This window comes from Pezoporus flaviventris, unplaced genomic scaffold (assembly GCF_033815535.1).
Source record: "Pezoporus flaviventris isolate CSIRO_AGI_PZ_B2104156 unplaced genomic scaffold, CSIRO_AGI_Pfla_v1 ptg000007l, whole genome shotgun sequence".
Lineage (NCBI taxonomy): Eukaryota > Metazoa > Chordata > Aves > Psittaciformes > Psittacidae > Pezoporus > Pezoporus flaviventris.
This window is the reverse complement of record NW_026892555.1, coordinates 46,322,920-46,467,098: the sequence shown is the minus strand read 5'-3', so window position 1 is coordinate 46,467,098 and position 144,179 is coordinate 46,322,920. Positions and strand designations below refer to the sequence as shown.

Here is a 144,179-nt window from a genome sequence, read left to right as displayed (position 1 = left end):
ACACACCCCGCAGCTTTGTTCGAGGTTTAATGAGGAAGGGAGCGGGGAACTGTGAGACACTGCTGGATGATTCCTTAAAGCCATTGCACTCTCTTGGACACTTTGACACAAGTAGCTTAAGGCTACTGTTTGCATCAAGTTGTTCTAAGCCCACTCTCTTGTAGGCACCTGTGTCCTGCCATGTGAGTGCACTGGGCTCAGCAAAATGCTGTCAGCTGTTCTCCAGGTTCATCTCTGCTCTGTTCATTGCTTTCCTCTTCGTTTGTAATCTCTGGGGTGAAGAAGGAAAGACTAAAGCAAAAGAGGATGTCCTGAAGGGGCAGACAGTCCAAGCGATTGGACTTGGCAAAATGGGCTTGCTTGCAGCGACTTCTCAAATGAGGGCTGCTGGGTTTCTGAGGCCAAGTGCTGCACATGCTTCCCTCTGCATGTAGTGCACACGATGTCTACAAATACTCTGACAGCTGCATCCAGTCATTGTTATCCAAGGTCTCATGACTGGAGCCTGCAGTTGTGGAGATAACTACAGTCTGTAATGAAGGCTTTACTCCTTTGATGGGTACAAAACTGAGTACCAAGGCTGAAGAATGTAGCATGCCAGACCCCTCTGTTTTGCATCTTTCAGGACTGAGGTCATTGCCACATGTCAGAGGCTTGTCCCATCCTCATCTGGCAGAAAGGCTGCCTGTATGCAGACCACAATGCTAGCATTACACTTAGTGCAGGCCTTTCATAAGATAGATGACCACCTCTGTTGGCTTTGTAACACTGAAGGAATAAGGAAGAAACACTGTCTTTTCCTTCTGAATACATCAGTCCTTGTTCCTACCAGCTTTTCTTACCTTTTCTGCTATAGGCAAGAGCTGGTCACTTGTTGCCTGCTCTCTGTGGCTGTTCTGGCTTGTCAGCTGCTAACCTTGCTACCCAGTCTCTCCTCAGGATCCCTTGCTTTGCAGATCCCAAGTTGTCTGCAGGCAGCCTGGCAGCCTGCTTTTGAAAGGGTTTTTGCTGGGAAGGTTGGAGTTCAGAGGATCTCCATTCTGGACTTGAAAGGCTATTGTGGGGTGGAAGGAGGTGGTGGTGCAGGTCAGCTCACATCAGCACTGAGGCTGCTCCTTTCTGTGCAGGGAGCAAGTCCTCGCAGGAAGCTTGTGTTTCATGCTGGCCAAGACTTCTACCATTAAGTACTACTTCAGTTGAGCTTTCTATGATGTCCTTGCAGCTGTAGGTGCTTCCACCTTCCAAGAGATGCTTCCCTGGCAGAGCCATCGAAGAAAATTCCTGCTGGAGACCCCATCAGAGCCTGTCATCATTCTCTTCCCCAACCCAATCTCACAGTCCTCCATCTCTTCCAGTGTATAGAGCTATCTTGTGTGTTTCAGGAGGACCTTGAGTGGTATCTAGACCTGACCTGAGGACCCAGGGGGTGACCAGTATGTGTTTTTCCAGAGCTCTGCCCATCAGTACTGTCACTGCCTCCCCTGGGGCTGTGCCATGGTGGGAGGGAGCAAAGGTGGGGGTCTTATGCATGGGTATTGCTGCGGCAGAAAAGTCACCATCATGGGAGCAGCTTGGCACACACGCTCCCACTCCGCAGGCTGTACTTGGACAGCTTCAGTTAGCAGTGAGCAGTTAGTCTCTTTACCAGATCACAGGGAATGTCATTTTTAAATCTGTTTGGAATGAATTATTATCTGACAGATCATCTGTATCTGTTTTTGACAGCTAATTCACAATTACATGTAGTTCCCCAAGCTTCTTGAGATATTTGCACTTCCACTTTGAAGTGTTTAGCGTGACGGGGTTTATTATTTACAGTTATTTGAAGGTGTTTCTTATTTTTGTCCTGAGAAGCTGGAAAGGAGGAGGAGAAGTATTTTTTTTTCCAAGGAATTATGTATGAATATACATGTACCGTGTGTGTCTAAGGATGGCTGAATAACTTCTAAAAAGAAACACCCTACTTCTTGTAAAGACTGAGTTACAGCAGCTCTCAGGTGTGAAACTGCAGCAACGTGGAGAGAGGGAGGAAGGGGACAAATTCTTGGTTTGGTTGCCAGTTTTAGTATGTTAAAATCCTTTGATACCTTTGTGCAAAATTGGGCAGAGAATAAAGAGTCTCTTGAAGAGCTGATCAGCAGGGCTTCTCAAGGAGGGAGGGTAGGGAAAGGAAAAGGCACTCGGAGGATCGAAGACAGAGCTCGCTCCTCTCTCCAGGAGCTTTGGTGATACCTTTATGTATGTTCTGGCAGAGGCTTTTGTTTACAGAAATGACAGAAAAGGGCCTATCTGTAAAAAAGAAGTTCCATCAAAGTAGTTGGGTATTTGAATGCAGGCTGTGTATTTAATGATTTACTAAGGAAGAAATCCTTAAATCATTGCTTCTTGTTCAACACAATCTTCATTCTTGTCTTAATGTCTGTTACAATTTAGAGAAGCACTCGGTAATTATCTGTCTTTGAAGTAGTGGCAAGAAGGGCGATGGCCGGCTGCAGACCAGTCACAGAGCTGAATGCAGGACTGGGGAGCATATGCTGTTCACAGGAGCCTGTGGCCTGACTGATACTGAAAGAAGAGGTTAGAATGAGTGGAAGATCATAGAATCATACAGTCATAGAATAGTTTGGGTTGAAAGGGACCTTCAAAGGTCACATAGTCCAACCCCCCTGCAGTGAGCAGGGGCATCTTCAACTAGATCAGGCTTCCCAGAACCACATCCACCCTGGTCTTGAATGTAGATGTATAGGTACAGTAGATCATAAAATTATAGAATAGTTAGGGTTGGAAAGGACCTTAAGATCATCAAGTTCCAACCCCCTTGCCATGGACAGGGACACCTCACACTAAATCATGTCAGCCAAGGCTCTGTCCAACCTGGCCTTGAACACTGCCAGGGATGGAGCATTCACCATTCCAGTGCCTCACCACCCTCACAGTAAAGAACTTCCTCCTTATATCCAATCTAAACTTCACCTGTTTAAATTTTAACCCGTTACCCCTTGTCCTATCGCTACAGTCCCTAATGAAGAGTCCCTCCCCAGCATCCTTATAGGCCCCCTACCAGAAGGCTGCTATGAGATCTCCTCCAGGCTGAACAGCCCCAACTTCCTCAGCCTATCTTCATACAGGAGGTGCTCCAGTGCCCTGATCATCCTCGTGGCATCCTCTGGACTTGTTCCAACAGTTCCATGTCCTTTTTATGTTGAGGACACCAGAACTGCACACAATACTCCAGGTGAGGTCTCGCAAGAGCAGAGTAGAGGGGCAGGGTCACCTCCTTTGACCTGCTGGTCATGCTCCTTTTGATGCAGCCCAGGATACGGTTGGCTTTCTGGGCTGCAAGCACACACTGCAGCTCATGTTCATTTTCTCATCAACCAACACCCCCAAGTCCTTCTCCTCAGGGCTGCTCTGAATCTCTTCTCTGCCCAACCTGCAGCTGTGCCTGGGATTGCTCTGACCCAGGTGTAGGACCTTGCACTTATCATGGTTAAACTTCATGAGGTTGGCATCAGCCCACCTCAGAAGTGTGTCAAGGTCCCTCTGGATGGCATTCCTTCCCTCCAGGGTATCAACCAAACCACACAGCTTGGTGTCAGCATCTCAGAGCTGAAGCAGTTTTGCCTCTCCCGATGCGAATAAACCATGGATGGAGGCTTACAGCCCATGTCAGCATCTGCCTTGCGTCAAGCTGACATGGTAATTAGGGTTGTGCTACCTCTTGTCAAGGCCAGGGCTGTAATTTTCTGTACCCTGCCTTTCACCAGCCAATTCATTAGCCCTTTGCAGCACAGCTGGCAGCAGTACGAACTGAAACAGGCCTCATTTCACACAGCTCTCAGTCTTTGCTTCTAATTTGAAAGCTTTAGCCTTCCTTATTACAGGGGAAAAAATTGAAAGTGACCCAAACTTCAGTTACAGAGGGCAAATATTAAAAGTGAGGCTGGTTTTGCCTTTGAAATTCCCTCTGCTTAGAGACTGCTGGCGAGTGATGCCCCAGAGCTGGGGAGGATAGCTCCAGAAACAGATCCATCCCCTCGAGTGTGCAATCAGCCCTTCACAGCAGTCTGCTGGGGATGCTGAAACAGAAATCAGTGTTTCGAGCTTTTTTTTTCCCATGCTGTAGAGAAGCTGTGGGAAGGTTCTGCCTATGTCCTTACACAAAACCAGGATATCCAGTAATTAGTGAGAGATACCCCCGGGGCAAGCTCAAATTTTGCAACACTTCCCAAGGCAGAGAAAATGCCCTGGGCTGGGGCAGTCTTGGGAAGAGGGTGAGTCAGGAGGCTTGCTTTTGATTTCTTTCCTCCTTTTTTTTTCTTTATAATCTTGATCAAAATGTAAGAAAACTTTGCAGAGACCCAACTCTTTCAGACCTCCCTATACCTGGATGAGGCTCCTGCACCTCCTGAGGTGGATGGCTGCCTTTTCAGGCTCTTTCTCCTCAAGAGACTAAACGTTTTGCAGTCCTGGGCGGCATTCTGAGGATGGGTGGGAAAGGGGAAGCTGGGCTGACCCCGGGGCAGTATCCCTCAAGGGAGATAGACGGGGAGCATCCCTCAAGGGAGACAGCAGCAGAGCGCTGCTTCTTGGGGTGGTCTTTTCCTCCAGAAGCACAGGTTTCTACTCGAGAAGGGATTTTGAGCCCCGTGTGGCTGCCACCTGCCCTGGGAGGCGCTATGGTACATGGAGGTGGAGGCAGCGCAGGGGACATGGGGACAACGAGCGGGAGGAGCTGGCGGCGACTCTCCCTTGTCTCCTGCATGGGGTCCCGGTCCCGGGAAGGGCGGTGGGGCTGCGCTGGCGGAGGCGCCCTTGAGAAAGCCTCCTGCTTGGCGGAGGGCCCGGAGGAGCCAGCACCGCCCCGGGCCGCCGGCATGCCCGGCCCGGCCCAGCCTGCCAGCGAGCTGCTGCGGGACTGCCCTGCCCCTCGGCTGCGCCGGCATGGGGACGGTGGCTCCCGGCCGGGGGATGAGCCCTGGATGGGGCTGGCCCTGCTGATCCGCCCGGGTGCTCCTTCGTGATCTGTCACAGCGCCCAGTGCTCAGGCACACCCCGCACTGAGGAGGTCTCCTTGGCAAGACAGTCTTTATCACGGACAGCAAACCCAAATGGAAGGGGCTCGAGCTCCTGACATGAGGATGCTGCACAAATGCTCCCCAGCTCTTTGAGTGACAATCCCCAGATGCCTCTGGCTGAGATGCAGGGTGGCCCCACTCATCTTTTCCACTCTTATCTGTCATTCCATCCACCTGCTTTCTGTGGTATTGGATCTCTTTCCCACCTCCCCTTCCCTCCTCCCCCCCATCCGTCTTAGTTTTGCATTTTCATAGAACCATAGAATGGTTTGTGTTGGAAGGGACCTTAAAGATCATCCAGTTCCAACCCCCTGCCATGGGCTGGGACACTTTCCACTAGACGAAGTTGCTCCAAGCCCCATCCAGTCTGGCCTTGAACACTGCCAGGGATGGGGCAGCCACAGCTTCTCTGGGCACCCTGTGCCAGCACCTCAGCACCCTCACAGGGAAATATTTCTTCCTAATACATAATGTAAACATCCCCTCTTTCAGTTTAAAGCCATTCCCCCTTGTCCTGTCACTACCTGCCCTTGCAAAAAAACCCTCTCCAGATTTTTTGCAGGCCCCCTTTAGGTACTGGAAAGCTGGTGTATTTTGCCCCCATACTCATGCACTTTGTAACACTGCTTGTCTTCCCTTTCTGGTCTCCCTATCCACTCTCCTTTCTCAGTGTTTTAAGACGTGGAATGACTTGTAAACACAGAGCAAACCATCTGCTTTGTCCAGGCACCCTCCAGCCTGTCTTTACCTTCTCTGCTCAGGTAAAACCAAAGTCAGTTCTCATGTCCAAGAACTCTCCAGACCAGGTGCTCCTTCCTTTGCGTTTCACAGCTTGTTGGACCCTTCTCCACCCCCCAAAAAATCTTGCCTTCCTCATCAGCTTCCATGGCTCCCCTGGTTCTTATCCCCATCCCTCAAATAACCTGCTGCACTTGGATGATTACCATCCCTTCCCAGGCTCGCTGCTTTGATTGCCTTCCATAGGCGACACCTCCTGCACAAACAGCTCCTCAGCTGCCACTTGTCTGGGCTAATGGTTCACAAATCTTGATCACAAACCTGTTGTCCCCTACATATGCAGAAACTGTGATCACCTGGACATCCTCTGGGCATGCTGAGACAGATAAATTCAATGGGGCAAAAATAAGACTCAGCTATTTTCTCTTCCTATGATCTTTGTTAATGACTAGGTGATGTTGCTCCTGTTATATTTGCCCTCTCCAGAGCTTCCAAATCTGGGACATGATTTCTGGAGGGCCTTGAGGAGTGCTGGCTGCAAAGGTCTTTGCTATCATCTCTGTCTTCCCAAGGTGTCAGAGATGCAGGTTCCCTTTTCCCCATGGGAGGACAGCTGGGGTGGAGCAGTTTTCCTTTCCCAGACCCCTGTGTATGCCCACTACAGTAAGGAGGCAGCTTTTGATTGTCTCCTTCAAGCTGGGCTTTGCTACGATGCCAGTTAAAACTTGCTGTTGTCAGGGTTCTGCAGCATCACAGCGAAAGCTGCTGGAAGGAAGCACTTGCTTCTCAACAGCTAAAGCCCTGCATTGGGAATTTCCCTCCATCTAGTTTTGGTAGTTCCCCTTCTCAATGTGCCACCCTCTGGGGATCTCTTTGGCATGTCACTTGAGGCAGTGGAGCTAAGGGCAGCAGGGGCTATTTATACCTCCCTGACATTTACCACAACAAAGCCCTTTGCTGAAATTAGCTGCTAGCCCCAAACCCACCAACAAAGTTACACTCATAGCACCTCTCCATGGATGCTGCTGCCCCACTCGGGGTTGGCACCCCACAACCCTTCTCCCTCACAGTGGGTCTCCTTTTTGCTTGCTGACTGCTGCTTTCTCTTCAAACGGGCAGGAATCCCTCACAGGGAATGGAAAACAGTCTCCACTCCCATGGGTGTGGGGTTTTGCCTTCCATCGTGCCAGCAGCAGGCTGTCTATGGGAATACAAATGGTGCTCAGCACAAGCTTTGGATAATTAATACTGTTTCTTTGAGCTAAGGTAGCATTTATGCCCTGATTGATATCTATGGTGATAAAAATACAGTCCCTGCCATGACTGGATGAAAAAAAAACATTTGACAGGGAAGAAAAAAGGGGGGGGTTTGCTACTTGACTGAATAGAGGTCCAAAACTCCCACACTTACTCTCCGGAAACAAAACCATCCTTTTCTTGTGACCCCAGGAAAGGCCCTTAGATGCTCTCCTAGGGGCTTACGTGCCTGCATGCATCCCAGACCTCCCTCCCCAGAGCAGCGGACGGGGCAGGAGCTCAGCTTCCCCACAGAAACACATGGGGACAGACAGGTCATGTCCACCACGATGGTCCAGGGTTTGCCACCACCAGCATGGCTGCAGTGGGGGACAGCATTTTCCTGCTGCTCCTTGGGGAAAAGAACCCTTGCCCAGTCTATCCCTCCCTAAGGCAAAGCAGGAGCAGGGAGGAGTAGCTCCAGTTCGCTGTGGTTATTTTAGACTATGAAGTTGGGGGGATTTTTTTGTTGTTGCTGTTTAGTGAGCAGCTCATTGTGAATTTAATAGATAAGTTTTGCTATCGGTAACAACTCCCCTAGCCCCCGAGCAGTTTATTTCATGTATACAGGAGTGAAAAAAGGGAAAAGTACGAACACCTCTGGGGAAAATAAGGGGTTGGGAAATGGCTGTAAGTGCAAGCACAGGATTGCCAAACCCACACGTTCAAAAAGCATGAATCAGATCTCCAGGAATCACAAGACTGGTGGTCTGAATTTCAAATATGAAATCTGGGCAGTTTCTGAAGGGTATTTCCCTTATGTTTTCAGTGCTCTAGGGGAATCTGCACACTCTCCGTTGGGGAGAGAATGCTCTGATGGACTGGAGTTGAGGCTTACACATGCTTATGGGAGCCCAGCCTCCCTATGCTGGAGCCTGAGACAGTCATCCCACTCTCCCAAACCCCTAAGCTTGTATCACTGCAGTACTCACCCCCCACTGTGCTCCCTCACATCCCTGCTGAGCTGCCTGGAGGGGTGGTAGAGCCCCAGTGCCCACCTTGACACAGTAGGGAAAACCAGCCACTTGCACTTATCGAGTTGCATGGGTAGGTGGTGAGGAAGTGACATCTCTGTTTTGTACCGTAGACCTCAGTAAGAGAGAGCCACTGCTTTGAATAGTTCAAAGATGTACTTAGTTTGGGCCTTAAACCAAAGCAGCACTGCCCAAGGTAGGGAGAGCTGCCCATGGTAACCATTTTGGAGGGACATGAGTTGCTTTCCACACTGCACAAGAGCTCACTGTAAGACAGAGTTGAAGATATTTCATCTGGGGGGTACAAATTAATGCCTCTTCCTCCAAAGTCACCGCAAAGCCCCAAAACGTGAGAAGGAGAGTGCTAGACTAGGTTGCCCAATTTGCTGGCCCCTGAGCCTCTAGGCAGCGAGCAGCCATCACCTACGCCTCCAAATAGGGATGTGCTGGCAGGAGAGGGAAGCTGCCTCTGTCTCCTGCCTCACTTGAGGGCCTCTAGATCTATAGCTGATCTAAACTGCTGTTGCCCAACTCAGCCTTGCAGAGTCAGCTCTGCTGCAAGTCCTTTCTTGCCTATTCCTCTGGAGTCCCTCAGCCACTGCCAGTGCTGTGATGTTGGTCCTTGCGAACCCTTCAGTTGTGCTACAGCTGCACACATCAGAGGAGCAGCAGGGTGACCTCTGTGGGTGAGGACTCACATGGATGAGTGCCTGCACAGCACCATGAGATGGTCTTCCCAAGCCCACACATGTTAGCATTGCCTCCCTGCACTGGACCAACATCTCTTCTGCTTCAGCAGAAGCCACTCTCATCCTTGTGTGTTGCTCCCTTGCTGCTTCTACACCCCAGCTCACAGTGACAGGAACATACCAACCAGGACTCCTTGGTGTGAAGCGTGGGGAAATCCCAGGTTGCATGGCTCTTCCCAAGCTCCTGTCAGGTAGGCAAATTACCTGTCGCAGGGAGAGGATTCAGGAGGTAGAGGGAATTACATGCAAATGGGAAGAGCAACCAAAGAGCTCTGGTTCTCCCAGACCTGCTGAGGCTGAAGTCTGCAGTTGGCAGTGCACCTGCCTCGGTGAAGGGTGGAGCTGCAGCCGGGCAATGGGTAAAACCTCACAGCCTTTCAAGTTGAGCATTGTATTTAGCTCCAAAACACTTGTACCACCTACCCATGGCAGAGGAATGCAGGTGACTTCCAACCCAGTAGGCAGGGAAACCACTCATGTCTAACTGGGGCAGCAGCTCTTGCAATGGTAGCTTATGAGAGGGAACTGGTTGGCTTCCAGCTCAGGAGTGACTCACAGCCAGTTTATGGTTACCTGTGAGCCATCATGACTGGCTCCAGGCTCCCCGGGGCCTGGTGCAGCAACGTCTGCTTCCTGAGTTCAGTGAAAGGGAAAAGCTGCCTCGCTCCTTATTGATGAGCATGGATTAATCCACTCTTGCCCTAGGTTGGAGGTCACATCAATAGGACCAAGCTCTCCCTTCTGCTGCATAACAACCAAGTGTTTTGTAGTACCCTGGCCTTAAGGACCAGACATATATTAGCCTGACCCGAAAGAAAAGCAACTGTGTCAAAGATGAGGTGAGAATAACGCATGCACACACAGCCAGGGGCAGTGGCACTTTGCAAATGTGCCTGCCTGCCTCATCAGATGCCCTTTGTCTGCTACATGGTCTCATTTGCCAGTATAAATACACACTTGCTAGTGGGAGACGAGCACGGTGTGTGTAGGGCAGGAGAAGATGTAAGAGCAAAATGAGCCCAGCACATGTGGAGGGCACCATCAGAGCCAAGGAGGACAGATGCAGCCATACCCCCAACATAGCTCTTGCTTTGGTTCCTCTTCCAGTCTCTCTTCAACCATAACCACCTGAGGAGGGAGAGAAGACCATCATTCTTCTCAATTCTCCCTGGGGTCACATATGGTACATCAGCCTACACTGTTGACTGGAGCAAGGTGATGAAACCTTTGCTAGCTCCCAGGCTGACTCTGCGCTGTAAAGGAAAGAAGGAAAAGAGGGGGAAAGTTAGCTCTCTTCATTCAATCCACAGCTGGCCCTCGCAGACTTCTCTTGCTTGCAGCACCAGAGCAGCCCATGTGGGCCATGCTTCCTAGGAGATCTGCCAACACATGGGCCTCCTGACCTCTCACAGTGTTCGCTCCAGGGATAGAGGATGTGGAGCCATCTCTGGCTGTGATCTGCGGCACCACAGCTATGCCTCCAACTGAATGCTGCTCTAGGTCAACACAGTGAGCACCCTTCGGATCTATATGGGATTCTCACTCTGCCTCAGGACACAGTGCAGGGTGCAAGACAGCCTCCCAAGCCTCTTTTCACGTCGCAGGGCTGGTGAGGGAATCCTACTTGCTCATTTTCCTGACATGACTTTCCATGTCCAGATGCTACCTGCACCCAGGCTGGAGAGACGTTCCCCGCAGACCCCTGGCACACTTCTCCCAACTTCCTCTCCCTTGGGAATCCCACACAGGGGTTATTTTGGGACTCAGAACATCAGTCCGTGAGTGGCAAGTGAGTGGCTTTATTCATTCCAATTTCCCCATCAAGTTTTTCAATGAGCAGACTCTGGAAGAACTCTTATGAAGGTCTTATGACCTGTCTGATTTAAACTATATGTGCCATCAGTCTTCTGAACTCTCCTTCTCCCTTGAAGGGGAGGGAAGTTGTAGCTGTCCTGGCAGTGTTCAAGGCCAGGTTGGATGGGCCTTGGAGCAACCTGGTCTAGTGGAAGGTGTCCCTGCCTGTGGCAGGGGGTTGGAACTGGATGAGCTTAAGTTCCCTTCCGACCCAAACTGTTCTATGATTTCCCACCCTTTGCTGTGGACTTTCACTGCTCGCAAGGGTGCTTTGGTCAGAGCAAGATGGCCTCAGAGGAGATGGTTCTGTTCTTCTGAATACCGCTGACTCTTAGAAAGACTGGATTTGCTGCTCAGTCTTTGCCCTTGGAGCAGCAGCCCTTACCCAGCTAAATTCAGCTGGGGGAATTCCACCTGTAAGACGTGCAAGTAAGGGCAAAGACATCCTCTGCCTTGTCCCTGTCAAGTTTCTGCTCCCCAAGGCCTTGCTTTCTCTGTTGGCAGTTCCTGCATGCAGCAGCAAGTCTGCTCCCCATGTGTTTTGCAAAGCCGAGATGCCCACACATTTTTTCCATTGTGAACCTGGCTACATCCCTGCCAGCTCATGCAACCAGCTATTGTTAAGTAATTGTTTGAGTCATCCACTGAGCCCACGCCCAGGCAGGCTTTTCAGATGTAACACATGGGAGATTCACTACTGTTGGCGTGGCTTTGGGGTACTCTGCTTCCTGCCTCCCCCCAGCGTGGTGACAGCAAGGGAGACACCAGATGGGCTAAATGTGGCCGTTTGCGTGACCACCCCCGGGTTCCCAGCTCCCAGCCACCAGTAACAGAAACTTGATGTGCCACAGAAGGAGCCACCAGCTTGCCCCATGCTGGAACTTGTGTTTGCCTTGTGATGCTGCTGGAGATCAGAGGTCTCCTTTTCTTTCCCTATCCCTGTTGTCATTAGCTCATAATGCAGAACAAATATCAGAGCTCCTTTCCCCACCTGTGATGATGCCTGCTTCTGATCCCTACTTGAGGTGTGGGATATACAGTTCAATTTAACCCTGGCACGTTTGCTACTCCCCAACTCCAGCAATTAGAGGATTTGAGAAGTGCATTGTGGGGCCCTGATTTTTCATATGGTCATTCTGGCTGACACCACCCTTTTTACCGCCTTTTTACGTACGCAGCCAAACTGCTCGGCACAACCCAACCAAAAAAGGCCCAGCAAAAAAAAAAAACAGACCAAAACCCAAAACGCATTACTGAAGTTTATAAGGCTAATACTTTATAGGGCTAGTATGCACAGGCCTGGGGCCTTCAAGATAATATAATCTAATACTCGGAGATCCCCTGATGAAAGGCACTATATATGCAAAGTGCTTTATAAACATTAATTAGTTAATGTTGAAAATTTTGCCCAGGGCAAAAGCAAAAAAAAGGAAAAAACCCTACCAAAAAATCCCCCTTCCCTCCCTCCCTCCCTCTAGTCCCTAACTATACAGAGTTAATGATCCTGTGTGCGCAAACTTAGAGCACATTTTAATTTCTGTTTACTTCTGGGGAGATGGAAGCACTGGAAGTACTTTCATATACATTACATTTCTTCAAGCATTGGTAACATGGCTGTTTCTCCTATCGTGTGATTTAATCTTCATGAATGAGGACACCACAACATTTACGGTATAGCCTTCACCACAGTATTTGCAGTCTAACTGCCCAAGCATTACTAGTGCATCCCTTCATACTCTATAATCACCAACCAACCAACCCATGTGTAAAGGCCTTTGTGATGGTGGCTTTCATTCCAGCTCACCTTTCCAAACCTTGGGCAATCTCAAGCACAGGGAATCTGTTTTCAGTCCCATCACCACATCATATGCCACCACATAATGTATGCACAGAGCAATGGATAAAGTAATAGACTTGTTAGTTATCACAAAGGGAGGGAAACTGGGCAGTCTGAAGGATAAAGTAGACCTTGCTTTTGTAGATGCTTGCATGCAGGATGAGGTTATGTTCCAAAACAGTTTGTGTAAAAGACAACAAGTTGTGCATTCAATGGTATTTCCAACAAGAAGTGTATTTCATCACTCCTTTGTCATCCTTGCTGGGAAAGCATTCAGTTTCCAGGTAACACTACTTCCAGGGGCTGCTTTCCTCTGAACCCCATATCCGCTCTGGTCTGCTGGATGCTGTGCAGACCCCCTGGCAGATTTAGCACAGCCCACTTCCCACCACAGTCCTTCCTGCTCCTTTTAGAAGGAGCTGCGCTCACTTCTGTCTTTGCAAAGCTTAAGGGCCCTTGTGGGCAGCACTCTTCCAAAAAACCCTCTGCATCCTCAACAAGGCTCTTTCAGACTTTACTCAGTCCAAGCAAGTGCTCACCATGCATGCTTCTAACATGCCAAAAAACACCACCCCATCTTGTCTGACTCTGAATTCTCCATACCATGTCCATCAGCAGAAGACTAGCAGGTCCCTTTCCTGCAGCCAGAATGGATGACTACCTCCCACCCCTCTCCTCTCAGCTGCAAAATCTGCACGTGCTAAAGCATCATCCTCAGCTTAGCATGCCTCTAATGGGTCTTTGAATGCAAACCCCACTTGCTGCCAATGCATTGAGTTTTGCTCCTGTGCTCCTACAACGTCAAAACTCCACCACGAGGCTCTCACTCATGGAGACACCTCTTGCCTGGCCAGACTCCTCTAGCATGGGTGTCCCCATGGCCTCTCAGCACCACTGGAGAGCAGTTGCAAGGCAGGTGCATGACCCAAGAACTCATCTTGGGTTATGAAGTGAAGGGGTGAAGAGGTGAGTTACTGAGCTTTAACGATTGTTGGATGATTGTTTAACTATTGAGCTCCAAGGAGCTCAGCCTTAATGACAGCCCCCCTTAGTATTAATGACAGCTATTGATGAGGTCTTTGGAGAATCAAAGGCTTCAAAGCTTTGTTCTGGCCTGGTCCAGTCATGGTTCATCTGAACATCCAACTAGGGAGAGCCATCTCATGGGAGTTCTGCCTGTACGAGAATGCAGGGTCAAGCTAGCGGAGAGCAATCATTTTCACATGTATCTAATACAGAAGTACCTGACTGAATTAAGCTATACTTTCATCTTGTGCTGTTGAGGATGTTTAATTTTAATCTTGTGTCAATGGGAAGAAAAAAATGGTATGAAGTTCTAATAAATAAATCATGCTACCGAGTGCTCAGATCAGCACATCCTTGCTAGAAGCAGTACAGAAAAAGCCGCCTTCCAGCACTGCAGACTGCTTTAAGACATACTTTCATAGAGATGTTATTGCAAGCCAGTGATACAACAGTGCTGTTGTGTTGACTTCAAATGTTGCCATTCTGAGGGTGTGCAGGAAGAAAAATGTGAAATATTTAGTAGGTTTCAATGATCAACTTGAGAACTCCTGAAGAACTCTGGTTTTCTGAAACCACTGCACATCTGCTCTCAGACAGCCTGGCTGCTTTCAGGTGCATCACGCTGGGCACCTGCCAAGGCAGCTGCTGAAATCTCAAGTCTGCTTGGAAAATCTAGATGGGAGATCGTGATGGAGGAAACTGTCTACAGTGCTACTGCTGAAGTTACTGATTTTTACCTCCTCTGTTTTTAAATTACTTTGCGGTGTTATTTGCTCTCAAGGAGACAACTGGAAATTTAAAACACGAGAAGATGCCCTTTGTAGTGCAACAGGCGAAAGACTTGATTTTCCTAGGATTTCCTGAGTGCTCAGACCCTGGTTAGGCTCCCACGATAGCAGCTCGCACAGGGAACTGTTGCGTCTCAGTCAGATGCTACCAATTTCACCAAAGCCATCAGTCTGTGCCGCAGCAGAGTATTTGCAATATGTATTAGGACAAAAGCTGTTTACCACCCACTGATGAGCTTTTATGTGTAAAACGTCCCTTTCACTCTGTGCCGAAGCAGACACTTGCTTTGATAGTTATATGAAAAAACCCTTCACTTTGCTTCAGGATATTTATAACCAAAACATGCAGAATTATTGCAACATAAAGTCTGCTTCACTGAGTCTTGCTGATATAAAAAGGGAAAAAAAAACCCGGAAAGGAAAAAAAAGAAAGTTAATATAATAAAGGAAAAAAAGACAGATGAATACACAGAACACAGTTCAGGTATACAACACTATATTGCCCTAGCAATGCCACCGGTTCAATTTGAATCCTAAGGAAAAAGTTAATGTTATTGAAGCACTGCAAATTAACAGCACCCCTGGCCTTGTTCATCACCCCTCCACGACAGCCGGCACATCAAACACCTTCGCTGCTCTGCACAGAGACAGAGCGGAGGAAAAGTGGTATGAAAGTAAAATGGTTTCTCATCCTCTGCCCTGCCAAAGGCAAATGCCAGCTCTCACTGTTGTAAACTGTAAGGCAAGGCAATTTACAGTGTTATGGAAAGAAAACGAATACCACACTAGCAGGCAGGCAGGCAGGCAGAATGAGACAGAGATATTTTTAATTGATGCTAGACGAACATAAATAGATGAAGCTGGCATTAAGCAGCACAGACCTTTTTCTCTCTCTGCCAGGTACCCATTTACCCGGGCTCATAACCAAAGGCCAACATGACATCAGAAGCCCTATGGTGTTTTGCCTTTGGGCAACAGCCGGTAAAACTGGTTTCATCTGGCAGATGAGCGTGTGAGCTGAGGTAATTGGTGTGTTCTTTTCTGCCTCAGATTCCTTATCTCATCCTGAATATTCCCATAACCTCCCATTTTCCAGCCCTTTTGTTTCTCAACAAAAAGAATATTTACATTGAAATAAACAGTGGGAGCCTCTAGATCGCATCATTGCTGGGGAGACACAGGTGCAGGTAACTTCACAAATGAGCAATGCAATGACAGCTGCAGAAAAGATAAGCTGGAAATGGGGACTTTTTCTAGTGGGATGTTTCCTGCTAAACAGAAGGTGTTTGTGCAGATCCCCTTTGATAAAGGAGCCTTGCTCAAAACCAGCTGCTGCCGCTCCATTTTTCTTTCACTCCTGAGATTGGTTTGGATTGTATTTCTGTGGTGTTTTGCAATTGAAGAATAAAAAACATCTGAATGTAATGGTAGCTTAATGTGGATGTCTTTCCTTTTACACGCCAAGGCTAGAAACAACCAGGGCTGCCTATTTCCAGGTCTGTTTTGCCAGCACAGCCAACCCGGGTTATGCATAGGCTGAGCAGGCTTCCCATGTGCATCCCTCACATCAGTCCCTGCTTTGCTGTCTGATGAGAGCAGGACAACAGAATAAATCCTTCCAGCGCATTTTCTGGCATATCACTGAGTGTACTTTACAGGGTTTTTTTGTTAGATTAGCTATGTGGATGGGTGGCTTTGCCCACCGTAGCTGTTGGTCTGGGACAGCCACAGCGTGTCTACAGGACACGCACTCTCAGAAAACTACCATAGGTCAGCACCACAGTCTGGTAACATGTGAGTGTGTAAGCTGGGTGATGGGACAGACGTTTCTGTCTTTCCTGAAACACGTGAACGTCTATGAGCTTCCCACAGAGAGAGGTTGGAAGGCAAAAAAGATTTTATCCTTCATTCCAAACGTACTAGTGATAAATATAAATGTAGCAGAAGGACTGGGCACGAGGCCTAGCAGAGGCTCACTGGAGATAAGGTCCCTGCTCTGACATGTTGGATCAAACAAGGCAGAATGCTGTCTCTGTCATCTGTAACCTAGGGAAACATGGCCGGCTTTGCAGAAACATTATTCTTTCTACTTAACTGTTCCCTTTGGAGCTGGGAGGTGCTGGGAGCAGGGAGTAACTTGAGAAATCGGGCCATAGACAAACCCAGACACTTAGTTTTAGCCTCTCACATTGGAATGTTTTGAGTGTTTTCCCCTGCTCCTATGGAAATCACTGGTGAAGCTTCCCACTGAGTGAAGCTGGATTCCAAGTCTGTAAACCCTGACATACTAAGAGGGAGAGGAAAATGCAGAGCATAACATAGAAAAGGGAGCCCTTAACCTGCCAAACAAGGCTAAAACACAAATCTAGTGGTTATGTTAAACAGTCCAAATGAAAATTATCCAAATGTAGAGGATTATAAGAGAAGAAAGAAAACAGACAACTGGAAAGAGATGATGAAAATATGGGCTAAGGGAGGAGGAAGATATAAAAGATGGGAAAATCCACTCTGGGATGAGGGAGAGAACAAAGAAGATGTGAAAGGAGGACACAAGTGGAGGAACACCGGTGTGAAACACAGGAGGTTCTGGGTATAAGGATGGACACAGGGGCTTTGGTACAGGGTCTAAGCCCCATAGATGACAGGAGAAGATTTCCCTGAGGAGTATTTACACATCCAGAGAGGATGGAAAATGTCTAAGCTCTTTATGATCTCAATAGGAAAGGACATAGGGGTAATAGGGCAGAGAAGGAGCGAGGAGGGTGTCCCCTTGTCTTGCCCACTTGTTGGACATGCCCCAAGGACCAAGCCTGGGCAGGTGCCACAGGAGCCTCAGCTTTATCCTGAGAGGTTCTAGCTCTTCCTGCAGGACCAAGGAGCACAGGGCAGGGGTGTGCAGCACAGGGAGCAGGGCAGAACCAGGTGGCTATAGTTATCTGGGAGTCAGGGGGCTTCAGAGTTTGCTGAGCTAACCCCAGAGGGCAGCTCTCCCCACAGACCCAGCCCTGTAACTGCTAGGCAGCTCAGTGACAGCACGAGATGCTCCTTGGCCACCAGGTTTTAAACTAAGTCTATGCATATGAAGCTTGGAGCAGCGTTTTGACCTCTCCTTCTGTTTCTGTCCTCTCCTCTGCACTTGGAAAGTTTTGGCCACAGTTGGCCAAGATATCAGAAGCAGACACACAAAACACACATACTTCCCTCCTGTTTCCCCCTCCCTTTGGTGAAATACTCCCCAGCATACCACTTCAGCAAGGAGACAAATGCTTCATGTTCAGAAAACACATTGTGGACTTTTAAGAACAGTGAAATGAGGCAGATGCCCATTGTGGGCAATTTAGCTTAATGCGATACAGAATTCAGCTGTTTAGTATACTCAGATGCTCCAGCAGTGAGTGTATTAAAAAACATCTCCAATAAATAATTGACGGGGGGGGGGGGGGGGGTCTTCTTTGTTTGTTTTCTTTTTCAATGAAAATGGCAAACCCAGGAATTTGCCACTGTACATTGGTTGTTTAACATGACATCTTGCTGTAGCAATAATCCATCAACATCCAGTATTACATATGGATTCGTAAAAAGGTTTACGCTTGCGTTGGTGCATTTGCTGCCTGCCAAACTGATTATATATGTTTTATGATAAATTATACATATTGAACTGAAAACCTGCTGTGTTAATTGCTCACATTTTTTATAGGGGAAAAATGTGGTCATGAAGTGATTTTTCTTTTTAAGCATATTGAGAACACGGCAGAAGAAGATGTTGTCTTCAGTTTATCAGAGCTGAAAAAGTCAATAGGTAGGTCTACAATCACTAAAACAAACAAGAAGTCAGGAAGAATGGACTTTGGGGAACATTCTCCGGTATCTTTTTGCCCCTCTTTCCTTTAGGCATCTGTGTTTAAACTTGGCGAGGTGTGGAAATAGATGCACAATTTCAGTACTATGAGTATCCCATTGAAATGAAGTCTAAAATTCTACTGCACCCACAGCTAAGGACACCCCGGAATGCTTTCCCAAGTTGAAGCCCCACAAAGGAGCTGTGAGGAGCACTGGGTCTATCTATCTTTCTACCTTTCTTGAAGCTCTGCTCTTTGTTAGCTCGTTCTTCATCAAAAAAGTCATGCAATTATGATCTGCAGCTTTGCTGTCCATAGCATTTCTATGAGTAACACTTTAAATATAGTTTATTACACCAAGCTTGGCACTGGCACCCGATGGCTTTCAATCCCCATTAGGATGGAATCCCCATCCTGTTCCTTACTGAAGAAAATGTAAAAGATCTCTCTGGATTGAAAGAAAAAAGAGAGGAGAGCATTAAACCATCAGATAACATGACAAGGGGAAGAAAGCAGAACGAAGTGATGTCTTAATTTTAAGAAGATGGAAGACAATTTTGGTGCTCCAGGAATAGACAGTGTAACGTAACAGTGACACTTGAAGGAAGAAATGCATTTGTGGTCTCTTTGGGTCGCTGCAAAGTGCAAGGAAGCATGAACGCCCTTTCCCTGCTGTTTTTTATTTTTGAAGCAACACACACAGACTATTCTCTTTCTGACACCGCTTGAAAGACTCTGGTTTTATTTATGCTCGTTTCATTTATGAGCTCCTAGCTGTTGCCTGGGAGAAGAGCTGTTCCTGCAAGTGAGTATCAACTTTATCCCAGTGCGTGGAGAAGTTCTTCCTGCACTTCCCAAAGCAAACCTTTACTCAGGGTCTGCCCTGCTCAGGTCTCTTCAAAGCACAATTAAACACCAGTGTGAAGGAATGGGCAGACACTTTTAAGAAAAGCAGTCGTGTTAGTGTAAATAATGATTGTTTCTGAAAAAAACAAACCTATATGGTTTCTATTTCTTTTGATGAACTTTCTTACAGTTCATAGCACACTTTGAGCAGGACAGAATGATGCCATGGCCAAGCAGACTTTGTAATTAATGTACAGATGGCGGTAGGAGAAAGCAATGAGAACATCATCTGTAACAAAATCTGCAGACAAAAGGATGTATCTTCATTTTTGCCCAGTATGAAGTGGCTGGCCTGATTTTTTGTTGCACTAACGGGTGTAACAGTTAAGTTTTGCTTCTTTAAAGAATGGAAGCAATCAAGATAATTTTCTCCTCCATGCATTTCAATCAGATTACTCTCTTCTCTCACTCTGGCACGCTAAGGAAAAAGTATGTGCTAATCGCTTCCTTGCATGCATGTTTTACTTGCCCTTATTGTTTATCATTACCACATTTCGCCATCGCTAACCTGAGTTAGCAAGTGTCACACAAAACATAGACCTAATACCAGAGTTGCCAGTGACCCTGAATGTTTCACCTGTGACATTGCTGTTAACCAGTTTTGATGACTTATAGCTTCATTTTCCCACATCAAGATCCTTTCTTGCTTACACAGCGTTTTTCCATCCATACACGGCTTCCACCCCTACAGAGCTGAGTTTGCACTACAAGAGCAGCAGGACCGGGACCCAGGGCACTGAGCCCTCCATCCAGCTAACTACTCAAGCATGCACTAATTGTCAGTGGGGGACACAGCTGGCCCATCCCAGTAATGCCTTGCTCACACCCCAAAGTGCTTCATCAGCACACGAGGTCCCTGGGGAGGCTGCAGCACCTTTCCATGACAGGCTTTGATGCCCTTTTCCAGCCTGCTTTCCCTGCTGTAATTGTTTTAAACAAGTCTTGCTGGTTTATTCAAGGTGCTGTGAGCGCTGGGTTTACAGTAATGCTGTTTCATGCACACTTCTGTAGCCAGCACTATCACCCCTCTGGAATTTTTTTGCATTCCTGCTGCATTGCTCTGCAAAAAGAAGAGGACCTTGATGGCACCAAGTAGGCAGGTAGGGCCATGTTTCACCCTCCCTGGCAAACCATTCACACCTGAGTCAGCCCAAACTTCTTGGAAATGACAAAGAATGCCTGAAGTTGAAAGGGACCTCTGAAGATCATCTTGTCCATGCTCCCTGCTCGAGGGGGCCTCCTTGTTCCAGTTGTCCAGGGCTGTGGCCAAATGGCTTCTGAGTATCTCCAGGAGACCTGGAAGACTTGCTTGGAGGTCCCAGGACACCTCACTGCCAGCAGCACAGCCACAATGACTTCCAGGTGGTTTTTCCTCACTGGTGTTGCTATTGCAGAGCTGGCTCATGCAGCCAGCTGTGGAGGTGACCATTACAATGGGGCCCTTGGTCACCTGTGCCAATTGGTCACCACATCTGCTGTGTGGAGCACCAGCTGAGACCAGACCCTCTGAGATTGCTGCCGCAAAAATAAAGCCAAGGCAAACACTGAGGACAAGAAAATGCCCTAATTTGTAATGGTATGCGTTGGAAGAGGTGGTTCCTCTTGTTTGCAGCTGTTATCAGGCCAATGAGAAACACAACAAAAAAAACCCAATACCCAAGGATGTGGCTAAATCTCTCAGGTTAAAAAATAGATGTATATTTTAGATGAATGCATAATGCCTAAAAGATGCTAGAAAAAGAATAACATTTATTACAAATATATGCAGAAACATATTGCTGCTCAGTTCCTCATCACAACATGGCCCCGTATAATGTCTTTCTTGGAAGAAATTAGAAAAAGACCAACAGAGAACAGGAAAGAAACATTTCCTAAACACCTTGAGAAATGCACTTTTTCCCCCTACCGAATCAAACTATATGCTGCTCCGATTGATTTATTATCTCAGTAGTGCCCTTTGGGCTTAGTGGATATATTAACATTTAGCAGGTAAAGACTTAAGAATAATTTAAAATAGAGTACAGCAATCACAGACTGATTTCTGCTGTTGTGTGGTGAAAAAGAAAGAAATGTTTGGCTAAATATAGAGACAAAGACAGTTTTGTTTAAATGTGGTGGTGAGAAGGTGGTGAGACTACATATGGCAGTGAATTCACAGCCAAGCCTGTGTACGAGCAACATGGTGCAACTGGTGTCACAGAGAAGGTCCTTCCTCTGAGCCTGACATCCATTCACTCTCCACAGAGCAACTGGAGGATTCTTCCCTTTCAGAAAGTGGCAGATCAATCAGGAATGAACTGGAATGCTTGAAACATGTTAAAACCACCAAGTTACATGCACTGTATTTGATTTTTCTTAACATTGCTCCTTTGTAGTTCCTCTCTAGCCTTCAAAGTACTCCAAGTCCTCTGCTCATGCAGTATCTGGTTTCAGGCAAACCAGCCTGAAAAACAATTTGCCTGAGCTGAGAAAATATGCTTGAAGTCTGCATTCACAGGCAGCTTCAACATCCTAAGGAAAATGCTTTGTTTTTGTAGCCTGAAAGTATGTCACAAACATGAATAGAATTATACGCTCGCTCTCCCTTGCCCTCAATCCTCTTTACCTTAGGAAAAAATTATACACTTCCAATTACAGGGCCAGTTAAAATCAATACAAAGGTGGGAGAAAACAGATCATTTTTCTTATGGAAGTAACTGTTTTCATTAATTTTTCATTAGTCCTGCTTTTGTTGTGCTATCCATCACTGAAGGAGCTGGTATGCAGTAGATTACATTTAGGTTATCTTACATGCTTCCAGGATTTAGTAGATATTGCCCGATAAAGCTGTGAGCTTTATGGCTTTAACTTACGTCTATCAATAATGCATCAGAAGAGAATTTTTCTGCAGAACGGCTGTCCCTGAGCCAAGAAACTCTCTCCTGGAATAGGTGCACTGGTTATGGTGGAGACGATAGCACAGCTTTTAAACTACTCATCTAAAGGATACAACTGTGAGAAAGAGGAGCAGATGCTTGAGGAGGAAGATAATCCATGAGGGTTTGAGTCCTCATTTCCCACTGTTGTCATTTTTATTTTGGAGTGTTTGAAGCCATGAGCCAGCTGTGCCTTGCCCCATCTCAACAAGCACACCTGAAACATGTTCCTACCATCAACCATCCTGGCATGCATCAGGGTTATGTTGTGACCACTATACGAACGAACAAAGCTCTTCCACAAATCGCACTGGTGGTTTCTGTTGTTATTCCCCTCTCCCTTCCCTGCCATAACACCTGAGTTCTGTGTTGAGGAACCAAAACATCATAAACGGAAAATTACAGTCATTAGAAGAGCTGAGCCAGAAGAAGGAGACATCAGTAGACCCTACTTCAAACATGAAAGGTGAAGGGAATTTTATTTCATTTGGTATTTTTCTCAATTGGGAAGGAATTAGGAAAAAAAAAGTTCCCAAAGGCACATCAAGCTGCATCATGTGGTGTTCCTTTGGTGCTTACTCAGACATCTTAGGGATGCCTCGTGTTCGCTTGAATAGCTTGCAACTCTCAGCTTTGAAAAACGTGTCATAGCACCTCACTGATTCCAACATCTTTCTATACTGCAAGAGGGATTGTGAAAGAGGGTGGCAGCTGAGTGTGACTCTTGAAGCATAGCTGGCCACTTGGGTGGGTAGAAATCAAACATTTTCTGCCTCCCCAGCTGCAAGATCTGCTTCTTGCTACCCTCTTCCCCTACAGGTAGAGAGGTGCTTAACTGAAGGCTTGTACAATGCTTTGAAGAGACCAAGGATGGCATTAGGGCCAAAATTATTATTCTTGAGCTGTCCAGGCACAGACCCAAGCAAAAATAAAACAAAGCTCCTGAACGGGAGAAAGCGGGGGGGGGGGGGGGGGGTCGAGGAATGCACAGCTGGTTTTGTTGTTTTCTGGTAGCAAGTATTTTTAAGGTGAGCCAACTAGAGCTCAAGTATTTACTCAGAAATGGCAGGGATTAGGGAAATCACGGCTTCAGATCTTCAGAACTACTGCCCATGCTCTGCTTGTTTTGTCTTTTGTTTTCACACTTTCTCAGAGGTTAACCAAATGAAGTATCAAACATCCACTGGTGATCCTTGCTGAGCCTTCTGCTTTGAACTGAAGCTAGAATGTGCACAGTACATGAGTTTAGGGGACTTCAGCACAAATCCATGCCCACTTGACAGGTTGCTGCTCTGCCCCTTACACAGAATCCCAAAAGCAAACAAGGCCAGACATCCTACACTACACGCGTTCCTCAGTACAATTAATAACACTGACAAGCTACATAATAGAACAGAAGCTAGAAGACCATTTTGGATTTTAGATTATATCATTTGTCAGCCCATACTCCAGAGTACAGAGACAAATCTCCCTCCCTCTATCTTTTCTCAGCAAGCCAGAGCTGTGATCCGAGGACCAGGAGATGGGTCTCACTGGGCTGGGCAAGGGCACCATCACCCCACGGTCCCTGAGGGACATAAACCCAGCCTGTCCACACTAGCGACAGCCTCTCCGGAGGGAAGAGTTCATGCACATACAGTTTCAGTGGGGCTGAATGATAAGCCTGAGCAAAGCACACTTCCTCTGACCTGATGTGGAAAATAGCTTTTTTTCACTTTTTCAGAAGCAAAATACAATAGAGACAACATACTACGGATGTCGATGCAACAATACTGACAGCCAATCACCACACCATCCCTCTTCTCATAATCCCTAAATTACACTAATCCGATCTACACTATGATCTGAATCTGTAATTCAGATCAGAACTTCAGTGTGGGGCAAGTTCACCATGAATATGGAGAGCAGAATATGGGATCTGGCCCGTAATATGTGACAGCAGTTGAAAAATAAAACACTACATTATTTTAGGGGCAAAGGACTCAACAACATACTAAACCCCAGTCAACAAATGTGAAAACAACCGAAAAGCATAAAAATCACAGATTCAAGGAAAAGTGGTGTTTTCCCCATTTGTCAGAGGACACTTCTGTTTCTAGAGCTCATCCCAGCACAAACAGAAAATGCTTCATCAGGCTGGCAACAGGGTTTCACCCCCAGCATCACCATTAGCGTCAGAGCTACCAGAGCTAGTTCATCAAATCGTAGAATAGTTTGGGCTGGAAAGGACCTTCAGAGGTCATCTAGTCCAGCCCCTCTGCAATGAACAGGGACATCTTCAACTAGATCAGTTTGCCCAGACCCACATCTAGCCTGGTTTTGAATGTCTTAAGGGCTGGTGCACTCAACACCTCTCTGAGCAGCCTGTGCCAGTGTTTCACCACCCTCATTGTAAGAATATTTTTCCTCACATCCAGCCTGAATCTCCCTCTTTCAGGTTAAAACCATTACCCCTTGTCCTATTGCAATATGTCCTGCTAAAAAGTCTCTCCCCATGTTTCTTATAGGCCCCTGTAGGGCCTGAAAATGAAAGGCTGAAACTGAAAGGCTGCAATAAGGTCTCCCCAGAGCCTTCTGTTCTCCAGGCTGAACAACCCCAACTCTCTCAGCCTTTCCTCATAGGAGAGATGCTCCAGCCCTTCTTACAAAAGGATGAACTTCTGTACTATGTGCCTGCATCTTGTATTTTTTTTAAGCAGAGCGGGGATATGATTTTAGCAGTTTCAATCTCAAACAGAGGATCCCAAATGCTAAGTCAGCTTTGGGGTCTTCAATAACCAGATCAATGAGGTAGCAGAGAAAGCCAACATAGGGACCTGATGCAACATATTGATTTTTGGTGGCAGCGATCCCTCCAGACCCTCAAGAAATAATAAACCACTCAAACTGAAGTCTGAGAAAAAGCAACTGGTCCACAGGCCCTAAGGATGTCTTGGTTTCATTTCCACTGTAAATAAACCTCAGGCAACATGAATGCTGACATACAAATACCAGTTGTCCCTAGAAATAATTCATAATATAGAACTCCGCAGTCAAGAAATGACAGATGGAAATAAATGTTTTTATTTCTCTGTAAGACTGTCCATTGGTCAGTAAATATTTTTTTCTCACCCTCAAAAAACCATACCCTTCCTCCCTGAAGTCTCCCAAAACGTGAACATTAAAGAAAAATGCACTTGACAAGTCTTTTGGGTGAAAGCAAGAACCCTGTAATTAGTACAGCAATCAATTTTTAAAGGTTGCTGCAAAAAATTATGCTCACGAACAAAATGTTTCTCTTCACATTGAAATTGGTGCCTGTTTAGCATAAAGAAAAATAATTGAATGGGTGGCTCAGCTTTCATGTTTTCAGAGGGTAGTAGGTTGTCCTCACTGGATTCTATCAGGCATCAAAAACCAGTGTTTTGACTATACCTGCTTGTGCCAGCTGCACACTGAAATATACGATCAGCTTCCTTTTAGACATGCGGCAATGAAGAGGAAAAACATTTGCCAGGCCAGACTATCTGGCCAGTAAGTACCTGGAGATAGAATAAATTAGCAGAACCTATTTGCAAGTAGCGCTTCTGTAAAGAGATAATTAACCTAGTGACTAAGTGGGACTTCACTTTCTCTGGTGCAGGGCAAACTTCAATGGGAGACTCACAGTTTAAAGGTTCATCCGAGCATGCCAGGATCCACACTTGCGCTGCGTAGCTGTTTGGTGCATTAAGGAGGCAACAGGAGAACTAAACCCTGCGGAAATTCAGCATTCACATTACCAAAATACAGGGGAAGACCCAGTTCCTCTGCCTGTGCCTCACTGTGGGAATGGGTGTTGGGTAGCATCTGCAGTCTCTGCATGTTCACAGCAGTTCTCCTGGCAGTTGCTCAGCCAAGTTGCTGAAGTACAATGCCGGCAGCTGCTGTTCCACTGCAGCTTTTCCTCGTTATTAAATACAGCACTACTGATAGCATAAATCAGAGTCATACTTTTAAATAGAAAGTTAGATCAATTCAAACTATTGTACATGTCAAAATCACTAACCTCCAGAAATGAGCTGACCATAATTTGGTCCTTCTTGGTTCCCCCATTTTCCCCCTTCCTAGATATATTGTTCATTTGCCTGTTGATCATATTTTCTAAAGGACATTTTAAAAACACATGGTTTTTAAATTTTTGCAAAAGGACTAATCTCCTTTGCTTTCTAAAAATCTACATCTAGTTTATTCTTGCATACATTTTTCATCAGCCATCACTTTGTTTATTCATGACCTCTTGCTCCATGACCACATTGTAAGTGCAGAGACATTTACATTCAGGGTCTTAAGAGTGGTTTTTGACCCATCAACAATGAATGCAGGCTCCTTGGGAGGGTGACCAGTCAATCAGGGATTTGGGAGGAGCACAAAGGTATCCTCAGGGTCACTGAGTTTGACAGGTATGTGCTGACCAAGCAAAACCACCAGCTGAGCACAACCTGCCAGCTTTGGAAGCAACAAAACGAAAAGCATTAGTGGCAAAGTTCCTCTCCCTTCACACCCAGCCTGTGCAAAGGCTGCAGGTGCTGCCAGTACTGGGGAGGCAATTTCAGATTTCATTGATGCTCATGGACAGGCAGGCTTAGGGTACCTGGTCTCTGAGCAGCAGGGAAAGGAGCTGCAGCCCCTGGCTCCAGCCTACATCAAAACATATGTCCGTACATACACATGGCAGCCGGCATGGCAAGTCTGGGTGCAAGAGCACTTTTGGGCTTGACAGTGTAAATATATCCCAGGTACACACTGGAGGCCCTGGAAAGCAGGGCTGCACCTGGAAGCACAGGGGAGGTTTCTGTAGCTAACAGTCTCTGAAGCATCACATCGCTGCGCATTGGTACCCACGTACTCTCAACCCATGGGCACTGGCACCTTTTTCTGCATAGCAAATTTCATACCATTTCCAAGGATTTGAGGAGCTGTTAAAAATCCTTATTCCCCAGGGTTTTAGTTTTCCAACTTCTATGCAAACTAACAACCAAATTGTGGGCAGTAAGAGCAAGCATTTGTTTATTTTGTAAGAGGACTCCTAGCTGCTAATTGAAAACAAACATTTTCAATGAGGCAGCTGTTTCAGTACTGTGAATAGACAGATCAACATCACATTGAAGATCTAATAACCCACTAATGAAACTTAATTTTTGGAGCCCCCTCCCTCACCCATTTCCACATTTCAGTAATTTCAAAGCCATTGCTATGTGCTGCCAGTTATTCAAGTGTGCCCTCTGACATATCTTAATAAAAAACAGAAAAATGGTACTTATTTTTTTGAGTTATCAGACTATATTAAAAACCTTGTTACATGTATTTAACGGTTTCTTTTTTTTTTTTCCTTTTCTTAAATAAATAGCAAAGTGTCACCAAAACGAACGGAATGCCAGCACCATTGCATCAGTAGAAACTTCCGTACTAGGATGAATACACAGTCATATTCTGGAATCTTGCATAAAAAGATGCTTTGGAGGAAAAGTGGTGGTTGCTGGTGCATCTTAGGTGGTGAAAGCATCAACCCATGAATAGTCCATGTAGCAGTACCGTGGCGTGGGGCCTTTGCAAAGTCTCACCATCCTGAACCAGGCAGCTGCAGTGGTGGCCTTGGTGAGATTCTGCAAGAGAATAACTCACAAGACATTGACTTACCACCTGCCATCTACAGTAATGCAGCTGAAAGTGTAATGCAAGGGGCTGACCATCTCACTCTCTAGGCAGAAGAACACTAGCTTTAAACGAGGGAAATGAACAACATCAAAATAGGCTAACACTCAGCAGGGCAAGGGCTTGAAGAGTTAAAGCTGACAACTCCTTAGTCCAGAGGGAAGGATGCAACTATTCACTGCTCCATTGATGGTTACAGAACAAGGCGTCTTATCTTGATGGGTTTCCCTGGGCTGAGCTGTTGTTATTTTTCAGTCTGATCAACAGCCTCTTTTCAAATTGGGACAAAGCTTAAAAAGAGCAGTGTTGAAGGAAGATCAGCAACACAGAATCATAGAATGGTTTGGGTTGGAAAGGACCTTAAAGATCATCTAGAACCAATCCCTCTGCCATAGGCAGCGACACCTTCCCCTAGACCAGGTTGGTTACAGCCCTGTCCAGCCTGGCCTTGAACACTGCCAGGGATGGGGAATCCACAACTTCTGTGGGCAACCTGTGCTGGTGTCTCACCACCCTCATAGTAAAGAGAAACATGCAGCACACCAGACAGATCCCACAATGCATCTACTGCCTTTAACACACTCCACCGTGCACAGGCAGCACTGCCTGTCCGCTGCCTGCCAGAGCAGCCGCCACTCCCCGCGCTGGAGCGCAGTGAGCTAAATCCCACCTCTCTGCTTCTGTTGGCTTAAACCAGACCCTCGTTATTTTAAACAGAGTTTATTGTATTTAATACATTATAAAATTTGAAAAAATTGTAGGAAAGCAGCAGATTCAAACCAGAGCATCTCTACCAAATATTAGTTATTCTGGCCCCCTTTGAAAAAAAAACACAAAAAAAAAACAAAAAGACAACAAAAAAACTCATTCAAAAGAAAAAGTTAACCTTTCACATCTGTGAGGGCAGACAAAAAGTGTGCGACTTCTGTACAAGCTACATTTAAAATTTCAGTCGACTAGCTTTCCACTGCAATGGATGGTCATCTCCTGAACACCTGCCCATCCACCTCTAAAAAAGACAGACATAAACCTCCATATGCAAATAAAGTTGAGTCAAGGTGTATACACATTAAAAAAGTGGATGGCTGGCAATGGAAAATGGGCGAAGAGTAGTCTATGCATCCCCCAGTGGTAATGGCTTGTACACCGTTAAGTGGGCCCGAGTAAGGCCTAGGACACTTAATGGCCATCACAGCACCAACCTCACCCACCACTTTTTGTTGTTGTGTTTCCTACCCTTTGACATATACATACATATATATATATGTACATACATATATATACATACATATTTTATATATATATGTGTGTGTGTGTTTTCTTTTATACCTTGAGGTTATTATTACTACTACTATTCCAAATGTTCCCATATGAATTCAGGTGTGGTCTCTATATTTGATATAAATGTGTCTTTTATTCAATTTTTGTTCCAGGACTTGTTTGGAATCCAAACTGCACATGAAACGTCCCCCTTTTTTTTTATCCTTTCTCTCTTTTTTTCTTTTTTTTTTTTTTTTCCATAAAGAAACATGTCCATTTTAGTCCAGAGGCTCTTGCTTTATTCGAATGACGGAGGGTGCACGAGATGTCCTTCTGAGTTCTCGCCTCAGTACGTATTCACTGAATTGGGAAGAGTCCACCCCACCTCCACAGGAGCCAACAATCTCAAACCCTCTTTGCTGTAACCTCTCAAGTACCTGCAAAAAAGGGAAACAAACACTGAGGTATAAGTAAACAAACAGACTATTTGCTGTGCTAGGACAATAACTACTGTTTTCAAATGGATTCAGCTAGGAAACAAAAGAGGTTACACAGATCTGCTAACTGGTTCCCTCAACTTCATTGTATTGGACTGGTTTCTGCTCACTTTGGCCACTCAGCAATAAGAAATAAAATGAAGAAAAATCTACCTTACGCTTTTACTACAGCTCAGTATTCTTCTGGCCACAGAAACATCCCTGGAAGAACGCATTCTCTGCTTCACAAAATTTACAATACCAAAGGGCAAATACAGGATTGCACAGCAGATACTGGAGGATGCTGAGCAAACACCTCAACTAAATGGTGACAATACAGATAATAATTGGTCATAATTTCAGAAAGGTTACCATAGTATTTTCTAGAGACTTAAAAACACAACCACAACTACGAAGGTTTGTGGCTACAGTTACCTGTAGTAAAACCTGGGACCTTTTAACTTTAATTACAGGACTAATAAGTTCTGCCTATTCACCTTCTTTCCTCCCTTTTCACAACCTGAGTGCTGCTTCCAGTGCGAAATACAATGGCAAAAGCAAGAAAGGGGAAAAAATAAAATACACAAGGAAAGAAGAGTGAGGCAGAGCTCTTGGGGCAGCAGGGGGATGCACCCAACACAGCTCACCCAACAGATGATGGTGCAAAGACCTCAGCTCCCAGCATCAGCTCCAGGCTGCTGAGAGCATGGTCTTCTGCCACACCACTATTGTTTTTTTTTGCATTACCCATACTCATGCTGGTCTACTGTAACTGCAGGGTGGAGGCATTCTTTCCCTTGTTTATACTCTTTGCTACTTTTATCATCACAGAATCATAGAATGGTTTGGGTTGGAAGGGACCTTTAAGATCATCTTGTTCCAACCCCCCTGCCATGGGCAGGGACACCTTCGACTAGACCAGGTTGCTCAAGGCCCTGTCCAGCCTGGGCTTGAACACTGCCAGGGATGGGGTAGCCACAGATTCTCTGGGAAACCTGTTCCAGTGCCTCACCACCCACATCTGTTGTGCTGCCTGGGCTTCCTTTGCCTCATCTTTGCCTGTCGTAAAGCTCTTCAGGGTCAGCTGGGATGGCCACCAGCCCCAAGGTGAGAGAGGCTGATGCTCCAGCACCCCACAAGACATGGGACCCTCCGTCCAGTATGACTGGACTTCACTGGGGTTGTGCTTGGAGTGGATGCCTGCAAAGTCTTTCCCAGCTATTTTACCGATTAACGAACTGGCCTGCATGTGTGCTGGGACAGCAATGGCAAGCAGAACGGCAGAAGGCTGTACAAGATTAGGGTGGGAGGAGTAGAAAGCTGTGGGTTAAAAATACTTAAAACAAGATGTGCCACATCTTTACATGTATTCCTCAGGTTGGCAAACGTATTTCCAAAATACCTGAGCACGGCTAATTATACAGCAGACAAATCTCAGAAAGGAGAGGGTGGCAAAAGGGACTCAGAAGCAACCATCAAAGCTTCTGTGCAATTTTTGTTTACCGTGATCTTTAGCTTTTAACAATTTAAGCCAAAAGCTCCCTCCTAAATGTCTCAGTGCAAGCCACTGAAAAACAGACTTCCTACCTGAACTGAATTGAGGTGACAGTATCCATTCAGTGGAAATCGGATGACGTGCGTTGAGTCGTGATTCCAGCCGGCGTTGACAGAATTACACATCACATCACCGATTTCTGGAAACACTTCTTCTATCAAGGACTTATCGCCACTCAGTGTAATCCTCTCTCCAAGATCTGGGGCAACTCGCACCACCAAGCACTCGCAAGACTTTGAGAAGCGGCCACTCTCCCTGTCCTGTTTCCACCTTTCCATCTCTCCCAGCATGGGCTGAAGCTGGAAATACTTTGCTTCTTCATATAACAAACTGTAGTCCTGAAAGACACATATGTTACTGCGCACAGTTAAGAAAGGCATCGCTAATGTACCCCCTACTGTATATGGTTATCCAGGTTAACACCACTCTGGATCTGCAACCCTTCAGACATAGTTCATAATTACTGTGCAGGAAGGTAATAATGAATAAAATAAAAAAATAAATAAAATAACAGTGCAAGGCAAAAAGTAACCATCAGCCACTTGAAGCAGACTGGGTATAGCAGCACTCATGAGGGGAGAGGGAGCCTGTGTTTGCTCAACTCCTTCTTGCTATGGAATAATCCAGGCAAAAATCCCACTTTTCCCCAGATTTTATCCCCACAGTGATGTCATAGAATAATGACATCATTGAACAGATGGAAGAGAATTCAATCAGGATTCAGAAAATTAATCAGTAGAATCCATCATGTCTTCCAGCAATACTAGCAGGCATTGTAACAGGTATAAGAATGTAAATGAGGGAGCCTGCAGTGGTTCTTTGTGTAAAATGATGCAGATATTTGCATAATGGATTGCACATATTACTGCATTTTAAAAATTAAGTATTCTTTAATACCTCCCCATTTTGCCAACAATATAGTTTACTACATTGACTCAAATGCCAGAGCAGAAAGAACACATTTCTAAGCACAGCCAGTACAGAAGTAATTTAGAAGTGATGATGTGGAATCTGTCTACTGCCATGTAAAAAACAAAAAAAAAAAAAAAACAACCAAAAACCTTCATAATAAAATTCTTGCTTTTTTAGGCTTGAAAGCATGAGCCCATTTCAAAAATATTTCTACAGAGAAAAGCAATACATGAGAATTAGGGAAGACAGAGAAACAGAATGACAACACAAGACTACTGCTAACAGTCAATATGGCCCTGAATTTGAGCTAGAAACCAAACACTTGACAAGAATGGGACACCTAAATCATGCTCAAAATACTGGGCATATTTAATGTGCAACAAAAAAGCCGCCTGATCTGTGTATTTCTAAGAAACAAGGTCTGCTGTTCATTTTAAGCACTGATTTTTTGGACACCTTAGAGCATAAGGGAAGGATACCTCTTTGAACATCATGTTGGTTGGGTGAACTTGCCAGGAGTTACATTTTTAATTTCAGTCCAGCTACAGTGTATTTTTATGTGTTTAAAAGGCTCTTTATATATTTCTTAATATTGCATGGAAGGTGGCTTTTCCTTCATTTCTGATTTCCTTCGGGACAAATGCTGAGAGCAGCACAAAGCCATGCTAAGGCTTCAAAAGGGATACGATGCTTATCAGCTAGTTCCAAACTCCCACATTACTCAGGTAACTCTACCCTTGTCACGCATGGGAGAAGTAAGCATGTGTCTGTAGCAGAGGATTCAAAGGTTTCTGCAATATGGGCCTTGAACTCAACCTCACACCTATTATGCCCAAACACTGAAAATCTGTCTCAAATACAAAGGATAAAAGACTTCACACCCGTGTGAACTGCTCTAACCCTTCCCCATCACCTCTCCTGTTCAACCTGAGTTGCTGTATTTCCTGCAGTGAACTATAGCAAGACAGCTACACTGATAAGAATTCATTAAGTAACGATAAAGATCTGTTCTGATTGCAACTGCAGTCTCCAGCGCTGACACCACATATACACCCACATACCTACAAGCGGATAAACACAGAACATCACACAAAGTCTGAAACTCTACCTCTGTAGACTAATGTCTAAAGTGGTGAACTCCACATATTTAAATTGTTATTAAAAGAAAAAAGCAGGCTCTTTAATAAAGCTTTAATAAATGTGGAACTGTTTATCCCTGACTTCTCTAAAACTCCAAAATTAAACTTGCAGTATGCGTTCAAGAGTCTGAGGGAGAAAATATTTTATGACTTAATGCTCAAATATTACCATGTGTGCAGTTTATTTTGTCAATACTGTGATTCTCTGAATTTCAGCGTGGGAGTGGAAGCTGGAGCTGCTGCAATCAGAGGGGAAGCATAAAAGTGGATGAGAGGACAAGTAATCAGCAAAGCTCATGAGCAGTCAGTTGCAGATTGTAACATCCTTTCTGTCTTCATCAGCATCCTACAATATTTAACTTCCCCAGGTCAAACATGGCAAGGTTGCTCCATTACACGAGAGCCAGGAGGGGGAAATTTACTATTGATGGCACTTTAGGACCCCCACGCTTACTTTTGCCACATACCTGAAATTAAACACCATGCCCTACAAGTTCCCCAGGTCTAGGGCTCTGTTTTGACTGCATACTAGATACTTGCCTTATCAAAGTACATGCAAAACAGCCAAGTGCTGAAATCTCACCTTGAAATCATCAGGAATGAGGAGTTTGGATGTCCTTAAAAAATTCAAGATATATCTGAACATCTGCCCATCTCTGTCGATGAAATAATGCTGCTTGAGACTGTCGAGGACAATGGGCTCTGTGCCATCGAAAAGCCGGCCGATTCTGGAGAGAAAACAAGAGGAAAGCAGCAGGGTCAGGCTAAGCCTCACTCAGCAGCCATTCAAATGGCCTGATGCTGCAAAACCCCCTTGCACCAACCGATTACTAAGAAAAGGGATGGTTTCAAAACACAATTTAAGATGCATGGTTTCTAGTGTGGCCTTAAACTTCACTATGGACTGTAGTGGTAGGACAAGGGGTAAGAGGTTCAAACTTAAAGAGGGGAAGTTTAGATTAGATATCAGGAAGAAGTTCTTTACTGTGAGGGTGGTGAGGCACTGGAATGGGTTGGTTGCCCAAAGAAGTGATAAATGCTCCATCCCTGATGGTGTTCAAGGCCAGGCTGGACAGAGCCTTGGGTGACATCATTTAGTGTGAGTGTCCCTGCCCATGGCAGGCGGATGGAGCTTGATGATCTTAAGGTCCTTTCCAACCCTAACTATTCTATGATTCTAAGTAGCACAGCTGGGGAGGTAGAGCAGAAGCAGCTGGGGCAGGAGGCTCTCTCACACTAGCCTTGCTGCCCAAATAAACGTACTGCGAGATGACACCCCTTGATGATTTTGGTACTTCTCTTCATAACCCAGATCAGCAGACCCTATTCTCCAGATGCACCAACCCCTTGATTGACTCCGTTCTTCTCTCCAGGAGACGGCATAGTGAACCTGATTCAGTTTGGAGATTGTACTTGGGAAATAGGGTGGGTTTTTGGTTGTTTCCTTGGTTTTTGTTTGGTTTTAAACCCAGTTCATTTCTTGGATGCTGTTTAGGAGGATGCCATGGAGGCCAGGCTGGACGGGGCTTTGAGCAACCTGGTCTAGTGGAAGGTGTCCCTGTCCATGGTGGGTGGGTGAAACTAGATGGTCTTCAAGGTCCCTTCCAACCCAAACCACTCTGTGATTTACTGCAACTGTCAGGCAGTCATTGTGGGAATAAGAAACTGGGGATACAAAGGTTATAACATTTCAATGCGAGGTAACTATTTCACATAATAAATAACTGTTTGTGGCAGGCATCAATTAGCACTCTAAAATAATCAGGAAAAATGCATCAGTTTCTTAGATACTGAGCACCAGAACCACCCAGCCAGAGAGTTTCTGCTTGCCAAAACTTCTTACAACATCAGCTGCTGGGTACATACATGTTTTCTGGACATGTGGCTCACAAACAAAGCTCTAGTTAGAGCATCAGGAAGGGGTGAAAACTCCTAACAAAACCCTTGCCAGAATAACATGAAGTATATGTTTCTGCACTGTGGTGTTTGCAAAACGCTCCTGAGTCACTAGTGGTTTCCTAATGAAATCAGCAGGAGTGACTGGTAAGTTTGATTTTGTGTGCCTGTTCATATGTCTGTATGTGGAATGTGGAAGTACTTTGTGATCCTTTCCAACACCAGAACTGTAAACAGAATGGTCTCAAAATAGCTGACTTGTAATACATCACACAGACACTCTACGTGAAATACCACTGACGATTTGGGGTGTGATTTTAGAGCCTTGTCACAACCTGTTACATTCTGAAGATACTGTGTTTTCATTATTCTAATGAAAAGACTCATTTGTATGTAGTTTTTGTCCCAGTATAACCAATGTGTTCTAGGAATCAGCACAGTAAAACCTCTGCACGTTATTAAACAGCATACAATAGACATCAGCATGGAGGTAGGGGACCAACAGGCATTCTTATTCCCTGATCACACTCAGTTTGTGGTGCAGGTAAAGTACAAATCTGTCTTCTCATGAAAAGGATAGAGTGAGCACAACAGTCATGGCACGCTATTTTTGTTTTGAAAGAAGTGAAGAAACAACCATTCTCTACCACCACCAGAAAAAAACAAACCACATACAACCACCAAAATCTCAGAGGTGATCAGCCTTCCTTGGCTGCACAAAGCATCCCAGGCTGAGAGACACCCCATCCATTAGCCATCAGAAAGGGATCTCCAAGGAAAGGCTCAAGAGGCAAAAAGCAGAAGTGGTTCCCAAAGAGGCAGAGATAGCAGGGCTTGCTGCTGGGTCTTGGGGCTCCAGGTGACTACATGCCGTGTTGCACCCGCAGCCATACACCCCCCTTTGAAAACAGCGCAGGCAATCCAAATGGAGTTAGGAGGGATGTCTGTGCACACAGCAGGGACCTCTAGCAGTACACCCAGTAATAAGTTGTGAACAGAATACAAGACTCATCTATTTATTTTTCCTCACCAGCTCAGAGAGATGAAGACCAAGAAAGAAATAAAACCCTATTAACCTCAGCTGACCATTTACAAGTCCGTAAGAAATACCTAAATCAATTCCATTCGCGTGAAATCTGTAACATATAAAGAATTAAACGTATTTTTGCAGACTGGTCAAGTACAAAATATTTCTTTTCCAAAGCTTCCCCTTAGAACTAGTCCAGCTTTCTTCCTCCGATTCTTGTTACTGCCTGCCCTGCTGCTCAAAATTTAAGCTGTGAAAGCCCACATAATACAGGCTCCTGTTCACTAAGTGGATGAACAACATTTAAGTCTAATATGGATGCACTCAGCATTTGGAATTAATTTTCCCCTATACTCAAGCATGTCATCTTGGAATCTATTGTGGAATTCACACACACAAAACATATATATTTGGCCAAGTCAGTCATTACTGAAATATATAATTGTAATTGGTTTCTGCAGCATTTTCCTAGTTCTAAATTACTACTATAATTACATATTTTAAACCTCTAGGCTTTTTGGTCTTCATTTTATTAATTGTTTAGGAGAAAAACAAGATAGTATCAGAGGATGGAGCCTTCTGACAAAACCATAATGCTGACGAGAGCGCACTGCCATTAAGTGTGCTACCTGGGAACTGAAAGGCTTTGGGTCAGGGCTGGAAGAGTTAACGAAGTGCTGCCTTAGTGCACTACTGCTTCGCAGCAGCAGAAAAACCCAAGGAACTGCAAAGCCCCAGTTCCCTTCCAGCTCCCCTCCCAGGATCACTTTTCAACACACAACTGCATTTTCCCATGTTAAAACAGCTTTGGAAGGGTAGACCCCCCCAGCAGAGAGACTTCTGTATGCAAAATTGAAGTCTTTTTCATTTTCAGATGGAAAAACGTAGATTCCAGCTTCCTTCACATAGCCTCCAGGGGAAGATTTGCGATAATATGGGACCCAAACCTGGTGGCATAGTCCTCCTCCTCAGCTGCATTTGCTACACTCATCAGGAGAGAAGACCGGGCTGTGCCAGGATCTGGGCGAGGACCAATGCCTTCACCCTGCAGCCTCACCCTGAGCTCTACGGTTCCTGGAAGCACAGTGGCAAGTGCTCTGCAATGCCTTGCTTGGTGATTTTTCTGTACAATATGACTTGAGCAACCATCCTCCCTGTCACCCACAGCTCCACTGTTACTCCTGCTTGTTCTCACACTCCATTATAAATGCTTAAGAGACATCAGTCCGCTGGCATGCGAAAGGACTGTTAAGTCATGTTTATTATAATTCCACATCTCAGGAAAACCGGAAAGATGTTTTTTCCCCATTTCCTTCTTCATGACATTGGCAAAAGACTGAATGGATTTCCAAACATGAAACTGCTTTGAAGGAGGCTTGCAAAATAGGCTGATAATTATATGCAGAATTAGCCAAATATCAAGGGGAAAGGATAAGAGACTGTAGTCCATTCACAAGAAAACGTACTTCTGAGATATTTAATTAAAACTATCAGGCTGGAATTTTCTGTATATCAGGAAAATTAATGTCCCATGGGTTGAAAGTGCGACCTCCAATGGGTAATAATTAATGTCTGTGGCTTTAAGTATCACATTCCCCTGTCAGAAATCAAATTCTTCAAGGGTAGAAAATCTAACCAGTGGAAAACTCTGCTTCCATCAGAGAACTTGATTTTACTGTAAGGACACAAAACAGTTACAGCCACACGCCTGGTTTTACTGGGGAGGAAACAACAGGACAGTACTTCATGGAATGAAAAGGATCCTTCTCCTCACAGACCAGCACTCCCATAGCAGCATTTCTAGAACAAAAAGCTAGCATGGGAAGATGACAGGATTCCTCAAATTCTTCAGAAACAAGTTCTGTTTGTCAAGCATAAATATATATAAAATATATTCAGTCTGCAGCAAAGCTGTATACATAGAGTAAGTGCTTATAACCTTGCTGTCTCAGTGTAGAAATATTTACATATATATTATTATACACATAAGGAAAAAGACTTCCCTTTAGTATATTCTGCCTCAGTTGAGGATTTGGGAAAGCAGCAATAATTAGGAACGAGACAGCCAATATTAATTAAACAAGTCAACTATTGCACAACTTAAAACTAAGAAATAGGACAGAGTTCTGCAGATTGTTTTAGTGCCTTTTGTGGATGGAGCTAAAATTCTTTTCTTTTGTAATCAAAGGGAATCAAGGAACATGGAAAAGATGCAAGCCTTGATGTCTGCAAGCATGCAAAATATTGCATTACTTTCAATAAACTTTCCCTGAGAAAATATAGATTCCTTACTATTGAATATAATCAGTATATTATTTCTCATATTATCATCCTCATTGGAGGACACTTTGAACTCGAACTAACCGAAAAACTTTTGCAGTATACCACTTTCACCAGCTCTAAGCTGTCAGCTTCCCCTGTTCTCTGTATCTTTTGCAGAACTACAAAAAGGGAGGAAAATTCCTGGTGTGAAGCCCTTTTAATAACCCAGCAGAAGGAACTGAGCAGCAGGAGAACCCTCAGCGATGCTCTACCACCTACAATCCCATGGTGAGGCTTGGGACTCCACCAAGGTCCGATATTCAGGCAAGGGGCAAAGTACTCATGAAAACACATCTTTCTCCCTCTAATAATGGATCGCATGGCAGAGAAGAAGCACGTTAGTTGAAAATTTACTCATCTGATTGGAGCCACTGCAGGAAAGTGAGTAAGGGTTTGGCCTTTATGGGGATAAGTGCGTGCAAGTTTTATTGTCACATCATTATATTTATGTGACTAATGGGAATGCTTATTTAACACTCTGGGGTGTGTGGAGAGTGAGCTGGAATAGGCTTTTTACTTCTTTTTTTCCTCTGCAACTTGTTAGTCCACATTGTCCTTATTAATTTCCTTTCATTTTCTTTTACTGAGTGCTCAAAGGCAATTTGCATAAAAGCCCATTATAAATTAGATCTGTTTAATGCTATGCTCATCTCATAGCTATTTAATTTTACTTCCTTGTACGTCTAAATCATATAATTTTGCACTGTCCCCTAAGAGCTAGTACATTTGAAGACGCATCCAGCTCTTCAACCAGGGAGAAATGGTATCCTACCCAAGTGGAGTTTTCTATTCTTTTTTCAGAGGACCACTTTGACAGTAACGACCTGCTCTTTTTTGAATATCTCACATCACTTGGATCTACAGTGACTGAATATGTAGCTACCTTTATAACTCTGCATAACAAAAGTAGATTCATAAACATGATCTAACAGAATACATTTGCAATTTTCAGGAACATATATTATGAAAACCACATTTTAACCAAACACCCTGTCGTAATCTCTTGCTCTCAGTGCTATTGTAATTTGTTCTTATCTCTTCTTCCTTACATTTAATTTAAGGTTTCATGTCCATGAGTCTCAGGAATTCCTTGGCACAGACAGTTCTTATATTATCAGAAGAGGCATGAATACAATGATTATAAAGTAAAGGTAACAGGGGCACAATGTATTGAAACCTAAATTCTCATTAAACCTTCTACAGAAAGGGTATTTATATAGGAGCCAAAGTGACAGAGCAAGTAGGATGCACAGGAGGAGGTATTAAAATACCGGTTCTCATGAGATTTGAAAGAAAATGTTACATTGCATTTTAAAGAACAGATAAATCCCAGATATGGAGTAGAAGGATGTCAAACCTTTGTGGAAACATTTGCTACAGATTAAAGAACTGAATCATTTACGTGGAGATTATTTCAAACATCTTAAGATAGTTATTTGAACATGGAAGCAAAAGAGAAGGTAAAGGCAGGCTCAGAGGCCTAATAAAACATTTACAAGAAATTAAGATAGACAAGAAGTGGTGAACAGTTTTTAAGGCAGAGCAAAGCATATGAAGAGCAGATGGGAAGGATCTGAAATTATGAGTGAGGTGGTATCATCAGGGAATATATCCGAGGGAAAAAAAAAAACAAAGCATGGGATTTGCTATAACCTGCCTGATCAGAGGCAGTACTAGCAGCAGAGATGAAAGCAAATCAGACATATTATAAATGAACCAACAGTCATTGGGTCTAACCCACATGGACAAACTGACACATTAACTGGAAAAGAATAAGTTGCACAACACCGTGTAGTCATGCTGCAGGAATGCTACTTATACGAGAGCAAACTACTGCTTTGTACACTGCAGATGAGCGTGGAGATGTGCAACTAAATGACAGCTGAACAAAAGAGGATATATGGGTCACAGGAAACATTGGGATGAATACAAAATATGGACAGCTAAGGCTCCAGAAGTCAGTAGCAACACCCTAATCTCTGCCTGAAAAGGAAGTCTTCCAAGAAAAATAAAACCTATTTTCTGTGCTAAACATGTGATCTAGGTATCTAGGAGATTCACACCAGAAGTAATAATTGCACTACAAAATAGAGCTAATACATGCACCTAACATACTCATTGACAGCCTTTGCAGGGTGCCCAAATGTCCAACAGAAGTAGGCTCTATCACAGCATTTTCCCAGGATGTTCCAACCCTCATCCTCAAATTCAGGACCATCATCCAACCAGACCCAAATGGCACTTGCAGAAACACTGACATTTTAGAAAAGAAAGGAATAAATACTTGGGATGGGATGTGAAGAGCTGGTGACTCATGCACAGAAAGCTACACATGTGGGCAGATGGAAACCAGCTCCCACATCGCATGACAGCAGCAACGGTGAGGCCAGAAGAACACTATCCCTGGTCAGAGAGTTTCTGTTTACCATATACCTTCTCCCTCCGCTCTAGTACACTGAAGAGATACAGACAGATAAGAGGAAGAGGCTGCAACCCAAATCTGCATCTTTTCACACAAGGCTGGGTAGGTGTTTTAAAAACAGTTTCAATACCATGGCAGCCAAACCTCCTGAACCTTTAGGTTGCGTTACAGGCTTCAGATATGGTTGAGAGGGGTCTGTCCTCTGCTCTCCATCTGCTCCCCCCAAACCACAATCCTCATGCCCACAAAATCCAACACTTTTAACAAAGTGAGGTTCCTCCATGACAGGCACTGAAGGTGCTGACACATTCCAAGACACTGCATCTATCCCCAACTTTCACAGTTTTGCTTGTCTGCAGATACCAAGCACTCCCTTAAGCCCTTTTGCTACCACACAGACCCGTCTCCAGAAAAGATGGGTTCTTGCAGTCCCAAAATAAGCTCTTCTTTCAGCCAAACCACTATCCACAGAGCAGGACCACAGCTCCTCTCCTCCTCTCAGACCCTAAGATACCTCTCTGACCATCCAGCTCTCTATTGACCCACCCCACATGCCAAATCAAGGAAACTTGGAGGAGGGGGCTGCAGATACCTGCTGCCATCCCTTTCATCACAAGTGGCATTGTTCTTCAGCCATTTGTGAGGACATCAGGCAATGAGCAGCACACAACAGCTCACCTGCATGCCCACTGCTTCATAGCCACAGCATTTTATGCTTTACAACACCATCTCTCCTTGCTCTCTTTTTTCAGGCTCACTCACACACTGGAGAGCAGACTACAAGCCTTTAAACCCCACGTCTCCTACAGTGTTTGGTGTATCTTGCAAATAAGTCCTTAAAAACTTTTTAGTTTTCCCGAGCATATCAAAACCACTTTTCCTAAAATCATTTAAACCAATGAAATGTTAAATCAATTATCCATGCAAATACTTTTTTCCATCTCTGTTTTTGGTAACCAGGTTTTCTTGGCAATGATAACATTTCACAGAAAAATTAACAAATATTCTCTTTGCTTGCCAAGATAATTTTACTAAGCTTGAATCCGATTTCATTGAGGTATGTTATTTGTTTTATCTTGAGGGAAGCTGCCTATTAACTTAGCAGCAACCGTGTCTTTTTGCTTATGATACGGTTATTACCAAGTTATCAGGAGTACCTTTAAGTTATTAGGGTGCAATGGCAAATTAAGTACTTTGCGTCATAATTAGCTAATAACTTTTGAATTATATTTTAATCATATTTAAGATGGCCAGGTTTGCTGTGAGTAAAGATAATGCAGGATAGGAGCAGAAGTGGAGTATTTATCGTTTAGTACCAAAAGCTAAACTGGTGAACGCACAACAACCCAAAGGCCATGATAAAATATATATTCAGAACACTGAATGCCTTCACAGGCAGCAACGTTTAAAAAGAAGAACTTGCATCTCAGGATCATGTTTAAGCAAAAATACAACAGCTCCAACCCACTCTCCTTTAAGCCTGTCAACTTTTCTCCAAAGAGACGTGCTAGCAATATCCATTTTTAAATCTCTATCAATAAATCTGTAAACGCAGATTCCACAAAGAACACCGTTAAAGCAACTCAGAGCCACCAGAGCCATTTCCCTTTCAAAACTCCGAATGCTGAAGAAAACCCCAACCAACCAACAAAAAACCTCTGTCAGAATAGAAGAAATTCTTTGATGTATTCCTTCGTACATCGAGTTTGCCCCTCAGCTTTCATGAATTTCATTCAAACATTATTAGCTCTCAGTATCCCCTCAAGAAGACTCGGCATCAAAATTCCACATACAAATCACTGGAAATTTGGAAACATCCTGAGATTCTCCATGAAATCCCGTAGAAAAATAGCAGCAAAATGAGTTCTGGATCCAAACCCAAGAGATACCCCAGTTAAGCATGTATGTAAGAAGTGCTGCGGTATTGCAAACTGCCCCTTTCCAGGATGTTACCTTGGGAACCAGGCATCACATTTCATATGCCTGGAGCCTGTGCCCTGTAAAAAACAATCACTGCAGTGAAACCGTAACGAATCAAGCTTCCCAACATCTTCACAACCCTGAGTACTTAGCCAGGAATCCAGCCTATGTTGTTTTGTTCACTGCTGCCTCCTCTAAGAGAAAGGACAGCGTGTTTCCATAGACAGGACAAGAACACACTTGCCCTTCCCTTTGCAAGAGTTACACAAACTCCTCCTGCATTGCAGCCCATAAAGACAAGAGATGGTACAACTAACCCCTGCACGCTGTATGGGGAATCCTGTGGGGACTGCTCCTCCAGAGAGAAAGAGGTCACTTCTACATTAAAGCCTAAGTAAAAGCTTCTCTTTAATTAACAAAATTCAGAGAGAGAAAGCGCTTCTAACACCTTTAACTGTGGTGAGCCTATGTCCCCAGAAAACACCGTCCTCCAGAGCCCAGAATGGAATAAATTATTCCCAAACACCCTCGCTCTTCTGTTCTCAATAAATACCAATGAAAGTCACTTGCAAAGTTCCTAACATCCTTCTCAAGTGCAGTTCATGCAGAGGACAACAATGTGCTACTGCTAGCTTGTGCAGCAGAAGGCTGTTAAAACCGATTAACAGGTTTCAATGCTGCTGCTGAACTTGGGCTCTGACTGTCACAAGACAAATTTGCCAAGGAAAGTGGAAAGCATGTTCAGCCTGCTTTTTTAAAGCCATACAAGAACAGACAAAGGGAAAAATACACATATAAAGAACATTACTAAAGCAGTCAAAACAGGCTGCAGAAGTAATGTCAGATATTAAAGATGGTCCTGCAAATTTCATTTGCAAACCTCTCTTTCTGCAGGAAGCACTTTAGACTTGGTCTTTAATGACCTACTGCTTTCCCACAGCACCCTCAATTCAGCATGCAAGCTGGGGATAAGCTAGGGTTGTACAGCATAGCAGACTTGCCCATGGGACCTCTGCTTTATCTGTTGGAGGAGCAGGAGAAGGCCTGACGGATGAGGAAGGGGCTGCAGGAAGGGAACACAGGTAAGGCATATGGGGGCTGCCCTGCATAAATGAACTCTGCCCAAGCATGTGCCAGATTTCCTGCACGATGCTACCACTAAGCATCGTAGCCACATTTGTTTTTTTTGAGCTCCTCTGAGTGAAGCAAGAAGGTACTAGGTTAAGAAACACTGCAAGGAAAGCATGCAAGAACAACTCTTCAGAACAGGACACTTAATACACAGAAAATACAGCCCAAGGACATATGCTGCACTGAGGAGGAACAGAAGATGCTGATGACCTGTTTAGTAATTAAGCACCACATTTCTCTGTGCACAGCAGCAGGCAATCATGTATTGGAGATGGTATTACTACACATACAGCGTGAAGGCAACAAACTAAGGTCGCCTGGCTTCTCTAATAACACTCTTTTCCTATAAAGCTGACTAATTGCAATGAGACAAGCTGCAAGGCCAGCTACACAATAACACACTTACTACACTTCTTAAATATTTGTGTTTTGCTTTCCTACTTGGCTCACCCGCTCACAGATTCCTCCATCTAGACCAAAAATGGTACTTCCAAGCTAACATTCTCCATTATAATGTCTTTGAGAAAGGCAATCCAGATAGCGTGACAGAGGTAACAAAGACATGATCACAGAATTAAATATGAGAAACACAGGACTGTACACTGCTCTTGCTCTTATTAACTTATATACATTACAATTACGTTGCTATGATTCTTAGTGTGGACACACACATGTGCCTACAGAGACATATTTATACCCGTAGAACTTATTCCCATACATTTACATGTTTAATCACTTCCATGCTAGAGGTTGAAGTGATTCAAGTGCTTCAGTAACTAGGAAAATCACACTATTAACCAAATCAGTTCATACAAAACCTGTGTTCTAATCAGTTAAGAAGACAGGAAAGTCCACCTAAAACAGCTTAGGCAGTGGCTCTGAGCAATAAATAATGTTTAATGCATAGGTTAGAAATGCCAAAGCCACACCTACACATTCTGCTGGTGGTAGGGTGATAAAAAACACACAGATAACATTATTTCCATTGACAAACTTCACATATACAAAATCGTGGCTTTATTGTTTATTAAATTAGATGCTGTCATGGTGTAAGCATCCCTGCAGCCATGCCAAACCCAACAGTATGTCAGATGTATTTCTGTGGAGGAGTTAGAGAAGAAGGAAGAGAACTGAGGTACAGCAGAGAAGAAATATAGCCACATAAATAGTGGTGTGAGAAATAATTAATCCACGTATGTGAAAACAGACACTATAACTGCAGCCAGTGAAATCCTCAAAAATACCATGACAGGACTAGGTTACATCCTTGTGCCTTGAACACACAGCAGCCAGGCTGTCATTCAGTTGCCTAAATAGGGGTGTCTGGTGCCACTTGAGATGCTTTAGGGCATCTCTGGGACCCCCCTGAAGGGCTGGGGGATGGCACAGGGACACTACTGCAGACTTGTGCTCTCCTGGAGCAGCAACAAGAGTCCAGAAAGGAACCGTGCGCTAGCTGCCTGTGTTAAGGCAAGTGTATTCCACTCACAAAATGACCAGAAATTAACAGTACTGAAATCTGTATATTAAAGTCTTAACACTATTCTTCCTAGATACTAATTTCAGTACAAAACGGGGCTTTATTAAATAAAAAAAAATAGCAAATTTATATGACACAAAATTGTGAACAATAGTTTGTAGTGCTCCTAAAACATGTAGGAACTTGTGGTGTTTTTAATTTCAGCACTATTTTACGCTGGAGTTCAGGTTACCCTCACACAGAAGAGCTGACTGTTCCTAGCTTCTTCCTGAGATGCATCTTTACCAGAGGAAATACAGAAGAGTGCCATCCAAAGTCACATTATACTGCAAGTGTGTTTAGGACCCCCATTTCCTAAATGCAGGAAGGCAGCATCAAGTATTTCAGCAGGGTGTTGAAGTGACCTGACTCTAGGATTGAGCTCTACCCAGTGGACAGACACAGACACCTATGGAGAGCAGCCCATCCTACCTATGTGGGACTGGATCTCATTCCATGTACGCCTTGTGCACCACTACACTGGTGATCATGCACCTGAAAAATTATGACAACTCTGTCATGTAGCAACCAATAAATTCTGAATGTAAGCAAACAAGAGGGAAACAATCTGCAGAGAAACAGTCAAATAAGCATATCTGTCCTCCTTCACTCTGAAGGACTTACAATAGTGAGGATATCTATCTTACATCTGTTGTGATCTCCCTGGTAGAAACCAGCACAACCCAAGAGCCAAAATTTCCCTGCGGCAATTCCAAGCTGCTAATAAACAAGACGTTGCCTACCGAACTGTGCATTGCTTTTAAACTGGAATGCAGAAAGATGTTGATCATGGAGCAGCCTACTGCTTGAGTTTGGATGTTTTCATTATTTTGTTCACTTAAATTTGAAGCCCTTCTCTAAAATGACAGAACTAAACTTAAGTACACTTGGATTAAAAAAAAGAAAGAAAACCCCAACATTGCCTGAGAGTTTTTCCACACTGCATTTGCCCTTGTCCCCAGACACTGGTACCACCACACTATTGTAGTACCAATAGTTTAAACTGCAGCTTGAGCTAATACTGGAAAAAAAAACCTCATCAATCACCAACACAGGCATGTATGCCAAAAAGCTATCGTAGAATCATAGAATAGTTAGGGTTGGAAAGGACCTTAAGATCATCAAGTTCCAACCTCCTGCCATGGGCAGGACACCTCACACTAAACCATGTCACCCAAAGCTCTGTCCAATCTGGCCTGGAACACCATCAGGGATGGAGCATTCACAACTTCCCTGGGCAACCCATTCCAGTGCCTCACTACTCTCACAGTAAAGAACTTCTTCCTTATATCTAACCTGAGCTTTCCCTGTTTTAGTTTGAACCCATTACCCCTTGTCCTATCACTACAGTCCCTAATGAAGAGTCAAGAGCTACGACTCCTTTACCAAGAAGAAGAAAAAAGCTAACACTTTAGTGAGAAAAATCCTGAATTTCAATCTAGAATTTTAGAATTCTGTTAGAATAATGCAAGTTCCAATACAGGCACTTTCCAACATAGGGACAGAAAACCGTTCCAGGAAGTTCTTTCCCCTCTCTGATTGTTGAAAATAAAACATGTTACAACAATCTTGCATTACCTCCTCCACTCCATTAGCTACTTCATACCAATACTTTTTGCTCTGTATCTGACTGTAATAAAAGTTTAATTTAGCAGAAATCCAGGTGTTTTGGTAGATTTCTGATATTCTTTTTTCCATGCATCACCACAAGGCATAGATGTAATTGTTTTCTACTATCTTTACAGGAGATCTACAAAACCACATTATTGAAAGGTGTAGAAGCCTGAAAATAATTTGGGGTAATGAAGAGCTGCACTTTTTCATCAGAACACCACCTCTCCAGAAGCCACCAGTGATACAACAAACAGTTTGGGGCTATAGGATGATTCTGATCATTTTCCATTACTTTCCTAAACCCCTACTTTTTCACTATTTAGAGGCAGGCAGAAGCCAATTAGCAGAATGAAAGAAAGGAGTCTGGAAAAACACAATGTCTGAGAACAACCAACTCTTGACTATGAAGCCAGACCACCAAACTATATGTTCTTGCTAAGCACCACATGCATAAAAGTTGTCTTTATTTGCATTAACCAAGCAATCCGTTGATGGAAACCTACAGTGCACTCCTTGGCCACTCACTTTTGCACAGCTTTCTTCCCCCAGTGTACACCGCAAGATGTCTGACAAAAAAGCACAGGAGGTGAAACAACCTGGGTGTACAGTTGTGAAGCAGAAGACAGAATGAGCTGCTTCATGATGGGTTTTAAAAGTAGGGAGAAGGCACCAGAAGCCAGATCAGTCTCTGTGATATTACTACTCATATTGCGGCGATAAAGTCATAGAAGAGCAGCAAGATACTGAGATTTGCTTGCAGCAGCCCCTGTCAGATGCCTGCCCCAAACCTTACTGCTCATCAGCTGTGCCCATAACAACAAGCCCCACACTCCGTACCTGTGTCCAGCAGCCCACCCAGAGCTCCAGCCACAGTGGGCAGCAGCAGCGCAATCACACAAGTGATCTTTGCTGCCTCTAATTGCCACCACACACTACCTGCCTACTTTGATGTTGAAAGACCTCTGACAGCGATATGCGCCAGGGATTTACACTGCTGTAAGGAAGGAAGGAATCTGTCACATCTACACTGGTAGTGCAAAGGCAGTTAGCGAGGGCTTTGCTAACTGGGATTGGTGAGAACTGTTGACTAAGACTTGAATCTCACAACAGACTGGTGAAGGGAATAAATATTTCTCCACTGTGGTTCAAGGGCTGGTTGCTCTTCATGGAAAATCTCCTGCTAAACAATACTGAGGGATACAGAAATAGCCAGTGTATGACTGCGGACAGCGGCTTCTTTGCAGGATCAAAGTCAGACAAGACGTGTTTGCTCCTTAGTCTGCAAACATGGGCAAAATTAAATTCCTCCGCATCTAATTTTGGGAGCACATCACTTGCTTATTATTTAGACAAGTCAAAGAATGGGTTTCACCTTAACCTCTGAAGCAGGGAAAGCTGTCCCCTGTACCACCCACACTCCCGCTCTGCTCCCTCACTGCTGCAAGTGTTTTGTTACTACAGCAGAATAATATTAGGACAGCGATGAGGAAAATAAACTCTCTCCAGTATGATGGATGAACCTTCATTTCAGACATACATTTAGTCAGCAATGTGCTAGAACAAAACTGACCTTTAGCAGGACTAGATTTCACTGACTCCGTTTTGTGTTTTTTGGAGACCTCACCATATTTATTTTGTTCTGTTTGCAGTCTCTGCAATTTCCAGCTGATAAAGCTTTCATCACGACTCACCTTTCCATTGGAAGCAGACTGCAAAAAAAATATTCAACTATGCAAGGCCAAAGGATAGAGTCCTTCCTGAAGTCCTTCAGAGCAACAGGAAGGGCCCTCAGAAGAAACATTCCTGCAGAATGAGAACTGAGCTACTAGCTTTATGCTTTTTGCACGGTACAGAAGCCTGTTGTATGTTCTTCATCACTCCCACAGCCCTTCGGGTTTGTCATGTTTCCAGAACTTCATTAATGAAGAAAAGGAAGAAAGACTCACACCTCTGATTTCGCTACTCAGCATTTTAATAGGAAATAAAGTGACCCATGTGGAAGCTAAACACAATTGAAAGTCACAGCCATACCAGCTGTTTCTATTTTCAAACCAGTGTTTTATGCCTTGTAATGATATCAGAGAAGCAAGGATTTCCTATAGCATCCTTCTCACCCTTCCTTTTGTTGAGCCCACCAAAGAGAGAAGCACAAAACATACCTGATTAGTGATTTTATTTCTACTTCCCAAGCAGGGAATTAAACACTCAACCTGGAACGAGACCTCTGCATTCCAAAGAGCAGAATCCATTCAGTTTCAGAGAGCTACACCATTAATCCAAAGCAGACACAAGAAAGCACCAATTGTAGCTCTGCTGATGAGTTTATCGGGGTTAGCTACTAAGCAAGAAAAGGCTGGTATGAAAGGCATGGCCTAAGGCCCAGCTTTATGTGACAGCAGTATTAGAAACTGGGAAAATGAGAATGCCTGATAAAAAGTAGAGCCTCTAAATGTGCTTTAGCTACAGAAAAACAGCAGTTTTTCTCCTCTGCCTCAGTTAGATCTTCCATGGGGGAAATACAAGCAGAGAGGCATCTTTCCTGCCACTATTTCCACAGCTTACATCTTCCTAGAATAACATTTACCACCATTTCCTTTCTCGTGTATCTCCTTTGCACCAAAAAGACACTGTCACAGGGCTTTTCCCCCTGCAGCATGCTGGAGCCGGTGTGACTCCCTGTAGTGTTATTGCACCAGGGCTAGAAACTGCCATGAGTGGGGGTACAGCAACACACCTTCATCAGGTTTTGGAAGGGCAGAAGGAAGATTAACCTTTAGGGAAGCTTATTCACAGGAGAAGCTAGTAAAGTGAAATTTCACCTTAATACTCTGCAGAGGATGAGGACATTGCTTTTGAGAATGTTAGCAAGACGTGAGAAAAACCTATTTAATAGCCAGACACTGGCATATCAGGAGCCAACCATGATGGACAGCAAAATGTTTGAAAAAAACAGATAGAAGATAAACACAATCTACACATTTTAAAAGTAAACATGCAAACTTTGCATGCTTTTCATATGCTTGATGGTGACTTCAGTCATATGCAGCTGTATCCACAACATTTGGAGAACAAGCAAAATCATCTTAATGTTCAAAACAGAACATGAGCTGTTTCATGAGACAAGCTCCAAGTATAAAATTAAAAATAACCTCACATTTTTCTAAAACTCTGAAATTATACTGCTAGGAAACTAGAGTTTAATAGCAATAGCTGTTGAGGCTGGAGAAATTACCATCATGGTGTTATCTAATCTCTCCCCAGAAGTCAAGAATTATGACTAAACCCTTCCAACATAGATAGAGCCTGAAATTCTATGTCAGAAGTATGTCCAATTGCATTTGGCAACCCTTAGTCAAGAGAGAGGCTGACTATAATTGGATGAATATTTGAAGTGCTTCATTATTCATGTAGGAAGGCTAGGTAAAAACTGTTTTGTAGTCCCAAGACACTGGAGGGTGTGTGTTATTGGGTAATAACCAATTAGGAACGTTGACAGCACTCTGCCTTTAGGATCACCCTGGCCAACAAAGCACCTGGGTGTATGTTGTTGTGCAAAGGCACACACCCACTGCCTACTGCTCAGTTTATTTAAGCAAACCTTTTACCAGAGGAAATGGAGGACACCCCAAAGGACATGCACTTGACAACTCCGTTGCATTCCAAAATACTGCTTCTTCATTCTTCCCTTCGCTCTTCAAAAATATGTCTTTTTTTATTTCAACAGCACTTTTGAATTATTTATACTACTGGTTATTGGAAACGAATCTGATCTTTTATTGCATATAATCTACCAAAGAGCAACATCCTTATTATTTGGACCAAGGAAACACCAACAGCAAAAGATCAGCTCCTAACCACATAATCTGGTAAAACACACCACTATGACATTAAGTAAATACTGTAAACTCAGAACAACAGAAATCAAAGTTCTTCTTTCATGCTAGTCTAAGAAAAACATGTGAATCATTAGCACAGACATGCAAAAGATTTTAAAACTAACAGTTCTGATGCTTGCTCACAAAACCAGAAATTCAACACCAATGCAGCTCATGAGATCAGTCCAACCCTTCCACTACCTCCCAGCACAAGGTTAAAAGGCATTGATGGTACAAACACTGTTTTTCCTTTCCTCTTTTATTTTTTGAAAGTTTGTATTCCGATTGAAAACAAAGCAATTCTCATACGAGATGCCTAATAAGACATTCATACCTACAAATGAAACATTCAAAACTTTACCTGAACAATTTACCTGTTTCAAACCCACAAAATATGAATTCAATTTGTTATAAAGAGGAACGTACCAGTTTTTCTGCAGCTCTCATTTTCTTTCTTGTATCATATTTAGCCTGTCCTGTGGCATGGAGATCACTGCAGCATCTTCACTAAAATCCCCCAAATGTCGCCTCTCCCTTTCCCCCACGTACCACAATGTTTTGATGAAAGATCATCCACAGGCCCTCAAGATAATGGATTCAATGGGATACACTTAAAAGATCATTTTTCTCCCTCGTATTGACTACTTGCACTGCTCTAAGACAGGAAGAACTTTCATTTTTTATGTAAGCTGTAAGACCCTGAGGGCCCTCTAAACTGTTTAAGAGGGATCAATTTTCAGATGGGTAGAAGGGGCCCAGCAGACCTTCACAGTTTGGAATACCTTCTTCCCTGCGGATCCCCAACAAGTTTGGGCAAACCTAACACCAGCTCCCAGCAGAGCAGCTCTTTGGCATGGCAGCGTTTCCCACTGTTTAGGATTTGTGGTTAGCATTCACACAGAACTGTAATTTATAGTATGCATTCAGGGAACAAAATAAGAAAACACGAGTTTTGCAGAAGCAAAATAATCAGTACTGCTGATGGAGATAAACAGCAACAGAGCTGCTAAGCAAAGCAGCGCTTGGCACTGGCGTAGCGGCAGGAAACCATTACCCCGTGACAAGGGTTTAATACACTGACATTGTTGCAATTACATCCAGGCAACCTAACAAAACAAATCCATTGTACGGCACAAAATATTTCCAATTCAACATTGCAACATTTATTTTTTAATTACAGCACAAAGACGACTTTTGGGGTGTGGAAGTACGTAATCCATCATTTGCTCTGAAGTGACACACTTATGGCAAGTGCCGTGCATTATAACTTTCTATGCCACAGTAAGCAACTACAAGCGATTTCTTAGGCAAGGAATGCAAAGGCTTTGGGTGTGGTCCTGGGAGATGCTGCTTATCCCTCCATCTCCCTCCGTGTCAGCGGGAGCCCAAGGCAAGCCACATATTGCTGCACTGGGACTTCAGTCACTCCTTCCATTTTACGCATGTTACAGAGCTTGTGACAGCTCTCTACTCATATAAAAAGAGATTTCACCGTTCAAATACGGCCTGTGCGAGAACACAAATACGATTTTTAATTAAAAGGAATGGGATTTTAATAGGTCACTTAAAGAACAATTATGTCTACCATTTGACTGACAGGCATGTCATATTTTACTATGAAAACCCCACTGGGGTACAGCAGGTAGAATTAATCTTTATAAATTGATGAACTACTGAAGTATACCCCATTACATTTGATATTGCTACACTCAACTGTCTCATCTTACGAACAAAACCCCTGCCTCTTTCCATTACTCTTCCCTTTCACCTTTTTTAATCCTTCTCAAACAGAAAGTTTTTGATTCACAGCAGCTGAGCTGCCGGTGCTGCTCTCCTTCACAGAGTGCCAGTTCTGCAAGATGCAGCAGTGTGTAGAAATGTAAAAGATATGTCTTCACTAATTAGCTTGGGTACCAGACGCAGCACAGCTGAGTTAGCTGGAAGCAGGATAAACGAGTCCAGGCGGAGCGCTGCGCTATATTGCTTTGAGCACCAGAGCTAGTCCAAGCATCTACACACACTGCACTGCACAGTGGAAGGACTGGGTGGGAAGGTGACTTTGAGCCCACTACTTTCCTAGAGGGGTGCCCCTACAAATCATGCCATAAGAAGCAGCTACAGACTCAGCTTATGTGCTTTTAAACTGTTGCAGGAGACCCTTAGTTCTCTGAAGCAGGCAGAAAATGCCTAGAAAATTGTCCAAATGAAGTGTAGAGACAACTGTGCTGGAAGAGTTCTAAAGAACCAAGCTAATGTACACACTGCAGTTGGAAACAGTTTATTTGATTATTGATTCAAAGATTCAATGAGAAAGATTAGTATCAATGAGTCTCAGAGCATCCTTTCAACTGATGTCACTAAGAGTGAAAGCATCATCTGAGACATCTATAAAATATGCTTGCTGCTTAACAACTCAAAGAAAGCCCACCATTATGGGCCAGAAAACCAAGGATGCGTGGGGAGAAAGGGACAAGCAAGGAGGCAATCTGCCTTGATCTGGTCAGGTAAAGATCACTTGTGACCTTTATGAGCTCCAGTTCCTTCCATCAGAGATAGAAAAGTGTAGCTGAAAAAGAAATGAAGACAAAGCAATGAGGCAATTCAGATGATAAAAGTAAGGTCATGCTCAAAGCAAAATGGGAACAGAAGCAAGATACTGAAGGGCAGGCATCAAAGAGACAGCGACATCCTGCGAGTAGTAGACTAAGGTGGAAAGAAAGACTGAGAACAAAACAAAAGCTTGCCAGATTACAGTTGTCTGGTTGTAACATTTGAATAAACTGCAGACCAGTTAGTTAGAGGAAACATCCATGTAACAGAAACCGGTGACGTTCCCCTGGCCAACACAGCATTTATGCTATATTTGCATTAAAACAAATGCAGATAAGCATTTGTCCTAAGCAATTTTTACCATTTCCTATGCAATCTTTGCAAATACATCCCCAAATGCTAAACAGACTTGTATATGTGAAACACAGCCAGCAGGTTGATCAAAACCAGAAAGAAGTAAGCCAGAAATTGGAATCTATATCCTAAAGCTCCAAACACACCCAAGAGGTGGACGGGTGTTGATGGTAAAACTGGAAGCCAAATGTTTACTTCTGCAATTACATACTTACTAGATGCCAATTTGCTTAGCAACTATATTGCAAGCAGTTTATGTGGGAGCAGGATAAGAACCTAGTGCTAACAGAGAATATACAGAGGTTTCTGAGTTCCAGGACTGAGTAAAGCAAAAGGCAAAGCAAACCACTGAATCTCAAGGCTACAGCTGAAACCTAGACCCTATCAGAAATGACTGATAAGCAGAATACTTCAGCGACACCTCAGTTTCTAATGGGCTTTTCCTTATCAGACCAGCAAGACACATAGACTCAACACTCCTTTTTTCCTTCCCACACATTTTCTTGGTCAGAATGAGAAATACTGCTTGGGTGCCTTCAGCTACTGGGTAGAAAAAAATACAAACACTACAACAATAAACTGTTTCTCATTGATGAATTTCCATCCACAATGCTTATATCAAGTAGCCTTTGCAATGAAAGGATTTCTCAGAGCACAAACCCTTCACATAGTTATTGACAGCCTCCCCTCTGACTTACAGTTTGATCCAAAACATACAACCTCACATGAGCCTTGTGAGAAAGGCATCTATGAGCCATACTGACAATATGGATATGGATTTTCTTCTTTCCCCTCAAGAAATATGTTTGTTACTTCAGAAGACTACTAGCCTCATAAACAAGGAGCTGAGGCTCTTAGCTCTGTAACATTCCTGAATGTGTGCATTTATCCCCCCGGATATTTCCATCCACAGTCATAGCCATGCAGCCATAGTTAAGCATAGCATGAACCCCTGCAATATTGAGTCTGCATATCTACTTTCTCTGGGTCTGCATATATGTAAAGAGTACTGCAGCAATCCTCTCTCTTGATTTTGCTGTCATTTTACACATTTGAGTGCACAAGCACTGAACAAGTACAAAACGCCGCTTTTTATCCTCCAAATAAATAACACACAAACCCACTTTTACTGACACTCAGAACAGGAAAGCAACAGCTCCATGGCCCCTTTCAGTAGACTTACCACCAGTTACTGACCACATGATGTGAGAACCTGCTAGTCTGATCGTGCTATTTCCTCTGCCTAGTCACCGGCCACAAACAACAGCAACTTGCTGATCTTGCAAGTTAGGCATATTACAGGACTAACATTGGAAAATACTCACTTCTGTTGAGGAAACAGTGATGACTGACCTGTGGTGATCATTAATTGAGGCAAAATAAGGTCAACATATACCCTAAGTTCAATATACACACCTAGAGATACAATTAATCTTGGTCAGCCAAGACCAGAAAACACCCCTCTGAGCTCTTCATTTATATGTGTGTTACAGGAGATTTCTCTTTACAATATCAGTTGTCTAAATTCTCTGAATTTCTTGAAATACACATAATTTATACTAGCACTGACAGTTCTGTTTTTATCTTGCCTCCCAAAACCCAACCAACTATACTGCCTAACTGTATTGAGTCTGGTCCTCATGAATCGACATTTAAGTTTTTACTAATACAAGTTAGTGATGAGAAACAGCTGATGATGTTGGTGTATCTCAGTTACTGGCATCTATAAATATTTATGCTTAGAGATCGTAATCTGTTACACTTTCAATCAACATCCCAAAGCATTTTACAAATTGCTTTTTTGTTAACCTCAGTAGGAAGCAACCCAAGTTCAAAGTCAAATCAACTATCTTGGGTCACAGAGCGGGTCAGTGAGAGAGTCAATGTATTTTCCTATCCCAAGCCCTCCTTTTCCCTTGCCACAAGACCATGCAGCGATCAAGCAATGAAATATAAAAGGTGAGTAACTAGATGAGCAGTTTGAGAGGTACTATCTAAGGTGAGTAGGAAACTTGTGACGGGACTGCTCTTGTGGAGGAGTTCCAGAGGGATCTACACGAAGTGCAGAATGCCCTCACCACAACAGATCTCCTGCAAACCAGAAGTCTCCAGCATGGTGTTGCAACCTGCAGAAGTTTGAACTAAGGGCCATGTCAGTGTCTTATTTTGGAAGGGAGGATGGTGTACAGACGACAGAACCTGCCAAAGCTCTGGAACAGACAAACAGTGCCAACATGCCTCATTCTTAGCAAGTCCCTGGAGGTCTACCTATGTAACCTATGCAGGATAAGTCTCACTTGCAAACTGTCAAAAAAGGGTAAGGACAGTCTGGGCATTCTCCTATGTAATTCTGTGCTCCTGATGCAAAGAAAAAAACCCAAACCAACCTTTACCAACCCCCAAAAAAATGCCAGTGTTCTAACTGGATTCAAGTATGTGAAATTTAATTTCCCTGAGGGCTGAGAGTGAAGATTGGGTAAGAAAACTGGGACACAAATGGATTGGTTCATATGAAAACCTGAAACAGCCCTGGGCAGAAATTTGGAAGTATTGTGAAATACTGTATAAGAAGAACCCATCTTCATATGCAGGGAGCAACTCAAGATGGGAGATGCAGCAATGCAAACAGATATCTCAAAAGGTTCTACAAATAAATATATGGTAGGTTTTAAATGAAATTTTCCCATTCTGTAGTGGGAATACAAGATGCAGTAATCCAATTCCATGGTGTTACACAAATATTTGTACCAGATGACTTGGACAGAACTGATTAAAAAGTCCAGATGCTTTGAACGTATGAGATAGATAGATAGATAGATAGATAGATAGATAGATAGATAGATAGATAGATAGATACATACATACATACATACATACATAGATACATAGATAGATAGACAACACTGCTGATATTGCTGAAATCAGAGATACCAGACAGCTCATACACATACGATCAAAGTTAAATGTCTTCCCATTTAGTTCTGATAGTCAGTTGAAGATGTTTTAGCCTGGTGCACAATATCTTTTGGTAGATACCATACAGACAGTATTAAGGCTGAGAGATGTAGGAATGCAAACTCCAAGCAAAGGGTTCAATGCTATTGCAAGATGATAATGCACTGATAGGCTGCTCAGGTTCAAATATCAGAACTAAAAGGTCTGTGCTTCCTCTACTCATAGTCATAAATCCTAAAACTTCAACCCATTTTCCTCAAACTCTAGGGAACAATGGGACAGCATATATGTGCCTCAGCTCTCAGGGGAGAAAGGCTCCTTTAGTAGGCCCACATCCATCCTCCCTGGAATAAAAAAATTGATTTTTTTTTTCCTGGGCAGTGAAAAGCAGACCTATTTTTTAAAATCTTCGTTTTCAACCCCACTCCCCCCCTCAAAAAATAATAAAGAAAATAGTGAACCCAGGTCTTAATAACTTTATGTTGCCAAATATCATCCTGCCAACTTAAACCAAAGGTTGTTGAGGAAGGCATGATCTGTTCAAAACAGAGCAATTTCCAAAACCATAAGACTCCTCACAGAACAGAAATAATTTATGTGGTCTGTTCACATGGACATATGAATAACTGTCAGTCAACATCTCAAAAACAGGAGGAACAATCTGTACATGGGTGAATGCATGGAGGTCTACAGTCTTGGTGGAAAGCGCTGCACAAAAGGACACCTGCCCCCTCCTCAGGCATTTAAAGGAAATTACTATTTTTTTTAGCAGACTGACCATACATTAGGTCTTCTTGGTAGATATGCTGATTCAAAGTCCCTCTTCTTGAAGCCTAAATCTGGCAAATTGTGTTATTCAGCTGCATGAGATCATATCTGAAGCATGGTCTCACTGGTGCCTCAGGAATACCTGAAGCCTATTGATGAGATATGGGATCTTCTGGTGGAAACAGTATGTTCTCCTTGGACTGGAGGATAACTGGGCTCCTTTGAATTCTATGCTACTGGCTTTTAAAAGGATTTTTTTTTTTTTTTAGCATGATTTCAGCTTCAGAATTCAAAATTCTAGGATTACTCGATTCAAACCATCTACTGGATAAGCTGCTTGTCTGTTAGATTGCTTCACTGTACCAGTCTTTGGCCAAAACACAGATAGGCTCTGATTCCTCAGGTTCTTCAGTCACAAGAGCATTGGAAAGAAGCCCTCAAGGGTATCTCTGTAGCAAAGTGCAGGGACCCAGCATCAGTAGTAGGACGCTTTTATGGTAACACCCAGGTTTCATTGGAGGAAGGAATGGATACCTGTCAGTAGACATTTTACTTATCAAGGAACAAAACAGGTTGGGGGATCTAACAAAAGAATTATGGAAAATGAGCCCTGTCAGCTACAAGTCTTCACCTGATATCATTTAAGAAAGCCTGTTTTAAAGTACTCTTTCCAGTTCCTACTCTGCTGTCCAGGAAGGAGAAAATAAAGAGGCACAAGATGAGATGCTGTTGAACCCAAAAGGAGAAGAAAGAGTACACTTGAGTACAAAGAGACTGCTCTATTGGGACAGGTCTCCTTCACACCAGCAAGTCACAGTGACTCCAAAGCTGCTGGTTTGGATATCATCCTTTCAATCTCGCAAAGAAAGATGACTCTGGTACCTGGCCCACAGATGAAAGGTACATTTTAGGCTTCTGGCCCTTAGACTGCATGTAATACGAGTCAGAAGCCTAATGACTTTCATGTCTCAACCTGTTAGATGCTGGAGCCTGCAACCTATGCCTTGACTCATCCCTGGAGCAGTGCTCTTTCAGGCAAGATAATGAAGACCTTATTTTTCATAGACAATACTTCATGTGACAGTAAGCCTCAGGAGGCTTCAACTGGCCAAAGATATCTATGAGACACTGCCTTAGTTTTCATCTCATTCACACACACACGATATTGGCAGAAAAGGAAAACATACAAGCAATGTTGACCAAATCGTTGGATTAACTAACAAAATCAGACTGTAGATATAGACTGACTGGGTTAGGCTCCAAGAAACAATCTGTATTGAAGTCTAAGTATTCCTGGATAATTTGTACCCAGCAGTGGCTGTAGATATATATGTATGTACACATACACAAGCATTTAAAAAACACATGCTCAGGTAAAACCTCACAGACAAAGCCCAAATGACTGTATCATGACTGCCACCTTATTGCTTCATGCCATCATCTTGACATCCAAATGAGTTCAATAGCTGCTCTTTTGAAGCTTCTAATGTTAAAAATAAAAAATAAAAAATCAAGTTCTGGAAGTGGCTGGGAATTCCAGGTTCTAACAGCTATGCTTGAAATATTCATTCATCAAGGGGTTCAAAAGACACTTACTGTCAGAACTGAAACACAAACGCCTGTCAGAACGACTTGAAACAAAATGACTATAACTCAGAGCTTGGGTTTTCTTCAAATTATGTTTGAAGAGGTTTAAAATGCTTAATTTATTAAACCAGCTTTGATACTACAGGCATACCTCCCACTTTTAAGTGTTACAATGGCTGAATTGAACACAGAATACATTAAGCCTAAATTCCACTGCCACCATACACAGTTATGAAAGACATTTAGTGTTTCTTCACTTAAAGTAACATGCAGTCCTGCAAATTTGACCTGGAAGCAGAAGGTGCATGTATTAATAGACACAGCCTCTCATACTGCACACGCAACAGTTTCAGACACCATCTCTACTCCAGCTACTAAAAAAATGATAAATAATCACAACTCCTCGCAGCTGAACACAAGCAGCTCCTAAAAAATGTTTCCCAAAATTACAGATTTGGTTTTCGAAGAACAGCTCAAGTTCTTCCAGACATTGTTTCACTCTATCCTCGTGGGCCTATGCTTTGGTGTGGCTTCTATTACTTCCCTCTGCCTGGCCTTCTTTAAGGAGCTTGTCTTAAGAAAGGCCATGTGTCCAGCTGTTTCTCTTTATTTACTGTTCTCTTCCACTTGCTCTGTCAACTCCCAGTGTCAGAAACACTATTCCAGTCCCACCTAAAACTATACAGGCAATGCTTCAGAGGCAGTAGTACCAGTGAAACCCATGCTTAGAATGAAATCCTGTGAAGCATGCCTCACCTCCTTTGAAGAGGCAAGTCAAGAGTTGCTGGATCAAGAAAAATGCTAGAAAGACCAGGAAGGTAACACTGCCTTCCCTCTATTGTAGGATTGATATAGACTACTACTGTGAATGCAATCAACCTGCTGACCAGTAACCAACTCTCAGAATTACAGTATCACTATAGTGTTTTTCTGCTGTCACCACAATGTAATATCCACACACCCTGTGTTCACTGCTCTGTTGTTTTCTTAAAGCTGCACTCTTACTTCATCTATTTGACATACACTGTTCATGCATGCAGAAGTTTTCTAAGTGCTAAATACCAGTAAGCTACCAGAGTCACAAAAGTTTAATTCAGGAGGTAGGTGAGAGTTAAGAGTCTAATTATTTGAAAAGTCCTAAGATTCTATAAAAAGTATTCAGTTAATGCTGTTCTGTATTTGCTACATTCAACCTTGCCTTTACCTCAAGTGGCACATCTGAATTACACATGCAGGAGAGCGGTTACAGTTCCAAAAGAAACAAAATAAATACCCCAACACCCCCACCTTTGGACTTAAATGCAGTATCACTACAGGTTTTGAATGCAATAAACCACAGAACGGGTGCCTTGGCACAAAACCAGAATTCTAGGTGGTAGAACGCAAGTGCTCTTTACTATCAACTTCATTTTAGTGTACACACACAGGGATTTGCAGAAGTGCCATTTGTCTGAAACACAGTGGAACAGGGAAAGAAAAGTCAGTCTCTAACCTCTTATGAACAAAGAAATCTAATTTAATTTTGAAACAAAAGAAACTAAATTTATCGTTCTGAGACAGCCCCAGGACATCTAAGCATGAAATGGAAGAAAAGGAGTTGCCAAAGACATGCAGAACAAGCTTTTTAAAGTTACCTGGAATCGGGATATTTTGTAAGCGTGGCCAAGCTGCTGGTATACATGTGCCCACCCACATCAATGTGAACTGGTGCGTTGGATTTTGTGAGCTGTGCTGGAGTAGGGATGCCTTGATTGTTCAATGGAGATGCAGGGGATCTAGTGATCAGAGGTCTTGACATATTGGGCCGACTGTCCTGTGAAGAGATAGACCTGGGTTAATGATCTCCTTAAAAACCTCACAGAAATCCACAGTCTCGAGTCAATAGCACTGCCTCATAGTCTCAGCTGCTCATGACTTTTATCTTATTAAAGCACAGACAAATATTCGGCAGTTTTTAAAAAAATCAATCCAGCTCTTACTGGCTACATTTTAAATAAGTGGGGCAAAATGCAGTGATAAAACCCACAAAGTAGAAATCATGTTCAATGAAACAAGCTCTTCCTGAATACTGCTCATGACAGACAATCCGTACCAAAAGAAGAAAGGTTATTTTTGCACTTAAGAGCTGATAAAGACTATGACAGAAAGAGCTGAAGAAGAAAGACTGTGAAAATTACTATTTTGTTTAGTTAAGACGACCCGGGGTAGACTTTCTGTTCCTTCCCAAGCCCTCCATCACTGCCATACAGACAGAACATAAATACAAACCCTCAACTCCTCCATCCTGCACACTCTTCTCTCGAACTCCCAATTCACATAGCACGGAAACAGAAGCAGAAACACCTGGACTAGTCAACTGCTCATGGACTGCAGACCACTGGACATCGGCAGCCTTTGAGAAAGACATCTTCCATTTAAAAGTTACACGTATGGCGACAGATGCCCCCACGTGCCCACATAGGCTGCAGGTCGGAGCGACTTCCCGAGGCAGGCAAGCTCCAGGAGCGGAGCGGGAGCCAATGCTTTGCTGATGAAACCAACTTTTAGTCACAGAGGAAGAGATGTAACGCCAGCAAACAGCAGACACAGCCTGCGCGCACGGCGGGCGGGGCAGGGCAGGGCGATTTGCCGGAGCCAGTAAGGCAGGCTGCATTCAAAGTTGGGGATTAAAATAGAAATGCATTCAAGAGCGGTTTTGAGACAACCCCGCTTTTGACTGAAGGAAAGCTCTGTATGGGGTGGAATCTTATAGGGATGCCCTGAGAACCGAAAGCCCTTGCAAATTACTAAGTTTTACATTTAAAAGGTAAGCAAAGCAGCAAGAAGCCAGATACACTTCATCACAAACCTCTCTTTGTTCTTTCAACACGTCTTTCAGCTGCAAAATGTAATGGATTCCTTGTAAACATCTCTGCAGAGCTGGGCAGCAAGCCTTGCAGAAGTGGAGCATGGCCATGAGAGTTACGGGGTATTCAGACTAGCAAAGCCTGTCGCCACTGAAAACATGATTTCCCCATTTTTCATGCCTGTTAAGAGGCTCAAACCGTAAGGGCAACGCAAGCCAGGTAAACGTCTAACTGAAATGATTTACAGGCCAATGTTGCACAATAAATCCAAGTAATATGTAACAAAAGGCATCTATAAACCACAAGGTACTTAACTAATTTTCTTTCATACACAAAAGCAAGCTTAGGTCAAATACTGATAAAAATGAAGGGGATGAAGAAAAACATCCAGTTTCGATGTCGGAGGGGGGGGGCTGTGTTTCTTCTGTTTCTTTATAAGCAGAAGTTAATATAAATCTGCAGAAATACCACGCTTAATCACTACAATTGCTTGAGGAGGTGCCTGCAGCACAATGAAGACAAGTCCAGACAAAATAAGATACACACGCTATGCAAAACTAATGTCTGCTATAAATGCTATGTGGTATAACCACCACCCAAGATGCTACTGATCTGCAGTATGATATTTAGTAAAATAATGAAGAAAAAACTCAAAAACAACTGGAAAGGTGAAAGTAACAAGGAAAGGAGTGATCCAAACTGGGGCGGGGAGGGGGGAGTAAAACAAAAAAGCACGCATTGCAGGAAGAAAACAGCAAGTGTGAGTAATGGAACACATTTCAGTGTTTAAAAGCAGACTTAACAGTTTGATTTTATTTTAAATCATCAACAAAGGCTGAGACTTAAAATGAAAACCCAAATTCTGTAACTTGTACAAGATAGACACCACCACCTCCCTTAGTAGAATTCTTTCTGGCAGAAAAACACAGCCCTGTTGCAATTCAGCACACTGCAGCACCACCAAGTCTGTAATAGTTTTTCAATTGGACACATTCTTCTGTATACCCTGCCTGGGGCTGCTGGGGAGAAAATGAACAGATTTGCAGGGTTAATATTGTAGTTAGGCTGGGACCTCATTCAGCATAGCTGTGATAGTGCCGGCTGCATGAAAACGGTAGAAGAATGTGTAGTATAAACATCACTGCCAGGATGGGAGATAGGTCAAAGGACTGTGGGCATTTTACAAGGGAAAGGGAAAAAAGAAAAAGGGAAACCCGTTTCCAAAATCAAGATGTAACCAAGCTGCCATTTACAGAGTTCACCTATGAAAACTCCCAATGCATTATAAGAAAATCTCTTGCTATTTTATTTCACCCTCCTTCTTTCCAACATTCCCCCCTTTGTGTTTCCTGCATTTATTGCACCTCAAGAAACAACACCCATCTGCTCAGTGTTTAGATATTAAATACAATAATGCTAACCTTGCTCCAGCCTTAGCTCACAAAGCACTGAATAAAACCAGTTCACTGCTGTTTTGGAGACCCCTTTGAAATCAGACAATTGTATTTCTACTGCAGCTGCCTCAGAGAAATTAAAGCAGAAATGGGATTTAGAGAACCAGGTGCTTAAAAAACATCTAACAACAAATAGCACAAATTGCCATCCAACATGTATGGCATTAAGACCACTGACATTTAACAGAACAGAATTAAGCCACTGCATTAAGTAAAATCACTGTATTGTTTCAGCTGTGGAAAACATGATGCAGGGACAAATAGCCTCTCTGAAGAAATACATAGCTTATGTTGGATTATTGCAAACATGATGTGACCAAAGTTGGGTAAAAAGTGGTTAGAACAAGGTAAATTAAGCTTCTACTACCTGAAGTGATTAGAAATGTAATTCCCTAGAAACAACTACCGGAGAAGAGAAGGGAATAATAGAAACTAAACCAAACAGGACCCAGCAAGCTATCTAGAACAGCTGATGACAAGGATCAAAAAGCTCTTCAGAAGCCTTTCGTGGTGTGCTTGGTGTCAGGCAGGTGAGATTTGCACCCAGGAAGGGTTTCTAGCTCAGCCGTGGCTGTTCCCACATGGGAGATCACAGAGGTTGGCATGTGCCTCGGGAACTGCAATAACTTTATTCATGAGTGGGACACAAAGCGCAGCTAGCGCCAGCACAGTGTGGATGGGCAGTGACCTTCCTGATCTCTAACAGTCTCTTTTTCACTTGGTGCCTTTACTTCTCAAACACTGTGACATTTACCCTACAAAAAAAAAAAAAGAAAGAAAAAGAAAAGAAGAACAGGAAATCCCAGGTTTTACAATAGTTCCTGTGGGCCAAAATACTTTAAATACTCTGTAAAACATTTATCATTATTAGTACTCAAAAATTTTCCTTTTCTAACAACTTCTTGAAAAAATGAGTTCTGATTTCCAATCAGAATGAATTTATTACTGAAACTACACACTCAAAAGTGCTAAAATCCCTCAGGTTAAATGCATTTAGGTCATATAAAACTTCCCAGTTTTGGCTCACAAACCACTGCTCTATTACAGCAGTTTGGGGCTCCTCCACTTTCCTGCTGATATTTGAAGGAGTCTTTCAACAAGAAGCAGTTTGTAGGTCCAGGTCTTTTGAGTATATCTAAACCTGCTTCTCATTTTCTGCTCAAGGCAAGCCCTCCTAAGGCAAGGCTCAACAAAAAAGCAAAAGCAGCCCTGCCTGAACTCCTCCTCCCTGGGATTTACAAAAATCCTTATGATTTAGAATTTCTTCTACCAAAGGGGATTGAGGATCATAGAGGAGAGCTTTCAGATCTCTTCCCTGCCTTTTTCTTCTACAACACCTTCTTCCCAAATCCATTCAAGAATATTGTTAAAGAATAAGCCTTTGAAAAAAACACAGTAGCTGTAGGGCTGAGACACACACCCCTGCAACTGGTCTACCAAAGAACAACATCAGAACCATGCCAATCTTCTGGTAGCAAGTGGAAAAAAGAAGAGATATCTGAAGAACGTGAGTTATTACAATGTGTTGCCAAGTGTACAAAAAAATCAAAGAGACAGGAGGCTTCCTCCTCCCCTCAATATATTCACTCATATACTCTATGATTAGCAGAGTGTTATTTTATACTCTGTGGTCTTGAGTAAAGTCATTCCAGTTCCCTTCTTAAGCTAGAAACCTTGACAAAACCCATGCCACTACAAGACAACCCGAGCTCACTCACAGAAGGACCGACATTCAAGTACAAGCATCTTCTTGACTCACTGGACTGCGGGAATCATTTTAGGTTGCAGGTCATGACATTGCTGGCTGAGGTTATTATAGCCAGCATCTTCCCTGTGAGACAGCTCAGCTCAAGCAGGAGTGCATATATATGCTACTCAATGTACTGTACCTCTAACCTTTGTATCAAATTCCTTGTCATAGCCCAAGCAATTATTACAGCTGAGAAAATCAGAGTTACATATTTGAAACTCTCTTGGATTTTTTGGGGAGGTGAGGACAAGCTTGTCTTATCTAGTCTAGACATTAGACACTATAATCATACAGTAGTTTATTCTAAAGCATCAAATCTGTCTGTATTCATTATCTTTATTTCGCAACAGAAAGCCACGAGAGAGATGTTTCTCCTCACAAAAGCTTGGTGATGCTCAGGAAGAGCTGGCAACAGCAGTTAGCACAACCACATCAGCCATCTCCAGCAGAAACGTCTCCTCCCTATACATCCCACTGCACGGAGAATGAATCCAAACAGTGAACAAACTTCAGAAGACAGAGACAGTTCACTTTTCCTTCAGTACAAAGCAGAAATCACTCAAGTGTCATTCAGGGACAGCTATGCACCTGACTCAGAAATAAACAGCAGTCTGATGCTTACGGGTGCTTGTGGGATGTGGGAAAGTCCTGTTCAAGTCCTTCATCCAAACCAGGAACATTAAGACTACTCTCAGATTCAGCTCCTGCGCAAATGTCCCCAGTCTGAGGATGCACTTTTTCAAAACAAACATTTCATTAAAGATTAAAAAAATAATCCTGATCATGTCTTGCCACAATGCTTAAACAAGCACCCCCACTTTTTCTATTTCGATTCAGCAAAAACAGTCACCACAACAAAGAGGCTGGAGAAAGCATTTATTCAACATAAACAATATCAGCACAGTACAAACAGCACTTCTGGAAGGTGCAGCAAGCAGGCAGAGATACAATGGTATGTGTCTAGGAAGCCCAGGTGCTGGTCCTGCTCAAAAGGGGAAAATTCCATCCTGGGTATCTCTATGGGCTGGCCATGCCTTCACACCAAATTCTCTGGCTGTGGCCATGGTACACCGAAACCACAGATGACACCAGGCTGTGCTGGCCTCTCAGACAGAGGAGCCCTGCAAGGCGATCAAAGATGACTACGTGCACAAGACGGAGCGTGCAAGCTGCATTTTGTTCTCTTAAGGTGTGCGTGCCACCACAGTGCCTTCTCTTCACCTTCAGTCTGAAGACTCTAGAAGCACAAAGAAGTTGCCTAGATCTTTGGCAAAAGTTCATACATGAGCACATCCATACCATTTCTGCTTCTTCACCCTTACACCGATGGTCAATAGCTCTCTGAGGGCATGGCTGAGCTGCACTGATGCCAGTGGGTCTGCAAAACAAAGGAACAGCTTCCCCCCCCCCCCCGCGAAAGTAGGCTGACTGCACTTTCATGTTTTGCCTTTCATCAATATAATCCAACTGCTCTTTCCCTCACAGCTGCAAGCTTCGGTCTAGCTGACTCTGAACATTACGAATTATGTCTATAAAGCAAAACTCCAAAACAAGTGTTTGAGTGCCACATGAAAAACACTATCAGCTGCAATTCAGTACCACAGTAAGATGAAATACCAGGTCCCCTGAGACTCAGTGGTAGTACTAGAATTACTGTTTTAAACCTCTGGAGGAAAAGCCTCATTTTAAATGCTGAATGTCTGTCAACATGTGGCAGAAGGTCATATTATCCTATGCAAGACAGTAAAATGCAGCGCAGAGCTTGAGAAGCAGGAATGCTTTCTTGAGATGCTGAGGCAGACCTACTACTACCAAGCAGCTAATGTACCAAGCAGCTGCTTCCTCCTCCTCTCACATTTACAGCACTCAGTATTATTTGCAGGAGCACATGCAGCAACCCACTTTAGAAAGGTGGATGCCACAAGGCTGCCTGACAGAGGGGACAGGAATACCCACAGAGCTCCATCATAGCCAAGGTATAAGGTATAGGCCATCATGAAACAAAATCCTGCTGACACCCTTTCCTAGAGGTGCCAGGAACCATGTCAGGATGTCTTCTGTATCCTGCAATAACCTATATACAGGTGAAGTCTACGAAGGTGATAATGGACCTCTTTTTCACACCAGAGAGGCTATAGCAGTGATGACCGGAGGAGCACTTACCTGATGGGACAGTTTTAGATGCTACATCCTCCTGTCCCAGAGGCACTAGCCCTGGGATGATGTGCTGATCTGGCCCCTCAAGATGGGGGTTGTTCGCTCCACATCCCACATGCTGGCTGTTCACAGCCTTCTCTTCCTTGAGATGCTGGTGCTGCTGAGCACGTACATCCACTCAGAGCTGCAAGTACTGGAGAGGTTGTGCTTGCATTTCCTTGCTAAAATGAGCCTTGCTGGGATTTCATCAGAGCTGATCAGGACCTAGAACAAATGCCACAGGTGCAGAGAAACAAATGCAAGGCAAGGGGCTGAAGGAAGTAAAGTATTTGTGATAGATGCAGAGACCTGCCTACCTGGAGATGCAGGACAGTTAAAACTGCTCTTGGATAAGAGCTTGAAGACACTTTGAGAATCCCAGCGCCCAGCAGCTGAGTCTGTAGCACACAGCTAACTTCAGCAGAACTGCTCTAACTAACCACACCTTCACCAGAAACTGGCCACTGAGACCTTAACAAAAAAAAATTCTCTTAATTAACTGGAGAAAAAAGATTTAGGGATAAGGCAGGAGTCAAATGAGGACCTATGCTTATACAGTACAGCAGTAAAGGTGAGTCCAAAACCTGGAAAAGGTAAAGTTTATAGAGCCAGGACATATCTTTTCGAGTGCTTGTAAACTTCTTAGAAAACTCCCCTAAGCCTTGAAACTGCAGACAAAAGTTTAATACCTCCCTCAAGATACTCTATATGTTTGTACTGTTACAGAAGTTTAACTCAGCCCCTTGCTTGTTTGGGTAAGCACTGCTGAGGCCAGCCCAAACGTTTTCATTTATTACATTCAGGCCCTGCAAGTAAAGCTCTGTTCTTCTGCACTGCCTACCCATTTCTTGCTGTGCACACCCTCTATGCTTTGGTCAAGCAAATGGTAAATGTGGCTGACACAGGACTTGGCTTAAACCCATGCAAGCAGGATCTCTGGCATATATCCAACCCATTGCTCTATTAAAAAATCCACATGTAACTTGGGGATCCAGCCCAGATTCATTACCCCCAAACACACCCACTTCCACTAGCCACATTGGCTTTCATAATGGAAATAGATGACTTCCACAGTCTTCAGACGTGCTGATTCCATTCTCACTCAGTAAAAGTGGCCATTTAATTTACAAGCAAAACTGGATTTGAAAGCTGCTCTCAATTACTGCACAGCACACCGCTGCCCACCTGACACCATATAATCACAGGGTGGTTACCCCAGGGTGCAGCAGGCACAAACATCCCCTAACCATGCTGGAGGATGCAACGTTTAGACACAGGAGAACATCGGATCAAAGGTCAACAGACCTGCTGTGCTGCTTCTATGACAGGAGCGGACCGGATACTTGGCATTTCAAGCCACTTGTGCCACCAAGAGCTTGTCTGTTCTGCACCGGCTTCTGCTCAAGCTAGCAGTAAAATTGATTTAGGAGTGACAAAAAGGAATCGTAACACCCCAGCCTGAGCTTTCTCTAACTGGACATGTCCAGCTCAAATTATTACACAAAGCGTACAGCAAAGCACCTCCGTGACCTTCACTCAGCCTTCTTTATTCTCACAGCCAAAAGGGGGATCCTGCCAGATACTGCAGAAACTGTTACAAGACAGTAAGTGCCAAGAGATCCCTCAGTCTCAGTGCAAAAAGGCTGCAGTCATTATGGACACTTGAAAAAAACAAAAAGGAAACACTATTAAAGAGATGAGCAGTCCCTGGGAAAGAGGCTGCCAGCTCTGAAGAGCCTTTAGCAGCCTGGCAGCCCTCCCCACAACACTACAGCTGATACAAAAGTCTTTGCTTCTTCTGCCCTGAGGACAGTTTCATTTACTTTCCTTTAAACCTAGAAAATAGGTCGCTTTTCTTCTCCTACCTCTATCAAACCTCTGGTAGCAGAGACAATGTGAATTTACCTGTACTTCACAGGAAAGCAAGCATGCAAAGGGAGTTTCACTTTTTGGCAAAGAGACAAAGATGACAGACCAGTTCTTCTCCACTCAAAGCTTCACTTATTCCAGCAAGCAGCATCAATCCAAATACCTTGGACCACTTCATCCCTGTTCCATGATGTGTGGCCTGACAGCAGCTTTGCAGATGACATATACGTACTCTGGGGGTCCATCCAGAGTCTATATCTCCTCCATGAAAGAGGCAGCAACTCCAGCAGCAATCCCCAGTCCCTGGGAGCAGCCCAGCAGAGAGCAGCCAAAGGGAGGGATGGAGGATCTCCCACCACATCTCCTGCACCAGCGAAGACAGCTGTCCAACAGCCACTTCTTCCACACTCATGTACGTGAGGTTCAGACCAGGAACGGACATGGGAAGGGAGAGGGGAGCTCTGAACACTGGAATCCATCTTCCAGCTGTTCCCAGGTGGATTCCTCCTTAGGTGGAGATTATTAATAATGTAATTTTCAGTCAGACTTCTCACTCAAGTGTTGTTGCCTTTTATCCACTTCTAGCAGGCACTCCATGCATATTTTGTAAGAGTTTTTACATAAGAAAAGGACAAGAAAAAGAAAACACTCCCTCCTGGGTTTACAAGGAAAGGACTTCTGTTTGCCAGAACTATGCTGGCACATTTGAATGCAAAGTTAAACAAACCCTTAAAGATGGTGTCAAAATTGGAGTGAGAAAGAAACCAACAGGTTACATTCTTCTCGGACTGAGTTTGCAATTTGTCTGATAATCTTCTGATGAGAAGCAACACCAAAAAACAAGCACTGCTAAAATCTGTCTGTTTTGTTTGCAAGTGAAGATCCTATCAGTAGTACATGAATAAAGATTAGCATCTTGAATTGCAGTCATATCTGAAGATTTTAAAGACCTATAAAAATGCAAACTTCAGTGGGCTAACTGGACGATTGTCATGAAGTGTCAGAGTTTGTGAAATGGGGTTTTCTCCTTTAGATTTAACTCCCAAACTGAACAAAAATAAGCCCGTACTGAGTTATTTGAAGTTAATTTACACTCCAGTTTGAATAGCACCTGCCCTTGGGTATGTTCCAGAAGAACGTCTACCTTTCCACAAAGGGAGGCTAACACCCATTGTAAAACTTCCAGAGGCACATTAGATGCCTGTTCCCCCGGCAGCAATTTCACCCTTAGAAGTAGAAGGAACGCTGCCAGTTACAGCCTGTGCTGAGGAAACATGAGTTATAATTTTACCCTGGGAAAATTGCTGAACTGGGAGCTTCTGGTGTGGCATAGGTCTTGCCTTCGCAATCCAATGGTTCTTTTGATTCAGAGAGGCTTTGAAAGGGTGGTGATGAAAAACATAGCCTCTCCCTTTGAATCAGCCAGCCGCCTGCTTTTCTTTGCACTTTTAAAATTTGGTTTATTAACTTGCCTAGGAGCAGAAAGAGATAATACTGACCCATCTAGGGAAGATGTGTTTTTGGACACATCAACAGAACACTACCTACTTCAGACTGAACATGCAAACAACAAAACACACACCTTCAGACTACCCGAAGAATTTCGTATCTGGAATCACTTTATGAGGCTTAAGAAAAACACAAGAAAGCCTCTATTAGCTCTTCCTGCCATGTGAAGAAATAAAAGGGAAGGGACAAATTACAAGGATCTAATAAAACCATGTCTTTGAAATGCTGTAACACACATGAGCTCTAAGCACTCTCCAGATGTTTCTTGCAGCAACCAATAATAAAATATTCTCAGATGGAAGAGTAATTTTGAAGACATTGTGTCCACTTAGTAATTATATGGCTAGATAATAAAACAGATAGACAGCTTCATCTATAAACCTAGCTGCATAGAAAAAGCACAAAAGGGCTTTAAAGCCATACATTTGTAATGATCCGATTTATAATGCAGACATAAACAGAATTGCAATTTCGACAGTTATGGTTCAGTCTGGAAGAGATACGGTGTGAAACTGTAATCTTAAATCATACATTTCTCACTCAGTATCGGCAGAATGGGCAGAAAGGGTGGACTTTTAGGAGCCCTGTATCACTGCTGAGTTCTTCTCCTCTCTCCCATCCACCTCCCCTCCCAGCAGGTCTCCAAGCTGAACTTCGCAAAGCAACAACCCTATCTCTCAAAAATAATCATCTACTTGAAACCCCACCAGAGAGACGAAGACTGCCAAGAGGGAGGACAGCGTGAAGAAAGGGTAAGAGCTGAACTTACTGAAATGACAGGCTTTTTGGATGTCCTTGTTAAAACAGACTGCAGTAGGGAGCGTTTACTCAGCTCTACCACGATCCTATGCATTTCCAGGGCTGGCTGGGACTTTTTCCTCTCCTCTTTGTAACTCCCATTAAAATTATCAGCCTACAGATTTCATAACAACCAGGTGAATGAAAAAGCCCAAACACTATCACGAGAAAAATCGTATTATCATTAGCTATTTCAAAATGCACGTGGGTTACTTAAGACCTCAGGATAGGTGACATGACACCACACAGATGCTCTGGGTGCAAAGGCAGGAAAGAGCTTCCTACTAAAAATACACACATCAACAGGGACCTCCCCAGAGCTCTGAAAGTGGGGTATCAATACAGGACACAGGACATGAACTGGAAGCCAGCAGTGACCCAGATACTTCCCTACCTCCGCCCCATATTAAAATCTGTCCATCTTTGGATTTTAAATCTCTCAAAGGAGTAAATATGCTTTTGGGTGGCTGGTAGAAAGGGACTGAAATGCTGAATTACGCTAAATACAGATGGGGTTAAATTCAAAACACACCGTTAATGCAGCACATGAAGGTTTTTAGCTTTACCTCTTTTCTGGTGTTTTCTGGAAAAGCATTTATGGACAAAAGGAAAAAAAAGAACAGTAGGCATATGACTGTGGGGGTCAAGCAGCAATTTGTTTTGGTTAGTGTGAAGGGCAGGATTTGAGGAAAGGAAAAGACAGCAGTCTGCTCTGGAAGGCAAGAAGAGTGCTTGGCAAGATGATGACCATATGGCATATGAACAAAGCATATTTTAGATTTGGTTCATTTGATTCCATTATGTGTAAAAGATACTTCAGGATGCAAGGCTAAGAAATACAATTTTGATGATTGTTTTCAGACCTGTAGGGATTTCTCCAAGTAGTCACTGTAGCTCATATGATAAAAACATCCATTTGGCAGCTAATTTTAGCATTTTTTTTCCCCACAAGGGTGGATTAACCATGAATCTATATAACCATGTGCTATATGCTACAGAAGCCATCACTGCTCCCACCAACATCATGAAGATACAAACCACAGTCTACCTGTACATAGAATGACCTCTGCTAACTAGGTCAGTAAACTTTTAATTTTATATTAAAAGGTTTTGATTTGACCCAACACCACAACAGACCACACACATTTGGGTCCTGATGAGATCCATCCGCAGGTCCTGAAGGAGCTGGTAAATGAAGTTGCGAAGCCACTGGCCATCATATTTGAAAAATCATGGCAATCAGGTGAAGTTCCCAAAGACTGGAAAAAGGGAAATATAACCCCCATTTTCAAGAAGGGGAAAATGGATGACCCAGGGAATTACAAACCAGTGAGTCTCACCTCTGTGCTGGCAAAATCTTGGAGCAGATTCTCCTGGAAGGCATGCTAAGGCACATGAAAATCAACAAGGTGCTTGGTGACAGCCAGCATGGCTTCAGTAAGGGGAAATCCTGCCTGACCAATTTGGTGGCCTTCTATGGTGGGGCTACAGAACTGATGGACAGGGGTAGAGCAGTTGATGTCATCTACCTGGACTTGTGCAAAGCGTTTGACACTGTCCCACACGACATCCTTGTCTCTAAATTTGATAGATGGACCACTCGGTGGATAAAGAACTGGCTGGATGGCCACACACAAAGAGTTGTGGTCAATGGCTCAATGTCCGGCTGGAGACCAGTTACAAGTGGTGTCCCTCAGGGATCAGTGTTGGGACCAATCTTGTTTAACATTTTCGTCACTGATGTGGACAGTGGGATTGAGTGCTCACTCAGCAAGTTTGCCCATGACACCAAGCTGTGTGGTTTGGTTGATACGCTGGAGGGAAGGAATGCCATCCAGAGGGACCTCGACACACTTGTGAGGTGGGCTGATGCCAACCTCATGAAGTTTAACCATGCCAAGTGCAAGGTCCTACACCTGGGTCAGAGCAATCCCAGGCACAGCTACAGGTTGGGCAGAGAAGAGATTCAGAGCAGCCCTGCGGAGAAGGATTTGGGAGTGTTGGTTGATGAACATGGGCCGGCAGTGTGCACTTGCAGCCCAGAAAGCCAACCGTACCCTGGGCTGCATCAAAAGGAGCGTGACCAGCAGGTCGAAGGAGGTGATCCTGCCCCTCTACTCTGCTCTTGTGAGACCTCACCTGGAGTATTGTGTGCAATTCTGGTGTCCTCAACATAAAAAGGACATGGAACTGTTGGAACAAGTCCAGAGGAGGGCCACGAGGATGATCAGGGGACTGGAGCACCTCCCGTATGAAGACAGGCTGAGAAAGTTGGGGCTGTTCAGCCTGGAGAAGAGAAGGCTGCGTGGAGACCTCATAGCAGCCTTCCAGTATCTGAAGGGGGCCTATAGGGATGCTGGGGATGGACTCTTCATTAGGGGCTGTAGTGACAGGACAAGGGGTAACAAGTTCAAACTTAACCAGGAGAAGTTTAGATTGTATATAAGAAGGAAATCCTTTCCTGTTAGGGTGGTGAGGCACTGGAATAGGTTGCCCAGGGAGGTTGTGAATGCTCCATCCCTGGCAGTGTTCAAGACCAGGTTGGACGAGGCCTTGGGTGATATGATTTAGCGTAAGGTGTCCCTGCCCACGGCAGGGGGGTTGGAACTAGATGATCTTAAGGTCCTTTCCAACCCTAACGATTCTATGATTCTATGATTCTATAACTTTAGAATAGTGGATGAAATCTTACACAATACACATTCCTTCTACGAAGCATGATGGCCTGATTCTAAGACTATGTTTGTGCTTCTCTAGTCATTACTAACACACAAAGCACCAGTGCTTAGACCATAAGAAGACCTGAACACGTTTACAGAAGCAGAAAAGACTACACCTGTCAATCAACAAGAAAGTCTATCTACTTTATCTATTGGCATTTATTGCCTCCAATGTACAACACATTTCAATAAAACTGAAAAGCACAAAATAGACACATTAACATAAACTAACAGTACATACAGTTGTGTTACGACAAACCAACAACAGAGAAGAATCACATCATCAGATGATTCCAAGGGACAGCTCAAAATTATTCTTATTAAAAATAACACTTCAAGAAATCTTTTGTTGGGTTGATGGAGAAGCCAGAGGGAAGACTTTGTCTAACCGAAGCTAGAGAAAACAAACCCACTGAATATCTTGAGTGGTAATAGCCAGTAAAAATATGCTGATAAGGGGAAATATCCTTTATAGCAATATAAAAAGAACAACAAGATCTTGAAGTATAAAAAAAAAAAAAGAAAAAAAAAGAAAAAGAGCAGTCTGAGTATCAGAAGTATGAGTACTTTTAAATATCTTGAACAAAACCCCCACCACATTCCAATAGAGATCTGAAAAGTAGAAGAAACCACCACAAGAAGAGCAGTTGACAGGTAAAGCAGCAGATAAAGGGCTAATCATACAGCAACACATCTGGAGTCTTTAAAAGACCAATTTCAGATAAAGCCTGGGAGATAACATTTGTAATGGGTTTTATCAGGAACCAGGTTAAATTTGAGGGAGACATCAGGAGGACCTTACAGTTTGTGCCTTACTTTATCCTGTCTTCTGCCCAGAAGAGTGGTGCAGGAAGCCACCAGCTCCCTCCCCAGCATGGAAAGAGAAAAAAGCAAAGAGGCTGAAGCAATGCCATTCCTGCAAGAGGCAAGGAAAGGAGGCAACAGAGATGCAAAGCCCATGTTGTGAGTGGGAAACTGAAGCATCCCCCATTGGAACAACAAAGATCTGTGAGAAAAAGGACCAGGCAGGCAGAAGGAGATGGCATTTAATTGGTAAAAATGGGAAGAAGGGTGGTGAAATTAAAAAATAAAACAAAGAAAAAAAAAAACAACACCAAACAAACAAAAACATTTACATTGACAGGCTTTGGTCTCCCCTCTGGAATAAATACTTGAAAAGCTTGCCTTCAGGAATAGATTAACTGTAATGTAAGAAACAAAAGATCATTTGAAACAAACAGGAAGGGTTCCAGGGGTCTTGTGGTGATCATCTAGCAAGGGGTAGCATAAATTAACTTCAACATCAATTCCTAAATTATAGATTTGTCTCAGGGCAGCTGTGTTCCATCCTATTACAGACACGCTTGACTGAGCTTGATTTCCGCTGAACACCACCCTGGAGTTGAAGAACTGAAGAGGAATAGTTTGGGGAGAGATTTTTCTTGGGGGAAAGGTGTTGAAGAGGAAAGATGTGAGGCAAGATGGTTTTGATTTTTAGCAGAAACACTAAGCCTCATGATTTCCACCCATGCTGCCTTGCACAACGAACAGAGCTTCAACCCAGAAGACAACAAGGGGTGAAGGTATGTTTGTGCCTTATTCCACATATTTAATGAGCAGTGTGGAATGAGGTGTGGCGGGTGGAATTTGTAACTCCAGCCCTGGCCAGAAAAGGTGGCTGGTTGCCAACCGCGCCATACAGGTCTCGTCATCTAAACTTCAAGTAAGGTCCTGAGGATCCCAACACTTTGTCATATTGAGGTGTGCCACAGGTAGAGAAAAAAAATTACATTGCACCCACAGGGTTTGATAGCCCCAGGGGTCTCACCTGACACACACTTGCTTTAACAAAACCTCTTCACCCATCTCACAGCTACAAGCCTTACAAAGTGCCCAGCACAAAGCAGCCTCACAGAGAGTAACACACTCCTGCCAACAGCAACTTTGCTTCACCAGGAGCAAGTCTAGAAGTTTCTAGGAGGCCTACACTGTGGTAAGTAGTGGAAGGCATCTAGTAATAAAGATGGAGGCTCGCCTATTGGGGGCACAGTGAAGCAAACCAGGAGATTTGGACACATTCCTGTGTAACATTATCTAGGTGTTCCTGCTCCAGCAGGGGGATTGGACTAGATGATCTTTTGAGGTCCCTTCCAATCTCTAACATACTGTGGTACTGTGATTTATCTGGAACTGAAGAAACCCAGAAGAAATCTGAATGCACGGCTAAGCTTAAGCAGTAGCAGTTACACTACAAATGGCTTTAAACACAAAAAGGGAACTGAAGACAACCAGATAAACTGTAATACTCACATGCAAATTAGAATCAATAACGATGATTGATTTTTATAAAGGGTCTAACGATACAGTACAAGCTAATTCCTCACATCTGAAGCCTGGCACCATTTGGTATATTTGATTCTAAAAGAACCCTGAGTGTGGGGATTTCTTTCTTCCTCCCATTCTTCTGGCTCTTTTGCCATGCTGACGCTTGTTTGGATTATGTCTCTTTTGAGCTAAATTAAATAAGAGAAGCAGAGTTTTAACTCAGTAGTAGCAATAAATGGGGTTAGCCTGGCATTGATCTGTGTAAAGGGGCCAAAGCTAGGACTGCCACAAGCAAAACATGGTCAGTGAACTCTACAGCACCAAGAGTGACCCTGCAGCTGAATTCCTAGCCCTGATTACAACAGAAAGAGACTTGCTGTCCTAAACAAAGAGTATTTCAGGCAGCAGATTAGCAAGAGAAAGTCTACTTGCAATGGAAGACAGAGGAAATGGACCAAAAATAAGAACCACAGCATACTTCAGAGAATTTCAGAAAGCCTCTGAACAGTGCAAAACAAATGCCTTCCTTGCTCTGCATTTCTTGTAAACCAGCATTAGGTACAAATGCTGAAAGAAACTATTTTTCTTTTGCATCCCAATTAAATAGCTTCAGTTAGTAAGTGTGCAGCAGTGAAGATGAGCCAAACCCACGTTAAGAATAGCATGCTGAAAAAGTTACCTTGAAGACTAAGAACATCTGTCTTACAGCCCTACAAAAAGGGAAATCATGTTTACTACAAGAGGAAAGGCTTCTTTTATAAATCATGTTTAAAATTCAGCCAGCAAATTTAGACAGAAGGAGGATTTCACAATCCTGAAGAAACACAGATCAAATTCGTTTGCTTTCTGAGTGCCTGTGCTGTTGTGCAATACAAAACAGCGAGAGCACAGCAGTAAATCTAGCCTCATGACTACCGAGTTTAATTGCAGTCTATCTACGATGGAGAACAAAGCGCCTCTTATTCCCGCTGCACTGTGATCCCACCGGATCTGAAGCCAAGCAGGGTCAGGTCAGGCCAGCGTTTGGCTAGAGGCTGGCAGAGCCCTGGAACCGGCCGCTCCAAGGCTGAAGCAAGCTCACACCTCACTCCTAGCGCGGCCGCTCTGTGCAGCGGGGGCACACAAGGTGTTGGGTGCTCACAGCCATTCCTATGGGCACCTTCAACCACTGCTCCCACCACTTTGGCAGGTCTGACAGCTGTTCACAAGTCCCATACACAGCAAGCAGCTGTCAAGAAGCACAGCCCTGACAAGTGACCCAAGGCTGCTGAGCAGCAGCACTTCCTACCCTCATTTTTTAATCTGGGACGCTTGGGTGGCACTGGGCTGTGTGATCAGAGCTCACCCTGGCTGGAAAATCTGATGGGCCCAGCGCCCCTCGTGCTGGCTTCACCAGGAGCAGTGTGGACCTCAGTGCCCTGAGCAAAGAGAGCTAAACAGAGAATCCCCCATTATCACTACTTTGACTTTTAACCTGTTTCTTCCCCATATTTTACAGTAATTGCTCATTAACATAAGTGTTTCCTTAAAAACAAGGATCACAAAGTACTGAGCCATGTCAAATCCTTATGAACGAGCTTTTAATGGGCTTCAGCCCATCCTTCCCCACAAAGTCCCATAATACATTTTTGCTTGTTGCTTTACCATGTAGACCATCGGGCAATGTGGGGATTCACAGGGGAAAGAGAGGGTGATCAAAAGTCTATCGGTGTACTGACAGCTCACAAAAAATTGAGACAGAAATCTGCAAGGCAGCACTCTGGTTTTTTAACAGCACTCATTTGGCTTGCCACCCTTATTATGGGTTGATTTCACCCTTCACTCGAGTTTTGTGGTGGCTGCAATGTCAGAGCATGAGACGTGGCTGTCACAACTGGGAACTTGCTGACTGATTTATGGGAACTTACTTACAAACCCACAAAACCAAAAGATATTTGCCATTCACTTACATTCTGAATGTTCCTTTCACCTCTTATTGAATGAATCTTGGGCAAGTGAAAGTTTATTTCTAGTTCAAAATTCATTTTCCCTTCTGTAGAAGGGATCCTAAGCACATTATACCTTCACTATGGCAACTGACCCCACAATATCCCCCCATGAACAGCTCGAGGTCAATATACCTACACTGGTTAACAGCATCTTGAAATTAAGTTGCCATTTTAAGTGCTTAGCGGGCATTGAGACGTCTCAAATAAATCTGTTTATTATTAAAAGCAGCAATTATTGTAAATTACACTCTTCACAAGAACAACAGCCTAAGCTTTAAATACATTATGATGCCTGCCTGACCATTCCCTTTAAATGAGGATAGCTGAGGGCTCAGACTCACCATCATGCAGCAAACAGCTGTGCAATTTAGGACTACTCTTTTTTTTAACCACTCCTCTCCCTAAGGCTACCACCCCCATAGCAGAGCCAGCAAAACAGACCTTATGCCCATGCCTCCTGCGTTCCAGTTCATGGACTAAACACAGCAAACTCCAAATTGCTGGTGACGATGACAGCACCCAAAAAACCCCCATAATAATCCCTCGACTGAGATTTGCTGTAGCCACTGAAGTGCAGGCACACAGTACCTTTTGCTGACTCTGCAAGGGAGCAAAAGCCTTTCACAAAGGAGGAGGGCAGCCGAGGGCAGTAACATCAAGCTAAGATTTGCCAGGGCTTGCCTGTCAGAGGACAACATCTTGCATTTTAACCAATTTTGGCACATTCCACATTCAGTATTTTCAAGAGCTTTCTAGGATGTTTATGAAACAACTGATGGTGGCACAAGGAATGCCTTCCCACATTCCTCTCCCATGCTCTACCGTGGAAATAAATGAAGATGTAGTTTATGTGTCTGTAATTATAGTTTGTTAAAAGGAGAACAGGTTGTTAAATTATGGTAAGGAGTCTGTGAGCCTGTACCCTGCTTTGAATACCACAGCGATGTAGTTTATACCGAATAAAGAGACCGGTCAAAACATTACTCAGAAAGAATCCATGCTCTGGTATCATCTAGCGTAAAACAATCTACCTTTAAACTAGTCACATTAATCAAATCAATCAATTGGAAGTTGTTCTTATGAGAGCTATAGGTGACATTCAGAACACTGTCAAGTTTCAGTCATTTAATACTAAATACCAAAAAGGTAATGTTATGCATTTGGTTTATGAGACTTTTGTATCATACATCATCTGCTGTTTGCTTTTAATCCTGCATTTCCCCCATTAAATACTTACAGTATTTATACAGCCTTGTAAAACTCCAGTACAAAAGAATAAGCAACAAGAACTTTTCCCCATACATTACTTGCCAACTTAATTATGTAATGTAATGTGAAAGGTTTATGCACACCAGCTGGATCTCATTATAGCTAAGTTTCTGTCCTTTTAAAGTGTATTTTATCTGGGACATTGAAGTCACTAAAGAATTTAACTTGAAAATACATTGAGTTGGCATACACACAAGTTTATACTACAGAATGCTAACTCATTAAATGGGTTCAGAACAAGTCAAGTTCATGGACACGTCTAAAATGCATCAGCTAAATTTAAATATTTAAACCTCTGAAGCCAGTCATGGATTATTAACTGAACACCTCAGCCTAAGTCAATCTTCCCCTCTTTAGCATCACAGTAACCAGAGATGCTACACCTTGTACAATAGGAAAACTAGCAAGAAACTCAAGAAAGGAAAAGTTTCAAGGGAGCATTGGTATCATCTCTTTACTGATCAGCGCCAAGACTCAGGGGTGCTCTGGCTTTCTGTACCAAGATCCATCTAAAAAGCTGCAGTTCCAGAGCTGTGAAGAGTTTAATAGCAAGACCACCAAAGAGATTATTAAATACCCAGCTGAACCAAAGCAAACTTGTCACACACTTTGGTATTACCAGTTGAGAGATTCCTGTTCAATCGTGAGGCAAGAATCATGGTTTAATAAATGCAGAGAACAAAACCAAGCATAAAAAAAAAAAAATCATGTTCAGTGATTTTATTTTTGTTGTATATTTGAGTGTAATTACTGTCTTAAGTACTTTAATTGCCTGGCATCTCCTCAAGTGCCTTGCCTGTGGGGAGGGGAGGCAGGGCAGTTTATAGTTTGTTATTAATGAATGAAGTACAAACAAGTTTACCTTGTCTGTAATCAGCATTCCCATCAAAACAGTTTAAGAGAAAAATGCAAAGGGGCCCGTTCATCCTACAAGACCAATGGGATTGCATTTAATACCTACTTTTTAATGATAAGTGTCCTTCTGCCACATCACTTGCACCTCAGAGGGAGACCCGGGAAACATCTTTATAACATCCACATGAGAAGCACCACCTTCTTGTATATTCCTGTTTTCTACAGACACCTGCTCTTGGCCACTGATGGGGTGTGGGCACAGACACCCCTCAGGTCTGGCCCCATATGACCTTTCTTGTATGCCTTCTAGGTGAGAAAAGGGGGTGTGCACCAAGGGGAAATATGTTCTACTTTTTACAAGCAAATCTGTAGGGTCATTTACAATTGCTCTGGGAGGATACGCATCCAGCCCTTCTCAGCTGGAAATAATTTTTGCCTGGAGTAGAAATGGAGTGGAGGGAAACGAGTGACAAAAAGAAGCTCATGCAGGATAAAATAAATATAATCATCTGCTTCATGAAGAAATGATTAGACACAAGAAGCCATCAGTAAAGGCAGCACAGTTATATGAAGATGGTAAAGGCAGGAGGATGAAGAAGCAATGTGAAAAACAGTATGAATTTGGCCATTAGTCTTGTTTTTCCACTTAAACTGGTATAAAAGTCTGCTACTTTTAGATAACGTCACATCCACAGCCCAGCCAACCATCCAGACAGCAAGCGTACCACTGGCACAGTGAGCTGTCTCACACAGCCATAGGCCCATACTGTCTCTCAGGAGCTCACCTCTGAGGGAGGGCAGCTCCTCCCCTTGCCTTGCCACTCAGGCTGCCAACAGGAGTGACAATTAGTGTCAGTTCTGGTGGCCTGCATTGCAGGGATACTTGTTCACTGTGAGCCATACTAAGACGGCTAATTTTCACACCAAAAAACATGCTTTCCGTTACTGCAGACGAGGACTTTCTTCCTCACCCAATTTTGGACTTGATTGCTGGTGCAACCAGATTAACATCTCTTAAGATCCTTCTCGGCCATGTAGCCTGTCTCCTCCTTATAGCTGGGACGTCATGTCCAACACTGTCATCTCCTATATCCTGAAGCACAGCTTCTTAACTCTCATGGTACCATTCCACTGGCACACAGACAGCAAACTTGCTCCAGGGAGGCTTTATGTTGTGGTTGCCACTTCTCATGTACTTTCTTCCATGGTAAAACACAAAGCTTTATTTTTCAAGTCACAACAAAGCCAGTGCATTTGACAGTTTCTCCAAAACACAATACTACTGTTTTTATAACAGTCCTCAAAGCATCCCCCACCATTGCCAACAAATAAACATTGCTGATCAGATGAAAACTTCTCCCTTGAGTAAGTTTCTTATAAAGTACATAACCATACATCTTGATATAGCTGTATATATAAAGCATGGGAAGAGATGCTGTAAATATTGATCTGAGATTCCCAGTCATTATTTGCTTGGGCAGAAATGTGATAGAAGAGAGATCTGTAAAGAGGTTATGTAGAAGTTCAAAATCATTTATGAAAAAGGTGGACTGCAGTGTGATAACAGCTTAACAACTCCTCAAGAATGGGCTGCTGAAAGCTAGCATCCATCCATCTACCACCAGAACCAACGAGGAACTCCTCGCTTCAGAGTTATCACCTTACATTGGTTTTCTTAGGGAAAAAAAAAACAAAATGTTTTGATCAAGCACACCATTGAGGCATTTAAGGTTCTCATGTATAACATGAACTGACACAACAAAAATACAGGCATTAATATACACAGACTAGAACTAGTATACACAAGTCATTCTGGGTGCAGACAGCTATTCGTGGAACTAATTCAACAATACATGTATTCCACTAGGAAACTGCTAGTCAGACAAACATGGAAAAAACAAGACTCTCCCACTGTCTCCCCTCCTCTAGACTCCTTAAACTTCGCACATACCCTCCCATCATGCAGTGGAGCTGCTCCTGCTCCGTTTGGCATCCAGGAGGGACGAAGCAAGAACCCACCAGGGTTCTTCTCAGGAATTTTATGAACTGGCTTAAAGATTAATGGAATAGATGACTAGTTTATACAGCACTTTGATCAAAAACATGTTTTCCTAACTTCCTCACTGAGTTCTATTAAGATGTGAATCACAAGTTGATCCAGACACTACAATTTACAAAGGGTATTTCAAATAGTCTGAGAAAACTAGGTTATTGTCCATTAGGCATAAAACCAAACACAATGCTTATAGGACATTTTACCACAGCACTCAATAGTGGATTTCTTCTGGGATACATACCCAAGAACCAATGCTTACTCTGACACAAAATGCTATAGGAAACCACTGGTTTAAATGTCACATTTCTTAAGGTTAAAGAAAATTTTTTATATTTTAATCTCCATAAGAGACAATAATATCATGTATTTGTCATACTCTTGTCATACTCATTTTCTTTTAAGTAACTTTAAGGTTGAAGAAAACCAAAACTTGCTCCCTACCCCTTCACTGTTCTTTTACGTTTTCCTATGGCATTTCTACTTTAAAGAGAAAAATGCATAATTCCTCTTTGCCAGCTCTCTGGATCCATCTTCTCCTTGATCAAAGCTTGCTTCAGTGCACCTACTATATTTGTTATTTAGCATTAGGAAAGAAAGTTTGGTTGTTATTTTATTAAATCCTTATTTCTTCCTCCAATTTTAGCTCCTCTCTAAACAGAAGCATTATTTCCTACCCCTTGAATCCATTAAACTAATCCAGCAGAAGCACACTGGTATACAGAACTAGTTTCCAAGCTGATGCGCTACAAGATAGTTTGTTATCATTTCTTCACCCTGCATTCCCTCTCCCCCTTCTTTTCCATTTCAACTTACTTCTAGATCTTTTTCTTCTCACAAAATCCCTATGTTCTGCCTTCAAAATCCTGCTGGCAGTTATTTAACCCTTGCTCTCTAACCTCCAGATAAGCTGGCAGGCTCATCTCTGCTCTCCTCCCCTCCTAAAAGTCTAGTCCTTTGAGATAAAAGAGGTAACAGCTATTTTGGATCACTGTCAGTAATGTTAAAGAGAATCCTCAGGAGCGCAGAGTCACAGGCTGTCAGCAGCAGTACACAGCATCCCTGCAGTGGTCCCTGCTCATTTGTGCTGGAGGAGCCTGCACCAGCTCCCCACAGGCAGGATGGGGGCACAGAGGATTCTGCCATCCCAGATGTCGAGCAAGGGACCACTGCTGTGAAGGTGAGGGCAGCTGGGTAGCTGAAGCTCTGTCACTGAAAATCTGCACTGAAGAATGTCAGAACATCACCACACCAGAGCGTCTCACAGCAACTAACACCTGTAGCATCATACCCCTGTAGCAAAAGAAGTGTCCAGTGGAATCAGTCCAGCGCTTTACAGAAACAAAAATGCCTCAGTAAGTTAGAGTATTCAGCTAAGCTACCAAGCACAGGAAGGAGCAGAGGGAAGGAGAAGCATGTTTTGCTTTTTCAGCAAAAATTTGGACACAGGCCTTGTGAAATCTAAAAACAAACAAAACCAAACGAAAATATTTACCAGCTAGTATATCTTTTCCTGGAAAGATACGTATTTGACCTGACACTTTGATATCTCTCAACAACCAAAGCATATAAGCTTCTGGAAGTGCATGCCATATGTTTTACGTGACTGCAACAGTTACTACCATATCATTATCCTGTACTGCAAATCTAGCCTACTATTACGTTCATGATCCTGAATATACCTATAAGCAGCTGGAAGTGAATATACTGTACTGAGGAAAACTAACTGGTTAACATTATTCCACTTCAGCACAGGCGTAAGGAATTTTTTCCCAAATGAATTACCAGAGAAAACTTTAAAAAAAGAGCATTGAATTATCCTTCTTTGTACCATGGGGATACATTTACCATTTACACAGTAGTGTAGTGCTACTTCCATATACCCCTACAATGCATTAGCTTCTAAATTAATACTATATTTAGTATTGAGTCACTGCACATTTTAAACTCGATACCCATTTTGACACATTTGTACTTCCTAGTTTCAATGAACCTGGGTTTCCTTACTCTTTTTTTAAATTCCTTACTTTTGATACTTTTCAATGCCTAAAACTGAAGGGAACAGTTTGTATCGGAAAGTACTTTCAGACAAAACATTTGTGTTCAGGTCCTACTTGGAAGATGCCAAAAAAACTCATAATGTTTTACTTGAAACCCACTAACAAATGCAGGTACATTTCAAAAATATGACATTAAAAATACACCCAAAAAAAAGGTAACTTGCAAGAACTTCTAAAGAGAAAACTAGGAATAAGGCTGCTTTGGAAGTGCATCAAATACCCCAAAAGGAAGGCAAAACTACAAAGTTATGAAAGGACATTAAAGCTGTTACTGCTTTTCAAAAAAAAGAAAAAATATATATATATAAAAAAGTCAAACTGCAACTGTTACTGTTTTGGATTGGCAACAGCTTCAAAAAGACAATTCTGCAGCAGTTAATTTTGAGTCTGACACTGTAACTTAGTCCAACTCTGCCTATATTATTTTCAAACAGTACTTGGGTAGAAAAGACAGAGTCAAATGGATTTGCATTTTCATCCCTGCTGAGGAATATCACTTTTTCAAGTGTTCGTGCTGGAAAGAAATCATATTCCTACCAAAATCTGCCAGTTCCAGAGAACTTAAGTTCCCCTCACACGGTTTCATGGACCACAGAGCTTTGCATTCTCCATTTTGCCCCCATGAACAGTCACTTTTTCACTCCCATGGTTGTCAGTCACCGATTAGTGTGCATTTCCAGATGAAGAGAGGTGTTTGTTATGTTTGGGTTTTTTTTCCCCCCAGAGAAACTGTATTTTCCAATAAAAATAATCAGCAAGATAGACACTTAAGCATTACCAATTTAAGAGACAAGATAAAGTATTAAAATATACCAAAGGGCTAAACAGCTCCTTACGGACTGGTTATTTGCCAAAACCCACATGTTTAGAGCATCTTATTATTTCTCCATCCCCAGACAAAGGCATTTTAAAGAACGGAGAAGAAGCATGAATCTGGTCTTACAATGGTCTAGGGAGAGCTTCCAGAAACCAGTGTTATGATGAAAGGAAAAAGACATGTTTTCTAAACCCAAGATGGAAACTAGCGCTGATGGAAACTAGCGCTGATAAGCTATATAAAAGCCCATACAAATCATCACCTCCCAGTAACCACAGACTTGGTCTGTAATAATTTTCTAGCTAACTCCTGTGATAAACAACTGCAGCCATCATATCTGAGATGAGGAGGAGGAGCACACAGGCATCCTTTATGTGAGTGCTACTAGTCATAACACTATTAGAAACACTGGGAAACCCAGAGAGGCATCTGACATTCACACACCGTTCATACTACAGCCATAGGTTTGTCTGCTACAGCGTCTGTGCTCCCATTTACACTTTCCAACTTGTCAACCTCACTCTCACAGTTAGTTCTCCTAATTTGCCATCAAAACTAGATGGGTTAATTACAGCACTTCAGATGACTTGCATACTTCTGAATGAGGCAATTTCAATATGAGGGAAGGAATATCAGGCATGTCATAGGTAACAGCCAGCCCTTGTAAGAAGGGAGGAAGGAAGCTATTTAAGCCCACTTCACCTTCATCTCTCCTCCTCCCCGCACTTGAGTCACAAGGAGAAAACATCTCAACCCAAGTAGAATTGAGGTGAGGAGGGCAACATGAGTGGATTTCCCCTTCTCTTCCGTGCTAAACCCACACAGCCCATGCTCCCGCTCCTGTGTCAGCCAAACACACCACATGCTTCCGCTGCTGCTTCTCCAGGGGAGCTTTAAGCCAGAGGGTGTTTGGTAATTAACCACTGATGATTTCCTCTTGCACCCAAGTGTTTCAGTGCTGCTCCTTTGGGTGCACTGCAAACTCCTCACCCATAAAACAAGAGCTCACGCTGGCAAAGGAAGCACAGGCTTCGCAGCCAATAACCCTGACCAGAGGAAGAACTCAGGATGCCAATACCGAACCTTACTAACTGAAGGCCAAAGCACCAGACAGGATGCTGCCCTTACTTCAGCCCAACCTCTCCCTGCCGCTTTTGAAGCCTACTAGAAATAGATGGAGAAAATAAACAGTAGTGAAAGAAGCAGCTATATATATATATATATATCATTGCAGAGAGTAAAAGCTCAGGATTCAGCTGAAGGATGTAGAGAAATTGCTCTTGAAATTTATTGAGCAATCCTTAATTTTAAACATAAATAGACATTAAAAAAAAGAGAAGCTTAAAATAAAGTGGTGTTTTAGGGAAATCATTCATTTATGCATTATGTTTCTGACAGATTAAAAGTAGTAACAGTATACATAGGCGCCAAATTGCAGGGAAGCTTGAGAGCTGTGGCCTCTTTATTAGAGCTATCAAGCACACGAATTTCAACTACACAACCTCCTCTTCTTCCCACTTCTCATACTGCAAAGCAAACTAAAACAAATAACAGCATCATCTGACCTAGTTCCTGGGCAATTTAAGGAGGAAAGAGTGAAATTAAACACTGTGCTAGAGGTCAGGCCAAATCAGAAATCACCCCAGCACCTTCACAAGATCTTTGGGATAAAAAAACAGAAGGAAAGCCAAAATTTATCCTTGTGCCTCACCTCCCATAAAGAGATTTCTGCCCTCCTCCTTTTGCAAGGACAAGTGGTCCAGCCTACGTGACTTGAAGAGCACCTACCCCCATGAGCTACATTCAAGCCTTCACTCCTACCCCCACCTTGGGGAAGCTTCACCAATGGATTTATAGTCCATTCCTCCCTGCAGATTGCATCAGCTTTGTCTTCCTGGACACCTGCTGTTCCCCAATGGAAAACCATGAGAGCATTACACGAGAAGCATCAGTTTCACACTGTCAGTGCCAATGTTTGAAGACAAGTGATTACTCCTTGCCAAAAGGTACATAACACATTATCCAGGTTACATTACCCAGTTTAAGTACCAGAAACACTGTAAGCCACATCAGCGCAGTGCACCTCCCAGGTTAGTACAAGAAGTAAGTCAGAAGTCCCAAGGATGTGCTAGCTCAAGTATCTATGAACAGGACTGTGTTATATGGAATAGATGAGCCCTACGCATACAGTGAAAACAATGCTTGCACACATTGGTAAAGTGAACAGAGCTTAAAAATTCCACTCAGTTTCAATTTAATTGAAGTGATCTGTCCTAACTATAGAAGTGTACAGATGTATACAATAGGTAAGAATATCAAGTAAATATGAAGTTACTGGAAATGCATATACTGCATCTGTGCACTACAACTTTGATTACTTCCCAAACTAAAAATGGAAATAAGAACATGTGGAAGGCACTTGCCCTCATTAGGGATTAAATTCTTAGCAAGTTATAAGGTTTTCAGATCAAATAACTGAAACTGGCTGAGTGCAAAAGCGCATGAATTTCTAAAAGCCTGGAAGAGCCATTTTTCCTTGTGGATAATCCTCAAAAAAACAACCAGAACAGAATTAATTCCTATGTCTTCCAATGTTACGTTTAGATCAAGGTATTATTAGAAGTTCCCATCCCTTCCTCACTCTCCCTTCAAATGCCTGGAAGAGACTTAGAAAGCATTCCCTGGAAACACGATTATATATTTTTACTATCATAACACTAATAAATCTCTTCCACATCAGATAAAATGCAGTTACCAACACTTGTCCCTTGAATCCAAAATACGATAAAAAATTATCTTGCACATACATATTTGGCTACATGCCCTTAATGATTTCCTTCTGAAAAGGAGGGTGCGTTTATTGCTTCAGAAACAGAAAAGCAAAATAATAAGAAAGAAAGGACACGGGGAAAAAGACGAACAGAAGGGCTTCGAAAGTGACTGAAAATCTACAACATCACTAATTAGGTTCCAGCTTCTAACACAATAGTGGGTGTACCATGGTCTGTTATCAAGTTTATAGCCAAGGGCACAAGACAATACAACCCCACATTCAATTTAATTACAGCCTATGGCTTTTGCAGTAGTGCTGTGTTTCAAAGGGTTTAAGCACTCATTTATTTCTACACCATACACGAAATAAGGCAGCTCACTGTCATACAGACTCACCAATTAGACTGAACAGGTTTCTGGTCTCTTGCTCTCTAGAAGGAGAGCAGTGGGCAATGGGAAATCTTTTTACAGGATAATCACAGAAAACTTTTTGGTTAAAAATAAAAATAAAAAAATAAATAAAATTAAAAAAAGCTCTCTGCTACCTCTAAGTTTGTGCATTTTATCTTTGATGTGCACAGAGGAAGAGTACAAATATAGTCATTTCAGAGTCTATAGAATTTTTAAAGTGTTAAGATACAGCAGCGCTTCAGTCATACTGGATTTTTCCTCCTAATTGTACTAAAAAGGTCATCTTCGTTTGAGTTACACAAAACAGATCACCTCTTGCATTCTAACCATCACTGAAGGCTGGACCAAGCAAGTTCTCCGACTCATCTCATGTGATTTAACTAAATAAAAGGAGTCTAATTTCTAAAAGTAAAAATATTCTTAAAACTAAAGTGATAGGGGGAGAAAATCACCATCTGAAATAGTTACAAAGTTTAATAACTCCAATATACTGTGCCAATGCAACTACAAGGACCTATAAAGACAAGTATTTGACTTTAAACTCCACAACCACAATTCTAAACACTTGTATCGAAACACCATTCTCAGATCATCTGTAAAATACCATCCTGAGTCACCTCAAATCAACTCCATCTCCGATAGCTGAACCAAAAATGGACCAACTTCAGTCTAGGAACGTAAAAGCAGTTCCCTGCATTCCTTTCGGGGCATATACTGCCCTCAAATCTGTATACAAGGTCCCTAAACCTAATTCTCTATCCTGCTTTTCTTGTACTCATCTTGGGAAACACTCACATGTCTACCAAACCTCATGTTACTTATAAGGACCACAGCCTGTGATAACTTACTGTCTTCAAAAAATCTCCATCTCTGTTGAACAATCTTTAGAAGCACTCAGTTGCAAACAACAGACTTCACTAAAGAGTGTGATAGTCCAGATTCACGTGTTTCACTATGGAGACTGGTAAGAAAGCTGTGCTTGGGGACTATATTTGACACGCCTGCTACACTATTCCCTGCCTCCTGAGGATTTCAGAGCAACTTTGATGACTACCAGGTATACCAGGTCCCTTCTACAGTTAGTCACTTTCCAAATCTGTAACTTAAGAGAAGATTAAAATCTTCCCATTAAAAAAGCCACAAACAACAACCAAGAAACAAACAGTAGCCTTCAAGGCAGATACAGTTTCTTTAACTGTAGGTTAAAGTTACTTTAACCCTCAACATTTAAGATTTTAACCACAGGATTTCTTTTAAAAAAGACATCAAGTAAATCCCTGATTTTCTTGCAACCTGGGATAACCCATTAATCAAAGAGGATGGCACTAACTAGGCAGTAGGGCAGCCAGGACTAACCTCTGAAACCTGATCAACAGCAGTCCTGCCACAAGAACTAACACGGTACTTAGCAGTCATCAGTCTAAATAGCCTTAAGATAGGGATATTGTCCCATCTATTACCTGCCTAGAAGTAAAGCCCAGCATCCTAACACCACTATCCTAAGCATCCTAAGCACCCTTCCCTGAAGCAGTCTGACCAGCAATCCTACCTCCTCCCGGCCCCATACTCGGAAAGCACCTAGTGATGATTCTGGTCAGAGTACTACAAATATTTGTACATAACAGAAGCCTTTTTTGTGGCTATTTTATGGAAGTGCAGGGTGTTCCCAGATCAAAGATCAAACAGAAAAATTCTTATCCACATTAAAAAAATCAACAAAAAAAAAAAAGGACTAAAAAGAGCTAGACTAATTTATTGATTTGCTCTCAGTTGTACCTGCTACCTCCTCATATTCGGCATGTGCTACTCTTCTGCCTTCTTTTGCAAAACCTGCAGTCAGAACTGGATTTCCGGTTCTGGTCAAAGTAAACACTTCAAAGAGAACATAAAGCAATGAAGAGACATGTGCCAGATCAAAAGAAAACAAAAAGGACAGCACCCAATTTAAAGCAGGAGTAAAAAAATGTTTAAGGATTCCCCAGAACAGCCAAGACAAATGCACATGGCTTATGTTTTAATCACTGAGCATTTGGTAGATACCTTAATAGCTGAAGAAACTCTCCACAAGCAGCCAAGAGAAACCCAACCGAGTTACAGAACCAATATAAAAGAAGCATTTTCAACGACACACACCTCTCCTCACCTATGGCAGAAGCCAATCTATTTCCTAGATCTATTTTGGAGTATTACTACTGTAGTAAGTTCAGTGAGTACCAGATCTATAAATCTCAACAGCTACCACCACATTGTAGCATCAAAAGCTTAAATTTCAGCTATTGTTCATCTTTCAGTAACACGAGAGATGAACAACAGCCAAATTACATCCCTCTGTCATCAACTTGAGTTGAAGTACTGTTGTCAGTGGCAGGAAAATTGCTACACTTCAGAGCAAATAAGTACTGAAAAAAAAGTTGTGCCATGATGGCACAGTGCTGTATGCTTAAAATACACTCCATAAATGCTGCTCTCGAGGCTGCAACCTAAAGCAATAATTGGATCAGGAGGAAGGTTTAATGTACCTTTTCCTAGCTCTGGAGGAGGTTCCTACAAACCCAGCATTGAAAAGACATCTTGGGGCTAAAACAGAAGACAGGAGCAACCACAACAGAAAAACATAAAATTAACATCCTGGCTCAGATTCTTAAAAGTTTGTAGTCAGTGAACACAGAAGACATTCATTCCATTTAGTGCTTTTGTTTAACCTTTTCTATACCTTGCTTAATGCTATGAAAAAGAAAAAGAGCATGCATGCACACAGTAGAAAGATGCTGAGAAACCCACTCATCACTCCACCACTTTTTCATCACAGTATTGCACAAGTCCACGAGGGCAGCAGAATCCATCCCCTAGAAGAATAATTACAAAGATGACCAATAAACCACAGACTTATGACCTTCATGTTTTCAAGGAATCTGTAATATTTGTCAACAGCTGAATTTAGTGTCATGTTACTTGATGAGAGGCCTGGAAAGTCTTTGTCTATAATTAAGCAATAACGATTGAGGACCAGGGCATTTCCTGGGGATTAATGACTGGCTGGGAGAGTTGATGGCTTGAGGCAATGCCTTGGGCCATTAACCCCAGCCAGCCATTAATTTCCCCAGGAAATGCCCTGGACCTCTATTAGCCTAACTATTATAAAAGGTAGCTAGGGAGAAAAAGTTTATCATTAACATTCTCCCAAGGAAATCTATTCCACAGCCAGTATTTTTTCATTTTGTCACCTCCCAGAAGTGCGTAAGTTAAAATTGACATGAGAAGAATTGGCAATTAAAAAAGACACTTTTCCTTCTCCTAAAGACTTAAATTAACGAGTTATGTAGCAAAGGAAAGATTCAGCTACAAAAGTGGCTGGGCAGCCTGTTTAGCTCATTAAACTGTGAATGGAGATGAACATTTCCATGTAATTACTGAGGGAAAAAAAAAAAACCACACTGTCTGGTATCCTTGCTGATTGCTCATTTTCTTTCTTGATGTGCTCAAGAAAACAGCACATGCCTGTGCAGTCTATAATCTATTTTAGATATTTCTCCCTTTCTCCCTATAGCCCACCACTAATGAGAACTACAGCACTGAATGCTTCATGTAGAAATCACAGCCTTGCAACAGTACAGCAGCTGGATTTCTCCTCACCTAAGCTTTACGAAAGTGTGAAGAGATCTGCGGGTGGAGGTCAAGCTCTCCAGCCTGATGACTGAAGGTACCGAATCACCTCATTTAACAGGTTAAAGATACGCGTACTCCATTACAGCTAACTGGATCAGAACTGTTCTGCCCAGATCCCTGTTCCCCTTCCCATGCTCACACGTGCTGCTGCTCTGAAAGAGCTAAACTACGTTTGAAGTTTCAAAATTACTTTCAAGGTCATTAAAAGCGAGGGAGAGAGGAGTCCAGGGTTAAACACAGCGAACAGCATTAGCTTATACCTGAAATAATGAGCTAGAACAAAAACATTATCTGCACATAATCAAGCCTCTAAGCCATTCAGAGACACCAGATACACACAGCGGGAGATCAAACTACAGCACTCCACTGAAGTGGTCCAAAGAAAAAAAACAACCAACCCTGCTAGAAGGAGAGGTCACAGGTACTTTAAAGAACATAGATGCTTATGCAGGCATTCACTGGAAGCCCCGCTCTCCCTCCCTCTTCCCTCCCCAATTAGCCTTCAGGCTGGTTGATTAGCTGGCAAACTCTTTGAAAGGGTCAGTCTGTCCAGAACTGGTATTTCCACTTGGGAAACAGCTCAGGCATGTCATATACCTGCGCTCGCCCAGCACCGCGCTCTCTGGCTGACGGCTGCAATCCCTGTTACTACTCGACACAAGAATGTCAGAGGGGTGTTGTAATCATGTAGGGCAGCCGGCAGTAAACTTCTTGCCTGAAACACGGTATTTTATGGGGCACAACCGCATACACTTTATAGATTTAGTTAGAATGACTTCCAAACTTCAAGCCAATTGCAGAGGTGTGAGTCTTTAATTGAAGTAATTTAGCTTCAGCTCCCAAACATCCGAAAGTACTTTTGGAGGGGATAGGGAGCAGGCACCAGCACGTGTGACACACGGCAGAGGGGGTTCACAACGCACTCATTATGGCACAGCTCAACGGCGCTCCTGACAAGACCTCCTTCACCTCAATGAAACGCATCTAATGAACTTGGGCTCGTTCCACAGTGAAGCTGCACCTAAACCTGTTCAATTGTGCTCTTACTGTGTATTTCACCAGTACATAACTAATGCAACTAAAGCCAATTTGCCTTACTTGAAAAAAATGGGGAAAAAGAAGATCACTGCCAGGAAACAGAGCTATTTTAAATAAACAAATACAAGATTAATGCAATTGCTGTATTAACCCTCTTGTTAACTTCTGAAGTTTAAAATTACACCCTCATTACTAGTGTGTAATTGAGTATTCTCCCAGCCGTTTCCTGCATTTGAGGTTATTCAAATAGTTCATTAGCACATCAAGAACACCACACACACTAACGATACCTGATGCCCTTATCTACTATTTTGGCCCCACTTTCATAACTCGCATCTCCCGCAAAAAAAGAGAAAGAAGAAAAAAAGGGGGAAAGAAAAAATAAGGAGGTAAAGGGGGAGCCCACAGCGCTGAGCCGTTGGTGCTGCTGCCAACAGGGACCATAGCAGCACCAAGGCACCTCTTGAGTCTGACCCATGCAGCGAGCAGACACTGGACCAGAGGAATTTGTGGGGCAAGGAAGTTGGGTAACTTGCATCTGGGCTCCTTGGGTGCCTGAACAGCGACAGCCACCCAGGGCTGGTGGTGTACGTTGGTAGCCAGCCTTGGGTAAGATGGGAAGCAAGATGGGGTGCTGTGAGGCCTGTGTGGGACAGGGTACAGGGTTGCCATTGCCACCTTTTTTTTTTTCCTCCTTTTTTTCTTTTTTTCGGTTACCTGTGTGGGGGAAACAATAGCAGGTGAAACTACTGTGGGTGAAGTGGTGCTTCTGTGCCCATTGGCTTCGGGGAGGAGGTGAGGCAGGGGGTCGTGTTTCACTGAGACCACCACCACGGCAGGCGCGGCGGCATCCAGGGGCTCAGCGGGGCGGCGGCAGAGTCTTTTAGGGGAGGCAGAGGGCCCACAAGCATCACCACCAGCCGCAGCCCCTGCTGGGAACACTGCCTCGTAGAGCGCCCGCTTAACTGGGGCCACCGCAGCCGCTTCTGCCTTCACTGGTGCGGCATCACTGTCTTTGGGCAGCACGTAGGGGTTGGCAGCAGGTGGCCGGGGCCGTGGTCCACCGTTGAGAGAGGCAGGGGTGTAGCAGCCCCCGCCAGCGGGGTGATGGAGGAGGTGGTGGTGGTGGTGGGGAGGGGGTTGGTGGTGCGGCGGCTGCAGTCCCCCCAGCTTTGTGCCGATACCGGCGATGCTGTTTAGGGTGGCAATGGAGACTGCACCAATACAGTGGTTAGTGTAGGTCTTAGAGAGCTTGGCTGCTTTGGAGAGCATCTGCATGCGGGTGCCCAAGAGATTCTTGCCAATGGCCTTGTTCTCGTACCAAGTGATGTCACCCTCACTGCAGTGGTCCCGTGGGCGCTGGAAGAAGGCCTTGCAGAGGGGGTTGCGCTTGGAGAGGTACTTGACAAAGCTAGCATAGGGGCAGAACTCGGTGCCAGTCTCATACATGCGGGGCAGGTTCTCCTCGTCGCTGCTCTCCGCCCGCTTTTTGCTCCAGGAGGATGAGCGTGATTTGTGGTAGGGCCCCAATGCCTTGAAATAGACAAACTTGCGTCCATCCTCATCTACAGCCAGCCCAAAGGAGTCCTCCTCCAGCTCCCGCTGGTTCTCCCGGCCCCGGGTGCAGAAGTACATGCAGGTCTCAAACCAGACCTTGTTCAGGAGCCCAAAGGGGCTCTGGGTGCTGAAGACACTGCAAGTGTAGAGCTTGCGGAGATCGGCGCGGGTGATGGCCTGCTTCTGCACCACCGGCCCAGCACCCTGCTCCTCCAGCTTGCGGATGACAGCAGCCAGGGTGAGGTTGGCGGCACGGAGCTCGGGGTCCTTGGTGAGGTCGAGGGTGCGGCAGTAGGGTGGCTCGTTGAGGTAGCGGTTGAGGGAGCTGCGGATGCTGATGAGGGAGGACTTGGAGTAAAGCTGTCCGCTCTTGGAGCGCGCCTCGGCGTAGAAGGACCGCAGGACCCGGCAGAGCGCCCCCTTGTCCATCGTCTCGAAGTCGGGGCTCTGCGCCTTCTCGCTCAGGTACTCGCGGAAGATGCGCACCGCATAGCGGGTGGCCAACCGCGTGTTCTCGCTCAGCCGCGCCCGCTCCGGCCGCTGCAGAAGCAGGGCCGCCTCCAGCTCCGCGTCCTCCGCCGCCCCCCCGGGGCCACCGCCGCCCCCCGGGGCAGCCGCTGCGGCTCCCCCCGGGGCCGCCCCGACGCCGCTGCCGCCGCCGCCCGGCGTACGGCCCGGGGCAGACGGCAGCGGCTCCGTCTCCTCCTCGCCGTCCCACTCCAGACCCATCTCCTCTTCCTCCTCCTCGTCCAGCAGCAGCCCCCCATCGGCTCCGTCCTCCTCCTCCTCGTCCCCCGTTATCTGCACCTCCTGGATTTCATCCTCCTCCTCGCCCTCCTCCTCCTCGCCGGCGCTGCAGTAGCGGTGCGGGCGGGGGGCGACGCCGCGGCCGGGCGGCCGGTCCCCGGCATTGTTCCCGCCGCCGCGTCCGCGTCCGCCTCCCCCTCCGCCGCTCCACTCTCCGCCGCCGCCGCCGCTGCCAGGCATTCTCGCCATATTGCCGTCTCCCTGCCAGTCCTCGGGCAGGGCGCATGCGCTATATTGGACCGCAGCGCTGGAGCGCTTTTGTGTTTTAATGACCTTCAGCTACCGGGAGGCAAAGCCGGGCTCTTAAAGGGGCCGCGCTCTCAGTGGCGGCGGCGGGGAAGGGGCGGGAGGGGTTGAGGATGAATGGGGAGGAGGCTGAAGGGGTACCGCGGGGAAGGGAGCGGTACTTACCGCGCCCGCCGCTCACCTCGGGTCCGTCCCGTCGAGCAAAGATGATGAGCGCCGGGGGTGATGAAGAACCGCCGGGCTAGGGCGTTCGCCCTGACCCGATGGTCCCCCCCCACCCCCAGCGCCCGTCCCGCCTCCCCATCCCCGAAAAAAAAAAAACCCATATAATAAGCACTCTCTATGTGGAGCAGCTCTTTCAGAAGGGGCGGACCGCCACCAAGCAGCTGGGATGGAGGTCGGCACTCCCCACTGCACAGCAACTTAGAAACAAACCAGAAAAAAAAAAAAAAAAAAAAAAAGAAAAAAAAAAATCCACCCAAAAATCTTGTCCCTGCCCTCGACGGGATGCTGCCTGGGCGCCGGCCCCGACCAACCTCGCACCTTTAGCCGGGCGCCTGGATTTCGGTCGAGGGGCTCAGGTGGAGACGGACCCTCGGGGTTTTGCATCCGTGCGACTTGCAGTCCTCCCGGGAAGAGCCGGGTGGGAGCCGCGGCGCTCGCTTGGCTTGCGGGACACGCGGCGATGTTGGTCGTAGAGAAGGAGTAATAAGGACCCGGGGGCTAGCGGACGCCCCGGGCTAGCTTCTGGCTCACTGGGGCTGCAGACTTCCAGGCAGCCGGAGGGCTCTCGCCCCCCTCCCTCCACCCCCCCGCTGCTTCCCAGGAAGCCCAGCTTCTTCTTCAGCTATCCCCTTCAGCAACAGGGCAAAACCCGAGAGGACTTCAGCAACCGCAGTAGAGCGCACGGGGTATGGAGCCGCTGGACCCAGAGAGGCCGCCCCGCGGGGGCTTCCGCCGATTCCGAGCTCCCCGCTCGGCTCTGCCCTGGGGAAGCCGTACCCGGCGGTACCGCAGCCAGCCGCCTCGCTGTGCACTGCCTTACCCTTCCTTCCCTGGGAAGGGTCCTTTGCTGGGCTCAGGGGCACAAGCCCTGCGGCCGTGGGAGCCTGTCCCACCCGGGACGGAACGAAGCTGCTCCCGACCAGGTAGTACCCACACTACACAAACCAAACTATCCCCATAAACCTGCCTATACAGCCTCGCCAGACGATTTCTTTTATTTGGTACCTTGAAATAAATATTCATTACGACTACTGGCTACACCTGAAATTATAGCCTTAATTGCAGAGCTGCTGGCCCGAGTTGCCACATTTGCTGCTTACTCATCCGTAGGCAATTGCTCGATGCCCAGCCGTGGTGGTTACCGTTGGGGAAAGCTCGGTGCCGGTACGGAGCAAGCGCCGACCCCCGGGGCTGCCTCCCCTCTTCCCCATCCCAGGAGGAGGCCGGTGGCCGCGGACGGGGCGTCCGGGGCAGCTCCAGCCCTCGCCGCCCGGGCAAACGTGTGATCCCGAAAACGGGATGTGCAAATTGTTGAGCAAATTAGCCAATTCGAAATAAATAAGAGCTCCGGGAAGAGAGCCTGCCACTCCCAGAGAATAATTGAAAAGAAACCCGGCACTGTTAAATTGATGTAAGCTTCGAATAATTACACGGAGGTCAAAGTTATCACATGCACTAAAGTAGTTGTGCTCACTCTGTAGTTTGACAGCAGGTTATGTTCCCTGGCATATATCTATATCCTAGAGTGTTTGGGGATTTTTTTTCCTGTGCACACAAAGAGGATATAAACAACGGGGTTTTGTTGTGTTTTTTTGGTTGGTTTTTTTTGTTTGTTTGTTTTGTTTTGGTGTTTTTGTTTGTTTTGTTTGTTGTGTTGGTTTTGTTTTTTTTTCTTGTCATACGCTATCTGCAACCCAATCCTGAAACAAAGTCTCAAAGCCCTTCAATGAGATGGACCGCACGCTGAACAGATAGCTAAATGCAGCAAGACCTTGTTATGGTTAAAATCAGACAAGCTTCAGACAAGCTCCTTTTAGGAGCTTTAGCATCCTACCCTAGAAGACAAAGAACTGCAGGGCATACACCTCTTATACTGAGATTTTTTTCCTTTACTGTTCCCACAAACGCTAAAAATGACATGACTGTCATTAACCTTTGATCTCAATCCTGTCCTAAAACAGATGAAGCCGCTTTCCTTTTTTTTTTAAGAAGAGCTTTTCAGAGCCCCCTGAGTGCAAAAGGCAATTGAATATTTGGTTGTGTTTTTTTTTTTTTAACTTTAAAAGAGATGAACACCAGGTTGACAGCTTCTGTACTTGGATGTTCATTTAATCACCATTTCCTGATTATAGGAGGTGAACTATGATGACAGACTTGGAGATGAATATGGAGCCCAGTATACTAGTAGTAAGTATAAAGGACATAAAGAACTTGCAGTAAGGTTGAAGGGGAAAAATGTATACGGATCATCCATATTACACACATCATTTGGAAGCACCTCAGCAGCCAGGGGGAATTCAGAGAGTAAAAAGTGAGGTGTTTAGAATGCTGCAGATGCTCATAATTGGGCAGACACCCACATAAGCTATATACCTGTCTAACCTATATGTATATATGTGTGTGTGTATGTGTACGTATACATATGTAAGTTAATCACATTTATATGTTAACTTATCTGTCTACATTCCTGAAGATAAGATTTAGCCTAGTCAGTGTATTCCAGACTTTTAAATCCTATTGTTCAAATTTTCAAGGTAGACGAGGTAATCAAACTGCATTCCAAAAAAAAACGCCAGAGTTGCACAAGGTTTTCTAATCCAACTTGGCATAATAACATTAAACTTACATCCATTCCACCCTCCACGTCACTAATTGGAGTTTTATCCTGTTGAGAGCTCCATGCAGGCACAGGCAGCATTCTCCCCTAGGACTCAAGGTTTGAGGCTGATTCTCATATAGGTCCTGTCCACATTTAGAGAATACGTTTTATTACTGCTACCAGTAAAGAAGATGTAATACCCACAGAACACTAATAATGCACCTGCCCTGCTAGGGTTGCAGCTCTAGACTGGATTATCCTTCTTTGTGTATGCACGGAGATCAGTTCATATGCCACAGAATCAGCATGCCAGGTTGAAAAGCAAACCCTAAAAACCTTCTCCATGAGTCAGTTGGTTTACAATAAAGGCTTGTAACCATATTAACAAGTAGTTTCAGGCATTTCCTTACTTCTTTTTTCAGCTACTCTTCTCCTTACCCCTGGTCTTGCTCCTGGCAAGGAGAGAGCTTGCTAGAGCTACGCACCTGTACAATCTGACTATTGTGCTAAAGCTCCACACAGCCTTATTCTCCTTCAGACTAACACAGACTGCTTGTCCTGTGATCTCTGCAGATGGTTATTTCACTTACAGCCACCTAACCCTTCCTGGTTTGGTGTTTCTTGGTAGGTGTTTCATGATGAAGCTTCACTAGGCACTAAACTGGAATATCCCCCCAAAACCAAGAAACAAAGAAAATCTGTTGGGCTCATGCATACCAGAATCCAGTCTAAGCATCTAGGAAAGATTTTTAAAAACAGTGCTTAAAGCAAGCTTGTTGGTTAACCCCAAGGCTGACCACGCAGCATCTTTTTAGGAAAATAGCTTTTTCTCCATGTACAATTTTAGTTTAAACGCAATAAACATTTCTTAAAACATGTTAGTATGTTTTCTAAACACAAGATATTTCCACTGTAGAGGCAGACTATGCAGAAATTGGTATGAGAAATACATACTGACACTAGAGAACTAGAAGGCAAATAACACTTGGGACTCTTGGAAAATTCACTTAGGGAAAAAGCATGTCCTAAATACCCTTCTCCCACCCAGGAACATGCAGCTTTGAGATAAGCTTTTTTAGTGTTTATGACTGTCACTTGAAAATGTTAATTGCATTTTTATTTTACTCTTTTACTTGTGTATATGATATTTTTGGTTGTTTCATTACTTTTTTGATACTAGAGACAGCTGATGCTGACATATAATGTGCTATAATAGGTTTTAAATCTTTTATCCTAAACTTTTCTGGTTTTAGACTAGTGTCTCTTGTCTGCGTGACAATGAAACAGCTTTATATAACTCAAGAAAAGAGATGTTGATTTAGGAAAGCTATGATGTATCCATCAGTGCTAAGTTGCAGCTGTTCTGAATGAATTTTAAAATACAAAAGCTATTTCACCTCTTAGATTGTCATATTATGAAACGTTAGTAATAGTTGTGCATATCAAAGCGCCAGCTACTATTGACATGTCGTGAAACGTGAAGGCAGGATCAAACCAGCCCCCTCACGAAGCTCCACGTTGCCAATTGAAAGCACACTTCCGACATATGCTCGTACTTTTTTCCCCACAGGTATTTGCCATTTTCACTTGACTGCTTTTTTTTTTCCTTTTCCTTTTACAAAAGCAGTATTTCTGCTGCTGAGGCCACAATTTGTTTCCCGATTGCTCCTTTTTCAAGACAAACCAGAGAAAACCTGAGTCATCATCTTTGTAAGAAAGCACGTGTTTAGTGCTTGACAAATTAAAAGTCAAGGCTTCGTGAATCATCGTTATTTTCGGTGTCAAGCTGCTGGAGCATTTTTGCTTCCAAAAATAAAGAAGAGCTATGTTGTCAGACAGCTTCGAGAGAGGCAGGTAATAAATTGCATTGCACTGTGTAAAGGTTTTAAGGGTCTTTTAGAATGTGCTGGAGGTAAGTTGCCAGGAGAAATATTAATGCTATATATTAGTGTTTCAGTTTATGTTTGTCTTTGCTTTTGTGGTGATGAGGGCACTTGAAACAAATTGGCTGGCTTGCAGGGCACAGCAGTAACTGGTTAGAGTTGCTCTAGTAGTTGCCTGGCTACTTCTATGAACTACTGAAACCAAGCAAACCAGCATGTTAGTGGCATAATGTTTATTCTCCGTGGAGACAAAGAGCATTTTCCATCCAGGCTGATGACTTAGGTTAGTTTCTAGTCCTTTTCAACTGAGCCCATAAATTCTGCATTGAGGTGAGGGAAATTTAGAAGGACCAAGCCAGTAACTCAAGCAAGGAACCTCTAAAGAGAGATCTCTGTGTAACCACAAAGCCTTGTTTATAGGTATTATAGGTCTGCATAAGTACAAGTTCTCACTTTATATAGTGGTTTTGGTACTATGTGTAATCGAGCATAAACTAATGCTGTATTGGATATGGAGTTCTTGAAAATCTATTTTCCATCATAATCTTCTAATAAGTACCTATTTTGAGCTAGAAGTTCAGGCTGGAAGTCACACTGGGCTGGATGAAATCTAGAAATTCAGGGAGGGATAACTGGTTAAATGACAATAGGGTCTGGGTGAGAAGGCTCCTTAAACATTCCTTCAAGAAAAAAAAAGAAGAGTCCTTACAATATAACAAACAAAAATGTAATGGGATGATACTCTGAAGAAGTGTACTTTACACCTTGTTCCCATACTGTCTAGATTCTTGCTAACCTTTCCAGCCCTATTGCATGACCCAAAGTTTCTGTGTTGCCATGAGGTATGCTGAGCAGTGATTTCTATAGAGGGCCAGAGGCAGGGCTTTGCACCCGACAAAACTTATTCACACCAGGCTTTTCTCGAAGCTGGGGGTCCTCAAGGGACAAAAATAACATCTGCACTTCAGCGCAGCCTGGAGAAGGGAATCTTTCCCTGACCATCGGCTAATGGCTTTAAAGCCTCTGTATACCATGAATTCACTGTCAATATATTTTTGTTTTGACTTAGTGACTGAAATAAATTGATTATTCTCCCTTTCTACCAGTATTATGTCTATGCCATTGTGAATTTGGAAATTCCTTTTCAGGTATTTATGTAGCAAAAACCCCAGCACCAATGGCCTGTCTGCTTAGATTTTCTTTTCTCAATTGAGTTATCTCAGCTGGGTTGGCACAAACCCAGTTTAAGCAACTTAAAACTGGGTGAGTTCAAATGAAGCCCACAGAGGATGCAACCATACTGTTAAGCAGTATCTACTCAGGCTGTTACCTAGACCCACCTTTTTGCTGCTAAACCGTAACTTAAAATTAAACACAACTCTCATTTTTGTACGCTTCCCCTTCTTTCTCCCTCACTTTATTTGATGTGATGTTTGCAAATCTGACCTGTGCAAATTTTGCACCTATTTTCTTTTCAAACATTATCTGGTCATGATATTTTCTGCCCCTGATAGCAGAATGCCACGTTCCCTTCTCATTGTGTGAGATGCTTAAAACATCTCTAGTTATCCTGTGAGATTGATACACAAATTGTTTAAATAAGGTTTGCATCACAGACTACACTAATTTGTAAAGCAGCATTTGAGTAGAAGGGAATAAATTCATAGGTCATATAGGAGAAGACTACAGGAATAAAAAACTATAGCATGTTAACTCCCAACCCCCTTCACATCCTTTATCAGAGCATGATTTGATTCATATAAAGAAAAAAGGGGTAGAACATGTGCAGAATATTAACAGTTAAGGAGAATTTGCTTGCTATTTTTGATTTGACTGGTCCTTTATGCAAAAGCTTTCATGAGCTAAATGTTGCCAGTGTATATGATTAGCCAGATAACATGAAGTAAAAGAGACCTGAAAGGTCTCTTTGCAGTTTGCACCTGTATTTTGCTGCAGTTTTAAGTTATTCAGAGTAAAACCTGGAAAAGTAGAAAAACATAAGTGATTCAGAGCTAAGATAGACAAAGGTTACAAAGGTTACAAAGTTTAGAGAAAAAGACTGGATGCATCGGCTGTACCTCACTTGAGTTTTTATAGTATTAAAAATAACCTTCTAACATCTGGTAAACTTTAGTATTTTGTTAGAGTTTGGCATTTAAATAAATAAACAAACACTTCTGCAACTGTTGATAATGCCTAACTGCAAAACTTTTTTGTCCATCCCTTGCTTTGAATGGCTTTGTATTTTTGTATCCATGAAAGATTAAGCTGGGCTTGATTCAAAGTTCCGTTTTTTGAAGATCAAGGCTAAAATTCTTTTTCTTTTCACAGAACTAAAGGTCACATCAAATAAATAAATATCATTTAAAAACCCCCTCAGAGCCAACACTTTGCACGTTCAGGGACTGAATTATTTAATTACAAGCAAGTAGTTATTTGCTAGTAACCCCCCTGGTTTTTAGGATCCATGAGCTTTGTTCAAATAAGCAAGAAAAAAATTGTAAGCTCTTCTTTTGCCTGGCACTGAACAATGTTGTTTTGCAAATTGCAATTTGCAATTTGCAGTGCACAATCTCTCCATTAGTAATCTTGGCAAAGGTTTATCAAGTTATTCTGAATAATTTCCACCAAGTTTGGAGTGAGTGTGTCACTTGGCCTGTTATGGACCTGTTCCTACAGTTTACTCTGCTCTTTAACTGTGTATTGTCAGACTCCTTCTTGCTGATTGGTGCCAAAGGAAAAAAGCAGGTTGTAAAATCACCCTATTATCCTTCAGTGTGGAAGGATATAAAGTGTGAAATCCAGACCCATTGCTTTCATTCTGGCTTTAGTGATCATAGAAACCTGCTGTAGGGCAGGACTAATCTGCCAGAAAATTATTATTGAGCTCTGGTAACTCAGATATATGTGCAGACTTGAAAATGTCATTCTTAGCGCCAATTCCAGGCCCTACAAGAGCCTCACATGGTATCCTCCACCTGGCTCAGAAATATGCTGCATTCCACCATAAAGAGGAGGAAGTTTGTTAATTCCCAGGCAGCTGTGAACAATTTAATCTCTTTCCAAACAACTCGGCATTCTATTCCAATTGCAAAGTTTCTTGGGGGACGAGTAGTTTGAAGAGTGGTGAGGGATAATAGGGCCTTTATTTTGAGGTCATTCCTATGAATTTGGCCTTGACAGTAACATCTTGATAACAGGGTTGCCAAATCTCACAGTCTCATAATACTTAGTGGGTTTGGATTTTCCTCCTCTGTATGCTGGAATGGAGGGTTTGAAAATTAATGTTTGGAAGACAAGTTTGAAACCTTGAGTTACTGCTCTGTAAAACTTGGAAATTGGGTGTAGAACCACAGTTTTGTAATTTTAGGAAGAAGAAACCTGTGTGATTTTTAAGACAGACTTCTTGTTTTGAAGACTGGTGATTGGCACTCCTGGGATTTCCCAGATAAATTTGCCTATGAATACTAAGCTGTTAACTCGACTTGTTTGTCTAGTTAAGCCTTTTCCTCTCAAGATTTCTTTGTCAAAAATTCACCATCCAAATCCTCAACAAGCCATTTTTTCCACCTCTTTGGTAAGGTGTTTAGAAAAAGGAATCACAAGGAGCTACTACAAGGAATTCGTATCCAGATTTCTTCAGGTTCTCAGAACCAGTAACTTCGTTCTGATTATTAAAAAGGCTCTGCATTCAAAACCTGTTGTATAGGTATTTAAGCCAGCAGTACTTTTATCAGGCTTGCACCTGATATGGTTTCCATGGGAGCTGTTTGGTGCTTAGCCATTTGCAAACATGGCTGCTTATGTAGATAATTAAATTAGGGTTAGTGAACACAGTGTTCTTCTGAAAGCCTGACCTTTGGTCTTTCTGGTGCACTGATAGAAGAGTGAAGGAAAATACATCCTTTCTGTGCTTTACATATTCAGTGCCACTTTTTTTTTTTTCCCTAAAACTAGCTAGATGTGACTTTGAGGATACTTCTACTGAAAATTCCCACCATTTCACTGCATTTTCAGCAGTTACAGCAGGATTCTTGTGCCCAATCGTAGGTAGATAATCACCTTAATTCCTCCATTTTCACTGATGTTCCTAAATCTCAAATCTTTTATTTTGTTCAACAAGATATATTGGGCTCGGCTTAAATGAAAATGTTTAGTAACATTCTCTAAGAACTAGTTTTATCCTGTCAGAAAGTGCTGGTGTTTAAGTACTTAGGAATTTCAGTCATACGTGAAGTGGAAAGGCAGAATTACAGGAGCTGTGTTTGCAAGGCTAAAGGATCAAAGTATCTGGATTTGTAATGTTTTTGTAATGGACACTGTATCTGAAGGGAAGTTTTAGATCCAGTTTGCTAACCCATCACTTTAACTGAGCTTGTCATTCCCAAACAGGAAGGGACAGGATTTTGTCTTCTGAATTCCTGTTTGGTCACTAGTGCTTGGGCTAATTAGGGATAGGTAGAGAGAACCCCACACACTGCTGAGTAAACAAGAAAAATCCTGATGTCCCTGACTGAGGTCAGCAGCACTAATTAGTACTAATTAGCACTAATTAGCACCCGTGGACAAGAAATCTGCTTGAACCTGCCTGCTGCACCTCCTGGCTTTGGCCACATCCAAAATCTTATGGGAAAATGATCTTGATGCTGTATCATGGCAGAAACACATTGTGGGATGCTCATGGGCTTCCTGTCCACCTAGGATGCTTATAATCATTCTTGCTCACTAAGTTTACTGAAGTATTTTTGTACAGAGGATACGAACCCAGAGGCTTTTTGGCCACCCAACAAGTTTTCCCCTTGCAGGGGCACCTCTTTACTTGACTTTTAGGCTCCATGAGGTCCAAGAAGCCTGGTACTATGGTGGGAAGTCATGTTGAGAGTTTCAGCTCTCAGCAGTAGTACCAGCAACACACAGAAGCTACACAACCACCTCCATGTTGGGGAAGTCATCAAGTCTTCATTTCCTCATTCTTTCTGGCCACAAACTCTGGCCTTTTGCGAAGGTTCTCCCTAATGCCATGGACCAATGCCACTACACCCTTTCTTGTCCTGCTCAGAAGCTCAACGCAAGGGACAGGGTGCTCCTCTCTTAAGGGCTGTCTGGGCTTTATCTAGATCTGGGTGACCGTTGTTAAAACAGCAAATATACCTAAACCCAATAGTTTTTTAGTATTTTTTTATGTATTAATGGAGTAATACCTGCAAGCTTATAGTGGTTTTACTTTTTTTATCAGCTGGTCAATAGGAAAATTTTAAATTAATAAGTAAGAAGAATTTTCACCCTCTGAAAGCTTCAGAAAAGACAAACAACATTTTTCATCACAATTTGAACATAAGCACTATGGTATTTGTATTAGGCAAGTCTCCTTATACATCTCCTATACATCAGTAATAATACATTTTCTAATGAAAGGTGGTAAATACTGGCCCTAGAGTAGTTTCTCAAAATACTATACACAAATGATTATTTAAATAGGCAGTAGTCAAGTTAGCACTTGCCTGTATGAAAGGTTTACCCTTCATTTTAATCTCAGAGAGAGAACCATTCCTCTCATATTCCTCTGTTTTGTGGAAAGGACATGAAACAACCAAAAAATGTTGTAAATGTTCTATGACTTTGGATATGTTTTAAACCAGAATTAAAAAACCCCAACAAATCAAACAACAACAAATCACCTAAGCTGAAAATAGACTAATGCAAATAAGGAAACACAAAACTCAGTGAATTAAACTTCTGGCTTGGATGATACAAAAGTTTCACACCATGCTTAAAAGGATCTTTTCCCTCAAGTGTGTCTAAAATATCACCAAGTCAACAGAACAGTGTGCAGAAATGGGCAGTAATTATACTGCATTGGCACAACCAGCTTGAAGACACTTGGCTGGATAATGAAGAGGACACATTTGACATGTAGAAGTAGCTTATTCCTACAAAGCCCCTATTTCGTAATACTGCAAAGGTACTTAATAAAGCACCCAAAAAGCAAGGAAAGAGAAAACTCTGAACTGAAAACCACTGGTTGCACTGCTTCTTTTTCATTCTACTTTGAAGAGTATCCTTCTGTGCTGACATAGTCTGGGTTGATTCTGCTGAATCTGCCAGCAGAGCAAGGCTTAGCAAATTGGCTGGGGAAAGGAGAATTCAGTCTCAGCTGTTTGCAGTCATCTGAGAGCCTGTGGTGATCCATGCCACACTGTTTGTGCTCACTGCAGAATGCATACACCTTGGGGGAAATATTAGTAATGTGGGCACAAGAGCTAAAGACTTTCCACTAGAATAATCTGCATCACGTGTGTGGCTTAGTTTTCTCATGGAAGAAATAGGAGGTCTCCTTGCCCTGTGTAGTCAACCATCATTCAACTTACTATTGTATTTTTAAAGGACATTCTCAGTAAACAGCAAGGATGCCAAGACTATTGCTGTGCCCTAATGATGTACGCCAGACCATAATGTCCCCCTGCTAATACAGAGCTCAGACTCATGAAGGTTTGCTAGGAGAGAGTAAGGACTCTAGAAGATCTCCCAGCACATTTGCAAAACCATCAATATCAAGGGAGCTCACCTTGAACACATGGCAACCAGCCTGAAGCATGGTAACTTGCAAAGTCATAACAGACAGAAGTACAATTTTACCATGGTCATTCTTCTTAAATAAAGACATCCCCTCAAAAAAAAAAACAAAACAACAAAACGCCCCCCCCCAAAAAAAAAACAAAAACCAAACAAACAAAAAAACAAAAACCAAAACCCCAAATCCAGACCAAATAGGTGGCTATTTCCTCCATTAGCATCCTGTCTTGTTCCTTTCAAACCACTGCCACAGCTGTATCAGAGAAAAACTGATACCAGGATGTCAGGGCTGGTCTGGGTTAACCAAGGAAAATAAGTTGGAGCAATGGTGAATGACAGGAAAAGGTGAGGGGATGGATTTGGGCTACAAAAGAATATGAAATGGTTCTGAAATAACTCCCACTCAGGTTGCACTTTTCTTCAACAATCTCTGTGTGCCCCCCTAAGTCTGTTGGCAATTATCTGAGCCTTTACAGCCCTAAAGCCATCCTGTTGTCAAACTGTGTGCAATTCATCCTACACCTTGCTGAAAGAAGCATTTAATAGAAAATGTGGTCTGGCTGCCTGCAGTTTCTTCCCATCAGCAGTCCCAGTGGATAGGAAGAGTCATCGTGGGAGCATTCCTATAGCCCTCATCCACCTATGATCCTTGGGCACACATGGGTATATTCATGAGCTCTATATTCAGAATGGATGAATGCTTCTCAGTAGCACAACTAAATTTGAACTTTGCTGTCCTAGTGAAAGGGCAGTAGTGAACAGGGTTCAGGGCCAAAGCACAGCTGACACAGAAGAGAGAGGGAACAGATGTGACAGAGCCAGAAAAAAGGTGCCATAGGACAGACTTCCTTCATCCCACAGCTGACAAGAAGTGGGATCTGATTCTTTTCCATCCCAGCAGTGACTCTCCCTTTCATGAATGCAGCAGTAGGAGCAAGTCTTGTTTTCTAGGGCTCTGGCACAGGTGACATAGAATTGGGGCGGAACTGGTTTTCTCCTAAAGGCAATCTGCTGCCCTCAGCAGCTTCTACTTTGCTAAAGCCTGAGGTCAGCTCTGTTGAAAACCTCCAGCAACTTTCTCTCAAGACAAACTGCTGGACTCACAAACAAAGCCTAAGTAAATTTGCTGTGCCTGCAGAGGCAAGAGAGTATTTCCCCTGGAACAACAATAAGGACCCTAGACAGCGGTGCCAAGCAACACATGTCTTGCAGAGGTCATGCAAGTGGTGCCATTGTCAGACAGGGCTGCTTTGCCCCAAAGGTGGGTGAAAATGAACAAGTCAGGCTTTGAGGCACATCGAGGCTTCTTGCATTTGCCTTTTTTGCAACCTCCAAGAGATGCAAGATATACTGGTTTCTCTTTGCTCATTACAATTAAAAGCAAATATGGACAAATTTATCTTAGGTGCCTTCTCTCTCTCTTCTTTCTTTGATTACACTTTTGGCAGTCCAGTCTTATGCTGGTAAAACTGCATAAAGTCTGATGAAGGCCCTCGCACTCTTCTTTCTTCTGTTATTCTTCTATGAGAAACTCCATAGTTTTTCCCCTCTCCCTGTGCGTCACACTCAGGTAAGGGTAATGCTGCACATCAGTCCTAGTTTGGACAATACTTCCTCTTCTCATCTGTCTTCCATTCTCTCCAAATCACCTACTTCTTTCTCCCACAGTGTCTCCTTTGCCCCATGTTCTTCCTTCAGCAATGAGTAGAGGTACATACCTAGCTGCATAAAATATTTGCTGTATTTCTTTTACTGAGGATAGAGGAGATGAAAGACAGGGAAAGGTAGGATGAAAAATACACTGAGCTGATAGGCAAGACTACCCTGAACATCTCTTCTATTATCTCCTCCTCCTGCTTTAGCTCTTCTACTCTGCAATCCCTTGAAAACTGTCAGGAAAAAACCGCATACCTGTCAGCTTCAAAGCAGGAGAAAAGAAAAAACCCTTCCTCTCCGAGCTGTGATCATATCTCAGGATGGATGACTTGCTACACTTCTCCAGAAGAATCGCTGGCTAGCTCATTGTTCCTATTGGGGCATACAAACAGCTGAACAGACAGCAGTAATATCTGTGGGAAAGACAGGATGATCCCCTCTTTCTCCGAGTTTCTTCATTTTTGTATAACCGTGTGCCACCTCAGGAGGTGACAACTCCTCACCTTGGCACATGGCACAAAACCACTGTGGTGTTCTACTCAAGGTGGCACCAAGTGCTGCAGCAGTCTGCTGGTACTGACCTCCCTAGCCATGCATAGGGGAATCTTGGTGCTTTCAGCCATGTGTCGTTGCAGGTGTTTGGGTACAACAGTGCCCAGTCCTTGCCAATCTCAAGTATTCATGACTACAGGATGTTCCCCAAAACAGCATGAAGAAAGAGAAAGACTTGACTAATTTTTAAACAGTGTTTTTGGGAGTATTCACTTAAATTCTGGTTTTGAGTTTTTCAGGTTGCATTTGTTTACAAGTCTTGTTTTGCTGTCTTCTTCTCCCACTGCCCTATCCACTTACCCTTTATCCCAAACATAAGGGCTAAGGATGATTGTTTCTCCCTTTGAAATCCAAGAATCCCTCCATTCCTGGATGTTATGCCCTGAGAAATTTAATGGGAGGTGAGGGAAGAGGCTTGGCAACCCAAGAAAGAACACAATAAACCAGTCATTTGCTTTCAAAGCATTAACCCCCACACCCTAGAGTTAGTGGTATATATGACAACCTAGGCAAATCAAAAATGACTCAGAAAAGCAGAGGAGAAAGGTCCTATGTTTCCAAACTGATGCATGGACAAGGTGCCAAATGATTGAATTACTTTCATTTGCCACAAACTGGGTTAGGTTTGAGCTTGAAGGAAAGAGATGTTTTTAAGTACTGTTTCTGGGCCTGGCATCAACACTTCTGTTGCCATAATGAGCCAAACATCAGAGGCAATACACACAAAAGGATGCAGGCCAATGCCTAAGCAAACAGAAGTGGGAAGCAAGGACTAAAGAATAAGTGCACATGGCAGGGAAGAAGGACTCCATCCCCACAAACATTTTGAAATTATAACTTCAATTTCCTGCATTTCAGCAAATAAAGTCACTGCAAAACAAAGCTAATGAAAAAAACCCTCTAGAATTCTGTGCAAGGTTAATTTGCCAGAGGCAGATTTTGTTCTGCTAACTGCCATTTGCCATGTACCAAAGCCACAGTCCCCAAATGCTCTTGCACATTTCCATTCAGGCAAGCACACACACGATTAAGAACATTTGAGCAGTCATCCTTAGAACTGTGAAAAAGATAAATTCTTAAATGAAGGGAAATTAGTCTTCTCAGCCACAGAAACCATGGCCTCAGATGCTCCCTCGTCATTTACTAGGCCTCCTGTATGGCTGTTGAATGACTGGGGGTAAATAACTGTCTCTGGGGACACACTGTGGGATGGAGAGTGCATTGATGGAAAACATTTGAAACTTTGAAGTGCACCCTCACTTGGGCACTCCACTGGGATCTCAGAGCAGTCTAGAGACACATAGTTGGCACTTTTCACTTATCTCAGCTGTCAAGTGATGCCCTGATTTGTTCTCTTCTGCCTCATATTTCCACTGTTAATTCTCCCTCCTGATTATTTTCAGACCATCCCTTCTTCCCTGTCCCCTCTTTCAACTTGTATCACTATGACCTGGGGAACTGATATGCATTGTCTAGTGCTCTTCACTTTCCCTTGTTCTTTCCAATGCTTCATCGAACATGCTTGGCATGAAGAAAACATTTACTTCTAGAAATTAAAGCAATCTGAAAATCAACTAGTACAAAATGACCAACTACAGTACTCTGAAAGACCTCCCAGGTCCCTTCCATTCTCTGTTACTAGGCTTCCTTTACCATTTCAGGACTTGTTTACCCTTGAGAGTTTTATTAATGTGACTGATTAATGGAGGAGTTTTCATTTATTTTGACCAACAATTGCACAGATAGTCTTATCACCATTATCACAGTAGCATTGCTGTGACGATGCACACAAGCCACCTTTCTGAAGAGAATGCCACATCCAAGTGCTGTGCAGCTACAAGTTTGATCTTGGATATAACATTGAGACCTCCTTCCATCTTAGGAATTAGAGTGACATGCTACAAACTTTTGTCTTAAGCAATAGTGTGACATGAAAAACTTCTACTAAAGCACACAGAATTTAGTAACCATGTTTAAAAACTCTGGTACTTCATTTCCAGAGTGTTAGACAGCATTAGCATGATACAAGCCAAAATGCTGAGGTTACTATTCCAATGGAAATACAGTAATGAGGTCCGATATCCACAAAGAATTTACATTCACATGGTATTGTTCTGGAGTCAGTTAATGATTAACATGGATTAGCTTCTGCGCCTTATGGACATAATATCAGGGTTTCTCTAAAATGCAGGGTTACACAGATATATACTGCAGAGATTTTGAAACTGATCATATTCTTTTAGACTATGTAGTGGTAAAAAGCAAAAATCTTACACTATATTAAAAATGCATATAATTCCTGAGTTTGCTGCCAAGAACCAGCTATTATTTTATATGCACTGCCTTGGGATTTCAAGTCACACCAGCTATGTGCGTTGCACACACATGCAAATAAAGAGAATGTGATAAGGCAACAAGAACAGGATTAAACTTCGATTTGAGGATGGATCCTGACTCTCTTCTGTTCCTGAGAGTTTATGGGCACCAAAGAGAATATGATAAATTTGCTCAGCAAACAAAGGGTGTGACATTAATACACGTCACTCAACACTGGAGTCTTCCATACAGCCACGTATACAAGAAAACCATTTCCTCACTAGTTAGATTAAAGACAGCATGGTTATGCTTCTTATCCTACTGCCACATTTTCTTTTGCGCTTAATGACCTAATCACATCCTCTTTTTTCTACAGGGCCTTTGCCTCATTCAGTGACCAGGATGGATGCGACTCATTGAATAGGCATCTGTAGTCTGACAGTTTGTCTGCAGATTTGCCTGGAGCTGAAGATACATCTTTTGACTCTAAGCCTGCTCTGCCACTAAGTTCCTACGTTAAGGTACTGGAGTCACTTAAACTGAAGCAAAGTGGTCACAAAGAGCCTCTTTTTTACATTGTGGGTTCTTGACTTGAATCACTTAAAATCTGATTTGTTAAAGACCTAAGCTTTCACTGCATGCAGCTGGGGCAGAATGTTACAAAAATGTTCAATATTCTGAACAAGATAGACACTCAGAAGCTCAAACTTAAAAATAGTAGACAGTTCCTGCCATGATCTCCCTGGACTTCTTTTCCTGTATGCAAAATACTTCTTCCAGCAGGGGGACAGTGTGACAAATACCTCTTTGGGAAATGGCACTTTTGAGTTTCCAAATCCCCATTACGACAAAAAAATCCCAACTCACAGTTCTGAGGGGAGGACCTCCCATACAGCTTACACGTGTTCAGGTTGTCCTATGTAGTTGCTTGAATGAGCCAACTTTTGACATTTGTACACTCAGTTTAACTGGGAAACCTTTCCCTGCCAGGATTTCATCAAAACTGAAAACTTCCATCAAAGAGCTTCAGCTTTAACAGAACTTTTCTTGTCAGACAACTGCTTGATTCATGTTTCTTATCTGGACTCCTGAGACAGGAGGACCATGGCAGGACTCTCTATGAAGAGTGTACTTGTCCCTCTGTACAAGTTTCTGTTTCCAAAGGCAGTTGCTCCTAGGTGAAGTCAAACTAGGCTTGCAAAGGCACCTCTTTTATCTGAATTCTACTATACCACCTATGGATGCTCCACTGCTCCTGTGGTAGCAGAGCATGCTCACCTGGCTAAGGTTGTTGTGCCATGCTACAGACACAATCTCCTTGGTCTCCAGTAACTCTGGGCGACCTATCCAACTTGCAAGGCCTTCAGATTTGCTCAAAAGGGTATGCTGCTTCAGGATTAAAGTAGCCAGTTGGCACAACATTATGGAAACTATTTGAATGAAGCTTCCACTTATATAAATATCAAAGCTTTGTGTCTTCTTCACATATATATGTCTTTGTCCGTGCTACATCTGAATCTCTTAATCTTTCAGGAAAAGACAACCTCTCAGAGGAGAGGTTACCTGTCCTTCAAGGCCAGCAAGGAGTACCTTGAGTAGGCCTATTTACTACTACCTACTACACAAGCAGGCATAATCAAAGCTATTCCAAGGAGAGGAGGCAGTCGTCCCATCCCTCTTGGGCTCCAGCCAGGTATTTCTGTATCCTTTTTCATCAAAGCTTCCCACCCTTGGAAGACAACAAAATTTAGGCAAGACTATTAAAAGAAATGGAAAGATTTCAGGAGGTTGTGGCAGCAGGTACAGGCTTTGCTGGGCTCTGTGAGCATCACTTCTAGCGGGGATCAGTGAAATGTGGCATTTAAATAACGTTGCCGTGGGAGCGGTTCTTTTCTGCTGCTTGCTACAGTTTCTTGTACAGCAACAAAGTTGGCATCTTTCTGACATCTGGTCTGTGGCACTCATCCATCTGTTGTAACTGAGTAGGTGTTGGGTGGGGTTGGCAGGAGAGGCTTGTTGAAGTGTTTGTTTTCACCCTGTAAAGGAACTGCAGAGCCAGTTCAGCAATTAAATAAATACCATCTTTAAGAAAAATGTGTGCACTTAATATTCTAAAGAAATGGCAATTAAGGCAGCTGGTGCCTCACACTGCTGAAACTCAGAGACTTTGTTCCTGTTCCTCCTTGGTTCCATGTCGTTTCAGGAAGCCTTCCCCATTGGGCTGGCACTCTGGTTTCTGTTCCTGACTCAGCCACATGCCTCCTGGCTGAATTTGGGTAGGTCACTCCATCTTCTGTGCAGCACTTTCCCTCTCTGTAAAATGCATTCAAAGTTAAACACGTCTTCTGTTATAAACTGAAATCTGCTGATAAAAAAAAATGCAGCCGAAGAGTTGGCCATTATTATTACTGTTATTACCTTGCTTTGTGGTTATTCTGTTCAAATAATAATATTTTTGAATTAACCTTTGATGTCACCTGCTCATAGCAAAAGAGAGGTTTTACTGAACACAGTGGAAAAAAGTCCACAGTTTCCACGGCTGCCTCTCTAGGTAAATCTGTGTCTTTTGGGAACTTGTTTCTCTCATATCACCCTGAACAGAGCATAAAAGCACTTCTCTCTATTTAACTTCTTACCCATAACCTTTCATAAACACATGGTGTACCAAACAACCTTTTTCTCCTTTATGTGTGGCTAGGGAATGTCCACTTGCTCAGTTTTAACTTCTGGATAGAGCCTGGTATTCATTTCTTTGTCTTAGGACAGTGACTCCTGCCATTCTGTTTGCCAGTCTATCAAGACATAGTTACACTTTCTAACAAGCTATCAATTTTATCCTGCAATCAGTTTATGGGTTGAAGAAGTTACTGATAGCATTTATTAATGCCTTCAGCAGAACATCTGTTTGCAAATATAATAGATAATCAAGGAAACAGGGCAACTCCCTATGCATAGTTACGTATAGCAGGTTTTGCCTAATCCTATGAAGTTCTGACTATGTTCACAAAAACCCTGGCACAGAGAGGGATGCTCAGAGCTGCTTGCAGATTGCAATTTTGTGGCTGGCAGACATGGATGCTAAATTCAGTAATACTTAGATTATATTTAAGGATGTGCACCCACCTATGGAGATCACACTATCTGCCCTTGAGAACAGAAAAGAAATCTGTGATCTGTCTGCTGTCTTTCCTCCCTTCTCATGTACATATAGCAATAGACGTTACCCTCGGAGTCTCTGTAAAGGAGTTTGTGGGAAGTTCATCACATACTGAATGTTTCCTATTTTCTGGTGGCTCCTGTAAGACCTGGTATCTCAGCACTCTCATAGATTAACAATTTTGCACCTAAGATCATCAGTCCTGTTAGACAAAATCAGATGCCAAACACTGGGCTTTCAAATGCAGTTTCTTATTAAATACTCTGTAAGAGCAAGAACAGCAGCAGCCACTGGGGACACTGATTAAAAAGGACAAAAATGTGATCTTTTTTTTTCTTTAGCTAAGTAACAAAAAGATCAGTTTTGGTATTATCACCCTGAAGTCACCTACATTTTACCCACACTGTCACTCTTTAGTGCCAGGAAAAGGTAGAGGAATTAAATAGATTCTATTTGTAGATCAGATTAAGAGGAGAGGTTTTGTATTATTATTTCTTAGCTTGCAGACTAAAGCATGTACTGTATGTGGGAACAAATTAATCTGCCATTTGTCCACTGTGATTTGTATCATAACAAACTTTTAGTTTCTTCTCTAAATTATTTCCCTCTCTGTAATTTTCTCTGGTGACTTGTGGACCCTGAGGTGCCACTAGCCACAAAATTACAAATAGGAGTATTTTAAACTCCAGTCACTCTCGAGAAACTCATAATCCTGACATCCCACAAATACTGTATTTGCTGTGAGATGAAAGGAGCTTATTCTGTGCTTTAATCATGTCCTATTAATTTCCATAAACTAGACTTTCTCCTTATTCAATCAGCTCTCCATATTTTTCTTGACCACCCCAGGACTGACAAAATTTCATACAACCCATACCAAACTGAACAGTTTTTGCTATTACTTTTGCAGCAGAACATGACCACTGCAGGATTAAAGGAAGGAAAATACACAAGAGCAGTGAAAAGAACCTCAAGATTACAAAATCTAGTAATTTTTATAGACAAAAAATTTGAAGGATCCAGTACAGTTCTCCTTAAAAATGGATCATGATGGCAGTAAGTGCAGTCTTTGCACAGCCTTCTCTCCTATGTCTTTCTCAAGGAGCAGCCCAGATAGACAGACTTTGCTGTGATAGCCCATGCTGAGCTAAATGGTATTTGGTGTCAGTTACAGAATCATATTATCATACAACAGTCTGGATTGGAAGGGAGCTTTTAAAAATCACCTAGTCCATTCTGCATCAGGGAGTTTTCTTTGGTATCGAACTATAATTCCTCTTATCAGCTTTAGACTTGCTGGCTTTATGTTTTACTGTATTTCTGATCTTGAGAGAATTGCTCTGTCTGTTTTAGTTTGCAAAAGTGGGGAAACACATAGAAAGAGGCAGGAGTGATGCTGCAGCCAGTTCTGGGCAAAAACGTAGAAAAGCTGGGTTTTGCAGGAATAACACCAGTTTCTTTGATACAAACTAACAGGGTCACACAAAACTTCTAATATTATGAAAAAGTAAAATGAAACATATAATTTCTTTTCTCAGCTGTATTCTTTATGTCATCTACCTTCATCATATTCTCAGTCTTCTCTTTAAACAAACCAGCTTTCACAGAGCTCAGTGGTGACATTTCATGCCTGTGCATTTTGGGTCCCTTCTGTGCTTAACTTTCATACAAGAGGGTGACCAGATCAGTTCACTCAGGTCAGAGGCTCCCTGGTCCTGGGCAACTCCAGCACAGGACAAAGAGCCTGGCTGTGTTATGGGAGCCCCTTCTCACTGCCCTTTGGGTCTCATGCTGCTTGAGCCTCTGCACCTCTGCATTCAGCAACTGAGTGCCATGGTCTGCCCCTTCCACTGCTGCTTTGCTCTCACATGACACATAAAATAAGGCTTTAGGAGGTTTTTCATAACCTGAAAGTGTCTGCAGAGAACTCAAATATTCCTTGTCACATTTGTCACTTTCTGTGTTGGCAAAGCAACAAAATTAATGTCATCTTCTTCATATAACTGTATTTCAGTTCCAAGTTTTCCAGAGTCTTGTCTTGCCCTGAGTGACCAAGAGGCCAGACAATTTTGACAATGTTTATACCTCCAAATGTTCCAACTCATTGTTCTGATAATTCATCAAAGTTCTAGAGATCTTCCCTAGGGTCTATTTGTGGGTATTCTGCTGCCTTCCTTGCTATCCTTTCACTCTTCCTTCTTGCAAAACTTGCTTTGTCTTATAAAACAGATGCTAGGGCAGAATTTTGCATCTCACATCATAACTGATGGATTTTCTTAACATCATCTTCTAAGAAAAGTTATCAAAAGCTCAATGAAATTTCCCCTAAAATTTATATATCAAATGGTTCTGCATAATCCATGCCTTCACTGAGATACTGCAAGGTTTGTTTTAGGAAGTTAAAAGGGCTAACTTATATTTCAGCTTTTTTTTTCTTCTTCATATAGCTGAGATGATCTTGATTTTAAAGTAAATTCATGCCATGTTCCAGTGATTCAGTATATGAGAATAGTCTATTTTTAAGTGAAACTTGCATGAGTTTGTTAACAGCTATCAGCCTTGATTGATGCCATCTGCTCTGGGAGGTTTGTTACTTTAACATGTCAATCCTGCAGTCCCTCTTCTGATACCTCAATGTTTGACAGGCCCTCATCCCTAGTAATTAAATAAAACTTGTAGAGAGTGAACGTATTTCCAATCGGTGAAGACCGATGGGAGTTATAATATAGTCCCTGCAATACCCTTGTCATTTTTCACTGCCCCTTTGATCGGGCAAATCCACTAATTCTATTTCAGCTATTTGTATTTCTTATTTGTTTGAAGAAATGTGCCTGTTTGCACTTGAAATTTCCTATCAGCCCTCCTGTTTCCCATCTTTCATTTTACTTTGCCAGTTTATGTTCCTTTCCTTTGGGTTAGCCAGGGCTAGATTTCCTTTTCCTGAAGGTTACCTGTTTGGTTCATCATACTGTGTTTGTTTTTCTTGCCTTCCTGCTTCCTTTTTGGTTTCAGGGTATGCATACCTTCTGTGATGCAATTATGGTATGCTTAAGTAGTTCCATGTTGAGGCTAAGGATTGTAATGTTTTTACTTCTGACTCGTTTCCTTCTCTGTACCTCTTTCTAACCCTGTTCTCCCTCCAAATCCAAGAAATTTAAAGGATTATATTTTAATTACAGTGCAGTGTAAGTGTTAGCTGGCTGTTAGATTTCTATCTCCACCCTAGAAAGCTCTGAATGATGTCTTGCACTGCTTGCTTTTTGCTGGTATGGGAGGTGTTTGCATTAGCTCCTTTATTTAAGACTGGCCCGGACCCAAGACTCTGCACTTCTAGAAACTGCATGAAGTGCAGTTGTGACACAAACAAGCAGTAAATGTAATTTCAAATAAAGACCCTGCTAAAACACATCAAAGGGAAATCACACATTCAGATTGGCTAGCCCATTTGATGCTGGAGCATGCTTCAGTAAGTTCAAGGGCACTAACAGGGTCTTGAAAAAAAGCTGGATGTGTTAGCCGGCTGGTGCTTTCCAGGAAGGGAGGAGTCGCTTTGCTTTTTTTTACACCATGATCCTGCTTAACCATGTTTGCTAAGCAAGAAACTGGGAAAAGAGTAAGAAAAATGCTGGTTTACAACCAAGAGACACACATGCTTTGTTTTAGCATCTCCCTGCCATGGTAGGACAAACTGCTTTAATCAGTTTCAAAACACACACACAGCCCTGGAACCTAGGGGAAGAAAAGAGGCATTTAAAGGAAAATGCCAAGAGCACTGAGAAGGGGGGAAATGAGGAGATCAGGGAGGAAAAAAGTGACATATTGCCTTCTGCTCACACACTGAAAGCAGGGCTATTATTCGTACAGGATGTGAAAAGGGGGAAAAATGAGGAAAAAGCCAGGCAAGGCTCTGAATATTAACAGATGGCTTGCATATAAAGGCTGGCCATAGATGACACCAAATCACTGGACTTCAAAGCTGCAACCAAATCCACTGAGGTCCATCTTAGAGAAGGGGACCTGGTAGTGTTTGAATATGAGTGCTTGATCCAGGCCCACCCCAGGTCTGCTCTGGGCAAGAAGCCACTTCCCTTCTCTGTGAGCCAGCATAGCATCCAGGTGGGAGCTGTGCTCCCTTCAAGCCACGTCTCCTGTATGGACACTTTGGGAGCGCAGCAGGCGCAGTGCCACCACACACAGTGGCAGTCACTTCAGAAAGAGCATCGTCAACTTCAGCATGGTGGTATGGGGCCTATTGAGCTGTGGTTAAATGAAGTCAATGGGAAGCGTCCTACTAGACGTAAGTGCAGAAATCTCTATTCTTCACTGTCAGGGTGGTGAGGGACTGACACAGATTGCCCACAGAGTTGTGGCTGCTCCATTCCTGGCAGTGTTCAAGGCCAGGTTGGACAGGTCTTGGAGCAGCCTGGTCTAGGGGAAGGTGTCCCTGCCCACAGCAGAGGGGTTTGAGCTAGGTCTCTTCTAACCCAAACCTTTCTATGATTCTATGGGGGAGGAAGAAGCAACCTCTAGTTGTATACTAAGTTCTCTGTGGCCTTTGGCAGTAAGACAACATTACGTTCACTTGACCAACTTTAAAAGGAGATGTATAAAAGAGAAGAACAGCACCAACATATTTTTAGGGCACAGAAAATAAAATTAAAAAAAAATATATTTGGAAACTGACCCTTGGCAGCCTGTTTAAAAGAGCTTGAAACTATCTGAACTACACAAGAGGAAAAAAAAAAAAGAAAGAAAGAAAAACATGCCCACAAGGGCTGAAAAATCACTTCAGTAGTAGATGACTTTTAACTTTACATCAGAAAATGTTTGGCAGGCATAATTTTAAAGTGTTAGGGAAATGTGTGTGATAACTGCTTGGGTGAAAGAGCAAATGCAGTCCACAGTGAGATTTATCAAATGTTCATATAAGCAATCAGAATCTGGCATGGCCAGCTGCCTGTGGAGAGGGGCAAAGAGGATCACAGCTTTAAACTTTGAAAGTTTAATGAAGCCCACTGATTTCTCACAGGAAATTTTTCTTTGAGCATGTTCATGTGTCATGGGAATGCTAGTGCGCAGAAAGCTCTGACAAAATGCCAGCTATAAGGCATAATGGAAACAAACCCCTCCAAGCTCTACCAAAGGCCAAACCACCCTTTTCCTCTTTTTAAAGCTGCAAAGATTCTTGATGCCCCAACACCCCTGAGCATCCTTATGTGTAATCCTTAATCACACAAACAGGCCTATTGACATGACTGGGGTTATCAGGAGAGTCTTGCAGGACTGGCCCCTTTTCAAAGAGACCAGAATTGCTCTGAACTTCCTGGGGCTTGTGTGGGAATGTGCTCAGAGGCTTGAGGCCACCAGTGAAAAGAGCAGACAGTGCCATTTGGGGTATTCATGGGAACAGTAGCTGACTATCTGCTTGCAAAGGGAAAGAAGGACACCAGGGCAAAAAAAGGAGGTAGAAAGGGAAAGAAGGACATCAAGGCAAAAAAGGAGGTACAAGGGTAGAGGGATAACAAGCAGCCAAAAAAAGAAAAAAAAAATAAATGCAGTTTAAACCAGAATTAACTTATCCTTAGTTTTATCTTACAAATACCTAATCAGCTTGCTTTTGCGGTTCTGCTGGAGTAGCAGACATTCAAAGAAGTAGATTCTTTTAGCACCTTTTGTGGAATAAGATGTTTTTAAAAAACTAGATTTTGTAGTCCAGAAATCTGAAAGACCTCTTATCCCAGAGCTTGAGACATGACCGCTTTGTAGAAAGTGATACTATTTGGGAACCCATTTGCTTATGAGATCCTTGGAGCATGGGGCCATGACAGCAGTGCAGATTGCGAACTTCTTCATGCCAGCACAAAGGAATTGAGATGCCCCAGACCTGAAGCAGGATTTTGGAGAGCGAGAGCGATAGAAGCACTGGAAATGTGTAACAGCCAAGCCTAGCTGAAAACAAGGTGGGCAAGTCCTACATTCCTTGTGAGAGTCTTGACAGGTTGTGGATAATTAGTTCATTTAGACTGGGGATAAGCCAGCAATACCTTAGTCTTGATGTAGGAAGTATGAGTGGGAAAGAGGGGTATACCCAGTGCCCCCCCAGGAATGGACCATGTCCTACATATAAGAGGTTGGAATTTGATTCTGTTTTTCACTTTCATCAGGACTATGTTGGCTTTCCAAGTCCCCAAGGATGCATGAAAGCCATGTGTCTGTTTGGCCAAATCATTTGTAACTGATACTTTCCATATGAAGTTCACCATAAAATAAGAAAGAGACTTAATTGAATTTGTTTTGAACCCTTTATCAGAGGAGTCTAACAAATAGAAAACAGTCAAGCACCGTACAATCAAACAGTTAGGGAGAAGTTACAAATTTCAACACACACACACAACTGCCTTGTGGAAAAAACAATCAAAACTACTATATTTAATATGTCTGTGCTTCTATAATAATTTCCATCCAGCCATGAAGAGGCTGTTAACATATTTTGTTTGAAATATCACCATACTGTTTTCTAGTACTAAAAGGGAATCTGTGGATCTCTGCAGCTGAGTGGTTAGCCCAAGGCCATAGGGCAGGAGATCTACAAGCAGAACTTTGGACTCTCTGATGTACTTTAACCAGAAGACCATCCTTCAGTCTCCTTCACACTGATGACTTTGGAACCAGCTTTAAAAGATCCAGTGAGACACAATGATGGGAGTGCTAGATAGCTACACTAGACAGCCAGAGGCAAGAAAAATGATTAGAGACATGTGGGGGTATTTCTAAACAAAAAGATTAAGACCAGAACTATTTCATTTAGAAAGGAAAACAGTAAAAGATGATAGAATTGAGGTATATAAAATAATGAATGATGCGAAGGAGAAATCAGATGCCCTTCATAAAACAAGAGGGCACCTAATGGAATTTAAAGAGGCATTATCCTTATACATGGATAAGGAAGTTACTCTCCAGCTTATCTTTCAGCAACCTATGGAACTCTCAGCTGTGGGGCATTGATGTAAATAGTTCAAGAAGATTAAGTTAAAAAAATAAGATTGTATGCAGGCACTAATAAATACAGGGTTTTGAGCTAAAGAATACATGTCTTCAAAGGTCTGGTTTTCCCCTGAAAGAACCACCTCTTCCCCTGTGAAAGAGCTAGCTTCTTCATCCGTGATAGAGTCTTCTTCCTGAGTGCAGAAGGCCCAGCAAAAACTGCAGCTGCTTTCTCCTGTGTCCCCAAAACAGCAACACTCCTGGCTACACGTTTTTCAGGAAGCCTCTTCCTCAAAACAGCCTAAGCAGCCTTGGAAATTCAGGTTTCTGCTCAGAGCATAAAACAGTCCTCATTTTGCCTCTGGGAATCCTAAGCTGTCTGTACCACAGAGGCCACTGTAAGGAAAAGCTGGAGGATATGGAAGGTTGCACTGTCTTGTTCTTTTCTCCTTAGCTCACATCTGCAGCCACCTCCAAGCTCTACTGCTTCTTTCCCTCCCTTTCACTTTCTCTCCAGAACCAAGCTGCAGATCCATGTAAGATCCCACCTGGATCTCATCAAGACTGTCTCTTGGATATCTAGGGACATTCTATCATGTTTTGCTTTTTTTTTGTCTACAAAAAAAAAATAAAAAATCAACCTTTCTTTTGTCTATTCAGAATAGAGCCCTAACTGTCCATCTCTTCCTTTTGACTCTCTTTGAATTCCTCCACTGGTGTTGCATCTGGCAATTTTCACTAGTCTTCCAGGTCCTCCCTAACTTCCCTGCATCTGTGAGCTCCCTTTGATAATCAGGGTTTTAACTGTCCTCTGTTGATCTAGCTCGCCCTTTTCTCATTTTCTCCTATTATGGTCTTCAAGCCTTCTCCTACAGTCACCAGCAGGCACAGCTGCCTTGACATGACCCACGAGACTCTCTATGATATGGTTGGTAAGCCTGTCTAACCCTTTTGTTGCCGTATCACTTACAGAGAAACAGGCTGCTGTAGATAAATGGTGTCAAATTTGTCTGTTACTGGCAAGACAGGAAGGTCTGTTTACCTTGTGTGAGGGGCCCCTAGTGTGTGGATTATCTCCCTTCAGTGTTTAGAAAAGTGGTATAATGGGTACATAATGCGCTATGATAATGATAATGATCCTCTGAATTATTCAGCACTGGCTGAATGGATGAACCATCAACCTCTCTTAGGACATCTTAACTAAACCTGCAGGTGAGTCTTGGCTTATTTAGAAAGCAATACACCTCGGGAGACCTGGCATCCTCGCTATTTTAGTTAGAGACCCCCATTTCATTCCCTCCCCTGGGTCACTCCTACCTGCCTCTTTGACAGCTCTGTTACCATGTTGATGGGCCTGTACTCCCTTTGTAAGACATGATATACACAACACCTCTTCCATCTAATGCTGATGCCAAGTTCAGTTCTCACAGGGAAATAAAGCTGGTTTTGTTTCACAAGAGCACTTTGCCTTAACTTTGAGCTACTTCAGCAGCCCCTGGATACTTTGGTTTCCAACCATTATTTATACATTCTTACTGTCTGGCACTCCTCTCCTCTCTTCCCCCTGCTCCTCTGGCAACACTGATAGCAGCAGCTAATATTAATTACTTGTTGAATACCTGCAGTGTTCTGCTGCAGCAGGAGAGACGGTCCTTCCCATCGGGATTTGTAAGCCGGGTATGCAAGTAAACCAGTGCACAGAAAGTTTGCAGGGTGATTGGATAATGAAGAGGATGTTTTTAAGTTAATGTTTGTAAGGTGAGGAAAAGAGAAAAGGGCTCTTTCTTCATGTTTCTTTATTAAATCTCTTCTCTCCTTGTTACAGTGTAAGGTGAAAATAAAGTGAATGCCACTAAATAAACCAGAAGAAAACTGTAAGCATTAAAGGTCTAACCTGGAAAAAACGAAGAACTGTAGAAATATATATAGTTTTGCAGCTGGAACAGAGAAGGAATGAAGGATCTTATCTAAAGAGCAAACCAGAAATGCCTCCCACTGACAAACAGTTATGAACAATTTTCATTGATCATAAAACCAGATACTGACTGAGGATTTTTTTTTTTCTGTGAAAAAAAACCAGGATATTTTTTAAATTCTTCTGTCAGATTGTGTTTTTCAAATTTCTATCTAATGAAAATTCAAAATAAACACTGGTTTTCAGGTATGAGAAAGGTCTGGTTTCAGTTTTGTAAATGAACCTCAAATTGCCTTTTGACAGATTTCTTTAACATCTATTTTTTCTTTAAAGAAAACCAGACTTTTTCTTCACTGACAGAAATGTTAATGAAAAACCTTGGTTGGCCATAGCTCATTGGAACAGTGAAGTAAAGTCATTGAAGTAAAGGGTTGGTAGTGCTTTTTCATGGAACCATAGAATGGTTTGGGAAATATTCTCCAAGCAGTCCAGGTTTTAAAGACCTGCCCAAAGTAGAGTATTATCAAATTCAAAGTCTCACTTCCTTCCAGATAAGGTATCAGAAAGTGGTCTTGGAAACGGCTGCCTAAACAGGGCCAGTTTATAGCCACATTTATTGTAATTTATCTTGAAGAGTTAATTCTCTCCGAGATTCACTACCAGTATGTATTTATAGGGATGGTCATATAATTTTCCATGGTACACTTTGCTAACATGGACATTCAAGCCTCTTCTAATCTCCTTTCACAAGACACTCCACTCCCTAACCGTCCTTGTAGCCACGGTTCCAGCTTAAGTTCACCTTTCTCAAAGGTGGATGCTCAGAGTTATGCACTGTGCTCTAGACCAAGTTGCACCCATGCCTTACACAGAAGTACTAACATTTCCTCATGTCTGCTGGAAATACCTCACCTGAGACAACTGCCCATCATTTCTGCTTGACCAAATCACTAGGTGGCTTCACAGTTCCTCGTGAGAACAAAAAGCTAGGACAGCTGAGGTCTAACAGAACCTACTACCACTGTAGGAGATGGTTTTGTCCTCATACCAGCTGCCTGTTTGATAAAGGCAGCCACAGTCACAGTCAGGAGTGGGGTGCACAAGCCTGAGATATGTTAGCAAGTTAGCTATCCTGCAAGTCATCCTGAATTACACCAGGGAAAATAAAGGAAACCCCATAGATGCCTGCACTGAACATGAGGTTTGTGCATCATAAATGCTGGCTGAGGGGGAATGACTACAACTGTAAAGGTCTCATTTGAGAATCCAGAGCAGAAAAACCCATTACCCTGGGTGAGACAGAACTCATTTCCCTATCATCTCAGAGCAACCCTGCTGTGCAGTGTCACTTCCTGTATTTTTAAAGGCTGCTCCTTATTCACAAGCACATTGGATAAGGAAAACCAGTTGAATAAAAACCACTAAATAATTTGTCAGGATGAGTTGTCCTTTGCCCCAGCAAGCACTTCTAAGGTTCATATCCCTCACCCATAGACTTCAGCTATGTACAAACCACCTGCAAAGCCGCATTTGAGCTAACCTGCCAACCACATCAAACAGGTAACTTCTGTTGCCAGTGGGGGTAGCAGCCAGCTCAAGAGCTATCAGGGAAAGGTTATCAGGTGAGCCATTCATTTCAGAAACATGGGCTTACAACTACTGAACATGCAACAGCATCAACTTTGGTTCAGTTGGATATGGGGTGTTGTTTATTTGACTTCTGGATCAAAAGCATGATTAAAATACATCTTAGAGAACCCAAGATTATTAAAGCTACAACATGCATCATTAATATGGAATGTGTTAATGTCTTTCACATACATTAAGATTTTTCTTTTAAGGTGTTATCAGCTAGGAAAATAGTAGTTACTCCATCCTCCCACCTATAGACATTCTCCAAATGTATATATGTACATATTCAACTGAATTTACTAGAGTAGTAAAAAAAGAGATACCTTCAGCCTGCACAAGTAGTGAAGATGGACAAAATAGAATGAAGATTTGCATTTTATACTTTTTTCTTTCAAGCTGAAATAAACAAACAAACCAACCAAACCAAACTGTATCTTTTGGAAAGTAGGACAACAGAAATCTGTATTTCAACACAGAAGAGCAAATTGATTCTTTGTGAAACAACACAGAAGTCAACGGCACTATACCAGAGATGAATTTTACCCAGGCTGTAAAAAAAAAAACAAACCCAAAACCATAAGTGCAACACAGACCAACAGAAGAGATTCCATTTAAAGTAAGAATTATGTTTCTGTTAAAAAAAAACCAACAGCTAACTAAATTTGTTTCCTGGAAGGAGATCCAACTTGGCTCTGCTGCAGCAGTGTAAAAGGATCCAAAATAAGTAACAGCAGGCATCTCTGCTAAAATTTGCCTCTGATCTACATTATTTTTCCTCTGGAACCAGATAGGAGTCGAACACGTATTGCAAGTGAGGCACAGCAGTTTACTGTACAGAACATGAGACAGGGGGCTAAAGCTCTGGCACTTAAAACTCAGCTCAGCCAGGGAGTCAGTACACGGTCTTGAACAAACCACACATGCTCTGTAGGGCTAATTTCCACCTGAATGATTTCTATTTCAGTTGTATAAGCTCAGACTGGGGATAGTCTTAATGACACCCATATTCTATGTCTGTTTCCCCACACGCTAAGATGTGGGGTCAGACCCTTGTGGCAGGGGTGTGAGCTACACTATCAAATCCCTGAAGTATCAGCATCTCAGTAAATTGCTCTGATGACCAGAAGAAACCAGGAACTTTACATTATGCTTTAGCAATGGCAGTTTGTATATACCAGCACATATTAATAAATGAACAGTAAAGCACCATAACCACAATCTGTGCATCTGTGTCTGTTTTATGGTATTCTGAAAATGTTTCTAAAGTAGTTGGAATACAGAAAGCAGAAATTGTCATTCCTCCCCAGCTGGGCTTATGTGAAATGCTGTCTGACTGTGACTGGCAGATTTGATATTTTGTTAATTGTGAGAGACCTCACTTTGAATAATGTACTCACATTTGTTATGATCAGTGAATATTTCCTTTCACAGTGCATTTTCTCCATACATAAACTTATCATAATCCAATAAGGAGCCTATGTGAGCAAGTCTTCAGAGCGCAGCCTTTCCTCCGCACATGGGAAAGGCTGGCTTTTTGTATACGATGGTCATACAATTTTTCATTTCTTCCTGATACCCACAATGAATGGAAGTCTTCCTCCTCCAAAATCATTTGTTGTTTCGACATAAAACTGAAGGCTTCATTCAGAGACATCTAGTAAGAAGCGCTTCTCAGAAGCCAGCAACAAAAGCTGCACTAGACATGAGGAAATTGTTCATTAAAAAGCAAACAAGCAAAACACAATACCAAAAACCAACTAGGGAACTATGCTGATGTGACTGATGAAATTGCAATGGGAAAAAAAGAAAAAAAAATAATGGATGAATCAAAAGCCATCTTAGTCCTAAAGTTTCCCAGTAATTTCTTTTAAAAATAAGATATGCACCAAATATTCCCTCAAAATCTTTCACTAATTCAGCCATGCTCAAAATGGAATTCAGAGGAAGCCAGCGTTTCTAAGAGACAAAGCAACACTTAAGTTCCGAATCAGACTTCAATCCAGAAGAATTCCACTGAAATCAATGGTTACAGCAGGGCAAATCAGCAAGAGATCTAAATCTGTCCTAGCTGATTCCAGATCTATCTTTTATTTGCTATATGGCTTTAGGCAAGTCAGTGACCTTCTTTTTATTTCTCAGTTTCTCCATCCGTAAAACGGTGATAATAATGCTTGTAATACATGAAGATCGGGAGACTAGTTAGTTCCCTAACACAGTCTGGTGATGAAAATTGATGGGGATTGATCATTTTTACTTGCCTCCATCACCTTTATTGACTCTTTATAAACTTAATACCCGGCTTTTTCTCGTTTGCATATTTCTCATTTAAAACCCACGAGCCATACCCTGGAATCCTTATTCAAGTTCTCTTTACTTCCACGGCAGGATTCACACGAGAAAAGCCAGTAAGAAATTCGGAACTTGGCCCCAACAACAACAAACTCCGAGGATATTTCAAAGAGACCTATGAAATCACGGCATGAAATTAAGCCCTTTTACGCTCGCGTTTTTTTAGAGGAATGTGTAGGTTAAGTGAGCCCCGACGCCCAAACAACACACAAACACACAGGGCACAAACAAAACCGTCTCAAATCCGTCTTCACCATTACTTGAGTAAGGTACTGCTGCGCTGGGATTTGCAGCAATAGCAGATATTGTTCAAACAGTGAAAGCGGGGAAGGGGGAGAAATAAATAAATAATAATGAACAACCCAACCTGAAAAACCCCTGTCAGCTCTGAGAGGGACCTCTAGCGTGTGCTAGAATATTTTGTGTCGCGCTTCTGGAGTAATTAATACGCCAGGATCACCGCAGTCATTTTGAATAGGCTAGGGCAAGTTCCGCCAAGTCCCTCCGACCCGCGGGGCCAGCATCCTCTCCCGCCCGCTGCTGAGCCCAACCAGCACCCACTGCACCGACACTTCTTAAATTCATTTTCCTTTTTGTGCGCCAAGCACCAACTTCCTCGAATGAACCCGGAGTTTCCCTCAGCCCCCGGCCCCGGTGGCCTCCGACAAGCCTCCCCCGGAGCTGTGGGGAAGGCGAGGATGGGAGATGCGGATGGAAAGTTGCGTTTCAGGGTTCTCACCGCGCTGGCGGCAGAGGGCAACCCGGCAACTCGAACCACCCGCCCCAAAGCTCCCGCACACCATCCCCGCTCTTTCCCGCAGACGGAGCGGTGCTGGCGGCGCGCCGGGCTGGTCTGCCCCTGCCCCTGCCCCTTCCCTCCCGCAGCGGGAAGAGCCGGAGGAGGTTCCTAGGCAGCCCCCGCCGCTGAGAAGGGAGAAGCGTTTCGCCCATTTTTTAATTTGCCCGAACAATCCGAGCACGCTCGGTGCCCGCAGGGCGGGCTCGAATAAACTTGTACCGCGTTGATTGGAAACAGGCGGCGAGCGGCTTCTTTCGTTCCCTTTTATTATTATTTTTGAGGTTTCTGGGTTTTTTTTGTGTTTTTTGGTGGGTTTTTTTGTTGTTTTTTTTGAGATGGCAGACGCGGCTCCCTGTCTTCCGGGACGGCGTCGGACACCGGGGCACGCAGCAGTGCGGGGCCAGAGAAAGAGGGAGGGGGAACAACCGCCGTCCCGCACCACAGGCGCCTCAGTCCCCACGGGGTAACAGCGGGCGGCGGAGGAAGGGCGGCCGCTGCTCCGCGGCTCCGTTGCCTCGCCCCGCGGGGCCGCCCTTCCCTCCGCCGCCCCGGCAACAAAGGTGGGGGCCTCGGGGGGCTCCGGAGGTAGTGGTAGTGGGGGAAGGTGCCTCCCGCTCGCTCTCACAGACACATACACACACACACACAATGGCGGCCCCCTCCTGCAGCCCGGAGGAGAACAATGCCAGCCGCTCACCCCCTGCGCGGAAACACGCACCCTTCAACTCAGTAAATCCCCCCTCCACGCACACGCCACCCCCCGAGTCTCCCTCTCAGAGAGGCGGTGGGGAAAGGAGGAGCGCACCCCCCCCCCCCCCCCCCTTCCCAGCGCGCGGCCCCTTCCTTCCCTCCCTCTTCCCCCCCGTCTCCCTTCTTCCCTCCCTCCCTCCCGCCCGCCTCCCCGCGGCGCTGCGCGGGGGCGCGGGTTGCGCGGGGGAGCGCGGAGGCCGTGCTGCGTCCCCGCGCGGGGTGCGAGCGCCCGGCACATGCGTGGAAGCGAGTGGCGCCCGAGTCCCTCCGAACCCTCCGCTGCAAACAACAACAACGATCCCGAGCAGCCCTTACCTGGAACATCGGAGCCGCCAAAGTGTCCCTCTTTTATTTTTTTTTTCCCTCCTTTTTTTTTTTTTTTTTTTGCCTTCCCTTTTTTCCCCCTTTTTTTTTCTCCCCTTTTCCCCCCTCCCCAACTCACACTTCCGATATTTCTCTCTCCCGGCAGCGGTCTGCTCTCCTCGCTACACCAGAGAGAAATGCAATAGCTTGGCTAAGGTAGACAGAGCAAAATACAGAGAATAGTTGCTCCAGGGCTTTGAAACCCCTCAAGGCAAGGATCAGGATACAATTAGCTCATGTCTCTACCTCCAGTCTGAATCAATCTCCGAAATAAAAGTTAAATTAAATTAACTGATCACACGGGCATAAAATTGATCTCCTTCGAAACGTGCATATAGATATATATGTATATAGCGTGTATTTTTTTTTTTCTCCGGATTTTTTTTTTGGTGGAAAAAACAGTCTCATTCCAGCCTCCAACTTGCTTTTTACTCTCCTCTTGCACAGAAAAGCTGATTTTAATCGTTGTGATTAGTTTTGATGTAACGTTTCCGCGGGCGATTTCTGCAAATGGATGGAGTGTTTCTTTGCCAGAAGAGGGAAAAGCAGCAGATGATGATAATTATAAGGATTGTTGGTTGGTTCTTTCTTTCTTTCTGTCTCTCCCTTTCTTTTTATTTGTATTTAGGTCTGTCTCTTCACTTTCCCGAGCTGACCTGACATTGCCATTGCGCTAAGGTCGCACAACTTGTTGATTAGGTTCACCTCCCGTTTTGATCGAGGGATACGGGATAATTTGGCAGTGGAGCAACACAATTTCTGTTCCCTTGGCTATATAACTTCCCAAATGACGTGTATAAAAATAAGCACATGGAGACTGCTTTGCCCCAATCAAGTCTGAATCAATGCCTCGGGGTGATGCACAAACTCATTTCAAATGTTCAACCATGCAGAATTGCAAAAAGATTGAAGGAGTTTCACTGCATTCTTTAAAAAAAAAATTATATTTTTTAAAAAAGCAGAATCAAAAGAAAAAAATAATCAATGTAAATAAATCCAGGAATTTGCCACTTAGGTTCATGTGACCATGGCTCACAAATGCTACTAACTTTCCTTTTCCAATTATCCAGTTGAAATGGAGCCTTGGCTTTTTCCTTCTCTTCACCCAGGAGTTTGCAACTCATTTGTCCTGAAGAAAACAAAACCGGGCATAAATAAATAATTTACAAATCTTATTCTTGATCAGTTTTCTCTTATTCTACCATCCTTCACCTCCCACTCCACTGTATATCGCTTTGTGCAAAGCTACTGAGTACAGACGCTGCATTAATTTGTTGATGTGGTTGTTAGAGTGGACTGTTTTGTCACAGCCCCCCTGGGTCACCTCCCATTAGTGTCACATCCTCACAGTACACTTTTGTGAAACGGTATGTTTCTGAGCGCTTCACAGTCCATTAATTCAGAGATTTTGCTGACATTTCTTATGAAAAAGACCAGGCTGAGGCCAAAACTGCCCAACAAACCCCTTTAATAGAACTGGACGTGCCCAGCAAAAACCTACAATTAGCTTTTTATTATATGGGGTTAGTATTTTAAGGAAAGTAGTGCAAAATATGACAATCGTCTTTTTTTTTTTTCCTAAGGCAATTGCTGCAGCCTAAGGAATGACTAATTCTCTTGTTTAAAAATACATCCAACCCAACACGTTCCTTTTGTCTTTCCTCTTCTCTTTAAACGATAAGCACAATAATGTGGTAGGACTTCTCACTTAGCAACCATACCATTTGCGAATGCTTTGCCACTGCGAGCACAAATACATTAGGTTAATTAACCAGGAATGGCTGTCCGAATAGAAGAGGAAAAACTTTAAGTAACCACACTCTTCAATGCCCCCAGAAACTTTCCACATGCTTTCGTCATCAAATTTTATTTTTAGCATTCTTCCAAAAACTAGGAGCACACAAGAGGAATACCTCCCCTCAACCACTCGTGTCTTCCCCCACTAGGTGTATGTGGAGCAGGGTCCATGCAACCCTCACTAATGTTACACAATTTGAGCAACGGAGTCATTTTCAAAGTACTTAAACCTGCTTAATAACTTCAAGATTCTCATGGTCTGTCAATTAAACAGCAGTAAATACACCCCACCCCCTCCCCCCCCCCGCGTTTTCTGCTCAGATGAATCAAAGAGAAACAAACTTCAGTAGTCCTGGGTCTTGACCTAACTTTATTTCTATCTTACAGTGTGTCACCACAAAAAAAAAAACAACACAAAATTGATGGTCTTTGTATGTGACTGCTTTAAATGCTTCATCGCCCTTCTTTTCCTAATAAATAAATACAGCAATGCCAGTAGCCTGGCAGCCTGGCACTCATTAGCGACCTGCATAATACAGAGAGGAAAAAAAAATCAGTAAAGTTGCAAATTTTAATTTCAAGCTAGCAAGTGTCCATTATGGAGAAAGGTGGAGAAAAACAGCAGTGTAGCATCCTCTAAAAAAAGTGAAAAATATCCTTGTGCTGTTATTTTACCTGCAGCAAAGAGTTTATCAAATGATGTCAGCACTAGATAAGAAAAGGTGCATTTTCTTAAGAAGTAAGAAAATGTATTTATTATCTCAAGAAGGCTCATTTGGTAGAATTTTCATCTGTGAGTCAGAAAATCAGAGGCTTAAGTCTCACACCACCTTCATGAGATGAGATAGGGGAAATGCCCACTGGGGTAGCTGCAAACTATTTTGGATAGATATTGGTGTCTCCATTTGTCCACTGTAATATACAATGGTACTGCAGCCTGGCCCTTTCCTATAGGCGGTGGTCAAAAATATAAACTCACATGGCTAAAATAGAGGTGTTCTCAAGGAAGTCGATGTTAACTGCTATGCTGAAGTTCAATCTGCATCTCTTTTCACATGCAAATGTAGTATTTCCATAGTATGTTCCCAGGGGAGGAAAGACCCTGGCTTTGGTTATTCTTCCTTCTCACAGCTTTCAGTACCCACTGCCTTAACAGAAGCCTAAATTTACAACCGGTGCAGCCGTACTCTGATCTAGGGATGCTTTTTTGACATCAGTAGAGTTCACAAGATATAACCCCTATAAGCTGCCACATATATCTAAAGAAGTTAGCAAGGTTTGCCTTTATTAACTGCTTGGAGGTAATTTACATACAAAGGAGTACACATTAAACTAAACTCTGTTCTCTTTTACTTGGAGTTATCTTTTTTTAAACAGGTTTACATAAGACTACATTGTGTTTGTGCATTATGAATAGTTTACTGATGCTGAATTCAACTGTAATGAGCTCAACTGAGCTCAATATTTGATTTCTGAATTTTTTCCTCAAATCATCACCTGTTCATAGTTAGCCTCTGGAAAACTATAGTATTTTTTTTTTTTGTATCATTGTCAACGTTAACAGTTTGGAAAATTGCAGCTTTTAAAGAGGCAGGTTTTCCTGTGGCTGCAGATCGTATGTGTCCACCTGCTAAAGGGCATTATTTCTGATACAGCTGTAATCTTGTCTGGAATCAAGCACAGGGGTTCTTCTCAGGAAGGCCCTCATGCCAGCTTGACCTTCTTTTGAAAGTTCCCTCCTGCAGTCCATAGGCTTGGTATGTGCTGCAATCTTGTTTCAAACGTATTAAGAAGATCAGCTGGGTGTGACAATAAAAGCTAGCAACAGTTGCCTACATTAGATATTTTGTTTGTGGCTTGGGTTTTATTTTTAGAAAAATAGAAAGGATTTTACATTGCATTCGAAGGGGGAGATTTACGAACAGTTTCTCCAGATTTGTTTTCCCCAAGAAGTGTTAAAAATAATGCATTTTTTCTTTATTACCAGTAACATTTTGATGCAATATTTGAAGAAATGTATTTTGTTATTTAGATTTATTTTGTTATGTCTTTCAGAAGCCTCAGGACCAGCAATGGGAACTTGAGATGTTAAGACCTCTAGCAAATCATGACACCTGTGGATAGGTAAAAAAAGGTCTTAGAAGGTTGCCCTTGAGCATGCAGCGTTGAAAATGTGAACCCTGGTGTCATTATCCTCTATGTGTCTATGCATTTATAATGAACTTTGGGAAATTCCATGCATTTCTCTGAAGTTCTCCGCTTCCCACTTCCCTCCACAGTTATTGCTTCCCCGGAGAAGCAGTTCCTCTGCTTGCTCGGTGATTGCCGAGGCTTTCTGAGGGGCACAACAGGGTAGTACCACACTAGCTTTGTTACCTGTCTTTAGGCATTTGTTGCACAGAAAATCTGTGCCGCAAAATAAATGATAAAAGACCCATTCTGTACAACCTATGAGGGCAGAGAGCAAATCAGAGTTCACCTTTGCTCCTGCTACCTTTTGCTTTAGCTAGATTTTTCCTATATGCATTTGAAACCTCTCCTCCTCTTGCAAGACAGATGTTCTATTTGGACTAAGTCAGTACACTTTGAGAAAGGACTAATGCACTCTTATGGTCACTGTAAGCTTTTCTGAGCAGGATCATGTGAAATACCAGCAGGGATGAATATGGAAGAAGTTTCAGTTGGTCTAAACATTCAGATAAAACGTAGAGAATTCAGGTCATAAGTGATAATGTATCTCATGGGATTGTCCAAATTGCTCCAAGATCACTCCAGTTTAACTGCTTAACTCATGGCAATTAAAGACTAGACTGAGAAGAGGGTAAAATGTGAGCATGTGTATGTGTGTGTATGCTGGGGTGAAGGGAAACTGGTAAGGAGGAAAAGAACTTGGTTTTGCTATTTTATATTCCAATACCCTGTAACAAAACACATGGTTTCTAGAGGTGGTATAACCTGCCTCAGTCTGAATTCATCTAGTCCAGGACCACTCAGTTTTATTTCTTGGTGTTACTGCCTGAGCCAAAACTGCTCACAGGAAGCCCTATAATACAATGGAAGCATCTTCAGGGCACCATAGAAATTTATGTTAGTGTATCTCTTTGTGCATCCTTTGGGTGTCAGAATCTCTCTGCTTTCCTACCTATAAAAATTATTCCCTGAGCATGCCTATATACACAAAGACAATGAGCAGAGGCATTTGGTGTTAAATAACAAAACACACCAACAATCTTCCCTTCTGGGTTTTTAGCATTACTCAACTGTACCATGAGTTTTCAGAGGGAAAATGGACATTGATGCTACAATACAGTCTCTCAATATAGCTGTATTTTGAAATACACTCTTCCAGAAATTGTGAGATATCAGCTTAATAGGGTAATACATTGAGATAGTTGTTTGAAGTATGAATTTCCATGCAATAAACCATCCTATTCAATCGAGGAAATATTTCAGAGGGATAAGCAATACAGCTGTAAGAGAAACTCAGGTTTAAAAATCTGGATTTGCATCTGTGTTTTGAATAGCCCAAAGTCTGGAAGTATGTATATTGGTCTGGGATTTTCAAATAGCTGATCTGGATGAAGAAAGGGGCAGCTTACAAATTCTGAACAGGACTGTGACCATATCAGCCTTTCAGAAACAGGTAGTTTCAAGGTTTTTAGACTTAAACATACTGACTGTAATGAGTGATCTGCAGTTTTTGCAACCAGACTAATTTTCTGGACTCATAAAGGGAGTGTTTCTTTTAAAAAGGGTATTTGAAAAAGACACCCCTACTCTTCCGCTGAAGAATCAGCAGCTGTCTGGAACATTCCCTTTCCAAAATAGAAGTGTAGTATAGTTTGTGTTGTTTGAAAGTATATATATTGTGGTATATAGTTTGTGTTGTGTCGCACACAAAGAGTTGTGGTCAATGGCTCAATGTCTGTCTGGAGACCAGTAAGGAGTGGCGTCCCTCAGGGATCGGTGTTGGGACCGGTCTTGTTCAACATCTTTGTCGCTGACATGGACAGTGGGATTGAGTGCACCCTCAGCAAGTTTGCCGATGACACCAAGCTGTGTGGTTCGGTTGATACCCTGGAGGGAAGGAATGCCATCCAGAGGGACCTTGACACTCTAAATTGCTTGAAAGAGTCCAGCGCAGAGCTACAAAGATGATTAAGGGAAAGGAACATCTCTCTTATGATGAGAGGCTGAGGGAGCTGGGTCTCTTTAGCTTGGAGGAGACTGAGGGGTGACCTCATCAATGTTTACAAATATGTAAAGGGTGAGTGTCAGGATGATGGAGCTAGGTTTTTTTCAGTGATGTCCTGTGATAGAACAAGGGGCAGTGGGTGTAAACTGGAGCATAGGAGGTTCCATGAGGAAAAATTTCTTTACTGTGAGAGTGACAGATCACTGGAACAGGTTGCCCAGGGGGGTTGTGGAGTCTCCTACGTTGGAGATATTCAAGGCCTGCCTGGACAAGTTCCTGTGTGATGTACTCTAGGTTACCCTGCTCTTGCAGGAGGGTTGGACTAGGTGATCTTTTGAGGTCCCTTCCAATCCTTAGGATTCTGTGATTCTGTGACACGCTTGTGAGGTGGGCTGATGCCAACCTCATGAAGTTTAACCATGCCAAGTGCAAGGTCCTACACCTGGGTCGGAGCAATCCCGGGCACAGCTACAGGTTGGGCAGAGAAGAGATTCAAAGCAGCCCTGCGGAAAAGGACTTGGAGGTGTTGGTTGATGAGAAAATGAACATGAGCCGGCTTCAGTGTGCGCTTGCAGCCCAGAGAGCCAAATGTATCCTGGGCTGCATCAAAAGGAGCGTGACCAGCAGGCCGAAGGAGGTGATCCTGCCCCTCTACTCTGCTCTTGTGAGACCTCACCTGGAGTATTGTGTGCAGTTGTGGTGTCCTCAACATAAAAAGGACATGGAACTGTTGGAACAAGTCCAGAGAAGGGCCACGAGGATGATCAGGGGACTAGAGCACCTCCCGTATGAAGACAGGCTGAGGAAGTTGGGGCTGTTCAGCCTGGAGAAGAGAAAGCTGCATGGAGACCTCATAGCAGCCTTCCAGTATCTGAAGGGGGCCCACAGGGATGCTTGGGAGGGACTCTTCATTAGGACTATAGTGACAGGACAAGGGGTAATGGGTTAAAACTTAAACAGGGGAAGTTGAGGTTGGATATAAGAAGAAAATTCTCTCCTGTTAGGGTGGTGAGGCACTGGAATGGGTTGCCCAGGGGGGTTGTGAATGTTCCATCCCTGTCAGTGTTCAAGACCAGGTTGGACGAGGCCTTGGGTGACATGGTTTAGTGTGAGGTGTCCCTGTCCATGGCAGGGGGGTTGGAACTAGATGACCTTAAGGTCCTTTCCAACCCTAACTCTTCTATGATTCTATGTTTCTATGATTCTATTTCTGTGTGTCAGAAATTACCCTATGCTTTCAATGCCATTCATGAGCTTTGAAAAACTGATGTTGCTAGCTAGCTTCTCCTTGCTCTCTGTAGAAACAGGATTCTGTGAAAAGCTGCTGTACTTTTCTGTTTGGAATCATTTGGAAAAATCCACTTTTAAATCACTGATATTTTCCTCCCTACTCACTTCCTGAGAGGCAGCAGTTTTTCACCTCATGCCAGTTTTACATTGCTGTTGTTTCCCAGGTTTGCAATGAATTATAAGAGCTGGGCTACTGTGGCCATACTTGGTGGATGGGTTTATGCAAAGGAGGAAAGTTGCATAAATGTTAAGCTTTGTTCTTCATTCCATATGTAGTGTATATTCCACAGCTGCAGTTATAAGAGTAATTTTCAGAGTTTAATAAGGTTCCAGTACCTTGTTTCATAAAAGAAACTTGTGGACACTGAGCAATGATAGACAACAGTAGGGTTTTGGGTGGTGATGACAGTCAGGGGTATGAACCTTCCGGACTCATCACAATTCTTATTTGCTCATCTCCTGGTCAAAAATAGTGGTTTGCAAGAAGCTCATCAGTATTTTAATCCATGCCCTGCTGGTCCTGTTACAACTGCTGAGGGACATGAAGACACCTACAAGTTTAAAGAGGATTCTAGTTGACTGCCTGTGAAAATAGACACAGTGGTCTCTTAAGGCAGAGGCTGAAAATGTCTGCCAGGGAAAAATGCCCATCTGGCAAAACTATCCTCTGATGCCACAGTCACAGAAAATGGCCCTGCTAGTTCATGCAAAGGCAACACTCGTATACCTCCAGGCAACCTTTCTCCATCCTGCACAGCATAAGACAGATGTTGAGAGAAGTCCTATCTTGTCAGCCAATCTCCTGCTAGCCTGCTTTGGGTTTTGCTGTGATATTTCTTCCAGTCTTCAGTCTTCTTGTGAGCGACTGAACTATGGAATATATATGGTAAAGGGGAGCCCCTAGAAAAGAAAGGATATGATGATGATAGCCAAATATAAACCTAAAGGCAGTTCAAGGAAGGTGGCATAAAAGAGGCATCTCACAAGCACACATCAGCAAGTAAGAGTTGCTGCCAAAGCCATGTCTATGTAGGAGCACTCCCCTGACAGATATAATAGCAAATAGCGCTGGCAAAGAGTCAGTGGCTTGATGTAGCTGGCACAGTTGTTGGTGCAAAGAAAGGAATAGGGCTCTGTGACAAAGCAATTGACTGCCTTCTCTCTCTGCAACTATACTACCTGTGTATAGAAATAGCTATTCCAAAGTGAAAAGCGACTGCTGCGGATGCACTCACACTGGTAAACCTGACTTATCCCTCTGTGTCTAGCACTTCTCTTCCCCAGCAGAAAATGCAGGGTTTTGCTATTGCAGCAGCAGCTGCCTTTGCTCTCCTGACAGAGAAAAGCAGTTTCCAAAATGATCAGGAAAAGTCACGATACTGAGAAAATATTCCTTCGCCTGGGGATTTACTGCCACTTATCAAAGGCTTGGCTATGATATTGTCCCTCTTCATTTCTCTCTTAGTTTTAAAGAATTATGTTCTCAATTTATCTTTTTAACTCAATGGTCGACTAAACCACCCACACTGATGCCTAACACAGGAGCAAACCTTTCTCAGTTATTTCTTTGCGCTATCATACAGGCAGACATGGAAACTTACTGGTGTGACTGTGCAGCAAAGTCAAGCCAAACTTAAAGAAAATCTCTCAGGTCACAGAGACAACAGTGCCAATATTTATATTATCTTATATTCATCCAAGGCAATTTTCACTTGATCATCAGTCATCCCCAAATTCAGGGTACACCAGTGCTTTTTAATTCATCTCAGGTTTCTCACAGTCCTTTTCAACTGCATGGGATGATGAGTACCGTCAGCTAGTGTCACTCACTCCCTATTTATTTTCCTTTGCCAGCTTGCTAGTGCAAACACTTGTTGAGAGAGGTGTCAGTGTCCCCTTTGGGAACACTCCATTCTCCCTCCTTTCTCACCTCCTTTCTCACAGCCTAAAACCGTAAGGATGCCAAACAACCCTGGGGAGGTCCTGCTCTCCTTTGACAGCTGTGGAAGGGAAGTTGTGTGCAGCCTTTTTCAGGAACAAGATGAACTAAACCAGGTGTAGTCTGTGTCAAGGCTGGGTTCATTTTTCTCCTGGTATTTATTTTCTGTGGCATGCCTTAGAATTTATTGGTCATGACTTCCCAAGGAGCTGAGTATCCCTGCTTCCCTGGAGGATCGGGTCAATACTCTTTCAGCTGCTTTACAAACATAGACTAACTAATCCATGCAATACCCCCCAAGATAGGAAAACGAGGCAGAGAGATTATATGACTTGCCCAAAGCTACAGAAGGAATAAGTGTCAGGCTTATTATGTACAGGGCATATAGATCAAAGGAAATACAATGAGAACTCAGGAGTTCCTGTCTCCCAGTCTGCTTTTTACAACAGAGAACAACATCGCTTTTCTACAGTACAGCTTTTACAGGATTTTTTTAGTATAGGATTTTGTCAAAAGCTTGAAGGAAATTCAAATAAATCATCTTAGGTATCCTATATTGGTGCGGATGACTTACATTTGTGAAAGGAACTTGCATACATGCCAGCTTTCAGTGAGAAATGATGTCTTAAGAGCACAAAAGAACAATCTCTTTCTCAAGTAAAGTTAATATAAAAACTTCCTTCTACAGCCTTAGCTATACAGCTGCATGTTTGTTTTTTTTTTGTCTTTACACAGGTGTTTTAAACCTCCTGTTCTTAACTAATTTAGTTGCAAAACTTTGCTAACTGGAAGATTTAAGTTGCAAACTTCCTTGTACTGAAAGTTTGGCTTTTTTAATCATAGCCCTTCCAGGAATGAGGAACTTGCAAATAGATGTGTACCACACACCACCCTTTTGGACTTTTCAGTTACTTGGTTCAGTTCAGTGATTTGTATATCCCAAGAAAAAACAATTTTCATGTCAACTGTACTCCTTGCCAAAATGAAGTCAATAACAAAGTTCCTATAGATTTAAATATCCCAGGTTTGTACTCATTTATATTCTGATCTCTAAATACATTTTGCCATGGGGATTGTATCACAGAGTCAAAGTGTAAGCTTGTGAAAACAAATATACTGCAATTTCATTACTCATATTACTTTTCTTACTAGTAACAAATACCTGTGTTGCATTTTTTCAGGTTTTAAATATTACAGGAACATTCTTTGCAGGAGTAGTAGCACTGAGTACTCTTCTGCATATATCTGTTTGCGTGTATATACACAGATACATCTCTATCTATCTGTGAGCAACAGACAAAGTTACACACAAACCCCTTACTTCTGCATTTCCTAATTTTCAGATGATGAGCTACACAGTCAGTGCTCTATTCAGAATGGCTTTTTCCTACTGAGTTTCCTAAAATAATGTCTTTTTTAGAGAAAAATTGGAAAAGCAGAAAGACTGCTGGGCAGACTTTGGAAATAATTGCAGGAAGATATGCAAATGCCATATTCTGAAATTGCTGGGTTGGATCACAGACTGCCTGAAGGCTCTCTTGAGGTCCAGGTGCCTGTACCCCTGCTCAACCATCGGGTGTTTCTGGGTGACTGCAGATGGCAGCCATCCCTGTATGCAATGGGCTCTCCAGTGATGGGAGGTGACCCCTTTCCTGGCTTCCATTCGGAGACTATCTCATCTTCTCAAAGGGTGTTTTCTTAATCTGACTTGCTGGATTCTGCTGTGTAATGGTATTTGGTTACTTTTCACTGTTTCTGTTTTGTGTGGGAGTATGCCAACCAGCTCGTCCTTGGATTCACTGCTCCTAATTGCAGTAAGTTCCTTCACTGGTTTTAAGAGTTTTATTCTGCCCTTCAGCTTTCTTATTCTCTCGCACTCTTAAAGTCTACACTCAGAAGTCTTTATCCGGACATTATTTTCTGAAATCATATTATCAGTGGTCTGGCTAAATCATTGAAGATTTACTCCTCAATTCCTGTATGAAGTCATTGAACTATCTAAACACTTGGGCAGAGACTTAAGTCTCATTGAGTGCAATGATACTTTAGCACATATGTTGATGAACGAAGGCCTAAAGCCTCTGTATTGTTATTACACTAGATTAAGACAGCAATTAAAATTTGTTGTTTGAAATAATTAGTTATTTCTGACATTATTTTTAGGATGAGAATCCATTTGAGCATACTTGCTAGCATATGACTTGACAGAAGTGTATGTTACATTCCTCCAGCACAAAGTGAAAATAATCAGCAACACCTGGAGAGTTCCATTTTTTCATCATGTAACTGAGTATTCTGAGCTGCAGTTGTTGCCTTCTTATGTTCACCTTCTTCCTTGCTGAAAAATGACATGAGCTGAAAACAGCTAGAAGGTGGACACACAGATCCGAATGATGTAGATACAGAGAGTAAGACAGATAGGTATAAAAAAGAAAATTTCACTTGTTTTGGATTAATTTAATCAACACCTCTTGGTGTGCCTTTTGATTTGTTACATTGACACCAAATCCTTTAAGAGAGAAGAGAGAAAAGAGAAAAGTGCTTATGCCCAGCTGACTTCAGCAGTGATTTGTTTACTAAATTGGCAATACCTTTAATTTTGGATAACATTTCCTTTATTAATCAGATTAATGCACACAGGGTGAATGTGTAAGTGTGGCTTCTTCTCTTACTTTTTCACTGTCACAGCTGCACCGATGACATGTTCCAGGAACCAACAAAATCAATGTCAACTCACTGTGAGGATTCACATGGCAAAGAGACAAACAGTGAAAGAGACAGCAACATTAGTTGAACTCGAGGCCAGTGTATGTCTGCAGACACTTTGCTTCCATGGAAATGTATGAATAGTGGTAAGATGATTTTATTTGTTAGGATGCCAAAAATAGAAGTAAAGCTACCTGGTAAATGCTGCAGGGTAATGGCAAGCACAGGATACAGTCCTGCATGATGGAATAGCCTCACACCTGGCTCCTGTCAATGACAGCACAAGGTTGTCAGCACCATCAGCTGTCACTAAGCACCAGCATGATCAAGCCAAGAAAGAAGAGATTCTTCTTCTGGTGTAAGAAAACAGCTCAGTGCACATTATGGAAGCTTGCCCCTGTCAGATGCCTGCCGCTTTTGATTGCCCATTTGCCTCACCATCACAGATATTAAGATTTAAATATGAGTTCTTTTTTGAGAGTGACTCTGAAATGACAAAGGGAAACTCTCAGAGATACAATTATCTCACTGACCGAGGACCACAGCATCAGAAATGCAGGTTTGTGGCTCACTTCAGAACAGAGTGGCAAGAGGAACCAGTTTTGAAGTAAAATCTTGTAAATGCAGAAAAATGCAGTTAATGTAAGCATTGGTCTGAGTTGAGCTGAAACCTTTGTTCCAAAGTTTTAAAATCTTTTAATCTAATCCTGCTCGAATACTTAGTGCTGAACCATCTTTTATGTTTTTAGCACTGGGCTAGACGAAGTAGCTCATAACAAATTAAATCAAAAGCATTATAAAATTATGGAGTTTCCATAAGTTGCTTCTGCTCTTCTGCACCAAAATCTCACAAGGCATCAGGCATCCTCTGTAAATGAATCATTTATCATGGAGCTTGCTCTTACTTTTATTTTTGTCTTCCTAATAAGTAAAATTAATTTAACATCATTTACACAGAAACAATGTAAATTAAATGTTTTGGGTTGATTTATTTCATCTGAAGATCTGGACCATTATTATTTGTGTTAAAATAAATCAATGTGGAAGCAATACTCACAATTCTTGTGATTGCCCTAAATGAACTTAAATTATGACAGATGTGTGTGAGAGAAATTGCGGAAGAAAGGAGGAATGAGTATCTGATAAGTACTCATCTCCCTCCCTGCATGCAAGCTATCATTAGTGTTTCTTCTTTTAGCAGATGCAATATTAAAAATCCCCCAAACCAGCCTGCCCTAATCATCCAGTGGAATTTACTGTACTGTGACTGTATAGTTTTATAGTGGAATCTACAGTGTGATCATAAACCAGCCTTGCTGTGTCCTAAATTTTATGGCACAAAGATTGCTTGGAGGAATAACCCCTTTCGTTTGGCACATTGGAGCCCGGATTGCCATGACTGTGGCTCATGTTTTGTTCATGTGTATACATATGTATATATTTTCACTTTCTGCTCTTTCATTTCTCTTGGAGCACTGAGGCTTGTGTATTTGCTAGTTTTAAATTTCTGCAGCAGGGGAGCTGTGGAGTTTGCTTTTTATTCTTTGTTTTGTTTGTTTGTTTGTTCCCTGAACTCTTCTTGCAGTTTAACAAGTCAAATACAAAACACGGGGGGCATAAACATCCTCATGATGGTACTGTGCGTGATATTGCATCATTGATTGGATATACTGCATTGGAACATCACACAAAAGAGCCTGTAACGAAAAAAATTCAGTTGCCTGGAGCTTTGAGTTTTCAAATTAGGCTAAAAAGGTTCCCCTGATAACCAGCAGTGTTGAAGCTTTCAGTATTATTTAGCTGCCCAGGCATCAGTTATGATTTTCAGTTACAAGGGCCCAGAGACCTAACGCACTGGTAAGGTAACCCACCTGCCCACTCAATACTTTGGGATCAAAAAGCCTATCTAAAAATCTTCAGTTTACCAAGCATAACTGAGAGCAAATGCAACTCTCCCTTCTTCAACGCTATCTCCGTCTGTGCAGCCTATTTTGCATCAAAAGATCCATTTGAAAGTAGAAATCCCTTAGAGCTAAATATTCTAAACTGACAGAAGAATTTCTAGTGGCACACCAGCCTAGAGCCATATTTTTATGAGGACATCACTTTCTATTTCTAAGCTTCAGTATACACTCATGCTTCCTCATTGCCAGGAGCCATGCCACATCAAGTTGCCTCCTCCCAGCTTTTATGTTTTTTTAATGGAGTCCAGTTTTCTGCCTAACTCATGGCTCTCTCCCTGCCAAATTGTCAGACACCTATGTCACTAGGATGGTTCAGTCAGAAAGGACATTGTAGGTGTCATTGAAAAACATGCGTGACATCCGTTTGTAAATCTGATTATTCTTGAAAGTTGGGAGGGATTAATAGAAAAAAAACCCACAGCAAAAACCATATCAAAAAGAAACAATATGTGGTATTTAGTCCTTAAGTATTTGTTATGGACTAGCAATAGATAAGAACTGTAAGTTCAGGGGGTTGATCCTGTATCGCTTGCCACCTCCCAGCACTGCTGTGAAGGGGAGCTGTGCTGGACCG

At 43.1% G+C, this 144,179-nt stretch overlaps 1 protein-coding gene across 7 annotated transcripts; it reads right to left on the bottom strand.

Moving 5' to 3' along the window:
* Window positions 1–28,377: 28,377 nt before the first annotated feature.
* KCTD1 (potassium channel tetramerization domain containing 1) lies at window positions 28,378–129,816 on the bottom strand. 7 transcript variants are annotated; one of them, XM_061448617.1, is made up of 5 exons: window positions 129,794–129,816; window positions 60,590–60,768; window positions 33,599–33,743; window positions 30,997–31,302; window positions 28,378–29,370 (listed from the first exon to the last, which is right to left on the bottom strand). In XM_061448617.1, the coding sequence occupies exons 2-5, from the start codon at window positions 60,751–60,753 to the stop codon at window positions 29,212–29,214; spliced, it is 774 nt and encodes a 257-aa protein (XP_061304601.1). In that variant the 5' UTR covers window positions 60,754–60,768; window positions 129,794–129,816; the 3' UTR covers window positions 28,378–29,211. The 7 variants fall into 7 exon arrangements, with proteins under 7 accessions (XP_061304601.1, XP_061304598.1, XP_061304596.1 ...); XM_061448614.1 differs by lacking the exon at window positions 129,794–129,816 and adding an exon at window positions 129,667–129,737; XM_061448612.1 differs by lacking the exon at window positions 129,794–129,816 and adding an exon at window positions 96,505–96,658.
* Between the last annotated feature and the right edge of the window lie 14,363 nt (window positions 129,817–144,179).

Bases quoted from the DNA above. Each gene is read 5' to 3' on its own strand.
- KCTD1 (XM_061448611.1), bottom strand. From the start codon at position 95,904: ATGGCGAGAATGCCTGGCAGCGGCGGCGGCGGCGGAGAGTGGAGCGGC. The intron at 33,744-60,589 runs GTAACTTTAAAA...TTTTCTCTCCAG, and splicing joins ACAAAATATCCCGATTCCAG to AATCGGCCGGCTTTTCGATG. The intron at 31,303-33,598 runs GTGAGATTTCAG...TGTGTCTTTCAG, and splicing joins TCATTCCTGATGATTTCAAG to GACTACAGTTTGTTATATGA.